The sequence below is a fragment of the Phalacrocorax carbo genome, chromosome 3 (assembly GCF_963921805.1).
Source record: "Phalacrocorax carbo chromosome 3, bPhaCar2.1, whole genome shotgun sequence".
Lineage (NCBI taxonomy): Eukaryota > Metazoa > Chordata > Aves > Suliformes > Phalacrocoracidae > Phalacrocorax > Phalacrocorax carbo.
Genome location: NC_087515.1, coordinates 32791308 through 32935486, shown reverse-complemented (window position 1 = coordinate 32935486; position 144179 = coordinate 32791308). Strand labels below are relative to the sequence as shown.

Below are 144179 nucleotides of genomic sequence, written 5' to 3'. Positions count from 1 at the left end.
TCATTTCATGTTCCTTTCAAGCTCCTCTTCTGTGCAGAAAATTTTAGAAGGAAATGCCACTGGATTACACAGCTGCTGTCTGCCTGGGCTTTAAATGTGCCAATTTGCATCAGTCTGTAGGCAGTGCTGAGAACAGGCTGGAAGCGACTGCAGCCTTCCTATGTTACTAGTGGCATCTTACTTGCAAATCTGAAACAATCGAAGGGAAAAGGTGCAGAGAACTAGAGACAGCCAGCTCTGAGCTACTGAAAAAAATATAAACCCTTCTTTTCTTCTGAGAAAAGCACAGTACTCTTGAGGGATGCCCTACAAGATGTCAGCATGAAGCAACTACATGATGGAATTAAAATGAGGTTCAGAAAGTAAAATTGCCTCTGTTTGTGTAACTTGATCAGGCTGGGAATGAAAATTGTTGAGAACGAGCCTGACACCAAACACACCAAAAACGTTTTAAAGGTAAATGGAAACAGTATCAGTGTACTATGAGAAAGCTGATTCCTATCCTTGTTCTGCAGACACAAATAATTTGGATAAGAACCCAACTGCAGAAATGCTGGTCAAAAGTGAAGCTCTAAAGCTTTGTAGTTACCTTTCCTGTTAACAGATAAGCGGGCATATTGTTATGGGAAGCATCACCATGTAGCATCACTGCAAAATCTGCTAATGTTACCTTTACAGTGTGCAAGTAGGTTTTCATCTCTTAGAAACCTGCTGTCTTGCTGTTCAGTCTTCGGGTTATGCAAGGACTTTGTACCTTGGCAGACTCAGAAGAAGAGGAGGCAATGTGAACAGCCTGAAAATTGGCTGTCTGCCTTGACTCTTGTTAAATCAATTCTGGTGTTAAGAGTTGTCTCTTGGGAACCAGACAGAGATGTTGGGCTAGGATTCTTACATGAAGGAACTGCCTTGCATGTTGGCTGCACATGCTCATTTCAGGACTGGCATATATGTGAGAATAAAGAGATTCAAATTTAGAATACCCTCCGACTTCTTTTATGCCCAAAAGGAAGGCATAAGCATCTGCTAGTGATGGATAGAGCACACAGATGTTAGAAGTCAAGGCAACAAAACTTCAATTTACTATCATCATTTGCCTTTCTTTGTGTGAGAGACTTTTAAAGGGTAGCATCCAGAAAAACATTGTATATACTCAGTATGTCCTTAGAGGATGGTAATAAAACCTTAAGACACATACAACATACTCTGTTGAACCAAGTAAATCATAAGAAATTTAGTTACCACCATTCTAGAGGTGCCGACTTTTCTGAATGGCAACTAACACCACTGCAAAACATTTCTAAAAAGCTGTATCAACAATTTCATGATTGCTATAGTGGATACTCAGGAGTTCCTCACTCCTCAAAAATACATGCTTCATTTTAGTTGGCCCCTTTGAGGAGCTCAGTGTTCAGTATCACAATATGAGCCTAAGGTGAAGTACTTAAAGGGCCTGAACTAGTAAATTATCATCCCTGTTTTCAAACGGGTGTGTGAGAGGAAGAAAATGGCAGACTCTCAAGTTAGCACTTAAAAACTTAAGTAAAGATCATATAGAATTATTTATAGAAACTAACTTGGACAGCTGCTGCTATGATTATCTTGTGGGATTCATTAAGGCCCTGTTTGACATTCAAATAAGTTCTTGTTTCTGGTGGCAACAAAGAGTGTGTGTACTTTAAAGAAATCACAGGATTTAGAAATGAAGATGAAAGATTCAGAACTATCTTGCAGTTACTTTCTGCTCCCTCTGCCCTCTTATAAACTGGAAATATTACGACAAGAGGTACAGTAGCCTCTGAGGTACTGCACAGAAAGAAATGAGAGAGTCAATAGGCGAAGCACCAAATTAGACACCTGAAAGAAGAGGATTAAAAGACAAATAAGAATATGATATCATTTGTCAGTATGGCATTAAAGAGCCTAACCTCATCTTTTTTCAGGTTTAGTTAAGCAAATGACTGGACAGGGCTGCTTCTTTCACAGACCCATGGAGCCTATTAAAAAGGCAGGATAAATTCACTCCAGTATTTGCATGTCAATAGCACGCAAGGTCTAAAAATTATTCCATGAACAATGGAAGTTCCTATGGATTTGTATTTTACATCTCTCCCCCTTGTCCTAACTGGACATAACTTTTCCAGGTAGCCCATTCTGTGAGTGGGACTGAGCAGAATCCCACCCCTGCTGCTGAGCATCCTCATAGCTGCTTCACAGGCATTTCTGCAGCCAGGGCACAGATGCTCCTTATGCTTACATTATTAAACACATCAGTGAATGGGGTTCATACCACATAATCTGCGGTTCTTCCTCCCTGACATTCCCCCCAGTCATCCCATGATACCATGTAAGATCAGCTAGGGTTTTCCACTATAGCTTTAGGGAAAATGAAAACGTGTGTGCATTTTGCTCCTAATTTATCATTCAGCAGCACTCAGACTTAGGCGTGGACCTTACTGATGCAAGATCAGAACTTGATGCACCTTGAGCAAATGCTTGCAAGTGTTAAAGTTGTCATTAGTCATTCAGGCTATTCCTCTTGGACTCCCATTTGTTCCTGAGTATCTACCAGCCATATCCAAGAGTATTTCTTTCCATATGTGGGCTGTAGGAGGTAATGCTTAAATACTACGATGATTAAGATAATCTAAAAATACATAAAATCTAAGTAGATTAGACTAAAAAAAACATGAACGAGGATGTGTTGGGGGACAAACCTTTACTTGAAGTTTTCACCTTAGTGTGGCAAGGATTGAGATTTTTTGCTCACTTGGTACATTATAAATCTTGTATTTTTCCCTAGGCAAAAAGATGTATTGAGAACAGCATAAGTGGGAGAAAAATATAAGATCTGGCAGATTGAAGGGTCATGGAAGATGTTATGCTTTTTTATCAGCTTATTTTGTGAGTTTTGTATTTGGTTTTGTGCTGGTTGTATGCCTGGGAAAGATATATTTCAGAAATATAAAAAATCAGGAGAAAAACTAGTATGTTGCAATGTATCTTCACCTGTTATATGTAGGCAAACTTTTCTTAGGAACGGGCTTTCACATTCTGAGTGGTTTTTAAGAAGTTGATTTTGACCTTTAAAACCAATTTTAGTTGTAGAGAAATTTTGAAGCTACATACATTAAAGACTGAGATGTTCAGGTATTGTAGTAACTGGACTGACTGGTACAATATATAGCTGTCAGAAGGCAGTAGGGTTTTCCTCTGTATTTTCAGGTTTGTATTACCTGGCATCTTGCTTTAAAATTTAGCTGGAAATAAAACTCAGTCAAAAATCACTCTTATCAGAGTGAATTCCAAATGGTTTGGAAGATGGTTTTGTACCCAAGTGCCTCCATTCCCTCAAGCACTTCTTTCTAGAAATGAGATTGAGCTTTAAGTTAATTAAAAACATTAGACAAGATTCCAATTGGTCTGATTTTCTTTCACAAGACGATCTGCACTTCACAATTTCTGGCACATCCCCCTAAATAAGCAATATGTCACATCCCTGTTGCTGCGCTGCGTCTGTGGAACTGTATAAGTAAACTCTTTCAGTTATACAGGCATGCTCAGCCTGTGCCACTCATTTCTAGTTCTACCTGTACGTCCCTACTTCATTTACCAAAGGCTGCTGCCTTAGGTATCTGCTCAACCTCTGTCTGAATTGGCTCACTGGAAACAGTTCTTGGCACACATACTAGAAAAAAAGTGAAAGGAAGAGGCAGGAGAGTGGAAGGAAAATGAGCAGAGAAAAGGCAAGATAACTGTTCTTTACTAGTTAATCTCTGAGAGCTTCTTCTTATCTTGCATTTTGTCACTGTATACCTCACAAATGCCTAACTACTCCAAAATTATTTTTTCCTTGGTTATTTTTACAGGGGCTGTGCAGATTGATCTGGAGGATCTCTATTTTTGATGCTATTTAGTAAGTATTATCTGCTCATTCTGACAGCTGATCTATGACAAGAAATCAGCTGGTATCATTCCTCAGTCTTTCTCTAGGGTTCAGAAGGAAACATTTTACCTGAAACATTCTCATTGCAAATTTCAGAGTTTTTCTTTACATCTGACATTATCTCCCAAATTCTGGCCCTCTGAAAAAAAATCCGAGGGTTGTTTTGAACGTCTTTCATCCAGCCTTCTCTTCAATAAAGATGAAATGTTTATGTCTTCAACTTTTATGTCTGGAACACATCTAGACGACAGGAGAGTGCAGTTACAGAGGTGCTACATCAAGGGGGTTGAATGCCCACAGATGTGTCATGTCATGAAGATTGATTTAGTTTAGTTAAGGCATCAGACACTTCCTTTTTATGTGGGGATGTTCCTAAAGGAGTATCTTGTACTTTGGGAACACCATTATATGCTGTGTGATCTGAATTAATCCTCTCTTATCCCACATCCTCTAATTTGCCTTTCCATACTTTCTATTTCTTCTGCTGAAACAGTTTCCTTGAGAATCACGGTAAGACTTGTTTCTTTACTGCTTATCAAGGCTACTGTCTCTCTTGGAATCAAAATACCACAGTGAAAATCTCCAACTCATTCTCTTGTAGATCCATGTGGGAATCAATTTCCAAAGATAAAAACCCCTTCCCCCATTGAAGCATGTTTCCTTATCCCCTGCAATGATGCTGGGAAATCGTACACTGCCCAGCACAGCCTCCTGGCTTCTCTCCAGCTTTCAGCTACATTTTGCAATTATAGGGGCTCCAGAGCAACCACACTTCCATGTAGAGTCACACTCTCTAGCCCTGTGCAACAAGCCCACCCCATTGGGTCCTTGTTCACTTCAGGGCCACATCCCTCCCAGGATATTTTGATACCTCAAACTTCACCTTTGTCTATCAGGCAAGACTTCAAAGCAGTGGTGGGGTCAAGGTTCAGATCCTTCTCTGGAAAAGAAGATTCTAACTGGCTTATGAGGGTTGATGCAAAACAACTGATTGCATTTTGTAAAGATGAACAAACTATGCACAGGCTATCTAATAAACAAATAATTTAAAACATTTTGTAAGCCATATTGACCCACATTCCTTTAGGAGGTACCTTGAAGGATTTTAGAGAGACATTTATAGAGGAGTTCTATCTACCAGGAAACAAAGCACTGACTGATACACTAAAAAACTACCAAAGAAATCTAAGCAGTCCCATACTGGAGGGAATTTTCTTCCCTTTCTTGAAATGCAGAAATTTCAAAGTGCAAAGTTATTTCTAAAGCATAAAGACAACAATAGTAGGATAGCCTAAATTACTAATTCTGGATTTCCAGATGCAAACTATCATGGAAGCAGTGCTCTCATACAAACAGCAGGAAAGAAAAATGTTACAGAAAAGGAAGAGGAATGCATAAAAATAAATGCTAGCCATATACATTAGTCTGTTGATGAGTTACGATAATTAACCCACATTAACACCACAGAGGATTATTAATCTGAAACCAACCTTGAGAATGAGGAGGGCGTACCAAGTTCCTATATAAGGACCAGACCACGCGATTATCCCTTGTGCCTCGATGAGATAGAGCAAGAGGAATATAAAATACCCTGAAGGATGCTAAGATGTCCAAAAGATGTTCACCACTTAGTGGAATGGAATGCAGCATAATCAAAAGGGGTGGTGATACAGGCTAGACCTGAGACAGCTGGGAAGAAAGGCTGGTAGGGGTAAGTTTCTCAGTGATCCTTCTGATACCATGTGCTTACAAAAAGAAGTAAAAGCAACCTGAATGCCTTGGACAAAATCCCTTGATTTCATGCCAATTTGCTCTAATGACAATAAATCTTGTTTTGAAACCGATGAGATTATATAGGGTAAGGGCTGAAACTGGATCCTTATTCAGAGAGATGCTTATGGTTCTCCAGAGGATGACAGGTAACAACACAAATGGAGCTTTTGCTCTTTAAACTTGACACTAATAATGCCAAGCTATTCCCCTTCCCACACTCTATTACAACTAGTTGGTTTTGTTATTAATAGTAACAATTACTGGTAGTGCAGTAGTGCCTAGAGATGTTAACCAAGATCAGTCCTGTTGTGCTATGTACTTTGCAAACACATGCAGCCTTGCCCTGCCCAGGAGCTCAACTCTAAAAAGATAAAGCAATCAAAATATAGGAGGAGACCAGAGTGCAGAGAGACAGGAAGGGAATCAGCCAAAGGCCACATCTCAATGTCACAAGGAAAAGCAAAATGAGGCGCTGGGCTGGATGGTTGCCAGGGCCAGCCTGTGCTAGCAGCAGCCTCTTGAATCCTCGTTGATTTGCACTGGTACCTTGGTCATAATTTTGCAGAGACCTGACTGATGAGGCTGGATCTTTGAAAACAAAACTTGCGCAAAATCCCCAGATTTCTTGCCCATGCTTTCTTTGTGTGATGTAGGTATTTATTGGCCTCTAATAGGTAGCACAGGTTAGCTAAGCAACCTGATTGATGAAATTTTTACGCTGGTACCTGGTAAAATATTACTGAGGAATTTAAGCCCATGCTACAGTGAACCAGAATAGCTCTGTCTCTTTTTGACCCAGGCATCCTTGCTTGTCTCTTGTTATAGCTAGTTAGTTGACACAGGCAAACAACTGTTGGTCTCCTCAGCTGCAGCTGAAGGCAACGAATGTCCAGCAGTCTGAACATCAGCCCTTCATGTGAAGGAATGGCAAAGCACTTTCCGAGACTAAAAGCTCCACTCAGCTGCAGGAGGCAGCCAGGCTGACAACTGGCACATCCTGGCTATGGAAGGATGGGGAGGTGGAAATTTCAATCAAGGATACGAACGCAGATCCCTGTTGCTACCAAGGGTCATAAAATCTGTAATAGTGAATTGGGGAGGACGAACAGGCTTTGTGCTTTTTACTCCCGTGAGAGAATTTCAGCTGTTTCTTGCATATAAAATAGATGGAAATAAACTTGAACACCCTGAAGCAAGTTCACATAGATATATTTCAGATAATCTAAATGCCACAATATCATTAACCCTCAAAAAATGGAAAAATCATGAAATTTTAAGAGGGGTCAAGTATTTTTCTTTGGGTTCTTTTTTGGCACACTGCACTCATGTTTTCCAACTTCTCAACTACAGATAACAGAACTTACTTTTTTTTTCTAGAAAGCAGTATTTTAACATTTTTAAATTATTGTTGAAGCGGGAAGCTTAGTAAAAACACCAACACAACATTTAATAAAAACACCAACACTGAGACAAATGCCAATGCTGGTGATGCAAAAAACCACTAAGCTATTTCCATCTGAATAAAAGCGTAAGCAACAAAGGCCTCTGAACTGCTAACAAGTTAAATAACAAATTGTAGGTTTCACTATTAAATATAATCTACCACAAGAAACTATATCACAAATGATTAGAGCTTGCATTAATTTCTGCTTGGCTTCCAGTGCATAAAGCCCAAGTGCACCCCTGAGAGGGGAAGTCCTTGTGCCTGTGGAAAATAACTGTGAACTTTGACCTATGGTGAGTTTGCAGGAGGCTGACGCAGGAAAAAAGAAGTGAGTGGAAGGGATCTGACGGGAAACACAATAGCAAACATAAAAGGCTCTGATAAATGAAAAGTCATTCCAAGATTAGGGAATCATTCAAAAAAATAACAAAGACATTTTCTGGTATGTGGCTAAAAATAGATTCCATATGAAAATGCTTAGTAGAGCTTATCAATATTTTTCTTTCCCAGCCCTCTTTGAATAAATGCAGCATTTTTAAAAACTAAAATGGCATTTTTAAAACTTCCTGAAATTTAGAAGCAGAAGCTACACAAATAATGTTTTCATTTTTCAAACCAATGCAGTTTTAAAGATTTTGATGTTGCAATTCCTTCACACTTTTCTTCCCTTCCATCTGCCTGATCTTGTCCTTACTTCTTGTAAAAATACTACAGTGAGGAAAAAGAAAACAACTTTCACAGAATCGCAGAGTCACAGAATGGTAGGGGTTGGAAGGGATCTCTGGAGATCATCTCGTCCAACCACCCTGCTTAAGCAGGCACACCTAGGGCAAGGGGACACAGGTGGGTTCTGAGTATCTCCAGAGAACGAGACTCCACAACCTCTCTGGGCAGCCTGTTCCACTGCTCTGTCACCCTCACAGTAAAGAATTTTTTCCTCATATTCAGGTGGAACTTCCTGTGTTGCCCTTGCCCTGTCATTGGGCACCACTGAAAAGAGTCTGGTCCCATCATCTTGACACCTGCCCTTCAGATATTTATAAGCATTGATAAGATCCCTCCTCAGTCTTCTCTTGTCCAGGCCAAACCAACCCAGGTGCCTCAGCCTTTCCTCATAAGGGAGATGCTCCAGTCCCCTGATCAGCTTTGTAGCTCTCTGCTGACTCTCCAGTAGTTCCCTTTCTTTCTTAAACTGGGGGGCCCAGAACTGGACTCCAGATGTGGCCTCACTAGGGTGGAGTAGAGGGGAGGATAACCTCCCTCAACATGCTAGCCACAATCCTTTTAATGCAGCCCAGGATACCCTTGGACTCCTTGTCCACAAGGGCATAGTGCTGGCTCAGGGTCAGCCTGCTGCCTACCAGCACTCCCAGGTCCTTCTCAGGAGAGCCTCTTTCCAGCAGGTTGACCCCCAACCTGTACTGGTGCATGGGGTTTTTCCTCCCCAGGTGCAGGACCCTATGTTTGCTCCTGTTGAATTTCATCAGGTACCCCTCGGCCCAGCTCTCCAGCCTGTCCAGGTCTCACTAAATGGCAGCACAGCCTTCTGGTGTATCAGCCACTCCTCCCATCAGTCTCATCAGCAGACTTGCTGAGGGTACACTCCGTCCCTTTGTCCAGGTCATTGATGAATATGTTGAACAGGACTGGACCCAGCACAGACCCCGGGGAACACTGCTAGTTATGGGCCTCCAACCAGACTCTGCCCTGTTGATCACAACCCTCTCAGCTCTACCATTCAGCCAGTTCTCAATCTGTCCCCTCATCTAACCCACACTTCCTAAGCTTGTCCATGAGGATGTTATGGGAGACAGTGTCAAAAGCCTTGCTTAAATTGAGGTAAACAACATCCATTGCTCTCCCTTTATCTACCCAGCCAGTCATGCCATCATAGAAGGCCATCAGGTTGGTCAAGCGTGATGTCCCCTTGCTGAATCCATGTTGACTACTGATAACCACCTTTTCCTCTAAATGCCTGGATATGACCTCCAGAATGAGCTGTTCCATCACCTTTCTGGGGATGGAGGTGAGGCTGACCAGCCTATAGTTTCCCAGGTCATCCTTCTTGCCCTTTTTGAAGATCGGAGTGAAATTTGCTTTCCTCCAGTCCTCGGGCACCTCTCCTGCTGTCCATGACCTTTCAAAGATGACGGAGAGCAGCTTAGTGACAGCATCTGCCAGCTCCCTCAGCACTTGTGGGTGCATCCCATCGGGGCCCATGGATTTGTGAGGACCCAGTTTGCCTAAACGATCTCTAACCCAATCCTCCTCAACCAAAGGGAAGTCTTCCTTTCTCCAGATTTTCTCTCTCACCTCTGGGGTGAGAGGGCTGGGATGCCTGAGGGCCAGCTTCAGCAGTAAAACTGAAGCAAAGAAGGCATGCAGTAACTCTGCCTTCTCTGCATCCTGTGTCACAAGGGCACCCACCTTGTTCAGCAGCAGGCCCACGGTTGCTCCAGTCTTTATTTTACTAGTGATGTATTTGAAGAAGCCCTTCTTGCTATCCTTGACGTCCCTTGCTAGATTCAGTTCCAGGTGGGCCTTGGCCTTCCTCGTTTCTCTGCATGCCCTGACAACATTCCTATATTCCTCCCAAGTGGCCAGTCCCTTTTTCCACATACTGTAAACCTCCTTCTTTCGAGTTTTTCTAGAAGCTCTTTGTTCATCCGTGTGGGTCTCCCGACCCCTCTGCCTGACTTCCTCCTCATAGGGATGCACTGATCTCAAGCTCGGAGGAAGTGGTACTTGAATATTGACCAGCTCCCCTGGACCCCTCTACCTTCTAGAGCCCTAGCTCATGGGATTCCTCCAAGCAGGTCTTTGAAGAGGCCAAAGTTCTCTCTCCTGAAGTCCAAGGTTGTAATCCTACTTGTTGCCCTGCTTCTACCATGCAGGATCGTGAGCTCCACTATCTCATGGTCACTGCAGCCAAGGCTACCCCCAACCCTCACATCCTCAAGTAGACCTTCTTTGTTTATTAGTGTAAGGTCCAGCAGCACATCTCGCCTCGTTGGTTCCTCCACCACCTGTGTCAAAAAGTTATCCTCGATGCTCCACAGGAACCTCCTGGGTTGTGCACACCTCACCATGTTGCTTTTCCAGCAAATATCAGGGTGGTTGAAGTCCCCCATGAGAACAAGGGCTTGTGTTTGTAGAAGGCCTTGTCAACGTCTTCTTCCTGATCAGGTATCCTGTAGCAAAAGCCTGCAACAGTGTCACCCACATTTGCCTGCCCCTTAATTTTTACCCATAAGCTTTTGACCCGTTCTTCCTCCACCCCTAGGCAAAGCTCGATATATTCCAGTTGCTTCCTCACATGAGGAGCAACTCCCCCACCTTGCCTTGCTGGCCTGTCTTTCTTAAGTAGTATGTAGTTTCCATGCCTGAAAACTGAACCAGCTTTTAAGAGTCAGTAAATTCAAATGTTCCAGAAACTTTGCGGAAAATCTAGAGAAAGCACAGAAATATTTACCATTTTCAGACCATCTCCAGTATTCAATGAATCTTTAAATCTCTCTTATCAGGATATATGAAGAACCGTCACAGGCAGAATTTGTTTTCCTTTTCTATAAAAAAACCCAGTCAACTGATGGATTGAATCTGAAATACAATTTTAAAAAGACAAAGCAAATGAAAGAAAACTGTAATTTTTCTCAGGTTGCCTAACATCTGTTCATGGTACAGCATATACAAATAAATATAATAAATTCAGTTGTTTAACAGTAAAAGCACACCTGGGGAAAAAAGCTATTATTATGTTGATACATTAGATATTAAAGCCTTGCAGCACAGAGTTAAACTGCTTTTAAGTACCGGCTTAGCGCTTCCACGTTTCTTACAGACAACATCAACCTGGGAGCAGAAATGGTCATAAATGGCACACAGGCAATCTCTCATTTCAGGAATCTCAGCCAAAAAAATAATACCCAGGCTCCCTAGAGCAACTTTACTCTAATAATTCTCTCCAGTCCAAATGGGCAAGAGATGTTATTGTCTAGCTTTATAACTCCCATACTTTCCTTCCAAAATAAACTCCAGCTGAAAACTTACAGCCTAGGCCACTGACACCCTGGAAACAGGAATGCAGAAGACCATGTAGGAGAGCACCACCTAGTGACTAATACCACAATAATATCACTGGTGAAAACCACAAGAAGAAAAACAAACACAAAACTTTCAATAGCAGTGCACCATATTCAGTTTATTTTTTTATTTTTTGTCTCTTTGTTCTTGGAGCGGTCACATTTTAACCAAATATTGTTGTAAGTCAAAAGGCAACTTAGTTCAAAACATTGGGTTTTGATAAAACATATCCTCTCTGTTTTTAAACAGGCAGGTCTTCCATTAGAATTTGCACCATAAATATGCAGTGTAGGAATCTGGGAATCCAAAACACCAAAAACTCAAATCTGCAACCATGACTCAAGTGAATAATCATGAGACATCTGTGGGACTACTTCCAGGAGTAGGAAAAGCAGCATATGTCTCCAAAAGTGCTTAGAGCAGTACAATTCTGCCAATTTTGTCATGAATCTATCTGCCGGTTGAAGCTGCAGCTTCTGGAGTCAAGTGCTTCCACGTGAATCTGAATTTTAACCTAAAAAGAAAAACAAATTTATAACTCTGAAGTTCAGTGAAAAAGCTTGGGGAAGTGAGAGACACATAAACCCCCAAAACTAGAAATCACCATGAGTAATGAAGTAGCATATTTTAAAATCTGTTTGAATGCCACTTAGAGAGTGTGGGCATGGCTGCCTGGAGATGACAATACTGAGCAAACTCTCTGAACCTCACTCTTGGGTGCGGCGGCTCAGGAAATCAGCCTTTCAGGCAAGACCACCGCACCCAAATTCTACAGGCTTGCTCTTCTGCTGCTGCGTTCCGCTACTTCTGAACAACTATGTGCAAGAAGTTGGAAAACAGTTCTGTATTGCTTTGGTGAGGAAGGGGAAGGAAATCCTATTTCTTTTCACAGATCAAATGTGGCAACTGCAGGTAATGAGAGTTGTATTAACTCCTAAAATTTGTAACTACAATACATCTTCCACAGAGGAGTAGCCCAAATTCACTACTGTAAATATAAACTAACAAACAAATCTAATTACATGGCTTGTTTCTTCCCATTTCCACAACGATCTCAGGTTTTCTGGGATAATATAATGAAGTAACCTCAAGTACAAAACGTTTCCTCTCTATTGTCCAACATCCAGCAGGTCGTATTATGCTATAGGAAACTTATTTTACTGTGTTTCTGTTGGTGTTTTCACCGTTATGTACATTTTTTTGTTGCTGTTCACACCAGTTTGTATCCTTCAGCTGGAAGTCAGTGTAGCATCTAGACTACATCTTCAAGCAAAGGACTTTTGCAAGCTGATCCCATTGTGGCTCTGTTTAGAGGTTTGCTCTTGTGGGGGAGCAGGGAGGTCTTCCTTCTGGTTGCTTCTGAAAGCATCTTTCTTCACTGCACTTTCCACCTGCACTCTCTTTTGTTTACCATTAAGGTCAAGTCTGTGCATTTTTCCCAGCCTGCCTGTTGCATTAATGGCACTCTGAAAGTGAGACTTTCTCTGGATGGGAAATGTTTGGTGAGTTTTTAAATACCATTATTGATTTCACGTTAATTTTATTTATGAACTAGGAAAAGCTCTTATGCGAGGCTGTAACAGCCAAGAAATATTTGACAAGTTGTTTAAAATCCACTGACTGGAAGCAATTTGATAGATTGACTAATTTATTTTCCTTATTTTTAAGTATATTCTTTAAACATCCCTTACCTTCACTTACATACCTTATCTTCATTAGTATTATCCATCCTGAAATATACAGCACAAAAGTGATCGCATGTTACCTGCAGCAGAGGTGACCACCTCTTGGACTTCTGCTACAAAAGGTATGGATATTTTGCCCAAAGCCGTTTTTTTTCCTTTCCTTCAATAGCACATGATTAGAACATGATTTTGCCTCTGCACCAGCCAACATGGCTTCCGTGGCTTGTTTTAGGGCATCAAACCTATAGAAGGGCAGATTCTTTCACATAAGCAAACTTCTTGCCTGTTACGTCAGTTTATTTCACATCCCTTTGTGAATCTTTGGATATAATCTTTGTGTATCCTTTTGGATACAGATTATTGACTGCTCTTTAGTGAGTAACTTTTTAGTCATTCTTTGGCCTCAGAAAATTACCTTTGAAATGTTTTATGCAAGAGTATTCATTAGGAACAATTAATGTACTGAAAACGTCAGCACCTCACGAAGACATTATATAAAAGATGAATAAATTTACATTCACGCATCACTCAAACTTCCTGCACTTTTCATTCTTCTAAAATGTATGTCTTACATTGTAGTACAATAGCTTATATGAATTTGATGACCTGAATGGAATAATGTCAAAACTGCCTTACTATATATTTTAGAAAAGGAAAGCAATCAATTAAGAGTTTGCTTTTCTCTACCACTATTTTTTGGGTAAGACATCTGACAGCTTGATAGTAATACAAAGTACTTACTCTGGAACATCTCTTTGCATGTTTTTTAGTCAGAAGCAAAAAAAATTGGTTCAGTGGGAGCTACAGTCTACATAAGAGACATTCATGTAAAGTGAGAAAAGTCTTTTATATCAATTGGAATGTGAAAGACTTACTTGTACCCAAGCATGCTGATTATGTATTAAGTTTTAAGATGTAGAACAATTTTAATTTAAACCTCAAACTCTTCCCCTTGACATGTGGAAGGATCTCATTGTTTCACTTCATTTAGTAAGGTTTAAGCCTTAAATATGATGCATGTTTCACATCACAGTCCAAACACTCTAGAAAGTATTTCAGATACTGCCAGCTAATTAAACAAATCCAGGAGCAGCAGATTCTAATCTAATTTAAAGTAACGTGAAGTAACAGCATCAGTCACTTGAGTTGGTTTGCACGGCCGGAAGGGAGATTAGAGCATAGGTCACTCTATATGACTAGCTGCAGTCTAGGGTAGAATACCTCTCTCGTCAGCTCACAGCACCACACCTAGGAGAAGACAAGCAGAGAAGTTCAATGGCTGGTTCCTCCTTGGCAAGAACAAAGTCCCCCAAGAACCAGAAGAACCTTCAGCTCTGAGCTCTTGAAGTCATCGATCAACTTCCTTTTCCGGTTTATAACAGTTGCTCTTCAAGGCCACAATACGAGTGCCATCTTTTTACCTTTTTAAGGCGAGACGCATAAGGCGGGTTGTGTTCATGAAAGAAAGGTTTATTGACTGGACTCCATTAATGTTTTGGCTGACAGAGATAATTGCTAAGTTTAATAGTGAATTAAGAGTGGCATGAGTTTTAGAAAAAAGTCATTAGATTGCAGATTAGGAATAAATATAATGCCAGTTGTATATCTCATACACTACAATAAGGAAAATATTGTTGGAATAAGGTCTGTATTTCAGTTCAATTATATTTGACAGGTCAATTAGAATTGCTCACTAACTATAATACAAATATTTCCTCTTTGAGTGTGCTATAGTAATGGATATTTTTCCCCTTTTATCTCACATTATGAGTGCTGAACAGGATGATTCTAATTAAAACCAACACCAAACATTCCATTCTCCAGTCTTCATCTTTTTATGTTCCTTCACTGACTACTCTTCCACATCTCCAAAAAATTTGACTCATAAATCAGACTGCTACCTTCTTTCTCCCACACCTCACAGGCTGAGTATGGAAATATTACATACACATAGTCCAACAGTGTCTTGCAACAGAAGGTAGTTAGCTGTCAAGACACTCATGCAGGCTGTGGAAACTCTGTGATTGTGATAGCTGGACATCCCCTATACACCCAAACATGTTCAGAGCTATGCAACATCCCATCAGTGCCCAACATTGACTACTGCAACTAATGTCATGTTGGAACAGAGGTTATACAAGGAAAATTTGATAGGATGTTTTTTCCTTCTCCTCAGTTTTCTACATCACATATCACTGAAAAAAATAAACTAAAATGCCTGATTCCATTTTTTGTTGTGAACAAATAGTATGCTAGTCCATACTGAAAGTGGTTCACAGAAGTAATGCTATTTACACAGATGTAAATCAAAAATAAACCAACCTGCATCAAAACGTGCCTGGTTTTGCCAAGCAACCTTACAAGACAAAGTAATCCATTTAATCACACACAGTAATAAGATCACCAGTTCAATAAAAAAGGAAGACAACGATCAGCTGTTAAGAAATTAAGATTACAAAACAAACAATAAAGGTTGAACATTTATAAACCTCTAGAGCAACAGCTGGTTTATCTTGAACATGCACTTGCATTGACTGTCAATAACCTGTATACACGAAACAGCATAAACACATCACTTCCCTTTACCCCATTCCTAATAGGAAAATTCTCTGAAATATTAGACTAGTCCTGTCTTACTCAAGTTTTCCTCCTCTTCTTAGTTAACTGAGACTTGAAAATACATCATAATCTTGAGCTTCCATTTTTCTCTTCTGCTTTTCTGTGAAGAAAACCATAAAAACTTAAGCCAAGGAACGAGAAGATGTAAGACTTTCAGTGACTCAGTAAATCAGAGTTTCTAGTACTGGACACGGACAAGTGGAAGAAAACCAGACTTTAACATATTTAAACCAGTTGTTTTATAAGCTGTCCTTACAGTAAATATGCATTTACCTATACTATATCAATTTCTTCAAGGCCTAGATCACACTGATGCTCATCACGAATAGTCAGTGGAGAGGATTTTACAGTCCTATTGATCTAATTTCCACATACATTCTTCTGAATGGATGACCTCTTCTCCATCTCTCCCCGTCAGCATAAAACGGGTGAGATCCTGAGACATTAGTTATAGACAACCGAGAGAAAGGACAGCTTTTTACATGTACAGCAGTTATTCTTTATCTGTTAATTTAAGTGAATTTCTGTTTTTATGTCCTTTGCATAATGAAAAGGTCATGTCTCTTTTGGTGTTTATGTTCATATGATGGGTGACATATAGTCAAGACTAGAGAATACACACCTATAGGGCATATACCACACACACTGCTAAGGAAGCAACGCAAGCACTCAGTTCTCTTCAACTGCAAAATCCTTGAGTCTTCCAGGGATGCAGGCTACCACTCCACCACTCACCCTGGCAAGCATAAACACCCATCATCTCCAGATTAGCTAGTTAGTGGCAAATAAACATTCGAGACTGATTACAAAGATTGTCACCCTGAGAGCCCTGAGAGTGAAACAAATCAATATTCCACACAAAACAGCCTTTACACAAAGTCCTGGATTCTCCAGTTGGACAGAGGTTAAAGGACTATGCTTCAACCAGCAACACCATAACAAAAAGCATCAACAGTATCTTCAGAGAAGGTGAGATCTGACCCAATGAGGACAAGAGGACAAGTGTTCAGGTCTCACCAGAGAAACAGGATCATTGGGAAGACAAAAAGATCACAACCAAGAATTTGATTGATGTGGTAAAGACAGGATGGGAGAGCCGTCTAGATCTAGAATAACTTAGGATGACAGCTGAGCAAGGACTCAAATGGAGATACCTGCAGCATGCTGCCCTGAAAACCTATCCTATTTTGTCACAGTTATCCTTAGCTAAATACTTTCTGCTGTTGGCTAGCTGACCCTGCTGAGGGTATATAAACATATAGAAATGTTTACATGTAAAATGGAATACAAATAGAGCACAAATGTCCCCATCATATGGATAACTGGAAAAACCATGCAGCACTGGAAAAAATCATCATACATATTGACCTCTAAGACACCATCCACCTAAGGGTGTTGAGAGAGCTTGCTGACATCACCACGAGGCCGCTCTCCATAATCTTTGAGAAGTCATGGAGAACAGGGGATGTCCCAGAGGACTGGAGAAAGGCAAATGTTACCCCTATCTACAAGAAGGGCTCAAAGGAGGATCCGGGTAACTATAGGCCCATCAGCCTTACTTCAATCCCTGGGAAAGTTATGGAACGAATCCTCCTGGGGGCCATCACAAGTCAATTGAAGCACGTGATTGGGAAAAGCCATGTTGGCTTTACAAAAGGCAGATCGTGCTTGACAAACCTGATGGCCTTCTATGACAAAGTGACTTGCCTGGTTGACATGGGGCAGGCAGTGGACATTGTTTACCTGGACTTCTCCAAGGCCTTTGATACAGTCCCCCACAGTCTCCTCCTGGAGAAATTGCTGCGTTATGGCCTAGACAAGTGGTCTGTGCAGTGGGTGGGGAACTGGCTGACAGGCTGCACCCCAAGGGTGGTGGTAAATAGCTCTTTCTCAAACTGGCAACCTGTCACTAGTGGAGTCCCCCAGGGACTGATATGGGGCCCAATGTTATTCAACATCTTTATAGGTGATCTGGATAACAGCATCAAGTGTAGCCTGATGAAGTTTGTGGATGACACCAAATTGAGTGGGGAATTAGACACTCCAGAAGGGAGAGCTGCTCTGCAGGGAGACCTGGATAGGCTGGAGGAATGGGCCAGCAAGAACCTTATGAAGTTCAACAAGGAAAAGTGTAAGATCATGCACCTGGGAAAACATAATCCAGGAGTGCAGCACAGACTGGGATCCACCTGTCTGGAGAGCAGCTCTGTGGAAAGGGACCTGGGGGTCCTGGTGGACAGGAAGTTCAACATGAGTGAACAGTGTGCTGCTGCGGCCAAGAAGGCCAACGGGATGCTGGGTTGCATCAAAAAGGGCATCACCAGCAGAGATAAAGAGGTCATTACCCCACTCTGCTCAGCGCTTGTCAGGCCACACCTGGAGTACCGTGTACAGTTCTGGTCCCCGCTATACAAAAAGGATGTGGACAGGCTGGAAGAAGTCCAGAAAAGGGCCACCAAGATGATCAGAGGACTGGGAAGCCTGCCCTATGAGGACAGGCTGGGAGAACTGTGTTTGTTCAGCCTTGAGAAAAGGAGGCTCAGAGGGGATCTCATCACCATATACCAGTACTTAAGGGGCAGCTACAAAGAAGATGGAGATTCCCTTTTTACACGGGGTCACATGGAGACGACAAGGGGGAATGGACACAAGTTGCTCTTGGGGAGATTCCGATTGGACATGAGAGGGAAATTTGTCACATTGAGGCCAGCCAACCATTGGAATAATCTCCCCAGGGAAGTGGTTGACTCGGCCACGTTGGACACCTTTAAGAGTCAGCTGGAAAGGGTGCTGGGACATCTTGTTTAGACTCTGCTCTTCCTAGAAAGGTTGGACTAGATGATCCCTGAGGTCCCTTCCAACCTGTGATTCTGTGAACTTATCTGCCATTTAACCCTCAGCAGTGGAAGTCCAAAGCTCCTTGAAGGCAACAACCAACATCACCACCACGTGGCAATGAAGAGAAATGAACTGTTTAAAGTCATTACATAGCTTAATGTCTATACTCACTGTGTGATCCCAAGTTGGTCATATTTTAAATACATGCCACCACCTGCTTAAATGGATAGCTCAATCAAGAAACACAATGTGGTGCTTCAGCAGCAGCCCAGAGAGATCCTACAGCAGAGCAGCTATGTCTAAGAGCATTCCAGTAAAACACATCTAATTAAAGGTGACTTTCTCCAAAGGCCCAGGAAGCATGCTAAAGGCATGCTTCCAGGATCACACTAAGCCAAACTGTATGCATGCTTCCTTCACCACACATGGGCCACCTCTTCACAACACTTCTCTGCACCAATGCTTGCACATGCGCCTGAAAAATAGCCACGCTTTCAGCTGGATTAGTTTTCAGTTGGATTACCTCCTTGATCTGCCTAACTGTGCCACTGCATAAATGCTAGTTGACAGAACAGGGGACATGTTAGGGGCAGCAAAAAGATGTCTGTGAAGAGGAGGATTGCTTCTTAATGGCAATGACAGTTCAGATCCTAAATGCAAAATGCTCTACAGGACATTCAAAAGCCCCTTCTGGGGAAATATTTTTAAGTTATGAGGATAACTAATCCTTTCCCCCCCACTCATGAGGTGAGTCATGACTGAGAGATCCAACTGAGACTGCAAGATGGAGGAAAAGGACCTAGACTCCTCTTCTAGCTGCCCAACCTACAGGAGCAAACTGGCAAGATTCACACATATGACATGCCACACTTTTTCCTGGTTGTGTTCATGGGAATTAATTTCACAACCTTTCTATATTTAAAAAACTCCTCTGTAGAAAAGGATTGTTTTGGAGCAAGACATTTAAAATGACACTAGTCTGCCAGGCAGCAAAGTGAAAAACACTAATATTCCTCATATTCTCCCTTTTTAGTGTGAAGAACTTGTTCCCACCAGTAAACAAAATCAGTTGTTGGGAGGGTAAAATTGTCAGGTAATACCAACAGCACCCACACCCACCTGCTCTCAAGATCTGAAGTGAAGGCAGTTGTAGTACATGTCATTTCTCCAGGACTGAATGAAGCATCACTTCTCACTGCTGACTCTCCTCTGTCTAGAGATACTAAACTCCAATTAAGAGGCACCCTTTGGATGCTCTACAATGCCACCAACAGTTTGACACATTGAAAATGAAGACTGGGATTTCTGGTGCTCATTTCAGATTTAGTTTCTTATAATGAAGACAAAGCAAAGTTTACTTAACTGCTCCTGCCACTCTAGGCCTGTCTTGGATAAGCATCAGAGAGCATGCATGCTAGGTAAAAATAGGGAGCTCGGAATCCCACTGAGATATTTTTGGGGGAGAACTATTCCCCAAACCAGCAAAACCTTCCCTAAAGAGCCAGTTTTTGCTTTGGTAGGTCTAAATCTGGAGGTAGGCCCTTATACAACTCCAGCGTCTTGTATTAAATGAGTTTTCCAGGTGGTGGTATTAGAGGTACTTCTTGTAAATATTTCCCATTTGGGGCCTGACTCAATTCATTATGTTGAAAGACTTTTCAGGCTGTATCTTGTCCAAGGCAATATAAACAACTGACATACCAGCCACATTTGGGGTCAGCAAACCCCCAGCTCTAAAGACAGAACTTGTCATTTGGAGACTTTGCTGATGCAATGAGCAAAACAAAAGTAGACTCCAAGAAATAAAAATTGAGTCCAAGACAAATTTGAAACGAGAAACTAACAGTAAGATCTAGGGAAATATCTTAAATCTGAGCCACAGACTTGAGAGGAGCTACAAGTAAGTAATATGAAGTATAGCCCATGCTTTTTCCTCTGTACATGTATGTTTGAAAAGGAGGTGAACAAATGACAACCACCAAGTCAAAATATTATCTCAGTATTATATTAAGTGTCTAGACAGATCATATGGGACAATCATGCTATTTTGACAGGCTACCCATAAATTATGTGATTTATACCCAATGTATTTTAATTACATTTAGCAATGAACCTTCATATCAGTTTAGACTACCTGAAACATCTAAATTCACCACAATCTGGAGGACGAAGCTTGGGGACTTCAATGGAGGGCAGCAGGTGTCACTGGGAAAACAAGGCTGAAAATGGAGATTGGATGCTTAAGAGAGTTCCACCTTCACATGCAACAGATGTTACCCACTCTCCCTCCTCAACATAAATTCCAGTCATTGACTGTAGACTGGTCAGCACAGCAGCATCTCTGCCCCAATGCTACCTTAAAACTGTCATTCAGGCTTCATCTTTAATATAAACTGTTGCTCTTTTCACTGAGCTCCGGAGCTCTTACACTCCATATTTATAGCTGGGCTTTAACATGTAATTTCCTCAAAAATTCATTAACACAAAGGAAGTTATGAGCCCATTTCTCACATGCTCCCATATACAGCATATTGAGCTGCACAAGCGAGCATGGTACCCAACCCCACTGTGAGCCTGCTTCTGACTCGCAAGGGCCAAGGGTTAACCCCTGTGTGACAGCCCTGCCAGAGGCCAGCAGGCAGAGCTCTGCGGTAGCAGCCCAGAGGATCAGCTCCCCCCACCCCCCAACTCTATGCCTCCCTCCTTGCTAGTGACCCAACAATGTAAAACTGCATGCTTTTCCCATCAGTTGACATCCCTCAGATGGGAAGAGCTTCACACACCCTCTCCCTCTCCTGAAAATACTCCCAAAAAATCCCAAGGCAGATGATTTGTATATATTTACCTGGTTACCAAATTTCTACCATGACAGCTGATAATGCTTTTTAAAACTCAGACACCATCCCTCCAGGACTTCTTTCAGCAGTTAGTTTTATTAAAAAAATTAATGAGAACTGAAGTACCATTCAGATATCCAGAGAGCTTTTGTTAGGGCAGAATCAAAATTAACATGTTAGATAAACATGTTGCAACAGTCATGTCAGCTTATAGGAAACACATTTCCCCACCCTAAGGTCTTTATTCTTCCTGCAGAAACCAGGTCAGTACAGCAACAGAAAACATACCAGCCACAGACATTCACCCAGAAGGCAGCCCACTAAGGTCAGCTAACATCAAGCTACATCTCAGGAGACATGGATTCCAGGTAAATGGAGGGTAGGTTTAAGAGTCTTTTTCTGTACGAGTGGGAGGATTTAGCTGCATCAGATATGATGTAAAACACAACTAAAAGGAACTGAGGGTCAGAGAAATTGCAATAAAATAACATTAATATTTTTGAGCTGCAGAGCAAGCAGGTTTAACTAGTTCTAGGTATCACTATCTATTTCTGAAAGGCTCACTTCTTCCAAGCTTATAAGAAACAGCCCTCTAAGTTTAAAGAATTTAAAGGCAGTAGTCCACACTGGGTCAGTCCCAAGCCCTCAATGCAGTTATTTTTAGTCCAGGGATATATTAACAGTTTGAGATGTTAGAAATAATAGGCAAAAGTCTTATGCTTCTGAAAGCAGTAATGTGACACTGTGGACAAAGCCTTAGATAAGGACTCCTGTACCCTGGGTTCTATTCCTGGCCCTGTTAATAGCCTGTAAATGCTCTTGGGCAAGTCATTTCAGCCCTTTTTGCTTCACTTTCATCTGTAAGGAGAGGGATAGACATGTGGCTCCTTTGCAAAGCCATTTGAACCGATTAAAAAGCACGATGGAAACTGACTTCTTGTATTTCTTGTTCAAATCCACAAGCTGTAGCTAAAGGCTCTGTGGTGGGCTTTGTGTAACAAACTGCAACAGTGCTCTCAAAATATTTCTTGTTCTCACATATGTTAGAAAGCAAAAGCTAATGAGAACACTGCATTTTCCACTTAACTGCAAGGCAGTGATTGGGTGGGGTTTTTTTTTCCCAATTTGCAGTTTTGGAACAATTTTTAATAGAGCTTTAGGCCATCATATACAAGTTGAAGCCTGTTCTTACTTATCTTTCGTGAACCCCTTAGAATTAATCCACAGATCACCATTCATTGAAATCTATTACCCTAGACTTGATCAACTGTTAAAGCAATACTCACATCCTCAGGGCAATTAAAGATCATAAAAACTTACACAAATCTGTCCCACATTCAAAGCATTTCTAACAGTCTCCAAAGCAATGCTCTTCAGGTTGCTAGCAGACATGTACATTAAAGGGAATAAAATAGTGGTTACTCCTGCAAGATCACCCTGGCCTGAATCAGCCTTGCTGACTTCAGTTTGCACTGTCCCACACTCACTTCCCAATCCTGCTTCTTCTGTAGCCCCACCATCTCTAGTCTCTCACCCATCTCTACTGAGACTCTAGCAAAGGAATACTTAACTGTTCCATTATCCTGAACAGATCTTCCCATTGTTTTAGCTGTCTTTCCTTTAGAGAAAGTCAGCTGAATCAAAGTTGCTCTTCCACCTCTGCACTCACCCTCACAAACAGAAAGCCCTGTATCGGTACTGCCTTCACTACAACTTGCACTACTTCTATGAAGCTGCCTCATTAGCTACAAAGCTCTAACTATATTCTATGTTAACACATAATTAACAAGTTACTGTTATTATCACTAACCACTCTGTGGCATCCCTTCCTCCATGAAGGAGGAAGGTGATCTCTTCAAAGCAGCAGCCAGCTCTTCATGTACATACAGAGAATCAAATATCATTAACGTTTAAATACATATACATTTGAAATTCAGTGCAGCTTAGAAGATAGTCTCATATGATGAGCTAGCACTTGACAACTCTGCCCAAATTGCTTATGCTGTAAATGGTCCAAGTAAACTCTTCACCCAGGTCTTATGCCTTTCTGTTCATAATGTGAAGTTGTTCGTGGGTCACCAAAAGGTGATTTGCGGTCAACATAACCAGTCAGGCAAGCATTTATATTGTAGACAATTATGCAAAAAAAAGTCACAGTATAGTTTAGTTACACTTTCCATTCCCTCTCCTCCCAATTTAAATAAAGCTGTCTTGACAAAGGCAAAATTATCTCACCTCTAAGTTGCACCCACATTCAGGAATGGTTTATTAGCACATCATACGGGGTGGCTTAAAGCATTTCCACAGTGGTCAATACAATGAAGCCTTTACATCAGTTTGGACTTTCAGTGTCATTTTCATAACGGAATAGCGTTTTTCCTCTCAGAGGCTACACAGCAGCCATAGAGGCACAGGATGGCTAACTATAACATTTTAAAGATTGACCTACAAAACTGAAATTACCATGATCAAGTCCCAGTATTAACAAATCAGATAGGATGGATTTAATTTTGTTATGAGAAGACATATGGAGTTCTAGTCAAAACTGTTTTGATTAGTTTTGATGCTTTCTAATGTCCAGCCTTCTAAACTGCAGCCAAGAATACTAGACAAAAGCACAGTAACTATTTCTCTACTCCATGCCCTGTAAGCTACCAATGAATGCTCACTTTTACACCAGTAATTTATTAACTTCATCAAGTTTGTCTTACTCACATATTAAGTTCTCATTGTATCAACACAGGGCATTTTTCACAAACCCCTGCATAACCTTCTATAGATTGCCCTCAATGCATTCTGGCTAAGTCTGTGAGACTACATATTGGAACTGCTGATACATAGACTCACGTTCTTCCCACTTAGAGTAAGTTTTGCCAGACTCCCATCATCATGTCCTTAACATGAGTTACCACCTTAAGAAGCCAGTTACAAAAAGTGGTTTTCAGTCCAAAAGATCATTGGGTTTCAAACTAGTTCAAGTCCAAGACTCTTTAAGAAAGTCTAAATCCTGCTCCAATTCAAGTTTTCAATGGTTTTATTCTAATATCAGAAGATTTAGATTCCTGTATGCACAGGGTAACCTTGTGACACTAATTCATTTGCTAGATTTTGGTGAAGAGAGCACAACTCAAATAGCTGAACAGAAATGCAGTTGAGCTATTAAAATACTCTATTGTAAAGATTATAGATTTTTAATGATGTGAAAACCCTTAACCATGTCACAGTAAGTTCAGCACAGTTCTCGAGTATGTTCATTCTGCCCATTCAGGAGTTAAAGCAATTTCACAATGCCACTATCAGAAGATAAAATATTTTTATGATACAAACATGTAATTGTGTAGCTCCACTGAATGTTTAGTACACTAGCCTGGTAATGTTGTGACAGAAACTTGCCCCAGAGTGACATTTATTCTGTTTCCCTATGAAGTTCTTTTCACAAGAGCTTAACTTTATTATTTCTTCCCCTCCTATTAGGGAAGGTGGCAAGAATTACTCTTCTCACGCATAAAAAACAATCCTCTACTGTTTCTCCAGCCATTCCTCAAGGAAACAAAATGCTAAGCCTAAGAAATGCTCCTTAACAGCTACTCCAAAATGTCTGGTCTGATATGAACTTGAAAGTACAATTTCATTGTCATTTACTTTTAGAAGCACAAGTATGCATGTTTTTAAAGCTTTTTTTTTTTAAAGCTGTCATTTCCTAAAGTTATATTTTACCTTCATTTGTCAGCTTTGAACAAGCTCCCACCTAATGTGTTTTTAATTATAGCCATTTATTTACACTTTATACCAGATAACACACTTTTGCTTTCCAGGTGCAGACAGAGGCCTTGGTTCTGCAGACTCCAAGCGCTCCATTTCAGTAGGACTACACTCAAACCCACCTTACAGCGTTAGAAGCAGACTCCTGAGCAACCCTGCAAAGAGGGGCTATGTTCCTTACTGCTTGGATTTTGCCATCCGTATTATTAAGTGATTTCTGAAAAGCAAAAAAGAGCACAGCTAACTTTGGTTATTTTCCAGCTCTCAGACTACCAGCTGTGTACCAACATGACAAATATAATAAAGCAGGAGAAACCTCATACACTGTCTAAACTGCCAGCCCAAGATAAACAGTATATTATTGTATTAGCATAAGGCAATGCAAACACGAGCGTGCCCACTGACCAAGGAACACACATTGCCCGAGTGAAAAAATTGTTAACAACTAGTCAGGAAACAAGCAGCCAGTACATGGAAACCGACCTGGGACGGCAGCCCCGGCTCGAGCCGCCCCAGGGCCAAGCCCACGCCCAGGGCAGGGTTACCCAGGCACACCGTACCCACGGCGGGCATTTCGCCGGCAGCCGCTGTCAGCCTCTTTCCCTCCCATGTCACGCAGGGACATGTCTCCCCTGCCACTCAGTAGCGGGCTGCGGCCACCCGGGACCCTCCGGACTCCCTCTCCTGCCGCGCTCCCACCTGGGCAGGGTCCGCAGATGTCCCGCTGGTGACAGGCACCCGGCTGTGTCACCCTCGGGCTGCGGGAGCGCAACCCCGCCCGGCCCCCCGCCTTCAAGCGGATCCGCTGGGGCGGCCCTACCAGGCCCGGGCCCCATATCCTCTCCTCACGCCGCCACTGCCGGGCCTGGGCCCACGCCATCGCCGCTCGCACCGCCCCACGCGGCCCGGCCCACCCCGGTCCGCCCCCCGCGCAGCCGCTGCCACCTCCCGCTCTCACCGCCCCGACCCTTATATCCTGCTCCACCACCCCACCCCGCGCCGCGCCGCTCCCCATAGAAGCGGCGCGGGGATTGGCTCCGCTGCCGCCAGCCGGCTGTGTGGGAGGCGGTGATTGGCGGAGCCCGGCCGCCAGCGGGCTGCCTCCCCGCGAGTGTGTGTCTCTGGCAGTGTCAATGGCTCCTCCTGCCACGGAGCAGCGACGGGCTTGAGACGGGCAGGACCGCGGGGCTCCTTTAAGAGAGGGATTTTCGGGGGGGCTGGGGCGGGGGGCCGCGGCGCGAACGTCCCCCACAGCCAGCGCTCGAGAGAGCCAGCGGCCGGCGGCTCCTCTGCCTCTCGAGCGAGCCGGCGAGGAGGCGGCAGTGGCGGCGGGACCTGCGCCTGAAGACCCCCCCCACTCCTTCCCTGCTGCCCGCTGCTGCGAGGCGGCCGCCCCGGGGCTCCCTCCTTCCCCCCCTCCCCGACGAGGCACCGGTTGCCGGAGGATTCCCCCCCTCCCCTCCCGCCACCCACACGAGTCGGCAAATGAACTCGGTCCGAGCCGCCAACAGGAGACCCAGGCGAGTGTCCAGGCCGCGCCCGGTGCAGCAGCAGCAGGAGAGGAACAACGCCGCCGCCGCCGCCGGGGATCGGGGTAAGTCAGGCGCCGCCGCGCCGAGCGGGGGCCTGTGCGGGGTTCGCCGGTGGCGCTGGGCCCCGCCGCACCCGGCCGGGCACCGGCAGGAAAAGCCCAGGCTGCTTCACCCTTGGCTCCCGCTCAGGCCGCGCTTTGTTTGGCTTGGGCTCTGCCCCGACTCGGGGCCGCTGGGCCCTGTCGCCGAGCGGGAGGGAGGCGGGGGCTCGGCCCCTTCCCCGGCCGCGCTCCCACGCCCGCCGGGGAGGGGGGGGGGAGCCGATGGCCGCCGGCGGCCCCTCAGGACGGAAGAGGGCGAACGCCCCCCCACCCCACCCCCGGCTCCGAACCCCCCGCCCCGTCCCCGGGGGCTGCGGGGAGGCGAGCCGCCTTAGCCCGAGAGAGCCGGTGCCTCCCTGCGGGGAGCGGCGGGCTGGGCCCCCGGGCCGGCGGAGGGGAGAGGCTACGCGGGAAGCCGTGGGGCGCGGGGGGAGCGGCGAGGGGGGAACGCCGGGGCCGGGCAACTTACGCCGACACCTTCCCCGCCGCCCTCGGCGAAATGGTGTCCGGGGGCGGCGGCCCGGGTCTGGCCGAGCCTCCGCGGCCCGCCGCGCCGCGCAATGTTTGCTGCGCAGTTCGGCGCACGGGCTTCGGGTTCCAGCACCCGGCGGGGGGGCGCGGGCCGCGGCTGATCGGCCATTTATTTACCTCAGCCACACCGCTTCCCCCCCCCCTTCTCCCCCTGCCGCGGCACCCGGAGCCGGCCGGATCGGAACGGGGGGCTCCGTTCCCCCGCGACCCACCCCTACCCGGCGGGTCCACCCGCGGCGGTGGGGCCGGGGCCTAGCGTAAAAATGTTGACAATTTGGAGCTAATGGGGGAAAGAAGCACCATTGTCTGAGGGGATCGGGAAGCGGCGAGGGGGGATTTGTCCCCGAACGGAGCCCGGAGCGGGGTCGGTGGTGCCGGGGGTGGGGGCGAGGGGGTGGTGGTGTCTCAGCCCTGGCACTGTCGCCCCAGTGATGGCTCCTGGGGGTGCGAGTGTGCGTGTGCTCCCTCTGTGCAGGGCTGGGTTTTTTCTTTTTTTTTCTTTTTTTTTTTTTTTTGAAGGCGAGATGGGGGTGGGATTGGAGGAGACATTTTGCATGTCTTATCTGGTGGATTGGATTTTAATTTTTTATGCATTTGCTGTCACAACTCTGGCATGATAAAGGAGACTGATCTGTGGTGCAGTTTTAGATGTACAAATGTCTTTTTAAAATAAAAAAAGAGCCTTCATTGTCATCTGAATGTCTTTTGTTTGAGTATCTAGGATATCACATCGAGAACGAGGTGTTTTAACTACGGAGATGCATCGTGATAAATATTTCAGTGCGTTTTATGCAATCAAAACATTTTAAGCAAATGAAGTAAGGAAAATTTAATCTGAGGAAGTATTTTTAATTCTCCATTCCTTCCCCCCTGCCCTCCCTCCCCTTCCTTCCCCCGCCCCCCCCCCCCCCCCCCCCGCACACATTGGTCAGAGCAAAGAATGTTACCCAGACCAGATTGCTGTGTATATAACCAGAGGATGTGATGTCTTATGCCCAATTATGGGTCTTGTGTAAACCTTCCAAAATCTTCAGTAATTATATAATTAAAATGACTTCTCTGGTACACTGACATTTAAAAAAAAAAACCAAACAAAAACCCAATGAAAAGAACTTCCTCCTCTCAATGACATGCACTGAGGATTTTCATCATCGATGTTTCATATGCAGAATATAGATTATTATTTTTTTTTCAACCCCACAGTTTACTCTTTTTTTTTTTTTTTAACCGATGAAAATATAACTTCTAAAAGGCACCCGGAAAGGTGTGCTTTTGGATTAAATGCTGTGATTATTCAGTTTTACATTGGACTACCTGTCTCGAACTGTTTGTGTGTTATTAATTTGCTAAAGATACAGGCAGAAACTTTTGCTGTTAAAATATGAGGCTGCAATTTATTTGCAGTAGTCTGACATTCTGTGAAACTCTACACTGGCTTTTTTTTTTTTTTTACGTTGTTCATTGCTGTTTACCACTCAGTGGTGATAAAATTGTAACAAAATCAAGTTCCACAGTTCGCTGAAATTACTGTTCCATACAGATCACCACTAGCTAGCTTTTTCCTTCCATTTTTGAAGGTCAGTTGCGCTAGGTCTGCCTTGCCCAAAAATGTATCTACAGCATTAGGGTCTTTTGCTAGTAATTTTATATCTACATTTGGGGTGTCTCTAGTGCAGTTCCTGTTCCTATCTCAGAACTTGCAAGGTCTGGTCCGCTATCTCTGGAAGCTAATGCTGATTTTACCCGTGACTTTGATCACTTTGTGCTGGGCTGTTACTGAGAAGGATGATGAATAATGCTGCTAAATTGTAAGCCAATATACAAGGGTTAGACTATACCACACAAGTCTGTGGTGACTTTTTTCACCTTTATTCCCAAGGAATGTAGGTCATCCTTAAAAAGGCTGTACAAAAGAAGCAGTGTAAGTTATTAGGAAGGGGTTTCTATTAAACTCAGGCTTGAATTTGTTTAAAAAACCTGTTATTAGATAATGTGAGTGCAGCAGTGATTAAATGAAAATTATTCTTTGTTATTAATTTCTTTCCTCCATATTACAGCAGAGTACTTACAAGTACAAATATCGTGGAAGAGAGTCCATAACATAGCACATAGTTAATCCTTGGAATTTCTTGTTGTTTTATATCATTAAAGTATATAGCTTAGTAAAATGCATACTAGGTCTTGAGCTTTATTTATTATTTAATGCTGCCTTAAGTAGACAGTGTATTGCAACTGTGTAACAGCTGTTACAGTCCCTGGTAAGCACGTGAACATTTTCACCACTGGGTAAAAATTGAGTTGTGACTCCTGTTACTACTAAACAGATCACTAGGAAAACATGGTTTTATAAAAATCCTCCATCAAAGGTTCCTTGTAAGGGTTCAAAAAATCATACAAATCTGTGTTTTATACTGTGAAGTGATTTTTATTTTCATGTATTTTTTATATGTATGAATAGATCTAATGAATGCATAATCATGCTATCTATATTATGCGTGATACACAAGGATTGTGTACCTGTCTTCTGCTTAGTGGGGAAGGGAGATCATAAATGATTGCAGGTAAAAAATTTTTCTCCCCCAAATTCATGGTGTTGTATGGCCAAGATAAGATGTCATCAGGTTATACTTTCCAAGATGTTTTGCCTTATGTTCTGCTGTTCACACCTCCCTCCATCTAAATTAGCCACTCTGGCTACACTGTGCTGCTTCTGTTTTACCTTCTCCCTCCTGATCTTCCCCCCAGTCACCAGTGGGGTTGCCAGTGGTTTATTCTGTGTTTTTTGGAATTCTGTGAAGGATACAGATAGATGGGTCTTTTCATTTTCTTTGGGACAATGATCTGCCCAAAAGGAAATCTGGGCTGGGTGATGTCTGGGTTTAAATATTCCTGTGTTTTCTAGTAGTGCTGTTTTTTTTTTCCTTGAGGGTATAGGTTTGGCTACAGCTTTAGGAAGAAGACAAGGTTAGGCAATTAAAATAAAAAAATCTTTTTCAGAATGCAGCTAAAACTGTCAACCTTAGAGCTATCACATAAAAATTTTTTTTCTTGTTTCTGTTCTTCTCAGAATAATAACATTAGTGCATATGTGCTTCTTGATAATGCCAGCACATAACTGGATATGGTACTGGTGAGGTTCTGAGCTTTATGTCCACTATTAAGTGCTTTTAGGACTGGATCCTGCACACTGTTAAGTACCAAACATGTAGCACCATGGCAGCTGTGTCTGCCACAATCCTGCGCGTTCCTTTTACGTGGTAGTGGTGTTCATGTGACAAGGCAGTGAGCTGGCTCTGGAGCTGCCTGCGCCAAATGCTCACTGCTTTTTTTCTTTTCCCCCAGGTTGATTTTTGGCACAAGTACCAGTACAAGGGAAGGTATAACACTGAATGCCTGTAGGTGTGGTGGGACTGTGGCAGCTCCAATTTAGATTGGGTTAAGCTGGGTCAATACTTCTGGAGTTGAGGCATACTTAATACATACAGCCTGTAAACCTACCTTGCAAGTTTGCTTCTTCCCCTCCCCCAATCTATTTTCCAAAGAAAACAAGACTTATACACCCATGCAGTCTGTCTGTCACTCTGCAGCTTCTGAACTTGTTAGCTCATTTCAACCAGATTTGACAAGGGGGTGTGAAGTTCTTAAGTTTTGTGGAAATTATTGACTGGGCAGAGGAAGAAGACAATGAGAGAAAGACATTTTATAACTTAGCCTCTCTACCCATGCCAAGAAGCAGCAACCAGCTGGCCTGTTAGCACACAAGGTAATTGAATTAGTCATTTGTCTGTATAGGGGACATGAGGGTTTGAAGTACTGGGCGAAAGAGTAGGTTTAGGCTGTGTAAGATTCAAACATGTAGAAACTAAGCCCCAGTAGATTTCTTGCTCACAAAGCTTGAATTTTGTAGTGCTGAGATAAATATCTCAGGGAAGTTAAGGAGTCTTTATCTGGCCCTGTTTCAAGTGCATGTGTGTAAGCATGTGCATACTATTTTTTTCATATTTATATGCACCAAAAGGCACCATTGGTGTGTGCTGGGCTGTAAGAGTAACTGAATTAAATGACTCTTATTCTGAAGCAAATGTCCAGACTTGCATCAAAACAACTAAATTGGTTTCAGTTTTTGTAGGATCATCCCTTATGGCAAGAAAACAAGAAGTCAGGCATCAGTTGCTCCAGGTGGAAAGAAATCTAATACAGGACTTTCTGTAATCCTTCAAAGAGAGTCCTAGGCTGTGAAAACTCGTATTTACCTATGGATGTGTAATCCTTGTTTCTGCAATGAAAAGTCTCTAAGGTCTACCTTACAGATAAAAGGTTAGAATCTATAAACTTGGTACTTCCAAGTACAGCTTCTGTTTCCCAAAGCCTGATTCTGCATCATGGAGCACGAAGGAGTGTCTGGGTACCTCTGCTGTCCTTCATGTAGGACAAGTGCCTAAATTTATGCTAAAGTTTCTATATGTTTTGGAGAGATCAAAACCAAGTGTATTTGTTCTTGATATGCAGAGTAGTGTTCATTGCCCATAGTTTTGGTGTATTTTGGTAATTTGTAAGGCCATTAACAACATGTTTCCCAGAAATACCAAATCTTTTTTTATTTAGCTTCTATGTTACAAAAACCTTGAGCCCAGTGATTTAAGTAAAGAAGTAATGAAGTCTCCTGCATCAATCTATTTGACACCTTTCTGCTTTGGGGGAAGGTTATGCTCTGTGTCGCCTTCCTGCTTTGTTGCTTCCTGCGAGAATCACAGTTACTGAGTAGGCCAAAGCTGTCCAGTGTGTGTCAGGCTTTTACTGCAGGTGTGCAGGGTATTAGGCATAGTAAGAATTATGTGCGCTGGATATGGAGGATTGAACGTATATGCATAGAATTGGAGCACTGTGAGTGCTTTGTCAGCCCAGCAGCTGCCCGGGAACATCAGGCTTGCAGCTAACTTTACATCGGTGGTTTCCTCACCAGCATGGTAAATCTGGTGTGCCCAGGAAGTGCTGAATTTGCAGTGCCTGTACAGAGGGACTGCTGTGTGCGTGTGTTTATTCGGCACATTAAGCACACTTAGGCTGCACATACACAGTAGTATCATCAGGGAGGCCAGGTGGCAGCCAGAGGGGGCTGTCACTGCAGCAAGGACAACTTGTCTGGCCCACCCTCAGGTCTGGGTCGCTTTTGTAAAGGGAGTGAGTATGCACCAGGTGTGTTGTAATGTGGGTCACCTGTGGTAGAGCTTAAACTTCCCCTTTCAGATTGTGGCTGTTAACTGTTTGGTCTGCTTGGAAGAGGAGGTAGCGTGCTTCTAAGATTTATATATTGCGCTTATTAAATATATTTAGTGTTATATAACAGATGGTGTAGGGAAGGTAAATCAGAACTGTTCAATGTGTGGACAATAAAAGCAAAGAAGAGAAGAAAGTATGACTGAACTAACTGGAATTGAGAAAATGAAAGGTTTGTTCAGTTGACTTTGTCATTACCTAATCCTCTTACGTTTTCTGGTTGGTAAGTACTTCTGTTTGTTTCTTGCTTCTGTGGTGTTTCTCTGTTCAGCACTTGAATAGACAGGGAAGAATACTTGGTGATTTTTATTATTGTTCATGGTACTAAACTGCAGCATCTGAATATAACCTGGGATTTTACTGAGTCCTTCAGTTCTTGATTAAATGAGCGGGGCAGGGGGCAAAGAAAGCAAGGTAAAAAATACAGTAAAATTATAGAACATCTATCAAAATTCTGCTTTTATAATGTATTGCTACTTTTTAAAAAGACTTTTAAATTGTTGTAAAAGAGGAGAGCAAGATCTAGGCGTAGATTCTGAAGTAAAGATGACATTCTAGGAGAACCTCCTATCATTTAAATTGTAATTCCTATCAGAAAGCTCAACAAACTCTTTTTTGAGGTGTTTAAAAATCTCTGAATCTGGAATAATTCTTAAAAAGTAACTTGCTTAGCAGTTATTGTGATTCTTCTCAGTAACTAAGTTTTGCTGGTTATACTGCTGCCTGTTCTTAAAATCTTCGCCCATATGTAGAGGCTGGGAGGACATAGACGGGCAACAAATGAACACTTGTAAAACATACAGTTCTTTCAGCAGGCTTTTAGGGACTATTTTTTATGCACTCCCCTGAGATACTTCCTTTAGTTGCATTTTGATAAGTTCACTAATTTAGAGCCTGGCTGCTAGAGGGAGGGGTCTCTCTGTTATTCCTGCTCTGGCCCCATGTGCTTCTTGGTGCTTGTAGCTCCCTGAACCAGATCGCCACAGAAATGAAGCCTCCAAAACACCCTGAATAGCTGTCAGCTGGTTTAGCTCTTGGAACTAACTAACTGCAGAGTTTGAGTGTTTAAGTGGCCATCACTTATGTGGTTGGGAGGAGGAGGAGGAAGGAGGTGGGACTGCCCCTCGTTGTTAGGTCAGTTTAGCTGTCATGTGAGGCTGGAGCCTTGCAGAGTGACTGGCAGTGGTCCTGTCCGGTTGAGAGGAGCTCTCAAAATGCTGCTATGGCGCTCTCTTCTACAATGTGTGCTACTATACATACAATGAAACCTACTGTTCGTTGTAACAGAAACCTGCAGTTTCCATTCCATTGCCAGGTTTGTCAGGGCCCTCCTGATGTCTTAAATGTGAGAGTTCAGGCACTGCTTTGTTCTAGGAGCTCAAACTGCTGCATAGTTGTTTTCTGCCTAGAAACGTTGTCAGTGAGGCTAGGTTTGTTTCTGGTAACAGCTATATTTTCTTGGTTCTACTTAGTTTATTCAGCAAAAATGCCTAGAAATATCTTTCCAATACATACCAGATATTACTGGTATTCTGATATCAAAATAGTAGTGTTCATCTTCTTGTGCAACTGGTTCTGCGTTCCAAAAAACTGATTCAGCTGTCTAGCTCTACCCTGTGAGTGCCAATCTAGTGTTGACAGAGTATATAAAGTTTTTCCTCAGATTTTCTGTCCTGCTGGACTTCACTGAGCTTGGTAGGTGTTTGGATTAGGGTTGTTTGTTTGATGATGGTTTTTGCAATTATTTTTGAAAACTGATTTTAAAAATGAACTGAACCTCTTATCAGACACTGCTCTTGGGCTGGGCAAATACTGGGGCTGAACAGTAAGAGCGCATGTGAGTTATTCTAGCTGTAGGCCACTGGAAGGACTACTCCTCCTTACATTTGAGAGGACTCTTTAGTTCCTAGCTGCCGAACACAGTGTGGAGAAACAAGCACTCTTGGGAATGAGGTTGGGAAGCAAAAGCTTGGTTTTTGTCCTACTGTGAATTGCCATTACAAGGCAAAATGAACAACTGTACTTGGAATTATTACACTTGTTTTAAACAACCACTGTCCAGAAAAGCTTAATTTGCAGTCTCATGGTCATCATGCTGTGTGCATGTTTTATACCAAGAGACTGGTTAGCATGACTAGGTCATGTTGCAGTAACTGTTTCCTTTTGGTAATCCCAGTTTGTAGTGTTTGGAAACAGCCTATTTGCCTTAAGGGCTCTGATATGTGGGTTCTCTTATGTTGCTTCTTTTCAGTTTACACATCTAGAAGTAAAGGTTTGAGGGTTTAATCTCTTGCTTTCTGAATACGGGTGAATTGTAGCTCTACAGCCAGTCTAAATTTCAAGCCATCTTTGTATTTGGACGAGTTATTGTAGGATGACAGGTTACCATATGTCAGCTGATCTGTGGTATCTGATTCACAGTAATTGTTCATGTGTATGCTCTTAGCCTGTGGCAAATGAAAGGTAATTTGAGTTAGCTTGACCCCCTTTCATTATGCTCTTTCAAGGCACTCCCTTCTCCACGTGGATTGTTAGACCTGCTGGAGTGCCTTGGCTAAAACAATAACGCAGTTTCTGTCCCCGAGCTAGTTTGGGTGTATCTGCACGACAGTAAGATGAGGGCTTCGCCACAGTTTCCTGTATTGTTGCTGTTTTGAGATCATACCTTGCTGAAGGAGTGAATACTACGAAGATGCTACCCTGAAAATCAGTCAGATGTTATAATTACAAGGTACGTTTTTCTTCAGCAAAACCTCCGAAAGCTTTATTGGTATGCGTCAAAACACCACAAGTTAGTTGTTTATTTCACAGTGTCTTGGTATACTTCTGTCTTGTTTTTAAAGAAGTAGGTTTTATCTTCAGTTCTTTCAGAAGATACTTGGTAATTGAAATAATTCTAACACTGCAGTAACTCCTTCGGATGTTCTGAAAATCCTGGCTAGCTGAAAGATTTCCACTGACCACAATGGCACTTGAATTCGATCTGAAATGACATGAAAGGTAAAACAATTGATTTTCTCTTTAGTGTGTAGTTCTTATTTGAAATTTGATTTTGCAACAGTAAATACATAGCTATCCAGTCTGGTTCATCGATAATTATTAAAAATCTAAAATACTACTTAAATGGATATGGAAAAATAGATATTGCTGCCCTGTCTTGCTGCCCTACTGAATTCTAAGGCTCCCAAAGAGAAACTCAGAACTGCCTCTTGAATCTACGTCATTTCCCCTTCTCCCACAGATGAATCTGGTTAATTACTGCACTACTGATCCTATGTGTATATGACAAATAAAAAAATTCCCTATTTTTCATTCTTATTTGGCCAATGAGAGTTTTTTAGGAGGTATTGCATAATATTTATAGTTCCCAAGCTTCTCATACTTGGGGAAATTGAGTGGAAAGGTGTGACTTCTTTTCTTTACTTGGAATTTGGTCTTAAGACGTAGGCCTTGGTGCAGACTTGCTGTAGTCCTCTGAGAAATAAATAGTTGTGAAAGTTTGTCAATATATCTTTAGAGAACTTTATGCTGCAGAAGCATAACCAAACTTCCAATTCTAATAATTTTTCTAAGAGTTGAGGACAAAAGAGATGCTTTTTGGCTAAATAAGCCTTTCTTGACTATTGGGAAAGCAAGAGACCAGAAAGATGACCCAAATGCTGTTGGGTAATCAAATTAAATTGTGTGTAGTAGCTGTTCAAATTAATGTTCGCTATTTCCTCAAGTTGTTGCTGTCTTGAAGGAGGAAGGACAGCAACTTTGTTTAGATGGATGTTTTGTTGGTCTGTGGCAAGATGTGACACTTCACCTTTCTCTGAACATGGTGAGATGTGTGACCATCTTTTTTTGGCAGGAAGGTTCTGCCCTTTCATCGTCTTCAACAGTTGTTGAAGATTAGTTATTCCAAGTAAACCAGAGTTTAATCTGGAATATCACTGGCTCTGTTTTGACCTGCATTGACTGCAGCTGCCCAAGTCGAGATCATGGACAGGGACAGGAGACAGCTGGGATCCATCCTTTGTGACCTTGGAAGCTGCAAGACTGAAGGCCTAGGGTGGTTGCAGTATAGGAAAATAAGTAGCGGATTTTCCATCACAAAAGAACCATTTTATTCAGATCCACTTGGAGCTTCCTCTCTGGCTCCATTTTTAACACTCTGCGAAGCTATATAGTAATTGAGCCTCTAAGGCATATGCTTCAGATTGTTGTTGAGAGAACCTCCTTCAACACAAGTTGTGCAGTCATTTGGCTAGCTAAGCATCAGTGGGAAGGCAGGAGATAAATGCTCTGGGCTACTGTTGCTGTCTGGATGATTAGAAGAAGAATGGGTGTGATTGTGATAACGGGTAATACCTGGATGACTTCAGGTGGCCTTTGATGAAAGGGTCTAAACCCATTATATCTTGCCAAATTTCTTAGCAGCAGCTGCTCATTGATCAGCAGCTTGTGATTAATAATCTGCTGATACACTTGACGGTATCAGTATGGATGCTTGCTGTTGTCAAATTTTACCTTAATTTAAAAGGCGTAAGTAACTGAAAAAGGCATACGTGAGTAGCTTCAGTGGGTGTCTAATGAAGCTCTGTTCCGAAGATGAAGTTGTCATGGTACCTGTTGATGTGATGTTGGATTTCCCATTTTTCTAAGTAATGTTTGAACACCTGAGCTTGTTAATGTTAAAAGTGTTAATAGGAAATAACGTTTTCTGACAGCTCAGTCTCATCTAAACTGATTTTTTAAATGCCAGAGAAGAAGAGGTGAAATTATTCTGATTTTCAGGTATAGACAAAATAACCTTAATATGTAATTTTAAAGGAAAAAATATTGTTCATGGTAATGTTGAAATAAGCACTTGATCTGTTAGAGGCTTCTTGCTTTATTATAGCTATTAGCTATAGTTTCCATAATTGGGCTGAAAAGAAAAAGTAAGTATAAAAGAAATGTTAACTTTTTTGTAAAAAAAAAAAAAGTGGATAATGTGGGAATAAGAAGAATGGAAGACTAACTTTAAACAATTTTATCTGAAATTTTCAGTATTAATATTATGTGGTAGTCCAGTTTAAGATAATTTCTTTTTTTTTGGCCTATGTTTTTCTGGATAACTTTTTCAAGAAACTGAAGATTTAAGCATGTGCTCTGCTGTGGGTTGCTCTTAAGCTGATTAATAAATATGGTGGAAGTTAAAAATAGGTAGTGTTGGAAAAATCATGATTTTAAACTTCTCTGTTTGAAAGGCCTACCAAGCAATACCTGCCATCCACTGATGCTGTAGGAGTGGATTCATTACCATGTTCTTGGGTAAATCCCAGCAGACTGACTGCATAGTTTATGATCTTGGTCATTAAGACAACTGAAATAAATGAAACGAAGAGCGCTGTGAGCTGCTAATTTTTTTGTGTGTGTGTAAGATTCAGAACTGTTATACAATCCTGTGAAATGAAGAACAGTAGCTGAAGCACTGAGCATGCTGAAATCCCAGTGAGTTGAGCACAGTGATTTTCAGACTAAATATACTTTGGGTGCCACCCCAATTTTTTCTTCCTTAGCAGCAAGGTTGGACCTCCAGCATTCCTCTGGACTACCACTATTAGCAAACAGATGGAGTCTGTTGAAGGCAGAAATGATCAACTGTTTCTGTCACTTGAGTGGTGGAAATAATTACCACTTTCATAATGAGCAAGTTTTAAATAGTAAGAAAAACTGAAAAAGTGGTCTGGTTTAGTATCTTTGTGATGTTTTGATGCAGATGTAGACACTAATGTTATGTGTATATACTGTGTTAAATACTCGCTATGATTTTTCTTAATATTTGTGTGTAGGGTCCTGTTGGCAGAAAGGTTATATTTTTCGGTAACATAAATACTGTGTCTGCATTATGGTGGCTGGGGGAACTGCTTGACCCTCGTTAAGGTTTCTTTTGTAAGATTTCTGGGATATATTTTTTTTCTTTCACCCAAATTCTTTAGTACTGCAGAAGTGGCAGAATATATTCCAGAAAGTGAATTTTGATTTCACAAACTAGAGGAATTAAAATGTGGTTTGAGAAAGAGGCTAAGATCAGAATAGCAAGATCTGAGAACTTGGTATCTACAAATCCTGCTTGTGTTGGTTTTGTAGGTCAGTTTAAAAAAATCAACTTGCTTCTCTTTTATTAATAAAGATAAGTGATAATTTCTTCCCAAGGCATGCCTCTTCTTCCTGCCTATCAGATATTTTTCACATATGTGGAGGCAAAATTCTGAAGTATTCCTTTCTCCAAACCTAGCTGGCTAAGTTTCCCCACCTAGATAAAACGTTGTTAGAGTCTTTGTAAAAGACTTAATGATCTTAGGAATTTAAATTAAATAAGAAATTACTTTTTTAGTGACTTTATTCTTTTAAGAATAGGCTCGTATGTATGTGTACGTATTTAACTTTTTCTCTTTGAAGTAAGAGGACTAATTCAGTGGTTCTTTCGTTTCCTCTTTCAGTGTTTCTAGTAATAGTAATGCAGTGGGTGGAGTGAGGGTAAGGAGCAATTTCTAGTCCAGAAGGTTCCTGACTTACTGATATCTTCACAGAAATCCTTATTTTTGTATATACTAAGGGTTTACTTGGGAAAGAGCTGTTCAAGCATTCCATGATGTAAAAAAAAGATACTAATCAGTGCACTCAACTTTGAACCTTCCCTTCTGCCTGAATGCCTTGCATTTGGGTTCCAGTAAATGTGGGAAAATGTCTCTTACCCCACCATTTCTTACAGTGATTCCAGTGATGGCCTAGAGTAATTTCAGGTACTGGTAAGGGATCCCCGTTGTTTTACTAATTTGGATATTTGCCTTGCAGTACTCTTGTGCCCTGTAGACTTTCATTTGTGCCTGTGACTGTCCTCATTGCACACCTGGGATGTAGTGAAGTGTCATTGTTCTGACTTCAGCAGCAGGAAATGAAAGTGTAAAGAAATGGTGTAACTTGCTCAAAATCACCAGGGAAGCCTTTAGGCACAGTTTCAATGCTGGTTTAGGCAGTGTAATTGCAGATTGCCACCAAAAGGGATTTTCTCAGTGGTGCTTTGCTTCTTCCTTCCTTTGTTTTTAGTGACAATGCATCTGCACAATCACTGGCCGTGTGTGAGTGAGCTGGTGGGAAAAAGTCTGTACTCTTCTTTCTGGCAGTCTTATACTCTTAAAGTGGTTTAACTTAATCATGGAACCACATCTGTGGCAAAGCACAGAATTGAACATGGTGCTCTTGAGTTCCCATGGTTGGTCCAGTCTAGTTTTGAGCTATACAGTCTTTCTTGGTACAATACCTGTCGTCTTTCTGGACCTATTTTAGTGCTCAGCTTGTCCCACAATAAGAAGTAGACGGCTGGACTGAGAGTTGTTGCTCTCAGTTGTCATTTGTCTTCGCAGCTGATCACTGTTCAAGGCAAGTATCTCTGGCTCAAATATGGTTGTGGTGGTGCTTTAATCTTTCAGGGCAGCATATTAAGGTAAGCGGGAATTGCAGTTGGCTGGCTCAATTATGCTAGGCTGAAAACTGGAGCTGCTCTTGAATTGCCACGTGAGCTGTATGGCCATCTGTCATTGGGGCAACAACTTGTATTCTAAGGGGCAGCTGGCAGGGTTGAGGTTTGCTTCAGCTGGCAGACTTTTTTTTTTATAATTTGCCACTGCATGTCAGTCAGAGCCCTTATTTGTGGGTAAGGAAGAGAGTAGGGGTTGCCTTAATTGTTTGTGCAATTAACTTAAAAAACCCCAAGAGGAACAGTGGGCATTTCTGTGAGAATAAATTATGTTCTATTAACTTGTATTCTGTGTCCTTACAGATTATTTCTTGCAGTTTTGAGATATAACAATAATGGGACAGTTGTGAAGCCATAGGTGTGCCTGTGCATGCACTGAACCATACATATGGCACATGCAAATTATACATTATTACTAAAATGCAGTGTTATATTGTGAAAGCAAAAATACTGAAGGAAATACGTTGAGAGACAACCTATAGAAAGGATCATGCTGAAGACTCAAGCGTTTAGATTTTGCACTTGTTCTTTAGAAACTATCTTACAGGTAAGGATGTGGGAACTCTTAATGGTATTGATCATATGGACATGATGCTGTGAGCAGAGAGAGGAAAAAACCACCAACAACATCATTTTATCTGAGGAAGACTATGGATTTATGAAAGGTAATTGTTGGGAAAGCAAGTAGTTGGAGAAAACACTAGCTGGCAGTCAATATGTGGCTTTTAATTTGAAATGCTTCAAATACTTTTATCGGAAGAGGGGGTACTGATCCCTCTGTTTTTGGTTGGTTGACTTTTTTGGGTTTGGTTTTCAAGACTAGGAATGAGTTGATAGTTTACTGGTTTTGGGAAGTCTCACGGAGCCTAGGATACCATTTTACATTGGCTCTTGCATAAGTCTAACTGCTATTATTTGTTCATCCCATACAGCTGGATGATAGGCTGGGGGTAGAGGGTAGGAAACAGTGTAACTTCATTAATGGATTCTTAATCCTCAATCATAATCTGGACTGGTGCAGGTGATATTCTGCTCTAATTTACCCAGCTGCTGGCTGCTCTAAAAGGACCTTTATAAAGATGATGGTAGCTGGCATACATGTGCTCTGTCCATTTCTCCTCACTCTTCTAGCATGTCCAGTAGACCAAAGACCATTAAAGGGAATATGTGCAACATGAATTTATTGACTTTGTGCTTCTGAGAGAGACACTAGTTTGGTATTGGATTCTGCCTCAGTGTTGATTGTGCCTTTCCAATGTCTAGAAATAATTGGTAGGGCCCCCAGGCTGTTCAGGTTGGAGTCTTATTAACATGCAGTAGGACATGTCCGAAGCATCTCCTCATTGCTATGTGTAGCTCAGGGAACAGCCTGGAATGAAAATTTTCTGTAGAGCTGCCTACTAAGTTATATCATTTGGTAGGTGAAAGCAAATTTTTGATGGGAAACTTTTTTTGCTTTCAGATGTAGTGGAAGCATTTGTCTTTAATTGCTTCAAATTTCCAGGAAATAGTATTTAGTTCTCTTGTACTTTTCAATCTGAAAAGTACAGTTGATTTTAAAAAAATATAATGACTTAGAATAAAAAGTTATAATCATAAATACCAGAAAGGGCACTGACAAACTATTGTTCTCATTTATACTGGCAAAAAGAAGTTCAGTGGGACTTCAAAAATTACTTCCAGTGTAATTGTATCTGTTAAAGGATTTGCCTGATATTGTCAGTATTTTGAGATGTTCAAGTCCATGACTTAGTTGCCTTGATTTTGGTCTTTACTGTGGCACCATGCTTCTTAATAGACACATTAGAGACAGCTCTATGTTGTCAACCCTGCAGTCTTGTCTGAGGCTGTCCCACTGGGGAGGGTGGAGAGGCTGTGGAGCCCTGGTATTACTTTTTAAAATGGTTTTTAACTTGTGTTTTAATACACATTAGTCTCCTGCCTCCAGTGGCATTTGTAGTGATGAGTGGGGAGAATGTGTGGTGGTGGTACAGCTTTTTCCTTCCCTTCTTTTTATCCCAAGTATCCTCTTCGTTGGGGATCCAGAAGTCCTCTGTATTTACAGTGAGCAACTAGTTCACAGTAAGGTTTGACTTCATAGAAATGAAAATTCATTTTGAACTGATCTTTACTCAAGATGTCTGCAGCTAAGGGCACCAAACCAGATTTCTTTTGGCACTTGTGTCATTGGCAATTTTGTTGCTGTGTTGGTTCTAGAAGTTCTCCCTTTGTATAATTTTCTTCCATTCCTAACACTGTCATAGCTGAAGGTTTGCAGATCTCCAGCCACAATGCATTTCTTTTCATTAGAGGAAAGCTCCTCTCCTTTCCCATTTGTTTTCTAATGAGCACGAAAGATATTTTTAAAAGGCTTTTTTTTTTGCCTAAAAATCTAAGCTGAAGTAGCCAAACTGGATTTTTGTTTTTGAAATGGATGTGACTTTTTATTTTACTTTTTAAGTTTGAGGGCACTAGCTCTCAAGTGTGAAACGTGGTTAACAAATCTTTCAAAACCTGTTACATTATCTCACAGCTCTTCACTTTGCAGGAATGCTGACATTTTCTGACTAATAGATGGCACCACGTGTAGTGTGAGTGGTTCTCACCCTTGGAATAAAGAGGAGCTTGCTGCAATGAAAGATGGTTTTAGTCCTTTACCAACCTGCTGCTCTTAAAGTCTTGTTAGCATAATACTGTTTTGTGTGTGCTTAATTATATGTGTTCAACAGTTTACTGTGTGGCAGTAAATCTAGTCTGAGCTCTAAATGGGACTTTTACTCTCCCAGTCTAGGTTGTTATAAATGTTTAATGTCTTAATTTTTTTTCATTCTGGTAACTGCATTTGACTAGTGCACTTGATCCAGAAAGTATCTGTTACTACTGTATGCTTTACTTAGTACCAGATGGGAGCCCCAATATATGTGAATTGCTTTTCTCTATGTTTAATTAAAGTCATAGGTGTATATTGCTTAAAGGAGCTGTCAGCCTCTTGCCTGTATACAAGACCTATAGAGTTGCTTTTGACTGTTTCTCATACATTGTGCCGATGTATGTACTTTTTTTTTCTGGTTGAGTAGCATGGACTGCTATATTGCCCACATAGCCATTAAGATATTAGTATGACACATAGCTGTTACCTAGCACCAGCAGAGCTCTTTCATTGGGGGTGGGTGTTGGGAAGAAGGTATGAATAGCAGTTTCTTTGGCTGAAGCTACAGGAGAAGTTACTAGAAAATAGGAACTTATAAGTATGTATTAATTCCTCTCCTTCCATCCCCATTCAGGAGAATTGGAGGGTGTACTGAAAAAAGAAAAATGATATTTTTTCTTCCTTACAGAACTTTATTTTTAATTGAAATAGATATAGAGGTCAATATAATTTTTTAGTGTCATTATTATTACCTAAACTCTGAATGGTTACTGTTTGGTTGGGTGGTTTTGTTTTTCAGTGCTTCCCCCCACCCCTCCCCCATTTCCAACTTATTATGTCTGGTATATTCTTGCACAAGAATTTAGGTCTCACTTGCTCCTCAGTAGGAGAGGAAATGTCACAGTAATCATGTTGATGATGGAGTCCCTTGACTGTTGGGTTGCTTGCTTGGTTGGTGTCCCTCTTTCATATTCCCTTTCTCCCCAAGCTATTGTTTTGGGTTTTTTTGTCTTTATTATTATAGCTGTCTTACTTTTCATGTACCCTATGTGCACACTCAGATAATAAAAAGTAGGTGGATGGGGATATTTGGAAACTCAAAACTTTGAATGCTCCTTGCAAGTGAGGCAGATGATTTTTCTGCTGAAAAAAAGATTTATGGTATCTATTCCCAGCTGCATCTACAGGGAGTAGTTGGCAACTGCAAGGAGAGAGAAGTTTATAATTTTGCAATTAAGGATGGCAGGAGTAGAGGAGAGTCAAATGCCAGTAAGTGTCCTGACTCAGGGCAGGTGTCTTGTCCTGCAGTCTCTTTTAGTCCTTAAAACTGAATGACCAAATGTGGGAATCTCAACCTCACTTGGAGAAGTCTGCTTTGTAGTCAAAAAGTGGAGGTAACTCAGTGGTTGGATGCATCCTAGTGGGGGACAGAGATGCAGATGCAATTTGATGAAGAGGAAGAGATGATCTTAGCAATGTTTTATATTGTTGTTACTGAAGGGTGGGTGCTAGATGTATTGAGCTTCCATGAGAATGAACTGAAGGGGAGAATCTTAGAAATGGGTGGATGTGTTCTGGAGTGATTTTATTTCTTTGCCTAAATGATAATAAAAGCAAGTAATGTTTAAAGAGGTAGCATGTACTGGGGAATTTTGCTGTGAAGGCTTCATCCTCTTGTTTGTGCTTTGTGCCTTAAACTTTTTGAAGTATTTGGGAACAGTGGCTGTGGCTGGTCACTTTGTGTACAGATTTGTAGGTTTGGAATCCTCCTTTGCTGCCTTCCATGGCTTTTACTGTAAGTAAAATTTGTAGTCCAAAACACTGAAACCTCAAATTTTACAGAAGCTTTGCATTATCTAATCTTGTCTCTACTGGTATGTTACTTAAAGATCAGATAGAAGAAATACTTCAGATTTTAAAACAAAGGAAGCTGTGCTTCTCACAGCTTTCTGTTAGGTTATATGAGGAGACAGTAAGCAGAAGATGAAAATGTGGAAGAGGCAAGATGGTGGTGGAATTCTGTTTTTGTGTTTCAAAAAATGAAGAGCCTTCTGGAAAGGGATTTATGGTTCTTGATAAATACTAGCCATCCTTCCTTAACAGAGGAAGAATGTTCTGAGAAGGAATACTTGTTCCAAATAATATACTAGTTTATGAAGTTGGGAACAAAAACCCCAGTAATCAGCTAAGCCCCAGAAAGCTGACCCAATTGGCCTACTTAGAGCATCTGGATATAGGATGGATATCGATGCATGTGGAGGAAAAAGAGTAAACATTGCTATAGAAAACTTCTGGATTAATGTCAGAATGGTGAGGCATGATGCATGCTGAAAGCTAATACTTTAAAGAATTATTCTCAAAATCTGTATTCTGTGTAAAATGGTATTGAAGTAATTTGTTCACATGTAATTTTTATTAAATATAGTGGCATTTTTAATATAAAATGCTTATTTGTTCAGTCTGTAAAATATGAACGGTTTGTTTTTAAATTAGCCATAGTTTGAGACTAAACATTTCAAGAGTTCAATCTGACAGTGGTTTAGAATACATCTTAAGACAATCTTTTGTGGCTATGTTGAGCGTGAATATAACAAAGATGGCTAATAGTCCATGTGCTGAACCAAAGTCACTTGGAAAATATCCTTGATACATATTAGGACACTTAGAATATCTTAGTTTTGCTAGTGGAAAAACAAACAACGACCAGAGATTTAAGGATGATGTTTTGGATGGAGTATAATTAATAGCTGACAAGTATATTTTAGTTCAGTGGAGGAAAACATCCACTTATCTGGTAGGCTGGATTTAACTACGTTTGTGACCTATGTGGCATACCTTGAGTGCACAAGATCTATTTTAATTGCTAAAAATGTTTTGAATGCTCGTGATTTAAGAACAACTCATGAAGGATTCTGTGCTTTTGAGTGTTCAGCGATACTGAATCCGCTTGCAGCTATGCATGCACTTCAAATATAACAGACTGGATGAATGTAGTTGTGTAATGGGGGCTTTTTATGCTTCCATATGAACAGTGTCCTATACGTTCTGCATGCATAGGATTTGAAACTTAACTATGAGTCATTGTACTGAGGTTGTGCTCTATACTCTCTATCCTATTGATAGGCATTGGTCTGCTGAGAAGGTAGACGTGGCAAGTGGAGTGGCTGTGTAAAAGATAGTATCATCAGTCTGTAGATGCTTTGCATGCAAGGCTTTCCTCTAGGAAGTCTTAGATACTCCAGAGAGGCTGTCCTCAAGGTAAAGTTGCTAGATGGTCAATAAAACCCTCTTGTTATCTAGAAGTGATGGTTAGTACTGGATTGGGGCTGAATTGTTGGCATTGGCTAGTGTTCCCTGAAGCATGGCAGCCTTCCAGGATCAAATTATCCAAGAAAGGTGAAAGGACAGGAGCAGAATGAAGCGGGCTGTGACTCTTCTCAATGTTTAAGGTTTTTTGTGTTGCGTTGGTTTGGTTTTTTTAATTACCTTTTATCTGCATGCACAGCTCTTATTTTGTGACGCAGGTCTTGAACTTTGCACCACCAAAGACAGAACCTCCTGTAAGTCCTTGGAGAGTCTGAGATATAAAGTGGAATTTTTTTTCTGGAAATATTTCTGGAAATATTTTTTTATACTTTGAAAACATCTGAGAGGTGTCTGTTAACGGAACTAAATCTCTATGGTGATGTCTCGGTTTTGTTTACTTGTTCATTTCTGGTTATAACTGGACACTTCCAACTACTGTAATATTTTCCCCGAATATCACTGTAGATAGTGCGGTGCATCTGTGTGCTACTAGTGCCCATTGTTTCTGTCAACTGGATATAAAGATCCCTTCTATCATAGTTCAGGCTCTGGCCTGTTTCTCATCTTCTGCCAGTATCAGAAATCCATGCAGCACTGACATGAAATAATTCACTGACTGTTAAGTATTACACTTCAAAGATAGCAGCCTGATTTGATGTCAGGCTTCCTAGTTTTTCAATCATGGTTTGACTGATGCACCAAAATTTCTTTGTGTTCCTTTACTTGTTAGTCATCAATAGTGGCATGTGCTCTGACATCTAGAGGGGGAAAAGATATTGTCAGCCAGCTACTGTACAATGACAGGGTTCTTCAAGATGTAATCTGTATTTCAAAGTAGCCTTCCTTCTAGCCTTGCTGGCTGGAAACCTTAGGTTTCACAGTGTTTGAATAATGTCCACTTGTCCAGCCCTTCCTTTGGAGCATAGAGAAACCATGGGCTGTGTGTTTTCTTCACAAGTTTAACTGCTTCCCAAAGACCTTCCGGGCGTGGTGTGTTTCTGAAACATGTGCATGCTTGTATGGCATCAAGATGCTGTTGTTGTCTTTGGGATGGAGGGAAAAGGTGGCCATTCTAGCAAAATTTCAATTGCACGGTAATGTTCATGACTGTATAGTTTGCGAGTTCAGTGAAGAAAAACGTGGGATGAATGTGGTTAATGAAATTAAGGACTTTTAGTACTGAATTGATCTCCTAAAGCATTAGCACAAGGTAAAGTAATTCAGATCAAACACTGGAAACTGTAGTTCACTGGATACTCCTTTATTGTCACCAGCAATTTTCAGCAGTATTTAAATTCAAAGGAGTTCATAGAAAATAGTTATTCTACTCCCGCTGTATAGCAGTGATGTCTGAAAGAAGCAGCAGTTGAAAGAATACAAGCAGCAATGTCTCTTAAACCCTCCCCATCTACTTTTGGAAGACATTAATCATTTATGTGCTTATGGAACAAGTGGAGTATCTTGAGATGGCAGCAGCCAGCACTGAATTGGCTCCATCGGTTTCAAGCAAGTCTTTGATGGCAGAGTTCTTAAACTGTGTGGCTGTCATGCCAGATGATCAACTCGAAGAGATGGCTGTAAACAAGCTAGCAGGGACAGAGATGTGTTGTTCACATAACCCCAAAACGCTGCACAGTCAATATGCCTGTGTGAAAACAAACTCAACATGATCACTTTTTGTGTCCTGCATTCTCTTCTAGTCTTGCTTGCAGCCATGTCCATGAGCTCTTCAGGGTAAGTTTGGGTTTTCTCCCCTCTACTTTAAGTGTTTGAAGTGACTAACTTGGCTGTGGCTCCAGGTGCCACTGCAAGTTAGTACCAGTGGAACAACTGAGTAGTTTACAGGTGTGTCAGTGGTAAGTTCTGGACAGGTGAAACTGTGACAGGATGATTTGATGAAGGAAACTGAAACTAAAATGATCATTACAAAGACTGTCAGAAAATAGGGCCAGGAAAATAAATTTGATTTGCTGATGTTATGTAACCATCTTAGTGTAGTCTGTAGATTCATTAATTTGAGAACATACTTTGTAAGGGAGAGTGATCGTGTGTGGCTTCACTTTTAGCAAATTGACTGTAATTTAGAGTGAAGGTGTAGGAGGTTGAATATGTTATTACTCTGGTTTTCTAGCTGGTGTGATCTTGTCTAGCAGGTGAGTTTTTTAGTATTTTCAGCCAGCATGTGTTCTAGCATGCTTCAGTTGACACTTGCAAAGATCCTTGAAACCATGAATTGGCACAGTAGCACTACTTGATTTTTTTTAAACTTCTATTATTTTAAATAATAATATGGAAAAAGAATGAATAATCTCTTTGCATACCAGGAGCATATTTACAGTTTTGTACAAAGGTGGTGTACAGCAGTAGTATCAAGTATTTAATTCCAGATGAAAGAGATAGGGGGGAAAAGCTAAATTTTGAAGATCGCCCTTAAGTAGGTGGTACTTGTAAGTCAACTACGTCATCTATCCTGGCATAAACAGGAATGACTGGCAGAGCAGGAGATAGGGATAGGAGGAGAGCAGAGCTTGCTGCAGTTAACTCAGCTGGACACCCATCCTTTCCAGCCGTGGGAGAGCGCAGCGTGAACAGCCCAGGGGTATGTACCTGGTAGGACTGCAAGCCCCTGCTCAGGTCGCTGTGCCTGAGAGGTCTTTACTTCTGCACAGAGGTGGGAGGTTATCAATGCTCTGTCCCCATCCTAGCACTTCATTTTGACATCTTAATACTCTTGAGGAAGATCTGTTGGATGTCTTGGACTTCAGCTTGCTTTCTTTCTCAACTCTAGCGGCAAGGGATAGATCTTTTCCTATACTTCTATAATGAAATCTTTTTTTTTTTTTTTCCTGGTTGTTGTAACCATCATTTGAGCAGTGTAAATTAAATCACACTGTCGGGCAGCAGTTTTATTATTTCTGTGTGGCTGTCTTCATGCCCACCTTCCAGGGTAAACACAAATACCTCTTTACCTTTTGGAAAAGTCTTTAATGTGGAAAGGTGAGGAGGAAAGCAGCTTGAGTCTTCCTGTTAAAACTTCTGCAGATCACCTTTGAGACATCTTCTCTACTTTTTTCTGTAGATATAATTAAAGAAATTGGAAGTGATGTTTTGATCAGTTACTCATCAGCATTCAATTTTGTAAAAAGGTTGCCACTACTCTAAAATAGCTTTTTTTGGTTACAATTACCTCATCAGTTGCTAACCCTTTAGCTGTTTGTTATTATATAGACATAATATGTTTGTTAAGGCTTGGTGATGTTTCACTTGGCTGGTCAAGGTTGTGGAAGTACCCTATGATGTTTTACAACCTAACTCCTGGTCAAAATGCTTGGTATTGGTGGTTTTTACTGTCAAACCTCTGCACCAGGAAGATGATGAAATGAAACTGAGTGTAACAGTTGGGAAGGAATGAGGTAATGTGTATGTTATGGAAATCTAAAAGAAGGGAGTTTCTATAACTGCAGAACACTTTAACAAGTTATATTTCAGTGCTTTTAATCAAATCTTTAAATTACTGTGCTGACGTTTTGATGTAACCTAAAATATTCTTGTTATTCCTTCATAATAGGTTTCTTGCTGACAAAATAGATTTTGATACAGATTCTTTGATTGCTTAACAGAGTAATGCTTGCCGGTGTAGAAAATATCCATGTTTATGTAGCAGTGTAGGCTATGTAAAGCTGTGTAGTTTTACATGGGTATGGTTGAAAATATTATGGTCTGTCTTCCTATGCAGGGTTTTTGGATGTTTGGAATACTCACCAGAGTGAAAAAGGGCTGATGTTTTCGAGAGGGCACTTAACTTAGGTCATCCTTCAGAAATGGATGGAACAGACTTTTGAGCTAATCTTTTGCTTATTATCTTATTTTACCTCAAATAAGCCATACTGGCAAAGCCATAGCTACCTTGAAAAGGGCTCACGGTTTGGAGACTCCACAGACTCTCCAGGCAACCTGTGCCAGTGCTCAGTCACCCTTCACAGAGTGTGTGTGTGTGTGTGGAAATTCTCCTTATGTTCAGATGGAAATTTTTTTTATAATGTCCTTCCAGTGCTTAAATGCTTTCTCACCTTTATTTGTGTAGAGCTGTAAGCTAAGTGAACTTTTGCAGTGGTTTGGGCCAAAGAAGTCTTTGTTTTTATTTTAAATAATATTTGAGCAGGTTGTTTTCCAGAAAAGATAATTATCTATAAGATTTTGTCATACAGAACCTATCTGAAGGTTTGTTAGCCATCTGTCTTGCTCGTAATACAGTGTTCCTTCTTAATGTTAGTAGTCTTTATTCCTGCAGCCTTTTAAGGATATAGTCAGATGACCTAAAAACCACAATAAATTAATACTATGAAGTGGCAGCCCTCTTCAACGGAGGTATTGCAACTGACCTAGTCTGACGTACTAAGTAAAATTAGTTCGGCTAAATGAGGGGTATTTATCTTTTCTAGTGGATCAGTGTGTTTGGAACTGTTCCAGGGCTGTACACCTGTGATGCTTCTCTTACATATATTTTTGTATATATATCTAAATTGTCTGTAGAAGAATGCCTTGACAGCTATGCATATGCAAACAGCTGCATTTCTATTCTGTATGCATTTGTTTAACTTTTCATCAACACAAAGAAGTACTAAAAGGGACAGGATCAAACTGCATAGGCATGTTGGGAATACGGGGTAGAGGAGAGTGAGCACTAGTCATGGGATGGAGGGGAATCTCCCCATGGGGCAGCTGCCATGGGAAATCTTGACATCTTTTAATATTCTTTACTCTTTCCACTTTTTTCCCCTGTGTTCTTTCTTGGGGGCAGGGGGACAGGACCCACCCCACCCAAAAAAAAAAAATCCAAAACAATACCACCCCCAGGATATGTAGGTAAAATAATCAGAAAATTCATGTTTTTTCTGCATGTGTTTTTGTCCACTGACTGTCAAGTGTCTTGGTTTCTAAATACCCTGTTTTGTGTATACGCCTTAGAGAAAATACGAGAGGCAGATGGATAGTGATGGAACTATCCAGACATGAAAGGAGAAGTTGCATATTAAATATTATCTATAAATCGGACCTTCTTACTTTTTTGGCATGGTGATAAAGAAGACTTCTTCCTCTTAAAGCCTCTTTAGGTCCTTGTGGTCTTCTAGCATAAAACTTTCAATCTGTTTTAATGGCTCACAACATGGGATTGCTGTGTATAGTGAAGGGCTTTGAGAGTCTGGAAGGAGCTGTGTTACTGGACTCTTTCTCCAACCATATCATTTCCCCATTGCTTTTTGTTACATATGTTCAAACAGCTTTTAGAGTTAATGCACATTGTTTCAAAATAGTTTTTCAAAATAGAAATTTACCATACTGAGACATGACAAATTACAGGGAATTTGTAGGAAGTATGGTAGGTCAGGACTTAAAAATGGATATGGAAGAAATGGCAGAGTGCCATTCGATCTGGTCTTAAAATGGGTGAAAACTATAGAAACCGAACAAAATGGGAGTTTAGATGTATGAGAGGGAGGACCTCCTTAAGAAAAGGAAAACTTCAGTCTTTCCGTATAGCTACAGCAGAATCCTGTACATAAAAGGCAGTGGAGGGAGGGAAAACAAACCTGCTGAAAACTTCCAGCACTTATGGATCTTTTAGACAATATGTAAAATTAGTAGTTCCTCTCTGTTTTGTGACTTACGCCTGCTTTCAGGTAACAAAGCTTACACTGCCTGTTTGAACTTTATTGTCTCTTCATGTTGTTAAGAATAAACTTGAAATGCTAATAGCAAGCACTTTCTTTATTTCTTTATTTGGGGGGGGTGGGACATCTAAAGGCTTTTTTTTTTTTTTTTCAGATGGTGTTTCCATGTTGTTTAGTATAACAGAGCCTTAGCCAAATTGCAACTATGAGAAAAAGAGTTGAGAGATTCTGGGGAAAAAAATCTAGCTGCTTTTCTTTAAACGAAATCGTCAGTAGTTGAAAATAGTTCATCAAGATACAGGGTGTCATCTGCAGAGTTTTAAACTTGAGAGCATTTGCTGCAAACACATCTCAATTTGGAAACTCTTAAATTAAGCTGCCATTACATTTTACTTCAGAATTTCTCAGGAAAAAAAAATATCTGCAATTAGTGTAATTAGTTGCCAAAAGACATAATTAACAGCCAAATACAGTGATTTTTGCCCTTTCCCCCCTCCTCCCCTTAGCAGTTGCAGCTGCTGGTGTTTTAGTCTCTGAAGTTTTACCAAAAACTGAGTTCCTGTGTCAAAATCAGTGGTATTATCTATTAAAAATGAACTTTGGAAAAATACACGAATACACTTGTATGTATAAGCCCATGTGTAATAGCTACTCACAATGAGATGACAGTGTTAATAGAAAATACTAATGGAAATTTAATAGCTACTTAGAAAAAGCTTTTAGAAGTTCACTGATGAAGCATTTCATGCATGATACTGCTTTTAATGGTAAAAATACATGATCAGTCTGCATCTGACAGCATGTTTCCGTTGCAGTTGAAAACAGGAGAAAGTTAAAACTAGGTGAGCGTTGTAGAGTGGTTCGTTATGAAATGCTGTGGAATGGGCATAGAATTTACACAGAGTGTTTCGGTTAAAAAAAGTATATATTTTTAAAGCCATGTTTATTTTTAGAATGTCTGTTTAAAAGGAGAGAAGACAAAGGAGGGTAGAAACTTGGATTAATATATCAAAACTGTGCCATTTGGTTTTCTAATAAAAAAATCAGGACATAATACTTTTTTTTCCTCTCTCCAGCTGTCCAACAGCAGTAACTGCTGGATTGGGGTGCTTAGGAGATCTTTACAGGGCAAGGAAGAACAGTGTGTCCTCCCTGTGCTGCAATTTCCTTGAACATATAATAAAAAACCTTGTTTCCAGCTTTCTTGATGTTTGTTTTGCAACACATGTTGGCAATGGAAAACAGGCAGCCATGTTTTTCCAGTTTATATAATGTATCAATATTGTAAAACTTGGTAGAAAACCTATTTAGTCTTATCTCCCAGAGTAGAGGGTTTGAATATGGATAGTCATTCTCTATATGGGCTTTCCTTTCTTAGAGCAGCTTGGCTTTAGGTAGGCTGTTGGCCCTTACTACTACAATATTTGGTGTTAATAGCAGGTTTTTTATTTTCATTGTAGCTCTTAAAAAATTTAAGTTTGAATCAGAAGTTGCCTACTACACTGGTGTTTTATAGTTTGATGATAGTTTTCTTAACCCGTCTTAAAAACATATATGCTGGCAAATAAGTAACAAGTAACAAAGCATTTTCTTCTTGCACCTTGACGATGCTTGGTTTTACTATAGTTCCACATGCTGTTTTCCCACAGTCATTTTACTGAAGCTAAACAGAGCCATGCTTTTCTGCTCTTGTCAAGCACTTCAGAGTTTGTAATCAAGTAACAGAATAATAGGAACAGTCCATTTAGGAAAGTTTTCGGAGTAAGTAATAGTCAGATAAGTCTGACTTGGTACATGTGCCTTGCTACAGTTAGTCATGTAAAATTGAGCCTTATTACAAAGTACATGAGATACAAAAAGCTCTTGACTAATGCAAGGATAATAAACCCTTGCTTTCTTTCATGTGTGCATGTTTCTGGCATAACTATCATTGAATAGCCTTGCTGAAAGTCAGATTAAAAATAACTATATACTGTAACAGGGGGTCTGTCTTCTTGGTGAGTAGAACAACAATAATTTGGGGATATCTAATGATCTATTTTTTCTTCCCCAGTCTGTAGTGTATTTATGTTTTCAGTATACTGTTGCTAGTCATGTTGTTCCTATGGTGGCATTTCATGGTTGGGTGTTTTGGGGGGTTTTTGTTTGCGGTTTTCTTTTTTCCATTTCATCTGTAACATTTAAAATGCTTGTGTAAATGATTGTAGTACTTGGGCAGGAGGAGAAAGTAGTGTGTGTGTTTAATATAATTGTAAGAGTAAGAGGAAACAGCCAAAAGAGGTGGTGGAATTAATATTTTACCTTCAGCAGTTCACACAGTTATTTCTCTCTAGTGGCATGCTCTTGGATATCCAAAATTGTGAGTATTATTACCTCAAGGTGGTGGTTTCCTTTTTTTTTTTTTTTTTTCCCTCCTAGCTATCTGTCAAAGTTACATGGTCCCCCTTTTTGCCTCTGGACCATTCAGTGTTCCTCTGCTGCTTCCTTGACTAATGGTTGGTGTAAATGGCCACCACAGCTGAACATGACTTGGAAACTTTGCTTGGTACAGTATGTGTTTGCCCATCTATACCAGTAGGGGTTTCTTCGGAGAACTATGAAGCATAGTCTGTTGGCTTGGAAGGCTATGTCAAAGTGTTACCTGGGATCTGTAAGTCAAGAAGCAAACTACGAGTTTCTTGGTGACCCTCTGTTTTCCTAGGTACATTAAATCACACAAAGTGTTTAGGTTGATGGCTCCTGGTTCTTGGTTATTATTGATTATTACTGACTGTATCTCCCTTGCTCCCCAGCACACAGAAAGAACTTTCTGGCCTTTCATATTGGTTGCCTTTTTCCTTAGGTTTTTTGCCACTGCAAGACAGATCCATGACTACCTTTGCTTGTTGATAGGCACTTTAGAAACTCTTAATTCTGAAGAACTGTAGCAAATTCCTAGTTTAGTATATCCAAACTGCTCCTTGACATAACTAGGTTCCAGCTGGGCCAATGTATTGATAGGTGTCAGTCACTTCTGATGTAAAGTCCATATAAGGCAGATGGCTTTGCATGGCAAGTATCTCCAAATCTGCTACTGCTCTTAGTAGCAGGAGATAGATTATTTTTTTTTTTAATCTGCCTATGTTACAGCAGTCCTCTGCAGATGTGGCTTACGGCAGAGGAATCTGGGGGAGGCTTTCACTTCCTGAAAACTTGGTGAAACGATTGTGGCCTGAGATTGTTTTACGGGAGTTATGCTTGAATAGTTGCAATGGTGTTTAGTCATAATGAGACTTGTAGCCCTGTGGATTGTTTTATTACACATAAACTTTCCCATCCTTTCAAGGGGAGCCATGTTTCTCTGAGCAAAGCTTCTCTTAGCTTCCCATGTATCACAGAAAATCTCTGCAGATGTATCAGTTATGGATCATGGAAAATTTGAAGTGTAAATTGTAGATGCATTAAGTGAAATCTCTGCATTCTCACTGAATTTACTCATTCCAATACTGTGAGTTTCCCCCATGGTTGAGTGTGGTGTCTCCCCCACACCCCCAAGATACCAGAAACTCAAACGGAGGAAAAAATTGTCATGCTCATTCTTTAATTCTAGCATTGCTAAAGGCAGTTACTCAATGCAGGATGAGATCAGGTGGGAAATAATTGCCACCGGAAGTTAATAAGATCAATAATTTGCAAACTTCTGATTCATTCTTTTGGAGTTTGAGTATCAAGAATATCCAGATCTACTTTAATTAAAGAATGTAAGCTTTCTGCTTCATAGTTCAGCCACTGTCTGCTTATTAGAAATAATCTATCCTCACAAATATCTCTTATTTTACATATGCTAGCTATGATATTTTTCTCAGGAAAAAAATGTTATCTAGCCTGAGCCAGGCTGTCAGATAAGATGGAAATACTGGTTTGAGTTAATGGTCATTCCATAAAACTAATTTACTTAATTATCCCAGCTGACCCCAGCCCTTTTCCACATACCAAGATCTGGAGGCTGGTTTCCATCCTATCCACTGTCTAGCTGTTATACTAAAAGCATAGTTCAGGGAAGCAAGTTCTCTGTTTGGGGTTTTGGTTTTAGTTTGATGGGTTTTGGGGTTATTTTGAAAAAAGTTTTTGTTTAAGTGTCGCTGTCTGCTTGGTTCAACAATTCCTCTGTGTCACCGAAGTGCATATGTTCTGGTCACTTTGGTGTCAGTGTTGGAGAATCTATCATGTCTTCCTGTCTGAGATACCATCTGGTAAAGTGGGATTTTTGTAAGGAGGAAGAGGAAGAAGGGGGTTGTGTTTTGGTTTTTTGTTTGGTGTTAATTTCCATCGGGATAGCTCCAAGGGTGTGGTCATGGGGTTGCATTCTTGCTCTACTCAGGCAGCTTGAAGTACTGCCTGAAGTTAAAGTATGGTGTTTAATCAGAAACATTTTTATGGTCAATTTGATGTAGAATAATATGGGAACACTCGAACCTCTTTCAGTGTGTTTTTATTGTTGTCAATGGCTATGCTTTTCTAATGAGATGAAAGTTGCTGTATTTCAGCCAAAGAGGAGGATGACCTTTGAGACTGGTAACTTGACCGCTCTAACAAATGAAGTGATATGACCAGGTAGAAATTTTGGTTAAATTGGTCCTAGTTGGAAACTCAAGCCACTAGTCAGAATAGACAGTGGGGGAAGAAAAAATCAGCTTGTAGTAATAAAGTCTATTTTCTTTAGTATCACTCAAAAATGTAATGAGGGGCTCCTAAGCACTACATAGGAAAGGCTCTTAGACACTGTATATTCCTGAACCTCATCTTTTTCACTGTAGCATCAAGGGACCATGCAGCAAGGCCACAGCTTTGAAAGTATTGCTTTATTAGAGAGGAATGCACCCAAAAAGGGATCCTTGTCCCTTCTCAATGAAAGCTTGTCAGAGCAGGAGTCAAACTGCCTATTAAGGAGGAAGAGAAGTTCTCTTAATAAAATACTTGCCAAACAGCCACCTGGACACTTGTTTATTAGTTAGCTAAATGTTATAGATGATGCTGTAATACAGTTATCAGGTTAGGAAAACAGTAAAAAATACCAAAGGAAATAATCTCCTTATTGTAGTTGTCGGTAATATTGTTTGAAACATGCTAGTGCCGATTACTAGAGCTGCTTGTTCAAGGAAAAATTTTTTCCTTCCCTCTCTAAAATGAGTTATTAAATAAGTGACTCAAGTGTGCAGGTATTTGCACAATTATACTGTATGTCTAATAAAAATGTCCATGTGAATGTTTTGGGGTTTGTTTTTGGTTTGTGTGGTGGTGGTGGTGTTGTTTTTAGTGATTCAGTTTTAACCTGGTGTTAAATATATTTTTTGGAGGGATGGTTGTGGCAAGAAACTAGAATTTTTTATCAAATCCTAGTTATCACTTTCTGGTCCTGGCTTCTGAATAGGAAAATATTCTTCATAGTACCTGGAAGGCTGCGTAACTAGTGTTCACACATGGTTTTTGAGCTAGATGGTTTTAGGCTGTGAACTCCCTAGTGAACCAAGGTTCAGAGACGTGAGTAGCTGTTTGATGGTTAATAATTTTTAAAGAAATATAGTTGGGGACATGTTTTGGGCTTGCAGCCAGTTCATCTTTCCCAGTTGTCTCCTTTCACTTTCTGTCTGCTCTGTGCCAGTTCTAGGAACTTAAGTTTTTGCCTTGTCTATATAAGCTGTATTTTAGTATGCAGCATTCTGAGGGTGCTACATGAGCTAACAGACTTTTGAGGGAGTGTTTCCACTCCTGTCTGATTTGAGTGACCTGTGTAAGGATTGCAGTTGTGGGCTTCACAATGTGCTGAGGAGGATAAAAGATCAGATTCTTAGATGGTAGTTTCCATTAGATCCTAAAAATAACACAAAAAATACTTCAAGCCTTAAGAAACTCTATGTAGACAGAAGTAGTAGTTGCTTTTCTCCTTGTAGAAAATACATTTAAATGTGATGTAAAACTAACATGAGCTTTTGAGCAAAAACAGATAGTTGAGCGTCTGATCTGTTCTTACTCTTCTTAGGCCATCCTGCATGACCTATTTCGAAAGAGTAATAAGCTGTCTCATTTGGGTATCGATGTTTAAAGGCACCAGAAAGGTGCTGTTTGATTCTTGGGGTGGGGGGTGGTGTGGGGTGTGTGCGTGGGTTTTTTTGCCCTACACAAGTACCTAGACTTTTAGATTAAAGCATAATTTTCTTTTCCTCTCTCAATTTAAAAAATAATTTCCATACAGGACAAATGCTAGGTGTTCCACACAATTCTTGTAATTTGTAATGATTTAGTTTATAAACAATAAGCTTGCTTATTGTTGTATATCCTGGGTTTATTATCAGTAAGAAACTGTATGTATATTTAAAATATTCTAGTAGTCAGTAATGGTTATTGTGTCTAGTTCTTGCTTCCCAGAAGGCAAAAATCTCTTTATTCCATATGGTGTTCAGTTAGTCTGATCTTTCTGTAGTCTTTAAGAAAGCGTACATTTTTAATGTTAGGTCTGTCCCTTTTCCAAACTGAAAGCCTGCTACTCCGAGTGGAGCTCTGTCTCTGAATCTTTTTCATGTTGGGTCTTTTCCAGTTCCAAACAGCCTTGGCTCCTGTCAGAGATTAATCCTTCTCATTGACCTGTGCCATCAGAGCCTTACAAAAATACCACCTCTTAGATTTTATCTTTGTGTGAGTCAAGCTTCTTTGGATATTGCTTGGAAAATACTGCTGGGTTTCTTTCTATAATAATAATTAAAATATATTAAGGTATTAATTAAAGTCTTTTGTGTTAGTAGTAGATGAGTTTGCAGCTCCTTATTTTAATACCAATTTTTTCAACATGAAATGTAAAATGAAGGGCATTGCTGTATGCTTCTGTTTCTTTGGGGTTTTTTGGTTTGTTTTGAAGTCCACTTTGGAGAAGTAGAACTTGACAGTGAAAGACCACCAAAATGCTCTTGCCTTTAGGACACGTTGGATCTGGGCTAAATGAACTGTATGTGTCGTCTTTCTCAGTTTTTGAGTAGTTTGGTTGGTTTTGTTTGTTTGGGGTTTTTTGTTTGGGCTTTTTTTTTAGTTTGTGTTTTGGTTGGTTGTTGGGTGGGGTTGTGGGGGTTTTTGTTTGGTTTGTTTTTTTTCTTTTGGGGGGTTTTCTTGGATGTTGTTTTTTGTTTCGTTCGTTTGTTTTGTTTGTATGTGGTGATATTCCTAGCATGTGGCTTTCTCTTCAGAGAGATATTCAGATAGCTCTCAAAAGAAAATGGACTCCACTTCAAAAGCAGCCTGCCATCCATAATTTAAACTAACCCTTAAATGCTGCCCTGAATAGGAAAGTTTCTGCTGGTGTGAGAAACTTTTGCTCTGAGATACAGAGTAGAATGTACCATTTCTTTACTCAGTATCTTTCAGGTTTTGGTACTATATCTGCTCTTAAGTGTCAGTCATTTGTTGGGAGTGTTTGCAAGGACAGAGGATATCAATCACACTACTGATACATACGTTTATTTAATAGCTCACTCCCAGAGATTTTGCTGCTTAAAGGAAAGTGGTGGTGGTGTGTTCTCTTTGGTTTTTTGGGTTGACAATTTGTAACAGAGATGTTCATGTTTTTGCAGTTATTGTATATGCAAATACAGAACTCCTGCCTTGTATTTGTTTTGTAAAGTACTTTTGCCTTTATTGTTATCTCTTGTGTGTACCTTCCATTTCTACTCTTAAACTTGTGTTGTCTTTTCTCCTCCATTGCAATTTTAAGCTAATCCATCAGTGAGGTAGTTGGAACTGTCATCTCACAGGTTGGCAGTATGCCTTATCTGTGTTTTGCCAAGTACATGGCAAGATTTGCTCTACCCAAAGCAACTGAGCTGTATCGGTTCACATTTTAGTTCCATTTCTCAGATTTTCTTCTAACTACGAAAATGGACGATGTTGGGATTTTTTGTCTTAATAGTTTATTTCATTCTGAAATCACACCAGTTCTACTTAGGACACTATATGATGAACTGCTGCTACTGTTGAAACTTGTTTGATAGGGAAGATGAATCATCACTTCATTCGAATAGGTTCAGTATCAGCTAACTTCATTTTTCAGAGGTGTTCTTTTAGGACCTACTCCCAGTTTGATATGGATGTCTTTATTTTAAAACTAGTTCGTAATGTTTCTCACCATTTTCTTTTCCCGGTCTGCAGGAACAATTTCAATGCTGTGTCTGTTTGGGAATGCCTGCCATCCCCAGCACTTGACTAACCCCACTCCCTTGACTACAAATAATTTCATTTTGTTTTGTTCCCCCGCCCCGTTTTAGGAAGATGTGGAAATACAGCACAAAAAAGTGACATTGTGGTGTTAAAACTAAGTGATTAAACCCTACAGATTGGTGTATGAGCCTCCCCCCTTGAACACATGATGTCCCATGTCCCCCATTTCCCACCCCCACCCCCCCCCAGTTTTCTTTTTTCTCATAAGTTGTTTTTTTAAAGCTTTTATCAGTCTTACTGTCTTCACAACAGTTGTTAATATTCAAGGTGACTCTTGGAAATATTATCCAAACATGTGTAAGGTAGAAGTGAAACCACATGCACATCTTTCTGTAAAGAAGATGGGGTGGATAAACTTTCTCTAGGAATGACCTGTGGTTTTTTTGTGGTTTTTATCTTTTTAGATAAGCTATTTTGGCAATCTTTCATCACTTTTCTGTAACTTACGATGCCTTCATGAAACAAAAGTTAATTGTGTACTCTTTAACATACCTACTTAAAAGTACATACTTCCATAGCATTTGTGGAAATGCAAGACAGTCTTGATTATAGCAGTTGATGGAGTGGCAGATCAATTTTATTTTTATTTTCCTCCTGGAAGTATTTGTGCATACTGGTCTTTTGTGGGTGTTAAAGCTTGTAGTGTTATGGTTCAGGTTTCATGAGCCATTTTGAACTATCAGGTAACATACTACTTAATTTAAATTTAGAATTTGACTTGTCAGTGTCGCTAAGTTTTTTATTTTCAATAAACATGATTTTGTTTGAAATTATTTTTACTATCAAATATAATTGGTGTAAAATATTCAGGTAAATGCATGTTTGAGAGCAGACAGCTTAATTTAATCTCTTAAAAACTGCAAATGTATTGACTTGGTTAAAACTGACAGCATCTGGCAGTCATTTGAGCAGGTGTTTGTATGAGGATATTAATATTATGCACACACTCCCCTAAATTTGTTTATTGACTTTTATACTTCTACCATCAACAAATATGATTATAATGCCTTTTACTTAAGTTCTTAGATGCAGTAGTTGATACTGTTATGCTTTAAAAAAGGGTTTTTCAAAATATATTTTTGAGGCACTGAGGTTCTATATTAAAACTGATTTTTTTTTTTCTTTAAAGCAGGCACATGTTTTATTTGATTGTAGTTTTTAGGGGAGGATTTTCAAAATACAGCTCTTGGGGTTCTTAGTCTGTGTTGAGTATTGTCACATTGCTTGCTCAGGGAAGGGTAATATGCAGTCTTCAGAAATACTACTTTCTGAGAAGTATTTATCTGAAAGCTAGCACTGTAGCTGGTTTAGTCTGTTCAGAGCTTACGAGGGAGCCTTTGCAAGGCTAAAAACAAGCACCGAGGCTACTTCTATTATAGATCACTTGAGACTTTCAGTTTTCCTGATAGTATTTCACTTGATAGTACCTACAAAGGCTGCATTTGGGAAAAATATTATCAGTTGTTACTCCTGAAATGTTAAAAATCTATGCAGAAGCTGGTCAACCCCTCAGAAGTGTGACACAAACTGCTGGTGAGGAAGTAGGTTAACTTACCTGACTCTTGTTATCCTTCTATAGCCAGCAAATCAAATCACCTGTGTGCAATTAGCAGGTTCATGGCAGGGCCAGGCTGGAGGCTCTGGGTCCTTGAAGCCCTCTTCCCCCCGCTGCCCCGTGAGCCACTGTCACGATGTGCTCCGTGTGCACTGCCGCGTGGCCTGGTGCCTCCAGGCTGGCATTGCTCAGTAGTGATGGGCACCTTGGCACGCGTGTGCCCTGGGCACTCTTCTGCTTCCCGTGTGCTGCGTGGATTCATGCTTTCCCCTTGTGCCCTTATCTTCCTTGCTGCTTGGATGGAATAAAGGAAGACTCTAATTCTTCTGATACCTGCTGTGAATCTGAGTGAATGTGTGCGTATCCCTTAATGTCATCTGTGCTAGAAGAGTGATCTTTGAGCGAGACTCCTGCCATCCTCCTAAATCCACTGCAAGAAAATGACTATGTTTCTTTTCTGCTTAGCCAGTCAAACTGACCTTTACTTCCATTTTCCCCCACAGGCTTCTGCCTTCTCTTTCCAGCAGTAATATGTCTTGTCCTTAGTGGCCTCCATGGTTTCCTTCTAAGGATCTGATTGGGGTTTGTCTCTGCCATTTTCATTGCCTAGCGAGAGATCAAAAGTCTATGCTTTGATTTTTTTTCTTTATTTTACTTTTTTCCTGTTTTCTTTGCTTATTATGCTTTTGCTGTGTTTCATGTGATGATCTTGAGCTATTGCACTGGCTGTCCAGAACAGGGAGAAAAACCCAGCTGTTCTGACAGTCATTTTGCTTCTTAAATGCAAAACAGGGGAATGGGCGTAAGACATTCAGAATCCCTGAGGAGTGTACTTCTGGGGGATATTGGCAAAAGAAATCGTAATTACTGTATCAGATCTTAAATAAAAATAGGGTTGTAAAGTGGATACATGCTGCAGTGTTTGAGTATGCTTGGGTGTTTGCTGCGAAAGCCTTGCTGCTGGTGGTGGCTGCCAAAATTTCTCCTAGCGGGGCCCGCTTCAGACTCACAGCTTCTTTTCTGCTCTAGTGTGCAAGGGATGGCTGGGAATTCTTCTGTAGCAGCTTCTCTTCTGCCTGCTGACATCTTAAGTTGGTGAGGGTATTTTTGATCAGAGATGAAAAGAAACAGGAACAGGTAAAATCAGGAAACTGAATTGAGTATGGAATGGGTCTCCTCTGGGGTCAGTAACCTCCTGCAGGTACGCGATGCCAGCACTGGGACAGATGCTCCTTCACAGGAAAATGCACTGCAGTTTATCTATCAATGTCCTGTAGGTTTTTTGCATAATGCATAAATACTTAGCCTTCATAGGCAGAGAAGTGCTCACGTGCTAGTGAGGTATGTCATCTAAGTAGAAGACAGGGGAGAGGGAGCTAGCTTCTAGCTGATCTTAGGGAGGTTGCTCAGTTGTTTTAAAGTAGTGGGTTTTTTTTTTGGCAGAAGTGTCACAGTTCACTTCTGTTCCTTAAAAACCTGTGCCGTTGCTGCAAAAAGGGTGGTAGTTCTTTCCAGTTACGTGGTCTTGTTCTCTCCTTGTGGCTGTGCTGAGCTGGACCAGCTGCTGGGCTGGCTGAAGGCTAATCATGGAGGTACGTCTTGCAGGGTTAGCTTTCAGGTGGATTAATGAGCTGATGACACTCTCCTAAGATTGCCCTGAGCTGACTGTGTGAAGTTGCACACATGCCACCGGCTAACTTCATCTTTTTACCAGCTTTTTTCCTTTATTTAGATATCCTGGCAGTGTTGTGATCTGTTTATGATACGTGGCAAGGTTTGCAATTTATAAATATCTGCTAAGGTAGAGGAAAAATTGGGACCAGAAAAGAGCAGGAAGACACTAAAATAGTTCAGTTTTTTGTTTGGTGGGTTTGTTTGGTTTTGTGGTGTTGGTTGGTTTTTTTTTTTGGTGTTTTTGTTTTCTCCTTCAGAATTGTGTTGGTTAGCTGTCACTGATGTAGCTGCTTGGGCTATGACAGCATGCATAATCCTATATAAATGCAGTGTATTGTAATACTTGTCAAAAAAAACCCCAACCCTTAGGAAAATAATGAGATTAAGATCTTGAAATGTAAGGGAATCTTTAACTTTTAAAAATGCTTTTCTTTGTGTTTTCAACAGACTGGTATAGTATTTGAAGGGTAGGGGGTTATGGTGCGGGGCTTTTTTGACATCAGTCACTCTTCACCCTAATATGTTCAGGAAAACTGCTTACAGTATTGCTTTTCTGGCTATCACTTTTACGTCATGTTTTACCTACTTTAAAAACAAAAAAGCAGTTAAACAAAAAGGATGTCCAAAATTCTTTTCTCACAGTTAAGTATCTGCAAAAAGTATACCTTTCACTTAAGTGGAGCTGGGCTCTAATTTATTTTCTAAATGGTTTTTGTTCTGGCCTCTTGTAAATTCTTGTAACTTCATGTGATGCTAGTTGTAGGGCATGCAGTGATAAGTAATTATTTGTTGCCCATTTTGAGTATGTTCCATAAACGTATGAACATGGAAATTTGAAACTAATGAATCAAACTTTTAAAATTATATACTTTCTGCACTTTTCTTTTAAGGGCAGGGAGGGAATATAGTCTTACTTTTCTAAGTACAATTTAGGCAAGCAGAATGTATACATTTAAAGCTGGCTCCATTTTACAGAAGGATTTGTATGGTGGCCTGGGCTATTCCTGAAATGTTTTGGGGAAATTGTACGAAGTGCTATGTTTAAGAAAGGATTTCTTGATAACATCTGGTTAATAATTGAAACTCCAGTGTTCCTCGTTGTGCTGATAGGGTTGGGTGAAAAATTTGAGGTAATGAGGTGATGGAATTAGCAGACTGAGTTACATGCTTGCAGAGAAACCGACAGCCTAGGTCTTTGGTTTTTGTTGTGGGGTCTTGTGGTTGTTTTTTTTTTTTTTTCCTAAAGCAGCTTCTATTATAGCTGCTGTGTATGTATGGAGAATGTAAGTTAATTCTGTAAGTACTTTCTAATGTAATTTTATGTATGCTGTGTACATCCTGATTTTTCACTTAAAGGTCTTTGTGTTCCAGCACTTCCTCCCCACACTCTTGACTGGATGAATTTATCTGAAAATTTCTGTAGCATTTTTCTGCTATAAATCAAAACTACAATTCTAATAAGTAAATTTCCTTTTTTGTTGACAGATGATGATGTACCTGCAGATATGGTTGCAGAAGAATCAGGTCCTGGTGCACAAAATAGTCCATACCAACTTCGCAGAAAAACTCTTCTACCTAAAAGAACAGCTTGCCCTACAAAGAGCAGTATGGAGGTAACTTTTGTTTGTTTGTTTTTAACTGTAAAGTAAATCTTACTGTTTCAAGAATAGGAAGCTAATTAGTACTTCTCATAAGTTACCTAATGACTGAATTAATTCTTATTTCATTAAAGGGTGCATCCACTTCAGCTACTGAAAACTTTGGTCACCGAGCTAAACGTGCTAGAGTATCTGGAAAATCCCAGGATTTATCAGGTAATTACTTTTTGTACAAAAAAAAAAAAGGGATGGGGGAGAAGAGGTGGAGACATCTTGACTTCACACACCCACACGCCACCCCTGAACTTAGTTTTCCTGTGTGTTCTCCAACTGAGGAACAGTAGTGAAAAAACTACAAACTTGCTCAAACTTCAGATTTGGAAGCATTATTTTGATCTGATTTTTAGAATCCGATCCTTTAGTCTGCCTGCTTCACTGCACGCATGTTGGTTTGGGTTTTTTTGGTTTTGTTTGGTTTTTATTCTCCTCAAAGTGGTGTGTAGCTGTATCCAAGCTACTGTTAGAAGCAGTAATGCTGCAATGGTGCAGCACTCTGACTAGGCTTATTTACCATTGCTTATATTGATGTATTTTTCCAGTGTATTATTTAGAGGTAGTTTTAGTATGGCATTATAGCACTTCATTGTGGTGACAGGGAGAGAGTTTGTGTATCTTTACTTATAGAAAATACACATATATGTATGTGTGTGAAATATTACAGTATATGCACATTGTATAAGAAAAACACACATGCATTATGTGTGCATATAATTGTGTGTATGTGTATCTTCTGTGTGTGCACACATATATACACACACAAAGTCACAGGCACACATATTCTACTCGTTCTTTTTTCTACATCATTTTTCAGTCTCTCTGCTTTTACCCCTTTTTGTCTCCTCACACACTCTTTAGTTCTAGGAGATCTGTCGCTTTTCCCTGGAAAATCAACACCAACACTTGCCAACTCCTACTGACGTGGTTTCTGTGAATTAAAATTGAGTAGCTGGCACAAGGCTTTGGTCCGTTTTCATTGCTCCTGTTGAAGTCTGCTCTTTCTGGCTTCTCACCTTCTCCATAGTGTAGGTTTTATCTTTCAAGCCCTCTGTCTCTCTTCCCCCTCTGTTTTACTCGCTCCTTACCCCACCTGCCTTGATTAATTCCTTTAGTTTGAGCAACTTTTTAAGAGTCATTTAACCTCAGATCTAAATCCTCGAAATAGCCAGAAACAACTGAACATCAACCTGTGTTATTCTACTTTGTTTCATTTCCTGATTTGATATTTGAAGCCTTGTGCATAGTTGTCTTGTCATAGACGCAGTTTCTCTTACCAGTTCTAGGTTTTTAATAAACACATCAGAAGTGAATGACCTTGAATACACTTTTACATACCTTCACTAAAGCAAGGAGGCAAGTAACTTTGAGTCCTGTGGTACAAATTACAGCATGAATGACACTAATTTCCAAAGGATTTCTACACACTTTCGCTGCGCATTCCTTTTATTACATTCTTGAGCTCGTGGGGAAAGTATAGGGATTGTGGAGGCTTCTCCAGCATGGAATTACCAGAGGAATTGTAAACAATGATTTTGTAATTGTACTTTTAAGGTTGTACTCAAAGCAGTCGCAATCTAACCAAGGGAGTGTCCTTCTCAACCCATATTCTATTAATCTCTTTCCCAGTATGGATGATTATTTTTAATTTTTCCCCATTGAGTTTTTGAGATATTCCTTTAAATTCATACAAGTACTGATTACGTTGAGTTTTTAGATTTCAGTCCCCTTTTTCCCTCTTCCTCCGCCCTGGTTTTTGTTAGCACACATGGTACCTGTTGCAACTGAGTTGTAAGTATGAGACTTCCTGGATTGTCATCAGTGGAGGTTGTATATTGTCATTTGGAACATATAGCTGTTTATTTTAGAACTATAGTTGAAATGAAGGCATGGGGCTGGAAACACAGGAGAACATCTTGGTGGCGAACCATACATTCTTTTATGGACTCTGAGTTGAGGAAAATTTGGCAGAGATGAAAGGAGAGATGCCAGTCAGTTAGTTTCCAACTGGAGTGGAGCCAGTAGTTGGAAAAACAGAAGACTATTCCCTATTTTAATACTGATTTCAGAATTAGTGCTGCTGAGAGTGAGTTGCTATTTCAAATTGTAAGGAAAAAAATCAGTCTCAACTACTGTCGAAGAACACATTAGAATTTTGAAACATTGACATGTTTTTTCTGTTATTTGCAACCCTGTTCTCCGGTGGTCTCTGTAGTGGACAATGAGTTCATCAATCCTGAGATGGAAAGATTAATGAATATATAAGAATCTTCATGACAAAGCAACACATTATGGAAAATATGTAAATAATTTTTCACTTAAACTCGTAAGTAAAATGCAAAAAATTAGGAACCCAAAAGTTTAGATTAAAAAAGGTATGATGGAGTTGTGCTGCTTACATCACAAGTGACTGGTGAACCTACAAATTCAGCATTTGTTTGACATCTGTGGAAAACATTTACAGCTTTTACATCTTACTGAGCCAAATATTTGAATTATATGTTAATTATTGGTTTACAGAAAGATTTAAATTCAGCATATTCTGACTCTTTCCTCACGTTACTTCAACTGTACATGCGTAATTCTGCTTACCAGCATATTAGTCTTCAGTACTATTTGTCTAGTCATGTCATTTTAATCCAGGGTTTTAATCATTTGACTTACTCTTCAGTTGTGTTTATTACTTCATAGTTTTTTTTTTTTGATCTTGCTTTAAGATCATTACGTTTGCATATCCATTTTATACTGGGCAGTTCTTGCTGACTTCTAACCATCTTTGGAAGGCTTCAGTTCAGATATGAGTAGTTTATTTCTTTTCACTGAACTACAGAGTTGCAGTAGATGCTGAAACTCCAGGTTACTGGATCACTCGTTGATTGTTCTGTATATTACATACATGCACAGATTGTACTTCAGAAATTACTGCCCTTTTAAATTTATTTTTGATTTTTCCTATTGATTTATAAGATATTTTTCCAAGAACACTGCAAGCTATGTTTTCTGACGTATTTCTACTTCTTAACGAGAAAATGCCTCCTTACGGAACAAAAGCTATTCATCTCCATCTTCTCCATTAAAATGAACAAAAAAGGTATCCATACAAGACACAACTTACGTTTCAGGGTTCATGGGATGGCATTCTTGGTCTTTGTACAGAGAAGGTAATTCACTTTCAGGCAGCTTTCCCTGTCCTTTGTTTTAGTATTACTATAGTAGTTTCTATTTACTAAATGATCGAAATTGAAACTGAATTAGCTTCATGCATATCCTGTGCAAACAGAATGACATAACCAGCTGTGTTTCTAATTTGCAGTTGTCTAGTAGATTAACACTTCACTAAAATCATAAATAGTTCAACTGTCAACTTATCTTAGGGCAAAGATAAAGACTGGTGATGACCTCTTCTTGCATTTTGTTTTTATTTTTTTTCTTGTCTATTTTTAACACTTATTTGGAACACTGTCCATTTTTTTTACTGACAGTATGCATTTTGTACTTAACCTTCACATTGTCAATGGGCATAAAACTGTCAGGAGGAGCTGCACACAAATGTTTCTGATTTGGTGGCCAGACAAACCTTTAAAATTGTTTCGGCTTATTCTTGTAAACTGTGAGGAAGAACATACTGAATGCATCCTTGCTTTGACAGATTACTAGAAGATACCCAAAATGTGAAGTGGGAATTTATAAAACAAAAGCATGGAGCTCTCTCTTGGACCCAGAAGATATTTAAGTCTTCACGTTAAGAAGTGAATTAATTTTTTCAAATTATCCTGAAGAATTCAACCTAGTAATTGCCATATCAGTCATTTGAATGGAGAAATCTTAAGCCAACCCCTTCTTAATTGAGCAGAAAGGCAATTTAAATGAAATCTCTCACTTCCACAGGGTTTTGGATAAAGGTGCATGAGGATAGCAAACACCCATAAAATCATCTTAATTTTGCAGGCAGTGCCTAAGTTCCCAAGTAAATATAACTCAAAAAATTGCAGGGGATAGGGAATTTTATTGTGGCTTTTTTCATTTTATTTAATTTTTTATTGCAAGAAGTTTTTTGACCCTTTCAAAGTAAGGAAACACATCTGGATTTCAATTTTCCTTTTGAGGCAGGGCCTAGGGAGCAAAATGAGAGTATGAACTCTTGAGCAATGGGAGGCACTACGCTAATGAACTTCCCTGTTCAATAAAAAACTAATCAAGGTCCTAACATATATAAACTTAAAGGAAGAAAAAATTCTGCAGGTGGTTTAGGGAAGTAACTGATTGTCTCAGGAAGAAGATGAACTTGTATGCCTCAGGGATTTGTGTGTTAAAAGGAGAAGACAGGTTGGGGAAGGCTTGTGAAGGTTGTCTTCTACTGACTTACAAGCTGAAATACAATGTTGTGAATGCAAGGCAGTATCTCCACATCTAACTGGAAAGCTACCAGCAAAAGATTAATTCAGAAGCAGTGTCCAATTATTCTGTGACGCATTTCAAGGGTAATTAGGACTGTAGAATGAATTGCTGCTTCCCAGTTGACACAGGAAAGAACCTTTATATCTCCAGTGGAAAAGGACCTTTTTAAAAACCAGCATTGATTGTGCACATAACAGGTTTTTTTTTGGTGATGCCCAACCGTGCTCATCTTAGGGACTGCTGATATATGATCCCCAGACTGGGTTCCCCAGGTGGCTTTTGAGCATAAGGCCTTTCCAGACTACTTGGGTTTTATTAGTTTTGCTAACTTACTGGCTTCAGTCTGGCTTGTAAGGGGTTTTGTTTGTTTTTGTTTTTTGAATAAAAATTTTTTTATTCAGGCATTAATAATACTGCTGCCGAAGGGAACTATCTTGGCCAGCTTCTGGACATTCTGTCCTGTCTCCTTCCTTGTGCCCAAGCACTTGTGTATCTTGCAATGAACTACAACAAGGAGCTGATCCATAAAAATTAATTTGGAGGAGGATGGGTAAGGATGAGGGGGGGGAAAAATTCTGGTTTGTTCTGTCCATGAGCAGTGGTACCAACCTGATGGATACTTTGGGAGCAAGTAGCTACGGGAATGGCGAGACTCATCCCTCTTGTACAGCATACATTTTTGTTGAATTCAAGTGGCATGTACCTATAGCTTATGACTGTAAGCTGTGTTACTGTTAAGAGCAGCCATCAGTCAAATGCCCTCCTAGCATCTTAAAGGAAAGCGGTGTTTGTGAATCACCAAGGTGACATTCATAAAATGGTGCAACAAGAAACGGGGTCAGGGAAAGTCACTGCAGAGTAATATTTTAGAATTTCTACGAACTGGTCTGACCACAGATGTAAGCATGACACCCTGGAAAAAAGCTTTAATCGGGTCTCTGATAGCACACAGGTTCTGGTGATAAGGTCTGTAGCCCACATTAGCGTCTTCGTAAAAGCCAAAGTTCTGGTCCTTGCAATTCACGTCTTCTCTCCCTTCTAGCTGGAAATAATGTAGTTATTTCTGCTGCTTTGCTCAGGGAAGACTTGGGGCTTACTTGTTTTTGTGTGGAATCTCACGTGGAGACTATTTTTCAGGATGTTATTCTCTCAGATTTAGTAGGTTGTATTTCTGAGTGTCACTTTAGTAGTCTTCCTGTAGTAGCCAAAATCACAATCCTATTGCACACTAGGTTCAGATATTATAGGAAAAAATGAATAATGCAAGGGTATTACATGGATGTAATTGCGTTTTGAATGTAGCAGGAGCTTTTAATGCCTTGCATACAAATCCTCTAAACTTCGGGAGCTGGTGTGTATGGTTCTGCCTGAGAATGGTTACTGTCTTTAGGATCCTAACAAGTGACCTGTGCAAAGAGAACTCCCCTGCTGGGAGGATACCTGCCGCAGGAGGGTCTTGTGGGAAAACAAACTGCAGATGGGGGTTTCCTATATGAACTGTCTGTGTGTGCGCGCCCAAGGGGAGGGGTTTAACGAAGTGCACTTACATCCCCACACAATGATACGGGAATGCCACTTTCTCAAACCTCTCTCAAGAAATACAATATCTGGCAAGGATAACACTACTTCTGGCTTAGATTTTTTTTTACGTTTTAAAAGAAAGAGCATAAATGGGAATAAGTAGGAGGAAAAGTCTTTGGAATTATTGCTGGCTACTGGTGTCCTGCATCCCAGACGTCTGTTTTCCTAATGTGTTCATTGTGGGAGAACAAGGAAGTTTTACTGGTAGTTTTTTCCAGGCAGCGATTATTTCTGAGTAAATTATTTTGTGTTTGAAAACATCGGCAGAAATTTTGACTTTGGGCCTGGATGATTATTATTATTATATGGATAATGTGGGTTAATTGAACCACAATGAAGCTAATAGCAGTGAGGAGCTAGTATATCTGGAACATGCACAGTAGCCTACTTAATGTCTGCAATTGTATGCAGACTGATTCCTCCAACAGAAAGGTGAACTAAAAAGTTTTGAAATAGGACTTGAAGTCTACAACTTCTACCTGACTCTAGATTCAACTTTTTTTTTTGTTAGATTTAGATGAAATGTACTTTAAAAAAAAGCTGCTTTGCAATCATTTGCATTTTAAATGGGAATCTTTCAAATGGCAAGTTGATGATCTGTTTTGGTCAGAATTTGGGCTGGTTAAATATGTCAATAATCTTATATAGATTACTGTTTAATAGCAGCACCTGCAGAACAATACCTTCAGGAGAAGTTGCCAGATGAAGTGGTCCTAAAGATCTTCTCCTACCTTCTGGAACAGGATCTCTGTAGAGCAGCTTGTGTGTGTAAACGCTTCAGTGAGCTGGCTAATGATCCAATTTTGTGGTAAGTGAAAAGCTATTCCTCACTATTTTGAGAAACACTAGATGTGCTGCACAAGATGCCAGTACAACAGAAAAATTGAAATGTTGGTTGCAGTTAGTTGAATTAAAACCAATTGTATTTTAATATATCTGGTTTACTGAAGCATTATTTGTTACCTACTAATATCTGATTATGTGTGCTAAACAGGAAAACTTAACCAGTATTTACAGTGCTAGAGAATTAACAGTAATGGCTGTTCTAAAAAAATCAGTGAGGTATTCCTTCAGTAGCCACTCCCTTCCTTCTTCCCGTCTTTAACCTTTTTCATGCTTTTTTGGGGAATGTGTTACTTGACACAAAAGAAACAACACATTTCTTAATGTTAGATGCAAGTTTTGTGTAGTGTTACTTAGATTTTTTTTTCTGTTTCATTTTTGTTTGTTTAATGGTTGGGTACTTGAGCTCTTTTTCTCCCCTATGAATCCACCCTACCCCTGGGTTATTGAGAGCTGGGATAAATGGGATGTAAATTTGTAATTTTTTCATAAGGGAAAACTAGCATATGTTTCTTAGGCTATCTTTTTAAATAAAAACTAAGACTAAAAGAAAAATAATAAAATTTGAGTATAATATCACAAAAATACCTTTTTTCTGTCCTGAAGACAGTTTTGGGGATGTCTTGTCAGACGAATTACAACTTCTGAGGTTCAGTGGCATCCTGTAAGTCTGGGCTTAATATCAGCAGGCTCAGACACTGCAATTATTTGTATTCTGGCACTAATCAAAAGAATCCAATTGTTGTGTCCTTCGTGTGCAATTTTCTTTTTAAGCCACTGTAATCTGTCCACTGATGAATTCTTTTTGAAATACAGTGCATCATTTGTTCTCTCTGAATGCATTTTTTCAGCCTTTTTTTGCCAAGCTGAAGAAGAGGTGGTGGCATCCTTTGCCTTAAGTTTTGTTATTCTTATGCTATGAGCTTTCGTAAGTGTTAAAGCAATGCTGTAGTTAATATACAATTAGATTCTGATTCCACAAACAGTGTAACTAAGTACTTAAATTTCCTCATGGAAATTACATGTTGAACTCCTTTGCTTGGATCGTGAAATGCATGTCAAAATTTTTCTTGAAAGGAACCACAGAAGTCAGTCCAACAGAAAAATTGTTTTGGAAGTGTTTTAAAGTGGTTGGTACTGATCTTGGTCTGATTCACTGTCACAGACTGGCAAATACTGTTGGAAAAAAACCCAGCTTTTAACATTTGGTGCATTATATTAGAATGGAAGAGTAATCAGAAATACATTAATTTTTTTCTGCTTGACACTTCTGCTCAGGAAAAGATTGTATATGGAAGTATTTGAGTACACTCGTCCAATGATGCATCCTGAACCTGGTAAATTTTATCAGATTAATCCAGAAGAATATGAACATCCAAATCCCTGGAAAGAAAGCTTTCAGCAACTGGTAACAGTAGTATTCATTTATATTTCAATTTAAAGATGGTTTATAAAAGTAAAAAACCCCAGCTTCTGAAATGTGGCTGACAATAGTAATTGTTTTGGTTTTAGACTTCAAATAAGATGATGGGACTGAGGAGGTGGGGAGAGATCTTTGTATTGTGTTATGCAGTAGGGGGATATCTGAAATTATTTCCTGTTTTGAGGCGCACTTCAGGGAGACACATCATGGTGAAGTGGACTCTTGAGCATCCAGCTCTTCTGTCTTGGGTTTCCCTCATGTTTTGCATCACTGAAATTCTGTGGAAGAGATTGTCATGGTCTGTGGCTCACAAATGAACTTCAAATATATTGTTGTCGTATATTATTAAACCAGTGTGCATGCTGGTTATCAGATTCGTATGCGTCTTCCTCTAGTAAACCAAACAGTGTATTGGTGATATCACTTGGCCTTAAATAGCGATTTACAGCTGATGTGGCAGGAGCTAAACTAGTTACCTTTAAGATACGTGATTGAACCTCTAATCCAAAGTGTCAAATGTGCTGTAGGAATGGCTGAGCAGGATATTTGAAAAATGTAAGTAAGGGAAATAAATATCCAGGTGAGTGTATTATACAATGCTGTGTGTAATTGGTTAACAAAATTGTGAAGCTTGTTGGGGACAGATACTTGACTTGGCCTCTTTGTTCCATACTCAATCAAAAGTGAAGGTATAGGATTCTTTTTCCTCACCATATAAACGCTGTTTGTTTTCTGGCAAGCTGCTAGAAAATCAAAAGATGTGAACAAGAACATCTATTGTGGAGTGGATAAGGTACACAAAGCTTTTCAGTCACTTCAGAGGCTTCTGGCTTTTTAAGTAGGTTAGCCTCTTAGTTTTGTTGATCACTTTCCTAGGCTCAGACTTTTTTGGTGTTGCCATTTTAAATTGGGTGCCTAATATAGGAGGTAAGAATATGATCCTTAGTTCCTGGAAAAACTGTTATCATCAATTGGCTTGTTAATCAGGGGATTAGTAGATCTCTCCTCTGTGCATTCAGATCCACCTATCTGCAAGCTTATCATAAACTATTTTCCTTGTTTCAGTACAAAGGAGCACATGTAAAGCCAGGTTTTGCTGAACACTTCTACAGTAATCCTGCAAGATACAAAGGAAGAGAAAATATGTTGGTACGTTTTTAAAGGAGTTCTTAAGAATATTGATGTATCTTTGCATGGATATTTCTCTTTAAACTTGTCCTTTTTCTTCTAGTATTATGATACCATTGAGGATGCTCTTGGTGGAGTTCAAGAAGCTCATTTTGATGGACTTATCTTTGTTCACTCTGGTATATATACTGATGAATGGATATATATAGAATCTCCAATCACCATGATCGGTGCAGGTATTTAAACTGAGAGCATCTTTTTGTCTCAAAGTATGACTTGTATTAACTACCACCTTAATTACAAAGATATTCTGGTATATTAAATACCCAATATGAATGCCCTTCTGTCTTCGTCAGCCTAGTAAATAAGTATTTTCTGTACAAGTGTCACTAACTAAAAAGTAGCTGATGCTTTAGACTGAAGTACCATTGTCTGTTTTAGTTCTGGGAATAACTTATTTATCTTTTTATTTCATTAGGAGAAAAAAAAAATGAATTTGCAGAAAGTATACTCAGTTACATGACTGCAGTTGAAATTTTCAGGTGGTTCTTACAAAATTTGTTTATATATAACCTATCTCCAGAGTAGAATCCAGCAGTGGGAGCAAGCCCAAATTAGTATCTGTCCCATTTTCTTCAGCATCGTAATTCCATCTCAAGGAAGGAAATGAGAGCATCCAGCAGAGCCATTCTGAGACTGGGGGTTCTTTCTCTGTCTCCCAACTGTTCCTTTATTAAAGGAGAGCCTTTATGGAGAAGGAAATAAGACTTTCAGAATAGGAAATGTTTAGGAAGTTAATATAAGATAATACACTTTGTTGCAGAATGTGGTGCTTGTGGAGTTGTTTGCTTTTCCTGTCCCTACTGTTAGTATGCTAATCCCCAGTATTATGATAGCGTGGTAAGAACTTAAGAAAGTCTAATGTCTGGTAGAGATCTTGGTTAAGAGGTCTTGGACTTGCTGCTGTGGTGACCCAGAATTGAATTGTCTGCTGCCTGCTTTTTCTGAGATGCTAAAACTGTCTGGGTTGTTATTTTTGGTTGGGTGGGTTTTTTGGGGGGTTGGGGTGGGGAAGGGTGGTTGTGTTCCTTTGTGGTTGATTTGGTGTTGTTTTTGTTTTGTTTTGGGGTTTTTTTTGTTTGTGTGGTTTTTTGTTTTTAGAAGTCCCTCTTTTCAGGTATCTATCTGTTCTGCATACCAACGGTTTTGTTTTTGAGTGAGCCTATTCTGGCACTTCTTAGCTGCATTTTGCAGCCTTGGCAGTGAAAAAGGTTTTGAGCAATGCAGTCAGGTTGCTCCAGTGTTAGTCCTAAAACTCGTCCCTGCAGATCTGCAAGATGCAGCTGCATTAGTATGTTAGTCTGTCAGTTTATGACTACATTTCTGAAGCTAACATCCTGAACATCCCCACTTCCAGTCCTTTGGTTTGTGTTGTGGAGAGGTTTTGGAGCACAAACTGGATTCCTTTTGAATGAGACTAAGAGACATGTTCCTGGAATACTCTTACTTGCACTCTAGTAGTCCTAGAAGGGTCCCTCTGACTGAATGCACACTGACTAGTCCCGAGTCACAATCTCTTCTATCCTCCCTGTCCTTCAATGCATGTGGTGTGGATGTCTGATCCTCAACACTATTTCACTCTGTAGTCCACTCCTGTTATGCTGCAGTGTTCGCTAATGTAAACGTGGCCTTAGACTAATAACAAAATACACCCAGCTTCCATTACAGATTGGGGATGACAGCAACAGATGCCAGTACAAATAGGGCAAATCATATTCATGAAGTGTATAAAATCCAGAAGAAACTGGATCAACACTGTCCTAAGACATAAAATTTCTCCATTACTTCATGAAACTTGAAACATCTTTGATATCTGGTTTAACTTCTGCATGTTCTCTAGCTCCCTTTTAAGTTTTGAAAGGCCCTCTGCTTTGCCTACCACTGCAATTAACTGTTTTTCTGAATGACTTAGGTTATCTTAGCTATAGTTCTTTAAAAGCAAAGGATCTGTATTGAGTATTTTTGTAACAGAATAGCTGTCTTGGGGAACAAAACCTCCAAGAGGAATCCAGAAATGCTAGATGTATTTATATTTCAGTTTCTGGCACTGCTGACTCCTCACTTCCTCAGACTTTCTGCACTGAATGGTCAGTGACATTGTAGAGGGAGTCAATTTTCATTTGTCTGGAAAAGAAAACAAATTAAAGTGAACCACTAAGCCTTGGAGAACTACCTCTTCTCTGTTCAGTCTGGCATGCTTTTCCGAATGGTAGGATTAAGGCAGCACCAAATCTCACCGCAGTTCTACTCAAATTTCTTTAATAGTTTCTTCTGCTGACTTCTGAAGAAGCACAACATTATTAGAAAGGCAGCTTTACGTACCTCAAGCTTTCAAGAAGCTTCTGCTTTCTCATAAAATCAAAATGCTCTTAAAAAATAATGCCTGATATTCTAGGTTGTTCGTTCTGTTTAATTTTGGTGTTGGTTATTTCTTTCCTTAAATCTAGGGGAAGGAGTCAAGTTCATAAGGAAGCCTTTGGAGGTATTAACTAGTACTGTGGCTTATCTGAACTGTCAAGTGAAAGAAGCAAGAGTAGAGGTCCTGTAGGGAAACTGACGTATCTGCTTCAGCAGAGAGAAATACCTATGAATTCTGTTTTCCAGGGTTGGGGAGGGGGTTTCAGATTAATGCAGGAATACAAGCTTTCCATGGAGTGCTCATCTCACTCAAGACACAAAGTATCTCATCTTAATACTTGAGTTTCAGCAGTTGTACAGACATGCGTCCTGATCTGAGAATGTTCACTGCATGTGTTTTCTGTATTTTAGGAGATACAACTTTAATTTTTCCCCTTTATTTTCCATTTGACTTAAATAATGTGCAAGTAAGTGAAAAAGGGATTATCAAAGGATTTGACAATCAAGAAAGAAATTAGTAAAAACAATGAGAAGAATTATTGTAATTTTAAGGGTAGAAAAATCTAAAATTATAGACTCTCGTAATTAGGTATTTTTTTAGTTTTGAGTGCAAGAGAACTTTCACATGCCTGAACTCTTCTTTGAATACCCATTCTGCATCTTTGAATTGAAAATTATATTTTAGACTAGTTTAGAGCTGTGTTCTTTGCTATAGATTTTACAGACTGCAAGATCTAAAAGGGCCTCAGTGTTTTTTCTGTGATACGATTGAACGGGGCCACAATTAATTCCTGCAGAATCCAGTTATTTTTCTACTAATGCACTGCAAAGTGAAATTGTTTTATTGCTTTTGAAGAATAAAATAATTCTGAGGCAACATACAGTTAATTTTTAATTCTTTAGGCAGTCCCTTATCATAGGTTCTCTGTTAAATTATTTCTAAATGGTCTCATCTTGGTCCTTAAACAGAGCATGAATTCTGATCCCAGGAAACATGACTCCGTTAGGCTTCAGCAAATAGGTTTCTTGGGAGCTATGTTTTGCTTATGAAATTAGTGGTCCTTTTTTCTTTTCCCTTTCTTTATAATGGTTTCTCTTTTCTTAAAGTGGTCTAAGCCAAAAGCTGGAATATAAATGTTTCTCTTAATTCTTTTGCAAAGATTCAATAGGATGTTGCAGAGAATTTATTTTGATGCATTTAGAATGAAACCTGTGCTTGAGCAAGTCCCCTTCCCAGTTCAGATGTTTCCTTGGGGGGATCTAAATGAAGTGGTCTTACTAATTGGCATGTTCCATAATGGGCATTCTGGGACCCCCCTGAACTCAGACACCTGTAAAGTAACTCATGCTGAGAGGAAGGAAATGTCTGTAGAGAACATCATCCAAGTGCATGGCAGACACCTCTGAGCACAATCCCACAAATCTGTCTGCTTTGTTTACTAGTGTTTCAGAGCATCCAATGTAAAGTACAGTTTTCCCATGTGCCCCTAAGCAGGAACACAATCCTGATATTAACTTATGGCTCTCTTACTTCCTATTAAGGGCTCAATTTATTTTCTGGGTTTGGTTCACCTGTGGTACTGAGGTGCCATTCTTTCCCAGATGCTGAAGTATACTGATGTCTGTATGCCAACTGCATTTGCACCATGGTGAATATATAGAAATGGTACCAAGCTACAGAAGACTATTTTGTGATGACACAAGTCCTCATCAAAGCCTCTTTTAGTTGTTATCTAGTAGTAAATGAATAGTGTTATGAAGAAGGTCTAGACTACCTTAAAATATTTGTGGCTCTGCAGTAATGAAAGCAGAGATCTGGCTTTTAGATAGTCAGAACAAGCTGGATAATGATGTAAATGTTGCTTCATTCTGACTGGCACCTTTCTGCCTGAGTGATAAAGAACAGGACATACTGCTTCTCTGTGCTAGTGTTAACAGACAACAGAAAAAGATCTGCTTGTGAGAAATCCTGTGCATAGGCTCTTCAATAAAACACAGAATTTAGGGCAATTACCTGGTCACGCTTGTGTCCCAAGTTGGGAATGGTTTGAAATTGCTATCAGATAACTTCACATATTATAGCAATAACTTTCCATATTTACATTTCGTGTCTTCAGGAAGGCTTCTGGCTTTGCATATTGAATGTGCAGTTTTGAATCTGTCTTGCTTGTGAATGAGTACCATTGAATTTATACGAATATAAGACTGTTGTTAACTTGTGCTCCCTCTGCTGGCTGTTGCCATTCCAATGTAAACATTTCCTTCCCTTGAATTAAGGATAAAGAATAGAGCAGAGCCTTGCTACTAACGCAGAAAATCAAATTGCAGATTATGGGAACTTGCAAATGAACCATTTTGAAACCTTCTGTACAGAAGTATAGTTCAATCTAATTTTGTAGGATTTTTCTTCTAAAGAATGAGGATATCGATGCAAACCTCTATCTTACATTTGAGAAGTGTGCAGAGGTCACTCGTAGGTCATGAGCAGATTACTAAGTAGTTGTTTAAATTGGTGTGAATTAGTGATGGAATGTATGTATTTAGCTTTATTAAAGGGTTTAGAATACCAAAATAAATTGTACTTTAACAGAATTACAGTGCCTCTAGGCTGGTATCATGTTTAAACTGTTAATTCAGTTCATCATAAGTAGTAGCCAAAAACTAGTTCTGTATGAGAGAAGTGTTTTTTTCTCATGGTACTAGATATTAAATTGGTACAAGATTGTCCTAGTTGAAGACTAGTTTTTGTTGTCTTCAAAACTTCCTGTTTTAAGATTCTTCTGACATTAAGACTATCTATATGCCAAGAATAGTATTAATTTTTTTGTTGCATTGTACAGAACTCTGTAAGCCTTTTGAGGATTTTTTTCAGTGGCATAAGCTAAGACTTAATGTCTTCTTTACAGCACCTGGAAAAGTAGCAGATAAAGTTATAATAGAAAACACTAGAGATTCCACCTTCGTTTTTATGGAGGGTTCTGAAGATGCCTATGTTGGATATATGACAATCAGGGTAAGAATCTCAAACTTCAGCAGAACTTTTAATAATTTCATTTTAATGCCTGAGCAATTAAATAAATACTACCTCTCTGTGTTGTCTTCCTTTTTCAGTTCAACCCTGATGACAAATCTGCTCAGCACCACAATGCACACCACTGCTTAGAGATTACCGTGAACTGCAGTCCAATTATAGATCACTGTATTATTCGAAGTACTTGTACGGGTTAGTGGGCTTTTTATTGTTTGAAATTAACACTGTTTAAAGTTACTAACCAAACAAGGGCACAGGGAAGCAGCACACAAATTGACTATAATCACTGTTGGCATATTTCTTTTTTTTTATGCAGGTGTTTAATACGGGGCTGCAAGTTTTACTCACCTTGAAAGGGCATCATTACAGTGACTTCTTTGTGTCCAAGACCTTTGTGATAATGTAGACTTGGTCTTCTGTTTGAGTCAGTTTGGAGACTCTGGGCAGTTAGTTTAAAACCTGAAAAGTAACAGTTTACATAAAGTTACCTGATTTTAGTGTATATATAGCTGTAGCTGGCAGGAGAGGGCATTTGAGGGGGGCACACATGGGATTTTTACATGAGGTTCATGGCAATATGCAGTATTGGGGTTGATGGCATTAAAACAGTCATGGGCTGTAACTGCTAAGCTAAGCTCACTTTCCTGTCAAGAGTGGAATGATTTGACATACTCCAAGTATGAGTGTCTAGCTCTATAGGTGGAAGAAATGCATAGCGTGCAAAGTTAGACTCATTTCGCCATCACAGAAAATGAGGAATTTATACTGCCTGATTTGGGAAACGTTGGTAGTCTAGGTTCAGGAAAGAAAGGGTCAGAGGCAGTGGAAGTGAAAGGCAGGATGGCAGTTCAGTTGTTGGCAGGAAGACATGGCAATCTGTGATCACTAGACACAAGATGTGGCAAGTTTAATGTGTTTGACCACAACCAGATGAAGTGGAGTTGGAGTGTCAGAAAAAAGAGGTACAGGAGAATTAAGGTATTGAGTCTTTGCATGGAAATGGCAATATGAACTCTATATACGTAAGTTCAGCTAGTGAAATGGAATGGGTCCTGCAGAGCAGACTGTGAGTAAAGGTTGTTCAGCTCAACATAAAGGAAACAAGATGATCTTCAACTAGATATAAAGCTGTACTTTACTGGTACAGACTATGGAGGAAATTCTGCAGGGAACTATAGTAAGAACGGTGGAAGGATTTCTTGTCTGTGCCTTGTAGAGGACAGTATGCTCTTTCTTGGAGGTTTCAGGCAATAAAGCACTACTTCACTTTTGGTCAAGGCAGCTCTACACTTTGCATCACCATCTGTTTTACTGGAGACATATCAGCTAATATGTGGAAGTGCTAAAAATGAAAAAAAGAGAAACAAAGGACAGCTAGCTGCTCTCAGTATCTTGATTTTTTGTTTAGTGATAAATACTGGGGAAATTGAAGGTATATGAAGAAAATTTGTTTTGGAAGTTCCTACATACCAATAGTGGGGACCCTGATAACAAATGAGAGGAATTAGATTTGTCTTTTGGACCACATTCAGCTTGGTTATGAAAGTAGTTTGAAGAGCTGCATGGCTTCATATTGAAACGTTCTTATAGATAAGCTAATAGGTCATGATGTTTTTGTGAAAATTGTGTATTAAAATTAAGCTTTGATAATACTTTTCATGATCGCTTTTCACTGTGGAAGACTACTTCTGAGAATTTGGGACTTTTGCCCTCTTCAATACTCTGGATTCCTGATTGTTTGCTTCTCTTGTCAAAGTTAAAATTTCTGGTCAATTTTGGAGGCTGTGTGTAGGCTGTACTATCATAACTTATGGATTATTGATTTTTATTGACTTTTTTTAATCCTACCAAGCCTTGCTGTAACCTACTTGGGAAGTACTGAGCATGTGTAAAAAGGGAGGAAGAATGGCAGTCTGCCAGAGAAGGCATTTACTGTTTCCAAGTCAATGACATCTCTGAAATATGGATCCATAAGCATTCAAAATGTCTTTCTGACACATGCTTGATACGCTTTCTGTAGATTTCCTAATGGCATTAAAGCATATTTCTACATTACGTCGTATGTAAAGTTCTTAATGTATGTAATATGTAAAGATGGGAGCTATGTAAGTGCAAGTGATTTAAGCTGGAGGTCTCTTGCTGCCAGTCCAAAGCATCTTTGAAATACTTTTAAATAAAGTTTAAATGGCAAGATCCTGAGTCTAGAGGTTCTATTGCATCCATTGTAGAGGAAATCAGTATTAGTCCTCACCCTGATAGATAATAGTAGTGGATGGCAATGTGCCTTTTCTAAGTATTGCTTAAGTGTGTGCAATCGTTATATTCTGAGTAAACAAAATAAAGCCTAAACCAGTAATACATGTGCTTGGTACTCTTAAAAGGACTGATTTCACACAATCAATAATGAAGTCCAGTGAAGTGAGTCAGAAGAAAGATTGCATTCATTTAAATAAGCAAAGTGTGATAGAGGTATGCTTTTAGAACATCATACTGGCTTCCCAAAAATCCACAGTTCCTTGGTGTCACCAAAAGAGGTGGAGAAAAGGGTAGTGAAAGCAATTATGAAATACAAGAAATGAAGCAGTTATTAGCAATTAAATAGGAAACTAGGAATTGTAGGAAACTGTGGGAATACCCCCCAAAATACAAACACTCCAACAAAATACCCCCCTATCCCTCCAAATGTACTTGATAAACAAGATATAACACCTGCCTAGAAGAGAGTGCTTTTGTCTTGACTTAAGGAACAAAGGGAGTTTTAGCAGTGATGCTGATCCATCATAGAATGGAAGAATTTGAATGGCAAAGTGTTGTGTAATTTTTGTTCCATATTTAATGAGAATAGGCAGGAATGATAAATGTGCTCATACCCTAGAGGGATAATGAAATATGTTCCACTCTTGACAGTAACCGTGGATGAGGTTAAACAGCTGTAAAAATAGACATTCTAAAATCATGCAGGAGTTTAAAAAGAGCTGGCCAAGAAATCTGGGCTCCTATTATGTATCAACAGTAACTTGAAACCTGGGTGAGATGCTGTATATCCCAGGGGGTGGGAGCAGCATGGTGGAGACTAAATAGGATGAAATATGGCAAGTAGTACTGCCTATTGATCCTGGGTAGAATAATGAGACAGTAAATGCAGGGGTTTGGTCACGCAAGAATTTAAAATTCATGATTGAAGTAAATTCTGTAAATACACATTAAAGTTATAATGGTTGCATCACACTACTAGCATTTTTGATTACTTTGACTGAAAGAAGGTAGCAATCCTCATATAATTACATAGATCCTTGAAATATATTTGACTTCAACATCTAGTGCCTTAAAACATTAGAATATTAGTATTGTCAGAGCACACATTAAAAAGATGAGAAATAACTTCCCAGGTAGTTACAGATGGCTTTTTTGTGGCTATTTCAAAGATGACTTCTTGACTTTAAGCCACTTCATCAATGACTTGCAGAGAAGAAATAAAATGCATATTGATGAGACTTGTAGACAATGAAGACTTAAGGTATTATAAATAACCAGGAAGATGGGTTGCTAGGCCCTTTTTGGAAGGCGGGCTCTCAAACCATATTCACATCAGTGTGGACAGTTGTGAAGTTACACACACCACTCGCTTTTGTTCCTAGTTTTAAGTGATAAATCTCTCTCCTAAGAAGCTGGATTCCCGCGAAAAGCTTAAAGACTCCGTGTGGGTAAACAGCTAAATATGAGCCCTCGTGTAGCTGAGTGGCCAAAAGAACTGATGTGAACCTTAGTTATACCTGTGGGAATATTGAGCAGAAGTAGAGACTGTATTACGCCTCTGCTTAGTCCTGCTTCAGAAGAAAGTACTCTTTTCCTGGTGACCATAGCAACATGTTGAAAAATTAGAAACAGTTCAATGAAAAGTCCTAAAAGATAAATCAGTTGTAATGAAAAGTACACTGACTGCAATTTGTTACTTTATCAAGGAGAAGGCTGAAGGAGTAAATTGCTTTCACTAAATACATGTATGCGTTGGGTATGGCGTACACTGTTATAGAGACACAGTAACTGGGTGCTAAAGCTGGAGGAATCCAGATGAGTAATTGAAGTGTAAATTAACAGGGTAACAGCTCTGTAACCAGCTAACAAGCTTTATGGTGGTTTCTCAGTTCTTGGAAATACTCAAATCAAAATTAAATATGTTTCTAAAAGATACAGGCTGAAGTTCCTGCTACTAGAATTGCAGGAATTACTTCAGAGAATTATTATAGCCTGTATTATTCATAAGATCAGACTAGACAATCAAAATAATTTCTTTAGTATTTAAAAAAAGGCTCTGTAAATGAGTTTATGAATTATTAAAGTATAGTCTTTGTGGTAGTATGCTAGAAAGTAATAGGAAAACTTAATAATAGAGCATCTACTGCCTTGCTTATTTAGTGACGTTTAATTGCGGGGAAGGTGTGCATTACGTAGGCCAGATACCCTGAGATGAGGTCTTACCTTCCTGAAATCACTGTGACATGCTGTTGATTTTTAGTGGCTGCAGAATACCATGTTTTCGTACTTCGTGGAATTCAGGGAATTGAGCTGAGCTGATGAAGTCCTGAGCAGTTTTGAATCCTAGTTGCCTGGAAAGAGTTTGTTTTCTGGGTAATCGTACCATGGCTGAAACTATCCAAGATGCTGCAGCAAGGAGCTGGTTTCTGATGTGTAGTTCTGTACTTGAGATTGTGCTGTTTGTCTCCTGCTCATCTTTAGTTAGACAGTGTGTCTTTGTACGCTACGGAATTATTACTTGTTTGGGCTCTTTGAAGTACTGAGGTATGAAAGTTTAAAGGGAAGTAAAACAAGGCAGTAATTAGCCTAGAATTTTATTATATTTCTGTTGTCCTTTGTCTGTTGTGAACAGTCAATATACAGGGGCCTAACGTGGGGAAATAAATGAGTGAGAACTTTCATAAGCATGAGTTATTATATAAACTGTTGTCTATTCTGGCAATCATACGCGGCTGCATAACCTTGGCAGAGTGATTTTAAAGCAACTCCTACCTTGGTTTTTTGCATCTGCAAAATGACATGAGTGTTTTTCTGCCTGTGGCTTGCAATGCTTTGGCACTGTGCACGCCGAATCTTTTTTAAATACCAGTTCACACTAACTTTTCTTGCAAAAGCACTGCCAGACTATTTATAAATACACTATGCTTTGAAGCTATGGTAACTGTACTGTTTTCTTCCAGTTGGCTCTGCAGTATGTGTTAGTGGCCAGGGAGCTTGTCCTACTATTAAACACTGTAACATCAGCGACTGTGAAAATGTTGGACTTTATATTACAGACCATGCACAGGTATTTTTTTGATATCAATTTCTTTAATAAAATTGTTTACTCTTCTGGATTCCTATCTTAATTTACATTTTTATTTCCCAGGGAATATATGAGGACAATGAGATCTCCAATAATGCGTTAGCAGGGATTTGGGTCAAAAACCATGGAAATCCCATTATCAGACGGAATCACATTCACCATGGACGTGATGTTGGCGTTTTCACTTTCGACCATGGCATGGTAACGTATATGTTTTCTTCTAAAGAAAGAAATAGAGGTGTTGGATAGCTAAAGTCTTCAAATTTTGCCAGTCATTGAAGAAATACTAAAAAAACACTCATGCTTTTTACATGTGAACAGATACTTTAAAATATGCCTACTGTTTTTCTGTTGTCTTCGGTGGGCAACTTCACTTTAAAGACAATTTTAGCTGAAAGAGGTTTAAGCAAGCTTTTTGCAGTTGATTGGCAGCCTGTTACATTGAATTATGTTGCAGTGACAAAATAGCTCTTGAAATAGGATGTAAATGGTAAGCTTACATTTACACTATACTTCATTCTTTTTCCTTTGAAATGGAACAAAAAATAAGGTGCTGGGAGATTTAAAAATGAAATGAAATGCTCTGTGGAGATTTCATCAGTCTTATTTTAACATTAAGTCTCTGAAGCAGGGTATGTACAACCTCTCTGGGGAGAGGACTTTTCTAGCATGGAGTTGGTTGTGGAATTTTAACACAAATTTGTTTCAGAATTCAGGTCTTACTTTATAAAAACATCTGTTTCTGTGGGATGAAGGTGATAACTTCCACGTACGTGTAAAGTAGTGAGTAATGAGTTTGCATAGCCCTTGAAATAATCAGAATGGATTTTGCCACTGAAATAAAACATGATTATTTGCTGACTTGTTTTAGTAAAATATTCTACATGTCTTCCAAACAGTGGCAAATCATTGTTTTCCCTGTTTGAATGACAAAGTCCCGATTCCCCTGACCCAGCTGGCAAAATGAGCAGTTTTCTTGTAGTCACTCTTAAAACAGCAGATCTTTAAGGATGCTTTCCATAGAGTGCAAGAGCTCTCCATCCCCAGGTGCAAGACATCAGGAAAGGAAGGCAAGAGACTGGCATGGCTGAGTTGAGACATGCTGGTCAAACTGAAGGGCGAGAAGGAAGTGCACAGGTAGTGGAAGTGGGGACAGGTATCCTGGGAAGAGTATAGGGATGCTGTACAGTTGTGTAGGGATGGGGTCAGGAAGGCCAAGGCATGGGTGGACCTGAACCTGGCAAGGGATGCAAAGAATAAGAAGTGCTTCTACAGGTATGTCAACCAGAAAAGGAAGGTCAAAGAAAGAGTACCCCCTGTGATAAGCAAGACTGGCAAACTGGTAACAGCAGTAGAAGAGGAGGCTGAGGTACTCAACAACCTCTTTGCCTCGATCTTTGCTGGCAGCCTCCCTTCTCACACCTCTCAAGTGGATGGACCGGAAGACGGGGACTGGGGGAGTGAAGTCCCTTCCACTCTAAGAGAAGATAGGGTTCATAACCATGTGAGGAACCTGAACCTACATTAGGTCTATGGGACTTGATGGGATGCATCCCAGAGTCCTGAGGGAATTGGCTGCTGTAGTTGCCAAGTCACTCTCCATGATACTTGAAAAGTCATAGCAGTCAGGTGAAGTGGAAACAGGAAAATGGCAAGTGTTGCACCCATTTTTAAAAAGGGTAGAAAGGAGGACCCTGGGAACTACTGACCTGTCAGCCTCACCTCTGTGCCTGGGGAGATCGTGGAACAGATCCTCCCAGAAGCTATGCAAAGGAACATGGAGGACAGGGAGGTGATTTGAGAGAGCCAGCATGATTCCACCAAGGGCAAGTCCTGCTTGACCAACCTGGTGGCCTTCTGTGATGGACTGACTACATCAGTGGACAAGGGAAGAGCAACAGATGTCAGCTATCTGGACTTTTGTAAGGCTTTTGATGTGGTCACCCACAACATCCTTCCCTCTAAATTGGCAAGATATGGATTTGATGGCTAGACTCTTCAATGGATGAGGAATTGGTTGGATGGTCGCATCCTGAGGATAGTGGTCAATGGCTCAGTGTCCAGATGGAGGTCGGTGACAAGTGGTGTCCCACAGGGGTCTGTATTGGGACTGGTACTATTTAATATCTTCATCAATGACATAGTGGGATTGAGTGTACCCTCAGCAAGTTTGCAGACAACACCAAGCTGAGCAGCAAGTCAGCTGGCAGCTCAAGAAGTGGCCCTGTGTGAATGTCATGAAATTCAACAGGCCAAGTGCAAGGTCCTGCAGCTGGGTCAGGGCAAGCCCTGGTATCAATACAGGCTGGGGGATGAAGAGATTGAGAGCAGGCCTGTGGAGAAGGACTCGGGGGTAGAAAAGCTGGATGTGAGCTGGCAACGTGTGCTTGCAGCCCAGAAGGCCAGTTGTATCTTGGACTGCATCAAAAGAAGTGTGGCCAGAAGGTCGAGGGGGGTGATTCTCCCACCCTACTGTATGCTGGTGAGACCCCACCTGGAGTGCTGTGTGCAGCTCTGGAGCCCTCAGTACAGGAAAGACATGGAACTATTGGAGTGGGTCCAGAGGAGGGCCACCAAAATGATCCAAGGGCTGGAGCACCTCTTCTATGAAGAAAGGCTGAAAGAGTTTGAGTTGTTCAGCCTGGACAAGAGAAGGCTGTGGGGGAGACCTTACTGCGGCCTTTCAGTACTTAAAGGGGACCTATGGAAAGATGGGGGCAGACTTTTTAGCAGGGCCTGTTGCAATAGGACAAGGGGTGTAATGGCTTTAAACTAAAAGAGGGTATTAGGTTAGGTATAAGGAAAAACTTTTTACAATGATGGTGGTAAAACACTGGAAGAGGTTGTCCAGAGAGGTGGTAGATGCCTCATCACTGGAAACATTCAAGGTCAGGTTGGATGGGGCTATGAGCAACCTGATCTAGTCAGAGATGTCCCTGCTCACTGCAGGGGGGTTGGACTAGATGACCTTTAAAGGTCCCTTCCAACCCAAACCATTCTGATTCTATGAAAATTACTCATGTAAAAAGTACAAAATGTGATCAGAGTATGGTAAACTAAATGAGGCATACTGAGGTTAATACTGCTCACTCTTAGATCGAGTGTAATGTTCAAAATCAACATGTTTTCAGATTCCCTCTTGCCTTCACAAGGATACTACAGAACTTGATTATCTTGCTGTAGGCATTGGATACTGCAGGACATGGATTGCCTATAACTTCGGTGATAGGGAATGATAAACTAAACAGTTGCTTTGGGAGTGGCAGTTTTAAAGGTGCTGTAGATAAATGGGAACCTCTTCTCTGGTGCTGTGCTGCTGCTGTAATGAAAACCTCGCTGTAACAGACTTGATTTCAGAATGCTGCTGAAGAGCAAGGTTAGTCAAACCAGCACACGTTTCACCTAATCTGGGGTAGTAGGGTATATTCCCCTCCATACATTTTGTTCCTAGCCTTACTACCTGACACACATCTTGCCTAGCTATGACTAAATATGTTAGGCCTGTTCTTTGTCAAGACCACCATAATTAGACCTGATATGACATATCCACGGATGTTCTTCATAAGTAAATGTCTTTTATCATAAAAATAGTAGTTTTGCTGGTAGATCTTATTTAGTCCCTGAGAAAGATAAAAAATACTTGGGAAAAATGCAAATATTAGACACTAATGGCTTTGACTAGCTGGGAAAGATGAGTCCCAAATCACACTTTTGCAGACATAGCTGGTGTGTAGGCTTGGACCTCTGTTTTCTCATTTGTTTTCTATCTTCTGACCTTTGGACCCACTGTTCCTTCTGTATCCCTCATGTATTTCATCTTGCTGTCACACACCCCCACCCCCCATTTTAGTATGTTCAGAGATGTAACTACAGTAGACATTCATTTTTAACTTTGACTCATTCCATGCTCGCTCCAAGGAAACTATAGTCTAGCATTTTAAAGTAATCTTATTCCTAAATAAAATGTTTATTAACTCAAGTACTAAATTGCTTCAGCTTTCCTACTGAACTTTTACATGAGGATTTTCTGCGCTGTGTGCTGTGTGTTGCAGGGCTGTTGGCTAGGTCTCAGATACCTGTTGAATAAAATAATCTCTTGTAATAAGGCATGTCTTTGGGGAAATAAATTTCCATAATTTTGATGAATGATTAATGCAATTATAGCTAATACGTAATACAGAAGGCTTTCAGGAAGAAAAAGACATGTAGTTTTATCATGGATTAGAGGAAGAAGAGAAGCAGTTGGGTTTTGAAAGGTCAATATTTTGATCCCCGACTGGGTGTTTTTAGGCTCGCTAAATGGTGGATCTTTATTTCCCCTTTGTTAAGATATCTTCCTTCCCTTGTAAGCACTGTTCTATTGCTTTAGTTCTAACCCAAATCTGGTAGGGTTCTTGATGAGTGTTGGCAGTCTGAAAACAGCATTAACAAAAAATCCACTGTGGATAGAACCGAGTGAGGCCTTTCTCCTTTCCGCCCTAGCTGCTGGGGAGGTAGGGGTAAAGGAGCAATGCAGTACTAATTGTAGCTGTTTGATCTGCAGTTTCTTGGTTTTACTAGAAGGTAAACAGGTCACAGAGTGCTGTTATTTTTGTTGCTGGCATAAAATAATCTTGCTAGTGGAAGGTCAAACGTGGTGGGATTTTTCTGTTAGGTGCCTCTTCTCCACTCTCTTGGTTACATCCTAAGGAGCATATTTGCTCTTTGTTGGGCAAGTTCATAACAGCTCAGAAGAATGCCCTTCCAGCAGTCTTCTGACAGATTTCTTTACGTCATTTTATATTCTTTGGAGATGTAGTTGTTTGGCCATTTTGCAAAGAGTGGTGGCAAACTTAAGATGTTATGTCTTTGGTTTATATTATCTCATTGTTTGAACACTGCCACTGCCTCATTTAAGCTGCGTTAACATATTGTATAAGCACTCCTAATCCGCTTCAGTAGATGCATATATCCATGCATCCCTCTAAGACTTAAGCGGGCTCGGAAACATGTAATGAAGTGATTTTGGCTATAGAAAAGCTGGTAAAGCAGAGTGCTTCAGTAAATCCTGGAGGGGAGATGTCTATATGTAGACCTGAGGGTTAATTGTAAAGTCTTGGCTAGGAGCTGCTTCTTGTTTAATTACGGAAGTATAAATATTAAATATGAGTACTGAAATATTAAAAAAATGTAAAAGCCAGACTGGACTCAGTTAATTTTAAATAAAAGTGTATTTGATCTGTTTTCCTATCAGGGGAATACCTGTTCCAATGCTGTGATCAGTGTGATATCACAAGCAAAATGGAATAGAAATAAATTTTTACATTTTGTTTAAAGGAAACATTAGCATGTTAAAGAGAACATGTGAGTAGTATTTATTTCAACTGCAAAAATTATTGAAATCTTCCTTAGTCAAACTCTTTTGAAAGATCTCCTCCCTGCCCCCACTTCCATCTCAGTCTGCTTTTGGCAGTGTCCTCTGTTTTATATCATGCTAGTGATAGAGTTGATGAAATACCATCACTGGCAATGTTTACATACTCTTGAAGTGACATGGTATCTTTCAGATACAAATTGTACATACCTAAACAAATTAATGGTTTTTCTATGTTCACTTCTCATTTCATATCTGTTATTTTTGGGTTGGGTTTTTTTTTCATTGCTTGTGATAGTGAAGTGGGATAAGTACATTCCAGCGCTGAATTCCTACCCTACACATTGTTTTCCTGTGGGTTTCTGTGCTGGAGTGCAGGCTCTGAAAGGTTCAAGAGTGCTTTGTTTTTCAGTTTCATGCTCTCAAGACTGTTCTTTGTGTTTTGATACTTGTAGAAATTTAACCTCTTCTAAACTGGCAGTATTCTGACGTTTGCCTTAGTGCTTGTGCCAAATGTTTAACAAGCAGGCATTAAAAATGCAGCATGGCATTGGCAGCCCTCCGTGTCTTACGTTGACCTCTCTTGCCAGTTGCCTCAGACGAGTTACCAGACATTTGTCATAAATTGTATTTAATAGTTGTATGCAAACAGAGAAGTTCTGATTTGCTGTAAGAATGAGCATAATTTTATAGTTTAAAGTTGAGATCTAGGTCTAACAGTCTTCATTTTTCACTTCTTCCAAGTGAGAAATGTAGCACTATTGCTTGGGTTTTTTTTCTTTTTGATGGAAGAAAAGTATAATAGCGTGTGTCTAAGTTGGGTGATGGTGGCCAGTTGGCAGCTCAGTCTTTTAAATACTACAAATCAGATAATTTTAAAGAAGACCGTGTATAAAGTCCAAAAAATATAAATGAAGCTTATGCTAGTTTCTATACAGGTCACGTAAAAACTCAGTTAGGCTTTTGCTGCAATAGCAAATTTTTCCTATGCACTAAAAATAGTTTGTTTTGAGTCTTGAATGTGGTTTTCTTTATTGCTGCATTTGGATTTTTGTAAAATCCACCAAGTCTCAACTAAAGACCATTCCAGGCTTTGGGAGGCAAATTTTTATAAACATATTTTTTATGCTATTTAATTAAGTTGATACAGATACACTTTAGACGTTTATTTCTTTCTGTCTTGGCCTCCTGGGGTTTTTTTCTTACCCTGTTGGGAATACAAGTGTCACTAAATATATAGGAAGTGTTACAGTTTGCACAATTATCTCTTTTATTTTTCTTTTTTTTTTCCCTTTTTTTAAATACCTGTATTATTCAAACAACAACATGAAATACCTCTGTGTTTCTGTAATGTTGTAATCTTTGAGACAGAGAAAGAAAAATAGCCCTTGTAAAGATACATGGGAAAAAAATTCCTCTAAGAAAAGCACTGAACAAAACCCCATCAGTTACAAGTTTTAACCCTCATGCATTTCAAAGCAGTTAGACTAGATGAAATGCAGAAAGAAGAAAAAAATCCAAGTTCAGCTAGTGAGTTAGTCTTGATGTAAAGTCTTCTGAGCTTGTCCAGCTGCGCAGGAACCCTGCTTTGTCATCACATCAACCTTTCATACACATAGTGTGTGGAAACATAAACATTACCATTACTGCGGTGTTTGTCTGTTCGTGATTACTTTCTCTGTTCAGATCTTAACAGGGTGCAGCGGCGTGTTCTTGCCCACACTTTCTGTCACTCTAGCTGTCATCTTATTGCCCACAGCTAATGCTTTGACTGGTATGTTAAAGACATTTGATGTACAGAGCTACTTCTAATATTTAGGATTTTTCAAGCAGAAAGCTACTGCTAAGGTATTTTGAGTTTCCTTACACATGGTATTTTTGTGTAAGATTGTATTTGTTTTTCCATGTGCATCCCTTACTCCTTCTTCCTTATTAATCACGGGCCTGTATTTCTTACTAAGCAATCCCAGCACTGCCAGGTGCTGTGTCCTCCAGGTTCTTCTGCTGCTAGTGATCTTTTCTGGTTATAATTCATCAACAAAACACAAGTAAAATACCCAGCACACTTGAAAATCATTCTTAGGAGGTGGAGGCAATATAATGCTTGCAATCCCTCCATGTGGAGGAGGAGTATTGACCTTCCTGACCTTACTAGCCACCTGGCAGGGTCTCTGTAAAGGATGTGAGCTTGAGCTGCCTGACAGCTGGATGGAGCTTAAGAGCTGCAGGTTGGGCAGCCCGTGTGTGCTGTTTAAGTGGTATGAAAGGAACAGGCTGTTTCTAATGGTGTTACTGGTTATACCTGGACTGGGCAGTAAGTTTTGGGTTTGCAAACAGTATTAGTGGGCCCTATGGATAATAGATCATTCAACTACATACTTAAAAACAAAATTTCCTTGGTATATCTTTGTTAACAAAATATTTGTTAACTTTCCAAGAAGAAAATGTCTGAACCCATATGTGATTTCTTGGGATCCAGAAGTTCATCGCTTTAAAATAAAAGGGAAGACATCTTTGAGAGGATATAGTTCAAAGGCACAACACCTTTTGAAGGGGAGTGGCTGTGGTGGCTGGAAAAGATACCAGGGGTTGCCTGGGGGCATCTTAAAGACTGAGTTAAGTTTAACCCTTCTCCCTAGGAGGTGAATTTTGGGCCAAAAGTGTTGTTGTTTTCAACAGAACGGCATTGGAAATGGGCAGTCTGGGAATAAGGTGGTCGCTCAGGACTGTGGAAGAGCACATTTCTGAAGAACAGCAATTCTATTGGCTTAACTGAATTCAGTTTAATAATTATGCACAAAGGCTCAAGCACAGAAATACACTGGCTTTAAACTGCATCAGCTCCAAGTCACCAGTTCAGCTTAAGCTGACTCTGCTTGAGGTGGACTGGACTTTTTAATGCAGTTTCTCTTTATGAATATTGAATGATATAGGATCTTACCTAGCAGAAAGCCTTGACTTTCTGACCCAGCAGTCAGTCTTACAAAGGAATCTGAGATACAGTTGTGGGGTGTTTTTTTTCTTCTCTCCCTTTTGAGGAGCACTTATTTGAGGCTTACAGCAAATTCTCAGTTTCTTCTGAATCAGCAGCCCTACTTCTTTTGAGAAAGTAGAACTTTAGATTCCCGTTAGTGTGTAGCTTCCTTGAGAACTCTGAAAAAACCTTGACTCACTCTGAAGAAATCTAATCATAAGTCCTTGAAAAACAGTATTCAGAATATTTACATAGAGTAGGCTTTTCCCATTTGACGACTTTGTCACCCAGAGGGGCCTGGGGGGCCAAGCTGTGCACACTGATAGTACTTTTTTGGAGAATGGTTAATCAATGCAGTGCCTTTCCTGGCTGCAATCCTCAAAGCAGGGAGAAGTGCATGCTGTTTTGATTTTCTTGTTGAACTGTATGAATTTCTGATTTTTGTAATCAAAATATGTTTGAAGTCCCTTAGCAATTCACAGCACATAAGTAATACGACAGTGAAACAGAGTGTTCTCTACTTAGGTTGCCAGTAACCTGAGTAATTTCCGTGTGGTAGGTAGTAGAAACTCCAAGACTGAGGTGTTCCTGGCAGTAGGTCACGTGAGTACAAACACGGGATCCAGTTACACTCAGCGGTAGGAGGAATTGTGATTTTTGTAGCTCACAAGTAGAACAAGTCTCACAATTAGCGAGACTGAGTAACTAACTTAAGTGGCTACAGGAAAAACAGTATTTGGACGAGGTGCCTATGAGGGTGACAAAGGTCAGTGAAAGTCAGGCCCCTTTCCTTTTGGGTCAGAGGTTTTATCTATATACGTGTTATTAGTTCATTAAACAGGTAATCTTTTGCGTGATGATGACTGATACTGCTAAAACTATAGCTGGAATATAGATTGTTTATACTATAGGTGGCTTTGCAGAGCACAGACACAGACATCTAGGAGAAAAGAACTAAGATTGGTTCACATTGTCTTTCAACCATGCATTCTTGGATGTAAGGGACATTGCCGTTTTGGTTGGTCGTCAGCAGCTGGGTACTGCTCTGAATGTTATGTACTCTGGTTTTAGTCTTGTCCTCTGCAGCTGCCCGCTGGAGATAGTCTGGGTAAGAGAAATCATTGGGCAGAAAACAACCATTTGCCAGATGAATTTTCAGACAGATTAGTTCATCGTGCTGCTACACAAGTGCTTGTTGGCATAGCAGAAGGAGCATGCCTGGGATGGCTTTGTGGAATGTCTTCCCCTTCCCCCCCTCTCTCCCCAGCTATGCTGTTTATAAAGCATGTGTTTAAATACAGTTTTGTTGTAGGCCTACTTCTACTATTACAGTGTTGAAATGGAAGTGTACACCATTTAAAAAAGGGGAGGGGGAAATATGTTTACTGGTTGGCTGCTGAGACCAATCCAGCCCTGGAAAAATTACTCATTTCCCACATCCATATGTATGTATTCTGACCAGTTATTTCAAAGAAATTTAGGATACTTCTTCATAAATAAACTGTATTCTTACCAAATATGTATGGTTCTGGATCTGAAAACAAGTGGTCTTCTCCATAGCACTGTCCTTTTTATATTGGACCTGTGGGCTTTATGGCCTTTGAAAGGAGTCTGATCCTTGGGAGCTGCTAAGGAAACCCGATACTCAGTCTTCTTTGAGGTGCTATATCCAGAGTTGCCGTTTTTTCTTGGTATTCCGTGGCAAGTAATAAATAGCAATGCAAACACAGTGTCTTTGAAACAGTATTTTACTTTGGGGGAAAAAAAATATATAGTGGCAGTAGCTGTTTTAATTAGCTGCATATGTACTTATATATTGTCAATTTTGGTACTGTTCCCTTTTAAATGAGGATTGTATTTGGGAGGGAGGGGAGGGGATAGCCTTCATTTTAAAATGGACTTTTACAGGAAACTGCATGTTTTGTGTCTTAAGGGTTATTTTGAAAGCTGCAACATACATAGAAACAGGATAGCAGGTTTTGAAGTGAAAGCGTATGCCAATCCTACAGTAGTTCGATGTGAAATCCATCATGGCCAGACTGGAGGAATCTATGTTCATGAAAAAGGAAGAGGACAATTCATAGAGAACAAAATCTATGCAAACAATTTTGCAGGTGTTTGGATTACCTCAAACAGCGACCCAACAATAAGGTATTGTTTTCCTCATTGATACTTCACTACTTGGAAAAGGAGATTTGATGGGGATGGGAAGGTGCAATTTTATTTCATTTATTTATAATGATCTATAAATGCTCCTGTATGTGTAAAAACGAAATTGCTGGCTGTGTTTGGTTGAACTGCATTTTTAATTTGCCTGTATACTTGGAAGTATGTATTTCTCAAAGCAACAGAGAACATAAATTCTCTGTTTTAAATGTGAATGTTGTACAGTCCTAGACACTACATACATGTATAGTATTTCACAGTGTATTATTATGATTTCATAATGTGAATATTTTTCTTTCTTAGGGGCAATGCAATTTTTAATGGGAATCAAGGTGGTGTTTACATCTTTGGCGATGGAAGAGGCCTTATTGAAGGAAATGACATTTATGGTAAGCTAATTTGCTTATTGCATCTTGAATTCTGAGAAGAATGAGTATGTTAAGTTGTATTAAATAACATTTTTGTTAACAGGTAATGCATTAGCAGGAATACAGATTCGAACAAACAGCTGTCCCATAGTTCGACACAACAAGATTCATGATGGTCAACACGGTGGAATTTATGTGGTAAGTATTACCTACAAACAGACATACAAACTTGTTTGCTGATCATATAAACCTTGGAAAAGGGTACTCTATGTAAAATGTTTGATTGTACTTAAAATGACTGAATATAAGTTATAAACTAGGTTAGTTGTGATAGACTGAAGCTGGTGCAGATATTTACAAGATGAAGGCTCTTATGAATGTCACTAAATTATTTTTATTACAGAGTAAAAAAACTTAAAATGGGATAGATGACAGAATTTCACCATTTCTTGGTTAAAAGCTTTTTAAAGGCTTCATTTTCACAGCAGTTTGTCATTATTTTAAAAAATTAGAAATCTGTTCAGCTTTTTTGGAGTTTAATGTGTTTACTGCTAACCTCAGAAAATAATTTTTTTCTGCCTTCAGGATGATATACATTGCAATTGCTGTACGGTCGTGTATTGTAAAAATGAGGAATAAAGTGCAATTTCCAGCGTGTGCCAGGGCTCTGCTAATTGAACTGAAAGAGCTGTCAGGTTCCCTTAAGCAATATCAGATTTTGAGAAATATTTCTGTATCTTTCTGCCAAAAGTTACCTAAGGTTCAGCTAATGCTGCAAGCATGCAGCTTCATCTGTTCATTCTGTAAATCTAACGAGAACAGCTTACCCTGACCAAGGATACTATTGATTTACTTTGAAGAACAAACACATGGTAAAGATAGTTACCTTAAGAGCCATGCCATTTTTTTGGTCTGTTGGGTGGACATTGCTGGGTGTAGGTTTAAGTGCCAGGTGCCACAGCTTTCATCTGATTGCATGGCACCAGGGAGGTACCTCGTCCTTCAACAGCTATTGGACATCTGCAAATACTACTGCAGAGCCTTGAAATATTATGATTTACATGCAGAGTGTTCTTCGTTTCATGGTAAACATTCAAAATAATGAGGTACTGTTCTTCAAAAAAATTTTTTTAAGTAAAAATATGTATTCAAATAGAAAATAATTACTTTGTTACAGTAAAGAAACCATGCCGGGGAGGGATGGGTACAGCCAGAAAAACAGTACTGGCAGTTTGCAGGTTTTCTCAACTCTTAAATTGTCTTGTATTTAGCATGAAAAAGGACAAGGTGTGATTGAGGAAAACGAAGTTTACAGCAATACTTTGGCTGGAGTCTGGGTGACAACAGGGAGCACTCCAGTCTTGAGGAGAAACAGAATACACAGTGGGAAACAGGTGAGTTTTGCTCTGTGGTTACAAGGCAGCCATAGAGAAGAAAATTCTTCTGTGGTTTTATACTTCATTATTTTGGAACTAATCTTTTTATTCTCAATGTGTTAGGTTGGAGTTTATTTTTATGACAATGGACATGGTGTGTTAGAAGACAATGACATCTATAATCACATGTACTCAGGGGTTCAGATAAGGTAACATGTATTCTGATTTTATGTCAAAACAGATGTAGCTTGTTTTGTGCTCTCTTGTGTCTTTTTGACTATTCTTGTCACTTTGTTTCTAAAAATAACTTCTTTTGAAATCTAATATGTCTGAATATCCTCGGCTTTAACTTAAAAGAAAGTAATTACTAATACTGCCTGGATATTGACTAGAATGTGTGGCCCTTGAAGACTGTAAAGCTAAAATATGTTTGCATGTTTGGAAATAACCGTATTTTAGTAAGATTTTTAAGCAGTGAGATCTACAGGGCATTTCTGTAGAGGCATTTGCAACATTTAGCCTTGGGAGACAGTAAACGGTTTTAAATGACTTTTTTGCTTATGGTTCTCTCTAGAACTGGAAGCAACCCCAAAATTAGACGCAACAAGATCTGGGGTGGTCAGAATGGTGGTATTCTTGTCTATAATTCTGGTAGGTTTGTTTCTCGTGTTTATCCAGAATTGTTTGTTCTGCAATATAATCTCTTTGCATTTATTATCCTTTCTGATTTTATTTTTTTTCCACCCTTCTTTCAATTATAGGGCTTGGATTTATAGAAGACAATGAAATTTTTGATAATGCGATGGCTGGTGTATGGATTAAAACAGACAGTAATCCTACACTAAGAAGAAACAAAATCCATGATGGAAGAGATGGGGGCATCTGTATATTTAATGGAGGAAGAGGTAGGGTTTTTTTCCCTTAACCAGAATATTCAGTATATGCCAGTAAGAGTTTCATTTTGGATTAAGCAGTGTCCTTTTTAAACTGCTATTTAGAAATGTAGCTCTTGTCTTCTGAAGTAATAAAATAGTTGTATCAAACATACACTGAATGCTTTTTTAGCCTTAATTACCTCAGTAATACTGAAATCTGTGGGAGGCAGAGAGGTAATTAGTCTCAACCAAGACTACTGTTAGATTGCTGCTTAGGACAGTCCTTTTATCCCATCTGCCTTTGTGAGCTTTCCCATTTGACTGAAAGATAGTATTGAATTCTAGTAATGTAGCCAAAATCATGCGCTGAACAGTTCAGGCTCTGCCAGTGTCAAAGGTTTAGGGGAAAAGACGACAGATCTTTTGTATACTTGTAAACTTAGAAGTGGTCCTCCTCTGAAATCCCCTGACTGTTGCATGCCTGATATCAGCTTCTAATATTTTGTAGATCATCACTTGTTGTAAGTGAGTTTAAGTTAAGCATTTTAAAGTAATCCTGTCCTGCAATAACAAAAATGCAAGTTAAGCTTTGCTTTGGCAGGCTGCTCGTTTTAGAAGACAAAACCAGAAAAATGTTAGAAAAATTGAAGAAAAATGTGGAAAGTGAAAAGACTTAGTGTTTCCTCAAAAGTAAAACTGAGTTTTCTGTAACGGTGCATGTGATCCCAAATTCTATTCTGAATACTGAAAAAATACACATACACGATTATACAGTGAGAATTACTTTAAACTTGTATCACTAACTTCAGTGCTGTTGGTGGGTATTCTGCAAATGAAAGGAATTAATTAGCAGGATGATGATACATGAAATCTTCTGAAAATGTTTCAGAGTGGTTACAGGTAGGGAAATGCTAACAAGCTCAAATGTCGTGTTTGTTGGTTTGTCATAGGTCTTCTGGAAGAGAATGATATCTTCAGGAATGCTCAAGCTGGCGTTCTGATCAGCACCAATAGCCACCCTGTGCTAAGGAAAAATCGAATATTTGATGGATTTGCTGCAGGTTTGTGTTGTTGAAATCGGATTTTGCAGTGTTAGAGCTTAGAGTAAGCTCTTCACAAAGCTAACTCTGAGTTTCTTTACCCCACAGCATTTAGACGTTTTAACAGAGATAGGGATATCCTTCAGTGTATTCTAGATACCATTTGAGAATTCAGAATTGTAGCCAGAATGTCTTTACAGCAGTCTCTGCAATTACTAGCGTGTTGAGAAACAACGCATATTCTGCCTTCTCATTTTTCTGTAAAATACTTTTTAATTATTTGCTTTTAGAAGTAATTGATAAAGTTGTCTAGGACGTATTTATAGTTGATCTGCTGGATGCTGGTTGGAATCTCTTATCACTGCTTTAATACCTAGTAAACAAAGCAAACACACATCTTAGAGACTTGAATTGCATCTCAAGTTCAACTTTCTCACTCCCCAAACTTGAAAAATTAAGATGAGCATTTCTTACTCCAAAAGGGATGAAAACGTTTAATAGTGATTTTTGTGCAGTTTGCTGTTTAATGATCACAGTTCCATACATCTTGCATTCCATTCCATTGCAACTAAAATTGCATTCTTGAGTTTTCTCCCATCTTTCTTTCAGAAGAACCAAGTTTTCTGAGAAGAGCCTCTAAAGGTGTTGTTTCAGTGTGGTGGGGGGGAAGGATAGGTTGCTGTCAAGAGCAGTCCTGGACAAATGACTTGGAAGACATGGGTTACTGATAAAAGCTAAGATTTAAAGAAATGAATTTTAGGTGCCTCTGTTGAGAACTCTTTTTAAAAGATATTTTAAAAAGGGTAAGGTATGTGCACAAGAACTTTCAAATATACGTGAAGATGACAGCTTTAAGCACGCAAAAATATATGGAAATTTATGATCATAGTACCGTTTTTACTCTCTGATAAACTAGTAGTGTATTGTTACTACTAGAAACCATGCATGCCAGCTGTAGCTCTCTGAAACGATTCAACAGAAGTATTTGAAGCCCAGTTTTATAGCAAGTTACAGTGCCATTTCTAGCTATGTCATTTTCCTTTTACCCCAGAGTTTATGATGGTTTAAAAAAAACGGACGAACTATAGATCATGAGAGAGGTACAAATGTACAGTCACTAAGGATTTAACTTCCCCACTTTCTTTTCTCTTCTTTGTTCCCCTGACGCAATAAAGGTATTGAAATAACAAATCATGCAACTGCGACATTAGAAGGCAATCAGATTTTCAACAACCGCTTTGGAGGTTTATTTCTAGCATCTGGTGTCAATGTCACAATGAAAGGTGAGCCTGAGCCCTCGTTGGTTGTTCACTTTGCATTTTTTTTATTTGGTGCTGGGTTTGGGGTTTGTTTTGCCATATTTTCCATTTTTGGCTCAGATTTGGTACCACCTTAAGCTGAGTTGTAACTAAGAGTTTCAGCTGAAGGTAATGAGCCAAGCTGATCTATCTTAGATTTTTAGACAGCCAGACACTTTCAAAGGTAACTTAAGGTTTTCCTGCCATATTAAAACTCTGTTGTTAGCTCTTCTGTCCCACAGTTGTTTCTGAACTGGTTACTGGTCTTTGGCCCATCTTAAATTCTAATTCTAAGTTAGTATAATGGAAAGTCTTTTGTCACATGTCTGGAAAAAAGTGCCCAGTTAAGAATCATGCCTCACTTGGCTTTTAGGATCTAAAAGCGTGACTGTTCACAGTCCCATGTCACTTTTTCCAGAAAACAGGAACAGATTACATACATAAAATTCCCATGTATAGTGGGGAAGCACGCATGAGACAAGATCCTCTTGGCGCAGGTTGGAGTGATTGATTAAATGCCGGACAGCTCCAGGAGATTATTCTAGAAGAGGTTCAGTTTGCAGAATTTGTACCTGCTTGGCTGTACTTGTTACGCCTTTTCCTGTATATTCTTTACACCGCTTAAAACTGAAGCTCTGCTTCCCTGCTTCGCAGCTCCTGGGCTTACTGACTGAGTCAGTCAGTGCTGTAATGGTATTGGGGGAGCAGACAAAACTAGTTTCAGATGTGCTTTGGGACTTGACAGAAGATCTAGTAGCTGAATAACGGAGAGGATTATCAAATTCACTATGCCTTGGACACACCTTTTAAATGCTGGAGGTGGTCAGGCCTAATTCCCACTTCCGTTGGGTTGGAAAGTGCCTTAAACTCCCCTGGGGGAAGAGCCATGCTCTTCTGCTTTCTAAGGGATGTGTAGAAGTCGTCATGGTAGGCAGAAGGCTTTCACACATTTTGGTTTCAGACTTCTCAACAGAAAACTTAAGCCTGATAGGAAGGTTTGTTTCTCTAACCGTTTATTCACAAACCAGTTCACAAGGAGTATTTAAATGAAGGCTGCTCAGGTATTTTATACAACATGTGCCAAGAGGAACAGTCTTCCTGGTCTGAGAAGTGCACTGCACTGTCTGGGCATCAGCCTTGTAATCTGGCATTGAGGATTTGTTATGCTTAAATGCCAAAACTAAAATGCAGGTGTAGAACTAACTGTTCCTAATGGGGAGGGGGGGAGGAAGCTTTGCTTTAGCATCTCAAGAAAAAAAAAAAATCATTGATCCAGATGTGTGTAGCTCTTGGTTGTTATTTTTTTTTTTCCCCCGCAATAGATAACAAAATCATGAACAATCAAGATGCCATAGAAAAAGCTGTCAGTAGAGGCCAGTGTTTATATAAGATATCAAGTTACACCAGCTATCCGATGCATGACTTCTACAGGTAACAGGTTCTTTTCTGTCACCTACAGTAAGGTTTTCAAATGGGCATGATTTCCGTTCTAGCAAGATTCCTGAAACAGTTTTCCCATGTCTGTTAACGCACAAATGTGTGCCCTTCCTTAACTGCAAGAGGATTAAACAAGTTCCCATTGTCTTGTATTTACTGTGAGCTTGAGGAAAATGCATTGTTGTGAATGTGAGCCTAAGGGATTACATGGCAGAACTGCTTTTTCAAAACAAATGACCAAAAGTATGGCATGAAACCCAAGTTTGTGTAAAATTCTCAAGTTTTACAGTCCTGTGCACATCCTCTCTTTAGTGTTGTTCTATCCCTATGCCCCCCCGAGCACTTTACTCAGATCATCGGGTTTTGATTCATGCCTAAACTGCTGTGTTTTGCTTCAGATGTCACACCTGTAACACCACAGACCGTAATGCCATATGTGTGAACTGCATTAAGAAGTGCCATCAAGGACATGACGTAGAATTCATTAGACATGATAGGTATGTTTCAAGAAAGTAAGTTGAGCAATTTTGACAACACAAGTAGAAACTAAAGAGCTGTCTTTCTTCCTAGGTTTTTCTGTGACTGTGGTGCTGGAACACTGTCTAACCCCTGTACGCTTGCTGGAGAGCCTACACACGATACAGATACACTATATGACTCTGCTCCACCTATAGAATCTAATACATTGCAGCACAACTGAATTCCTTTCAGAAAGAAAGTCCTGCCATTTGAATATCATAACTGTTAAAACTTTTTTTTTGGAGGAAGTTATACTTGCCCATTTCTGCAGAAAGAGACTGTATTAAAGCGGATGTGTGAGGTGTTGACACTATGGAGCTCAACCTACCAAAAAAGAAAGTGGCAATATGTTGACTCAGGATAACAGAACTGGGCGTTTAAGCATTACTGTGTAAACAAAGACTTTGAAGGGACAGAAGTGAAGAAAAATAAGCTGCAATTTTGTACAGATACCAACTTCTGAAAGCTGGTGTTTTTACAAGTAGCATTGAAACGCAGTCCAATTTGCAGTAGTACTATTCTGTAGACAAGCAGCATTCTTTGTTGCTGCCTTTATGGACATGGGTACCAATTGCTTTTGTAACATGGTAAAAAATGTGAGCTAGCACTTCTGCATTTCTTTTGATTTTTTAACATTTATTCAGATTGAGAAATATGATTTTAATGCTTTAATCTCATGTAGTTTGTTTCTAATTTCAAGCAAAAAAATCTTATTGTACTTGAATGTGTCCTGTTTTGTTAGCACACCTAGACTTGCTGTAACTGTACTCATGTCCCAGTATGTACGTTCTTTCTATGAAAGAGAAAACACTAATCTTAAATTATATCCAGCAATTTTTCTGGTGTCCTCTGAAGTTAGAATAATCTCCTTCCCTGCCCCAGCAATAGTCTGTACTCAAACCACCCTAACAAAAACAGCGAGTGTTTTAATGAGACTTCCTAGACTATAATGCACTATAAAACAAAGTACCCGTGTAACTAAGTTTTGTGAATGAAATTTTACTATGTTTTAAAGTACACAGTAGAAAGTCTCCTCAAAACAGTCTTGTACTTTACTCTGTTCATAGTTTTTTTTGAACAGTCTGGACATTACTTACATAACCTGCTGGAAATCACAGCAATTTCCTGCTCTAATGAAGCTGAGACAAGTATATATACAGCCCTATACAGTTTCATAGCTTTTTTCCATTTATGTGTATTGGTGACAGTGGGTAATCAACAGCCTGAAAGTGTATGCATGTACCATAACATCTAGACTTAATATATTGTGGAGTACTCAATAACCATTATGTAGAGGGTAGGTAAGAATTAAAGGGTTTAATTTCCTAGGAAAGACAATGGAAAAATGGTCATTTTTAAAAAATAAAGTTTATTAGATCATAATGTTGTCTGATACCACCTTCTTGAGACCCCTCCAATACAAAAACACTTGTGTTCTTAAAGATGATTGATCATAGCAGTAAGTTTTGAAACAGCATTCGCATCACGTGTTGCACCATCCACCACCATGCACAGGTACCTAAGGGAAATCATGACATCAGCTTTACTGAACACGGACACAGAGGGGCAGAGCCTCGGCTCCCTGCTACCTGTACAGCTTTTGAAGACACAGATGCCATCACTGCTTGATGCAGAGGCAGCTGTAGGGGGCTCCAGTACTGCTGTAGCAGCCCCTGGTGTCCCCCCAGGACCCCTCAGCACTGGGCTTATTCATGGATCCCACAGTCCACCCAGCACCTCTGCCGATTAAGCTCTTAGCCCTAGGCACTAGCACAGTGACCCAAGGCTTAAAATACCGCATTACTCATCCTATTTGCCATCTCATCATCAGGCTTTAGTACTTCCCTCCCTCACTGCCTGTGAAGTACATTTGATAAAACTATTTTTGTTGCTAACTTCCCCCTCAACTGTGAGACACTGAGCAAAAGCCACTGCCCAAACTTCAAAATGGAGGCCTACTGAGCAATGTGTAACTTAAAAAGGGAGAACCAAGGCCTTACCTAAATATTCTCAGTGCAGTGGTTGTTTTTTCAAACTCTCTTGCTTTTCTGTGCCCCTTCTGAATAACTTCCTCTGGAATATTAGCAAGTCTTGCTGCATTGAAGCCATAGCTCTTTGGACATGCTCCTTCAATGAACTTATACAGGAAAGTAATTCTTTCCTGGCTTGGATCTTCACTCTCGTTTTCCACCATGCATGCCTAGAAAGAGCAAGTTACAAGGCAGTGTATGTAGTACTTACAGACTAATAAATGCATGAAACATCACATCTTTTTCTCAGGATGCCTCTGTGACCCTGGGTGGAAGAGCACAGAACAGCACACACAGCAGGAGAGCTGCCAGCCACTAGGCAAAAATCCTGTACTGCAGTGCGCACCACCTGTGCCTTACACTGACACGTACCATGTGGCCAAGCCGCACAGCCGCGTTGTCAGAGTAATCCTCTACCAGCGAATGGTAGTGTGTGGAGAACAGAGTCCGACACCTGATTTTCTCTGCAAGTTCTTTCACAACTGCACTCGCTATAGCTGTTCCATCAAAAGTAGCTGTGCCTCTGCCTGGAAAAGAAATGGAAAAACAAAGACAAATGCAATGCATTGTTTGCCACGCATCAACATGTTTGTTTTTCGCCCTTCTTACTGTGTGGCGTATTGACAAACAGCAGCAAGTAGCGAGAGCCACCAGCATCAGTGAAGTGACCTGAGCATCTGTCCTGTAATAATCACACATTCTTCTGCACCACAGATAGACACATTTGTGCCCTCTTGAGGCTTGCTCAAGGTTTGCTGCAAATAATTATGCAAAGGAAAGCAGGGAAAACTCAACTAGAAATAGGCTAGTAACGACTAGGGTGGGAGGTGGCGTATTAGTTCCCCAGGCGCTTAAGAAATACATGTTTTAGAGAAAAATCACATAGATACTTACCAGTTTAAGCATTAGGAACATTACGATAAAACTGCCCCTGGTTGCCATTATGCAGCTCAACAGCCTTAGAGCTAGTCTTTAATCTTAGATTTAATTTCCATCTATTACAAAATAGAGTGATTACCCAGTTCATCCACAAGAACAAGGGAATGCTGTGTTGCATGCTGGAGAATGCTAGAAGTCTCACTCAGTTCAACGAAGAATGTACTTTCACCTTTAAAAGAAATGCACCATGAAGTAGTCAAAGATCTGAAAACCACAACTAAACCCCCCATTTAATCCTCCCTAGAGCCTTGGTCAAGCTAGAATGAAACTTGACAGTAAACTGACAATGAACAAAAGCAAAAAGCTTTTTTTCCCCCCCCAGCATGAAAACAGTGGGCCTCCATTTGCCAGAAAAAGCAGGTTTTTGGTTCCTTCAGAGTACAGACACAAGTAAAACTGAGTAAAAAGATTTAGGCCACCTTATCTGTCTACTTTTAATAGCGCTGGTCAGATATACCAGCTGGACAAAAAAGAGGGGCAAAAAGGATACAAGATGGGGAGAATCTCTTGCCCCTTCTTGCTTTTAAATGCACGAGGCAGGCCTAAGGTGTGTGGCTTTTCAGTGTGAAAAAGCAAGCAGAAAATCTTCAGAAACAGTGAGACTAGAGGAGTTAGTTTGGTTGCTGATGTCATAAGGTTATGAATTACTCAGATAATTAAGGCTATACTCTACTTGAGTGAAGTACAACAGAAGAAATAGGACTGAACATCTTAGAGGAGTTCCGGCAACCCAGATAATATGAGGCCTTAAATTTAGGCCTGAAATTGGTTTTTAGCAGATCACAGGCAGAAGCACACGCGTAACTATTCAGACCCCTGCACATGATAAATCCACATGTATAAAGTCCAGATTTACTAGTCAGGTTCATTCCAAAGAATTACATGCAGCAGCAATTAATGTAATCCCAGAGCAGACAAGCATTTACATCCTGTACTCATGCTGCACAAGCACTGCTGTGCTCTAACCTAAGTTTTTCAACATTAAGCAGTGTCCAACAACCCTGCTTTTCTGCATTTATTTAAAGAAATCGCCAAGATTGAATGTGTTTTTAACAATCTTTAGTAATAACCATTTATTCACTTTAGAAAATAAACCCCTAAAATTACATAGGCAATTTAAAAGCTACATTGCTAAACAGTTACTTCATAAAAGTCCTGTTGACATCCATTATAAAATGACTGCCGTGGAAAAACTTCCGCTGTGCTTTCACTTCTATACAGTGTGGAAACTAATGCTTCAAGAACAGATTTTTTAAAGCTAGTTCTGCTGTGCAGCATCCAGGCTCATGATGTCAAATGTTAAAATATTTGTGCACATGTTTGGAAGAGAAAAGAATAGCTCCCAGTTGATAGGAAAAAAAGCTGAAAATGCTGCATTTTTTCTGCAATAGAGAGGGGTGGTCTAGAAAAGGCAGTTTTTGTTTCTATTATAAGCACTTAAGTACTGTTCCAATCTTAAGATTTCTTTTTGTACTGAAATTAAACACAATGGAAAATAGCTGGGCAAAGAAAGCCTTAACGAAATTCTCTAGCTGCCTTGATTTGGGCAAGTGTAAATATTTTTTTTAATTAAGAACTCAGAATGATTCATTTCCAAATTCCTTATGTGCAACAAGTTCAGTATGCTTAACTCCTTTCATATTCACTGACCCACATTTTTCAGCACAAAGATCACAGAAAATCTGCGCCCTCCTTAAATGAGTTTTGATACTACCCTTATTACCACAAAAAATACTTTGTTCTTCTAGGCCAGTGACACCCTGCCTACCACCACAGGCAGACTGTGCCATTCCAGTTGTTGTATTGTCCTCCAATTCTGCCTTCCCCTCCATGGAAGAAACAAAAAACTCTGAGAATTGTCAACTACTGCTTCCCAGAAGGAAGCCTGCCTCCCTCTTCATCATCTGAAGAAATCTGATTTCAGACATAAGGCAGGCATTCTGATTGAAACTAGGGACCTCTGGTCCTTGTGAGAAGGTACAAAAGCAACTCCTCTACAACAACTACCTCAACACCGCCGTCCCATTCCAGAACACTTAAAAGATACCTATGTAAGCAGAACACAATCAACTGCACAATACCCAAAAGGATTGTCCTCAGACTTGCATCCAGCTGGAAGGCAGGCTTTTAATATTAAAATTCATTAAAAAGTGGTCCTATGTGTTGTCAAAAATAATGGAGGACAAGTATATCAAACAAATCAAACATAACTACAATCCTGTTTCTCCTCTAAACAATGAGACACACAAAATTAGTTGCCCAGCTCTCCCTGCAATATCAACAGACTCTCTCTTTCCAACTTGCCACTCAAAGCAAGAAAAGAAACTCGCTCCGTGACAACAGCACTTTGGACAGCTGGATTTCAGAAACTCACCTGACATGATTCTGTCCGAGGCACCAAGTCTTGTAAATACTCTGTCAATTGGCGTAAGCCTGCAGGCTTCAGCAGGTACATAGCATCCCAGTTGAGCCATTATAACCAGGAGGCCAGCCTGCAGAACAAACATTAAAACATTTCAGTTTTTACTGTGTGCTTGGAGCTTCAGTTCCACACAGAGAACAAGGGAATGACACTGTATTTCCTCAAAAAAACCCCAAACAAACTAGAGCACATAAAGTATCCTACTGTTTTAACAGCTCCAGGCTGCAGCATCATAATCTCAAGTAGGACTAAACTAGTCTGAAAGCCTTCAAAACACAAGTTATCACAGCAAGCAGCATTTAGAAAGCAAACTCCCTGTTGCTTTCCCAGTTGCTGCTGATCTCTATTTTCATCTTGTTCAACCTGCAGAAGCATCTTTTGCCAGATGATGCCAAGTCCTGGATGAGGCCACTTGAAAAAGATAAAAGATACTCTTTTTTACCTCACTTTTTCCCCAACCATCTCTCCTAAGATAAATAACACTTCATTCCTCACTAAAGGTAAGTGGAAGTAGAAAATCTACTAACTAAACTTGGGTATCTTCTATCAGATTATATTTTGCCTTTCTAGTCAAACTGTTGTACTGTGCTGCACACCCTGATGACCACTGCTGGGGCCTACTTTGACATTTATGAACAGTCACATAAAGTCACATAAATTTCTGTCCGCAAAACACAGAGGTACTCTGGAACGTTCGATCCTATGCAGAGAGTCAATCACCTGTCTCATGAGCGTAGATTTGCCACCCATATTTGGGCCAGTTACTAACACACAGGAAGCTTCACTACTGCTGTCTTCATCTTTGCTGCCTATCACGATGTCATTTGGAATAAAATCATCCCCAAAGAAAGTTTTTGTAATGCATGGATGGCGTGAATTTTTAAGTTCCAGGAAGGGAGGAGCACTATCCACAGGCAGTAGAATTACAGGTCGGCACAGTGGTCCATCACCATCTTGACTGTAGTTAGCAAGGGACATCAAGACATCTATAAGATTGAGAGAAATTCCAGTAAGTCGCATTTTCACCTTTCTTTATTCATTCACTGGAATGCATTTACTCATTGAATAATATCTTTGTAAACACAATTTTCTATTTCCATTCCATTTTCCTATTAAGGAAAGCACCCCAAGAATTACTCCAGAAGAATAAGTAAAAGGTGGGGATATTCATGTCGTCTTTCCTCACTCCTTCCAGATTTCTATGAGTACCAGATTAAAAATCCTCCCCTCCAGTTTTTAGTTTAAAAGTCTTTAAAATCCGCATCATTTCACTCCAAAAGCTATTTTTTTAATGTACATGTATAAAATACTGTTTTCTTGCATTGGTTTTTAATTTGGAACAAGATAAGCAAAGAGAAAATCTGCTCCTGTGGCAGTGAATTACTTAATGTTAAGAATCACAGTACTGCTTCAAAGTTGCCAGAATGAATTCATATAAATATTAAAATTCTGTTGGCCTAGCAGAAAGGAACAGCACAAACCCCCTCAATTAGCCTAGCTCTAAGGTTCTACAATCTGATTACCTACAAAATGAGGCCATGTTATGGGATTTTATAGACTTTATGTATACATATTACAGCTGAGCCTGAAAGCTGTCTCCCTCTCTAGTGAAAACGAAGTCAGGACTTGCCCTGGTACTGTGCTGTAGCTAACGGGACTGCTTCCCAGCTCTCCCAGCCCACTCAGAGAATCTGTTCCTAGACCACACTCGCTGCCCGCCTGTCCTCTCTTTTCTGCCCCAGTGACATTCAGAGAGTGCTTTCATTTTTCCCTGGAACAAAGACATCCCAGAGTGCCTCATGCTAGCGGAAAATTCACAGTACAAGAGTATGTCAGTCCCGAGAAGGGAATACAGGAGACTTCTACCCCAGAAATTTAAGGAAGACTTGGGGAATTCTTCCTACTAGACTACCTTCTTCACAGCAATGACAATGACTGCTGTTTTGTTTTTAAAGGCTGCTGAGAAAGCAGCCTGCTGAAATGGAAAGACTAGCAGGTTAGATTTTTACATCTCCATCTGCATCGCTGCCTTCATTTCATAAGCAGCTACTAATCCATACACAAGAATCCTAGACGCAGTGAGACACCTGCCAGGCTTCGCTGAAAGAGCTTGCAAACATCAAGACCCAGCCAGCTGTTCTGCCACTTACTGACAGGAAGGAAACAGGTGATCACTGTTAATTATCAATGCTATTATCACAATCAGAGTTTTTAAACTACAAATTAAGAGCTGGCAACAAGCCTTTTTTGCTTATCCAGATCCAACTTCATCATTTACTATACAAGGGTATTTTTACTATAGGTCAGAACAAAAAAAAAAAAACTCTTACCTAACACAGCAATGCATTCCACAGCTGTCTGCCAGTCTTTGCTATTTTTATCGAAGTTGTAAAACAAGCGCCTCATACAGTCTTTTAGTGCTGCATCTCTGCGCTCTTCAGCATTAAGCATTGCAGCCAGCATCTTCTCAATCTCCTTAGTCCAGTAACGCTTATATCCCTTCCTGGTTGACTTCAACTCGTATTCCTCAGGCAAATTCCGTGATATTGCACTTTCTGGTATTTCCATTTGGTATCGGTTTTTGCCTGCCCCCCAGTACAGCACGGATTTGAATCCAAGCAGTTTCCGCTGCTTATCTAGGTACTTGTGAAGATCTTCCTCAACAGCTTTAATATCCTGTAGTGCTTTATCATAATCGGGGTCAAAGCCCACCTTCGGAGTAATCACTCCTGTCTTTCGAGCCTGGTTATGATCAAAAGCGGTATCCCATCTTTTAAGCTCCGCACTCAAGTCTGGGAAGCGACCATCTGGATTTTTGGCTTTGCGGGTAACTAGCTGCTTAAGGACTTTAGATTTGAAGTCACTGGCAATTTCTTCCATGACATTGACAATTTCAGTCATTACTTTAAACCCCTCCAGTGCAGACAGAAAGTCAGCAATTTTTTTTTTGCTGTATTTGATTTCTTCATAAAAGATGGCCCTGCTGTCAGGATGGTTCTGACTTTTGAGTGGTGATCCAATGCTGTGAATTTTGCTGAGCAGCCTTTCAAGGTCCGGAAGTTTCTTCAGGTGCTCACTAACTTCAGACATTTTATCCGGCACTGCCAGAAGGTCCTCAACAGCATCTAAACGATCATTGATGGATTTAGGATTACAAAGCGGAGCGCAGAGCCACTGTTTCAGGAGTCGCTTCCCAAACGGCGTACAACAAGAATCAATCCTTTCCAACAGAGTACCTTCTGTGGTTCCATTGGTTCTGTTTTGCAGGACTTCCAAGTTCATCAGGGTGACTCCATCCAGCACCATCCGCTGGTCGGTTTTCGCAAAGAAATTACTTGGACTTGTAGTTCTTGCAGTATCAATATCCACAGGGACATACTCCTCGAACTTTGCCAGCGATAACAGCTCCTGATCAATCAGACATTTTTTGAGATAGAAGACACATCCCCCAAGAGCTGACAAAGCTAATTCACTGTTCTCACCAGGAGTTAATCCCAGCGAGTCACTCTCTGAAGTCAGAGATTTGATTACAGAGGGCAGAGAACATCCATTTTCAGAGTTCTGTTTCTCCTTGAAATATTCTCCTTCAAGAAGGACTTTTAGTGTTTTAGATGCATTCCAGAACTGGGAACCAGAGATCAGTCCTTCTTGAATGCAAGAAACAAGTGAGCCCTTCAGTATCTTCTGTGTGTCCACAGACAGGTTCCCCTTCTCATACAGGACCTGCACCGGGGTGTAATGCGCTACTAAAGTCCTAAACCTCGAACAGTGTCGGTCATCTGAGAACTGGCCTACATAGAACTTGCCCACCGACGTGTCAACAAAGCAGACCCCATAAACACGTTGTCCGGAGGAATCTTCTTTTTCCTTAACACACAGAAGGTATTTGTTATGGTTCTCAGAGGGATCACAGTCCAGAACGCTGTAAGTCTGAGTTCCTTTGGTGATGATTCTGCATATTTCTCGGCGTACAACCTTATCAAATTTTGTTGGGCGGGCCATTGACTTGTAGCGCGTTTCCATCATTTCGGGAGTTTCTGTTTGCTCAACACGGGCCACCTTGTAGCCTTTCTGCACTAGAACATCAGAGAATCTGCCAAATGCAGTTTCTGGAAAACCTGAATGGGCCCAAGTACCCTTCATGAAGATCAGGCCCAGCTCATTTACACCAGTGACTGCATCCATATGATACAACTCATAGAATTTTCCGACTTTGTAGAAAATCACAGCATCAAAGTTTTGGCTTTTCAGCTGCCACCACCTCCGCATTCCTGGCGTACACTTGTTCAGATAGTCCTCAGGTACATACAGAGTACATGGGTCATAATCAGGGTCGCTCTGCCGCTTCCTATGCGCGTCTTTCTTTTTCCCTTCCTGCAGCCAATCAAGCTTTTCATGCTCCCATGTTGTGAAGCCACCAATGCCTCCACTGCAAGCATTTGCTTGAGATTCAAAACTTTCAGGTGCTGCAAACGATGTCAGCTTAGACTTGGCCTCTAAAGAAACTGTTACTGCTCTTTTGGGCGTTTCAGAACGTCCATTTCCTAAGCTACTCCTTTTAGCAGGCTTGTTCATCGCTCTTCTCTTACGTTTAGAAGGGACTTTTATGGGACTTTCTGCAACACTCTCTGTGTCTGTCTCTGTGTCAGTGGATTCATTTTCATCCACCCCACTACTAGCTTCCTCGCTGCTTGCCACTTCTTTCACATCAGGCTTGAACTCTACGTCAGAGCCATCATGATCGCTGTCAGAATCCAACACTCTTCTTCTTTTGGCTTTTATGGCACTCTCCCTGCTCATTACTCGCTTATTACTCTTCACATCCTCCTCACTATTGCAGTCATCACTGTTGCCTGATGCACTTTCACTCATCTGCTGGAAAAATACATTACTTTACCTATAAAAAATTCTGGCTACCAAGTAAAGAAGTGCTAGTGCTGCAAAAAGAGGTGCAAAAACATGCAATAATGCAGTAGCTATGATATTTCAAGCAAGCAGAGCCACAACCAATTCTGTTTACCTTCACAGAATTGAGTTTTTTCCTCAATAAGAAACTGCTACCAGCCAGTGGCATAATTACTCCTCGTTACAGCTTCGTTCATTACTTTGCATAAGTGATGCTGATGAACAAAAACATTTAAACTGGACAAAAGGTGTATGGCATATCAAATACAGCACAAAGGACAAACCCCTCCGTAAGCTAACTCTGTAATTTTTCCCACTGACCTATGTTAGAAGCGTGATTGGGTTTTGCACACTTTCAGTGCTAGCCTATGTGAGTTTTGCCCATTATTGGGTTGGTTTGTTCTTTTTTTTAAACTACCTATTTCCACCTACAAACATACTACATTATAGTAACCTTCAAGATGATGGTGCATTTCTAGGAGAAAGAAAAGAAACTCCATTATTTGGCTTAGCAACCTGAAACTTTAAGGACTCCAGTGCCAGTGCTGGAGAAAAACAGCAGTGGAGGGACTGTAATGAGTACCTAGTGACAAAGTGCTAGTGCCCACTGCACTGTTGCCATGCACATGTGGCACCTGTCCCTCGGGGCAATGTCACACTGGAGAAAGAATAGATGGACCACGCTGCTGACAGAGGAGGTAAGGAAAACTGCTATCCCATTGACAGTTTCCTCATACCATTCCTTTCCAAAGAAATCTATTCCAATGCATATGGTGGTACTGAAATAATATTTGAATCATTCACAATCCAATGTGAATATAATACCATAAAAGATCTCTTTTTAGTTACCCCACCAACAAACTGGTGTTAACTGTACAAGATGAGGGCAGGCTCCAAAAATCCTATTTAATATGCCTGAAGATGAATACTCAAAAAGTTAAGAAATGTCTATATTATGACAAATTAAAGCTTCAGATCAAGCTTTAGGGAACTTGGAATATGAATAGCAGACAGAGAAGATATAAAGAGGCACCATAAAAAAAGTAATTTCTAAGTAAGAAAGTAGGTCACCCGGGTTACCTAAGGAGTGACTGATGAAGAGAGTTAGAGAAGTTAAGTAACTTTTGAGGTCAGTCCTTACCATACAGAACACCAAAGAGATATTAGACTTGTCTTTCCAACTAGAAAAGGTGAGAGACCAGCATATGACCGGACAACACAGAAGTAGTACAAAAAAAGACATATGGATACACACGCATGCACGACTGAAGAGCGGATAAGCTGCTATTACTGTACCAGAGAATTGCAGGTTATTCCATGCTTAGTTCCGAGAGACAGCTTCTAAGTTCTAGCACTATTTCTGAAAATGACAGCAAGTAAGAAAAATTTTACCTCCATTCCCTCCTCCTCCTCCTCCTCCTCCTCCTCCTCCGTGTCTGAAGGTTCACTGCATACTGCCAGTTCAAGCCGCTTAGTTTTATCTTTACTCATTGCATCGTCCGCTAGCACCATTGCTCTTTTTATTTCAGGCTTTGTACTATAGAACATACCTCCCTTCAGCGTCTCCCCATCTGATGAACCTGTAAAACCACAAATAGTTTGTCAGAAACTGAAGTTAGTCTAGCATTTAGCCAGTGCTTTAGTTAGTGTTCATACTTCACTTTTAAATGTATTCAGACAACTAGTATAATTATCTAACATTCTGTGGTGTTACCAGTCATTCCCACCACATCTTAAAATAGCAACCCATCATTCATTCAGCCTGATAAACTACCCCTAGAGAAAGTCTAAACAGTCACAAATGAAATGCCTACCTAGTGCATGAACACTTGCAGAATTGCTACTATTTCTGTAACTCATCCCCAAATCTGAATACTTCTAAAGCTAAGCTCTAAACACCCTCATCCTAACTATAGTTACTACTGCAAAGCAGCACTTCATACCAGCATTGCAGCACACCTGACTGAGACCACACGGCTATTTTAGCCATGACAGGCAAGTTCAACCATAAAGTTATCTTCAGGTTACAGGCATCAGTCACCTATGACATAAGCCTTTTGGCTAAAGATCTGCTGGCTGTTCAAACTGCTCCTGTGAGTGCAGCATGGCATCCAGGCCCAACACCAACCCACTAACCAGATTAGCTGATCATCAATCATGCTGGCAATTCACCCTGACACTGCAGGGTATCAAGCAAAGCCTACTATTAATAACTGCACCATTCCCTCATCCTCTTTCATACCCTTTGAGCACCACAGTTCCTCCTTCCACTAGCTGTATGTAAACACAAAACCAAAGCCAACCAATCTACAAACTGATTTCTAGAAAGGGTCCCCAAAGACTCTGAGATTCATCTTAATGCCATGCTCAGGAAATAAAAGGTGTATATAAAACATTACATATTCCACCTGGAGAAAGGAGGGGACATAAAAGTACGCTATAGACGGGGAAGGGCGATTCCTTTTGTCCTCTTCTATGTTTAGCTGGCTGCATATGACAGTAGGATCTGTCTGAACAGCTCCTTACACCCGCTCTTGTGAATCCCTTCATAGGCTGAAATTAACTGAGACTGCAGCCCTACGTCAATGGTAGACAAAAGGCAGCTGACTTGTAGGAGGCCAACTATCTCAGAAAAAAGCCAAACAGAATTTTTTCTGGCATTCATTTCTTTGAGCTTGCAGTAGCAAAGCATGCAGTTACAAGTAGCTGCTTCTACAGCACAAATGCAACACATTAACAACCCAGATCTCCATTTTAGGTTTGCAAATGCAGTGAGACAACCCAAAAATATTCTGCATTTAACATTGACAATTTAACAATGGCAGGAGAAAAATCTCATCATATAATTTAACTGCGTACTCAAGTGTGCAACACCTGCATATGCACTTAACCACCTTGTACGTAACTTCACTTCTTGCATGCCCAGCTGCTAGAAGTCCAGCCCTGCGCTGGCTGTATTTATTCAGTTACAAACAATAATACAACATAAGAAACATCTCCATTTTCCTACCCAAAGGCTCCAACACTCTTACTTTGTACACAAAGATGCTTTTTGTTTGAATTTTAAAGCAAAGCATTTTAAGTATTTTTACTCTGTTCTGCATTAACCACATTTCTTGTAGACAGACGAGTGTTTCTGCGCTTAAGCCTTTTGAACACTTCTTATTTTTCTGCAATTTTATTTCGGTAAACAAATTCTCCTTACCTGTATTTGCTTCCAAGCGCAACTGCAAGCTGTTAAAATATTTTTGATTCTTTTAAAATACCCTCATGAAAGCTACATATAAACCATGGACCAATTCACTTGCCTTAAATTACGCTAACCCTTATGGTAATAACACTACCACTTTAATTCAAAACTAACTATGGCTTAAGTGCACTAACTTTAAGTATAAACAAGCCAAAAAACAATGACTACAAGATCACATGAGATGGAACTCTGACTTGTAAAAAGGAAGAAACTGTTTAAATTTCACTGGCACCATAAGCAAATCCTACGGTCTATCAAAAATACTGTATTACACCCAAAGTATTTGTTTGACTAACAACAAGACAGTTCTCAGCAATGTGATTTACAGATGACAGCTTACAGCCAACGATTTACAGTTTTCAGCAACAGTAAAATGATAAAACAAGGGGAGAACAGATCATAATTAAGATCAGATCAAGGTGAGATTCATTACGCCAAATATTGTTTTAATTCTTGATTACATTTGATTTTCATTAGTTAGCCAAGTCTTTTCTTCAAGCTACGAACACCATCTGTGCCCTGTAACTACAAGCACCACTACCCTAACAAATGCTCTGAATTCTCAGGTTATGTATTTTATTAACAAAGCTGTATTGCACCGCTTAAAAGAAATAACACCACAGTAGAATTAATTTGAGTCACCTGACATCCTATGCCTAGTCTTTTGATTCTGGACAAACTGCAGTTCCCAAATAGACGTTAAAAAACTGGGCTTGACATTCCTAATATTTTAAGGATTTCAAGGCTAAAAACTGAAACAGTAGATTTATCTTTTTTATATCGATGGGAGAAATAAAGGAAAAAACTTAAAATATAAGCAAGCCTTAAGTTTGTGTTTTAATCTTATAAACGAGAGGGCTTAGCGTTATATGTTTAAAGAGCTGTATAACCACAAGCAACCCATAACCCTCAAAAACTTGCTCTCTAACTTACAAAGTACAAAACATGCTTTCCCACTCAATACTAGTCTTGGTTTTGCGGCTCTTTCTCTATGGAGAATACCGTACCCTATACTCCATGCCTATTTTTCCAAGACAAGCGGCATATTTCCATTTCAGAAAGTTTTATTTATTGTTCTTACCTTTGTATGGCCTCAGATATTTAATACTGACCCAGCCCCTCGTAGGGCTGTCATCAAAAAACTGTACGTGGACACGAGTGGATTTCCCTTTTCCTCTGACTATGGTTCTTTCAGTTGGATGGTTGTATATGAGACACGGCCACCAAGGATAACCTTCCATCTTGGCCCAGACCAAGTCACCAGGCGAATACTCACAGGAAACACTGCAAAGGCAACAGATGTGTAATTAAGGAACACAAACATTTAAACCAGCTCTCTTCATAAATGTAACTGCAGAGTGCTTCTGAGCAGCTTGCCCTCTGAAGGTCTTGGAAGGCTCGTGGGTGGTACAACCTGGATTATACAGTCCTTCTATACCACCACCAATACTTCTCTTAAATGATTTCTTGGATTTGCTCCTCCGAGTTCTACTGGGTCCCCACAGAGACAGAGCTTTACAGCTGCAGAAGACTGGCTAAGGTCGGACAATATGACCTCCGGAGGTCCCTTCCAACTCCCCTGCTCAAGCAGGGCCACCCAAAGCCACGTGTAACCAGACTCTTATTAAGGGAGGGAGGGAGGGAGAGTAACTGGGTGCAACCACACATTAACTAAAAGATTGCAGACTAGGTATTATGAATTGTCAACCTACATATGCAAGACAAGTTTTCCTGCAGAGACCAATTCTCAACAGGGTTCCTAAAGGACACGAGTAAGATTTCAAAAAGCCCTCAAGCTACAGCAAAACAAATAAATAACAAAATAAAAGCTCTGCCTCCACTGCAAAGCACCTGATGCAGCTTTTATCTACTCCCTCCTCCTCCCCCGAGATTTCAACCCAGCCACTGCCACACTCCACCCCCGAGGGCTGCGGCTGCACAGCCTGTAGGGTGTAGCCCAACAATCAGCGACATTCCGTTAGCTGACGCCTGGAACACCAGCCGTCGCGATACAGAACAGAAATGAAGCTGAGACACGAGTGAAAAAAATGCGTTCCAAAACAGGAAAAAGCAGAAACAGGATCCCCCTCTCTGCAGAGGCCGGCGTTACCCCGCCCCGCGGCTCGGGGGGTGAGGAGGAGGCCGCCGGCCTCCATCACCGCACGCCGCTGTTGGCGACACCTCCTCCGTGCCAGGGGCCGCCAGCCCGGGCCTGCACGCACGCGCTTGCACGCGCACCCACGCAGGCCGGGAAGGCCCCGGCGGGCCCAGGGGACATCGACAACGGCGGATGCGGGGGGGGGGGAACGTCGCCCCCGCGCCCCGGGGAGTCCCGCTCCACCCGCCACCGGCGGCAGGGGCCGCCCCGCCCCCCTCCTGCAACGATCCGCGCGCGCTGCCGCTCCCGCCCCCCCTCCGCAGGCCGCGCTCCCGCCGCCTCCTGTCCCCCCGCTGCCCACCACCGGTTACCTGGGGGCCTTGGCGGCCGCACCGCCCCCTCCGCCCTTCTCCCCTGCCTCCCTGCGCCGGGCCGCAGCTCTGCCCGGTGCCGCGCCACCGCTCGCCGCGCCGGCGGGGCTGGTGGAGGCCTGGCGGCCATTCTGCTCCCCCGAAGAGCGGCGGCGGGTCCCCGCGCCGGCCTGCGGAGGGGTGGGGGCGGGTGCCGGTGCGGGCGCAGCCGCCCGGCTCGGCGGCACGGGGGAAGCCTTAGGGAAGAAGCTGAGGAGGGTGCTCTGGCGGGACATGGCCACGGCGGGAAACCGCCAGCTCGCGCCAAACCCGCGCCAAACACCCCGCCACCGGGCGTGGCCAACCCCGGCTCCGCCTCCCCGGCGCGCGCGCTACCGTCGGCCGCGGGCGGGAAGCGCTGTGAGGGTATGGGGGTGGTCCCGGCCCGCCCCGGCAGCCGGAACCTCGGCCCGCCCTCTGAGCCCTGGCCCCCGGGGCGCTCCTCAGGCGCTACCTGCCGCGGTCCGCCCCGCCTTCCCTCCCCCCGCCGCTGGCAGGGGCGCCTCAGGGCACGCCCCGGCCTGCCGCGCCCGAGGGCTGCGGGCAGGCGTTCCCCGAGGGCAGCAGCTGACAGCGAGGTCTGCCCCTGTTAACTACAGCCCTTCGCACGCTGCGCCTCGTCTGCGGCGGGGCCGCAGTGGCTGTCGTGATTAACGTCGCGACGAAATGAGCCGCGGCCTTCCCACACAAACACCCCCGGGGAAGGGGGAGCAGCGGCACCTCCGCTGGAGAACTTCCTTCCCGCCTCTGGAGCCGAGGGCGAGAGCAGCGGTGTGGTGGGACGAGGGGAAGCTGGGGCAGCTGCCGGCCCGGCTGCAGGACGGTGCTCCTCAGCCGGCTGCGCTGGCAGAGGCGCAGTAGAGCTAAGGAAATGGCAGCTAAAATAATGGGACCTCTTCCTCTGCTTTTCCTACATGTCTTTTTCATATTCATAGGTGAGGCTATGTCCTTTAAAAGCAATTTTTTTAATGCATTATAAGACAATCCGTCGTTCTTAACTGTTGGGCTTAAGGTATAACAGTAAAAATAAGACCTTATTTTTATCGGCATAAATTCAGAGAAAAATCATTCGCTGTCACTAGATGTCCGTTAGCATTGCTGCTTCTTGCACTAAAATCGCCGTTTAATATTGCCAGCCAAAACCTCTCCAACCGTTCAGCACAATTTGTAGCCAAAAATGCCACAGGTGCGCTCCCGCCAGGAGCGGAAAAGTGGAACTGCAAGGAAGGGATTTGACCACGAGAGGTCAGGCAAACCCAAACGATACCGAAGGATTTGGGGCATGCTTTCCTCCTAAAAGAATTATTTCCGTTTAATTTCAAAGCATAATTTCCGTTTAACATACCATCTACTGCTTTCATGAACAATCTGATGTGTCGTCGGCTACCCACACCTCAAACTGAAGCAGAAAGCCAACTGCATTTAGTGCTGAGAATAGTCCAGTGGATTCCAGAGCACATGGACTGAGAAGTGCTTGGAAGTAGAACACGCTGCAGGATAACCCTCTCGGCAGGTATTGCTGTTCTTGTCAAAAGCACTCGCCGGGACTGGTATCTGCGGAAATGTTTGGGCAGCACATTTTTGTCATTTGTTTGCAGGAAATAGGCAACCGTATTTGAATTTGTAACCGACTGGAAAATGGCACTCTGATCGTCCATCTGGCAGGCAGAAGCAGGGAGATAGGCTGAGGCAAAGAGGGGGAAAACTCTGGAGAATGCTGACAGCAGGCCCAGTCATTAAAGATGAAGCCTGTTAGATTCTGGGAGCATCTCCCTGGAGATGACCATTGCCAGCTCATACGAGGAATGGAGATGACAGGAAAACATGAAGGGTCATCTGAATTTGATGGCCTGCTGAGCCAACATAGAATGAGCGCCACGGAAGTCGCTTTGGTGTTGGGGTCAGTTTTGGTAGCCCTGGAATTTCTCCAGGCTGGCAGGAGCACGTCAGTCTGTCCTGGTGACTGCTGGAAGAGGGGCATGTTGCTGATTTGGCACAACTGTGGAGGTCTCAAGAGGAGACCATGGTCCTTGGAATTTACGGACCACGTGGTCCACAAGCTTCAGCGAGGGGCCTGGAGTATGCACCTGTGAGAAGATTAATACTTTCTTTTGCAGCTTTTTAATTTGTCCCATGCAATGATACCGGTTCTCTGGGTCTGTTGTGTCCCCGTGTCTGGGTCTGGGCATTCCTCCATTTATGGTGACAGCCATTTAAATTCTGCTTTGGAAACATACCTAAGTCTGTATTGTAGAAAGTCTGGATCCAATGTCAGGTGCCCTCCCCAAGGTGGGGTAGCTCCGCACTTTGATATCCACAAAAATGTGTGAGTTAAACTTTGCAATACTGGATTACTGTATATCCCCCTTTCTCCACAGGGATCAGGCTGGGGGAAACACAGACCACACCAGTATTTATTAGGTGGCCCTTTATTATGCTGTTATTAATAGCAAGGGACTCATCATACAATGAATCCATTTATTCCCTCATGCAGTTCACAGACATGCACACTAACAGGTACCTGGGTGGAGCAAGAGTTGGGAGATCAACCCCAGCTGTTTACTTAAAAGCAGATGCAGGTACGGATGCGCCAAGGGCTTTGAGATGGTTGTCCAGGACATCCCTCCAGATTATTTGTTGCATCATATATGTGTGTGTGTATGTATTTTATATATTTATATACATAGATAGATAATCATGTAGTTTTGCATATAGCAGGCTTCTTGGATGTAGCCTGGATTGTACAACCCATGGTTGAAGCTAGTGGATTTGGACAGATTCAGCAGAGTCTCAGTGTCCAGAGTTTATCAGTTTTTGTGGATTCAGCAGGACTGGTAGTCTCTGGAACTTGTCAGTTCTTGCCAGACTTTCACGTGCTACTGCTTGGTACGTGCTTTCCCTCTCTTCAGCCTGCCATTTGCTGGTACCTGTTTCTCCATACACACACATGCCTGTAGAGCCATTCACACAAACTCACACAGAGGGGGCTTTTTTGGCATGGTCTTCAGTTTCTGTCTAGTAAAATACACAATTCTACTTGTTTTTCTACTAGTCTCAGCAGGGTAGATTATAGAATAATTAAAAGATGGAAGCCTTTGAAGTTGTTTGATAGGAAAGGTGACATTAATGAAAAGATTATAAACAACTATGTCCTTCCCCCTTTTTTTTGTAATACCCTCTTTTGAAGAGAAAACCATAGGCAATTGTTTAGTTGCTGTAGTGCAGGCTTTACACCAAGCTCAGCTGAAGACTGAAAAGTGCTGTATTTATCTTAATTCTTTTCCTCCCTCTTCCCCTGCTAGTGCATACGCAAATACTCCCACACAGCTTTCAACTGTGCTTTTTAGCTCCCTAAGTGGTTCTGAACAATTTCCATTCTAGGAACATTGGAAATGGCAAGGATTTGGCTTTTTTCAAGATAATATCTCAAATTTTTTGCAACTGAAACAACTTTGGATGTACTTTGCTTTACTAGATTATACGGTACCTCTCTACAGCTGATACAGAAAAGGATAATGGACTGTTGTTACTCGTGGAGCAGGATCCAAGAGCTAGCTTGCAATTCAGTGACTGTCTGCTATACCTAGGCTTTCCTCTAGAGTTTCTGGAAAGAATAAATAACGTAAATCAAGAAAGATACCTATAACAATAACCACATGTCCTGGTTTCAGCTGGGATAGAGTTAATTTTCTTCATAGTAGCTAGTATGGGGCTATACTTTGGATTTGTGCTAAAAACAGTGCTGGTAGTGTGGAGATGGTTTAGTTGTTGCTCAGTAGTGCTTACAGTAGTCAAGGAGTTTTTCAGCTTCCCATGCTCTGCTGGTGCACAAGAAGCGGGGAGGGGACATGGCTGGGACAGCTGACCTCAGCTGACCAAAGGGATATTCCACACCATATGACGTCATGCTCAGCATATAAATCTGGGGGAAGAAGAAGGAAGGGGGGGGACATTCAGCATGATGGCATTTGTCTTCTCAAGTAACCGTTACACGTGATAGAGCCCTGCTTTCCTGGAGATGGCCAAACACCTGCCTGCCCATGGGAAGGAGTGAATAAATTCCTTGTTTTGCTTTGCTTGTGCGCGCAGCTTTTGCTTTACCTATTAAACTGTCTTTGTCTCAACATGTGAGTTTTCTCACCTTTACCCTTCTGATTCTCTCCCCCATCCCACCAGGGGGGGAGTGAGCAAGCAGCTCTGTGGTGTTTAGTTGCTGGCTGGGGCTAAACCACGACACCACAACAGAAAAGCAAAGTATACCTGAGGCCAGGTGCTTCGTTGTTTATCTTCTCTAGTGTTTGCTATTTCTGATGTTCTTTGGAAGAAACATTTGACAGGAAGGAGGAGTCATTCCTCAGGTAGAGGGGTCTTGTTCTTGAGGTTGCCAGGTACAGCCAAGAGCAAACTGGTGAGGCTTAGAGAACAGCAGGAGCAAGGGTGCTCCTGGCACAGGCAGTGCCCTCTCTGACCATGATGCAGACCCCCAGCATCTGAATCATAGAATCCTAGAATCACAGAATGGTTTGGGTTGGAAGGGACCTTTAAAGATCATCTACTCTAACCCACCTGCCTTGGGCAGGGACATCTTCCACTAGATCAGGTTGTTCAGCACCCCATCTAACTTTGCACACTCCCAGTGATGGAGCATCTACAACTTCTCAGGGCAATCTGTTCCAGTGTCTCACCACCATCATAGTAAAAAATTTCTTTCTCATGTCCAATCTAAATCTACTCTCTTTTAGTTTAAAACTGTTGCCCCTTGTACCGTCACTACAGGCCCTACTAGAAAGTCTCTCTCCATCTTATAAGCCTCCCCTATATATTGAAAGGCTGCAATAAGGTGTCCCTGCAGCCTTTTCTTCTCGGGGCTGAACAACTCTCAGCCCTTCCTCATAGGAGGGGTGCTCCAGCCCTTGGACCATTTTTGTGGCCCTCCTCTGGATCTACTCCAGCAGGTCCATGTCTTTCCTGTGCTGAGGGCTCCAGAGCTGGATGCAGCACTCCAGGTGGGGTCTTACCAGAGCAGAGTAGGGTGGGAGAATCACCTCTCTCAACCTGCTGGACATGCTTCTTTTGATACAACTGGCCTTCTAGGATACAAGCGCACATTGCCGGCTCTCATCCAGCTTTTCATCCACCAGTACCCCCAAGTCCTTCTCCGCAGGCCTGCTCTCAATCTCTTCATCCCCCAGCCTGTATTGATACCGGGGGTTGCCCTGACCCAAGTGCAGGACCTTGCACTTGGCCTTGTTGAACCTCATGAGGTTTGCATGGACCCACTCTTCAAGCCTGTACAGGTCCCTCTGGATGGCATCCTGTCCTTCAGGGGTGTCTCAACCACACCACTCAGCTTGGTGTTGTCTGCAAATTTGCTGAGGGTGCACTTGATCCCACTATGTCATTGATGAAGATATTAAATACTATTGGTCCCAGCCCGGACCCTTGAGGGACACCACTCACTACTGGTTTCCACTTGAACATTGGATTGTGTGGATAGAGCAGGGTACTGATAACCACAGTAGCCCCAGACAAGGCAAAGGGATGGATCAGACCTGGCATCCATGCAGGAGGCAGAGCTGCAGGCAGGCACAACTGCAGGAAGCATCACTCAGGCAGGGGCTGGGTTCCCAGGGCAAACAAATTGTTGATAACAAACTTTTGAAAGCTCTTCAGGCAAAAACTGCTAAACTATTAGCAAAAGAGCTATCTCTATGATAGTTACTGTCAAGAGCAGTCTAGGAAATTTCACTTTGGTGGGTGTTTGAAGTACAAGATATGTACACTACCCCTCTTTATGTGTCGGCTGAGCAAAGTAACAAATTTGTCTGCCAGAGCTAACAGAAAGTACTTAAAGTGAGGAAAAAAAAAAAACCCTGGCTATTGTAGGTAGGATTTTTTCATTTTGAACAAAACTGTAAGATTTTCTCACTTCAATATTCTGCAGTGGTCTTACTGGGACAAATGTAACAATTGTCACTTTTCCCCTTTAGCATAAGCACATTTTCTGAATATTTTCATTTTTTGGCACAAGACATGACTATGGAGGAAGATTGTGAGTCTTAACCTTTTTATGGAGCTGCTGCAAATACTCACTAGCTCCATCAAAACCAAATGCAATAATTCTGGCATGCAAATAGCATAATGGGGAGTGGGAAGAAGAGTCCCCTGTTTCATTCAATTAATGTGCGTCCTTTCTCTGAGGTTGACTTGAGCTGCTTTTATACCCATAGAGGTGAGATGATCAGAAGTAACCCTAAAGCAGCACTAAATGCTTTATGGCCTTACTTTGGTGACAAAGAGTGCCAGACCAATCTTAGATTGTGAGATGTAACCATTTACAGAAATAGTTTCATCATGTTAATAAAGACAGGACTGAAGACAATGTTGACCTTTCTCTGAAATTCCCCCAAAGGAGAATTTAAGCATGAGATGTATGCTGTAAATAAGGTAACCAGTGAAAGGTTAAGCTTTAAGAAAAACATGACTGTGACAAAATGTTAATGAATACTGAGGTCATTCTGACCTAAATATAATTGAGCTGGTAGGCTGGTAAGAATCAGATATCCTAATATACTCATTTTGTGCAGGCTTGGAAAAATGAATATGTAAGAGGGTTGTAAAAGTGTGTTTAAAGGGCATTTTTTCCTCAGTGCTGAGTTTACTACTTCACAGTTTCCTCAGCATCCAGTGTACTTAAAGGGCTGAGCCTTTTATATATATATATTTATACTATTATAGTGTATATTATTTCTATATTATAATATATTTATTATTTATTATAACATATAATGACTATATATTATAAATTACATATTTTTAATATGAAAATAAGTCAGAGGCTGTTTATTCAGTAGCTCATTGCTCTGTAATTGGGTTGAGAAACCACCTTTATTTTAGTAACAGAAGATAATTAATTTCCTCTTTGCTTGTTTTTTGCATGTCTGCAGACATGCAGCTTCCTTGTACCAGTTTTAGAGGAGCTTGTACGGCAGCAAGAATTGAAGCAAGAAATGCGGCTTTATTTAGGGTCCCTTTAATTACACAGTCCATGACTAAAACCTTTTTACTGTTTTTCTTACATGACAAAGCAGCAAAATGAGGAGATGAAACTGCAAGATTTCTGAATAAATGACATGTTAGGATGTTTTGTTTACATTGTACCTGCTTTTAGATGCAGGTCTGAAGTGATATGAGAGCTGCTGGAATGGCATGTAGCAGAACTACCAGAAACAAGAGTCCAAAAATCAAAAAGAGTCTAAACATAACCCGTGAAACTGATTTGCAACCAAAACCGCAGACAGACTCTGTCTCAATTCAGATGTTCCTCATGTGATACAGTATAGATCCCTGCATAATAATAGAATGTCCTAAAAAAATAGAAAAAAAAGCAGGAAACAAAAATGGGTCAGGGCTGAAGACGACCAATCTCTTCTTCATGGTTCCATCCTGCTCCCACAGAGCAGGAACATTCATCTGCTGATTTTGTTGGGTTCAAGATGCTCCTGCTTTTTGAAAGTGTAGTAGCCACCCACAGTTACCCTGCTTCCTGCCTTCTGTTTTATTGTGCTTCTATTAATAGTATGAATGCTTGTGGGGTTTTCAATGACACAGTTTAATAACTTCAAGTTGCAAATAAAAAATAACCCATAAATCCAGAAAAAAACCAACTGTAATCAAACAGCCTGACCTGCATAGCACAGGGCATTGGGTTTCCTTGAATCAATCCCTGTTTAAATCAGATAATCTCTTGTGGAAAACAGTGTTGATTTAAAGGTTTGCAAAGACAGATCATGACAATGGTCGCTTAATTAAGTACCATGAGATATTTGCAGCTGTCGAGGCAGGGAACATAAATTTGAGCTGGATGGATAGGTTTAAACAAGTTCCAGTTTTTTATCCAGCACTGAATTAGCAAATCTGTGTTGCAAGAAGAAAGCATTTGTATTTTGCATGACTGATGTTCTCTTACTTCAGAGATATCACCTGTCAGCATTGATGACGGGTGAGAGAGGCAAAGAGAAAGCAGCCTGGTGATGAAGAACAAGTACAGCCACTGCTTGGAGAATTAAATATTTTGGTTCTGCATCCCTGCCAGGTACTGCTCAGAGAGCCAAAGGAAGATTGGTTCCTACTAATTAAAATGTGAGGGGGGAAAAGAAGAGGCTTCTTGATTTCCTTCTTAAATCAGTAACTTTGTTCCTTATGGGGAGCTAATCTCCTGCCAAGTGACATTGGCACTAAATCTGGGAAATGTCTTCCAAAAGTTGTTTCTCTGATGAAGGTGCAGATCGGGACAAGGATGAAGTGATGTGGGGCGAGGTGCGCTGTTCTGCTGTGACATGGTGCTGTGTGTTTCACACTGGAGGAGTGTTGTGCCCTTTGAGCCTTGTCCACGCTGGATCCATCCCCTGACTCAGAACTCAGCTGACAGCTGCTTTTTGTAGCGAGAGACATCTCGTTTAACTATGAACCTTTGCTGAATTAGTATGCTTTTACTAGGAAATAATAACCAGTCAGCTTACTGGGAATTAATAGCTAATTAGAACTACTACTCTGAGCCCTTTTTTGCAGACTTCTTAATGCAGATGCTCTGAGAGGTCTCTTTCCTGTAGCTTGTGTTTTGTTAGCAGCTTTATCTTTATGTGGATTTATTTTTAGGGTATGCATACACTGAGTTTGTGACAATCAACAGCTTATTGACTGAAGTGAGTCTAGAAATTAATTTTCCCTGTAATGGCCAGGTTAGTGCTTGTAAAGTAGCACAAAGGGCAAAAGGTCTGAGGGGCACAAAATGTGAATTCAAATGTTTAACAAGATTTTGTTTTGATGAAAATCGCTGCCTGTATGCTTGTGGCTACACTAAAGAGCTGGTTCAATACACATTTCTCTAACCTAGTAGTTCACACTGTAAAACGCTTCAGTTTTAGCAACTGCTTTTTTAATGTAGCTTGGTTTTCACTATCACTTTATATTTCAACAGCCAGACTTGGGAGCCGCATAACATGAAGCTTCCAGGGAGACAGGGCATGAGATCTCTGAGACAGCATTAATGACCTCTTAAACTCAGAGGAACAACTCATGCTTGGCCCCAGGTAGAGCAGGGATCACCCCCTGGTATCTGCAGTGGAATTTAAACCTGGGGAAACACAGAGGCTGAGAGTTCTCGATGGAGTTACCAGGGCTCTCATCCCACTAAGCCCCGTGACAGCAAAGACTCTTTGTGCCATGTTGTTCCCTTTCCCATACATGGCAGTGGCTCTGTGTGTCACCTCACTTACTCCTTTCCACCGTTTTTGCCACCCCTCACAAGTTCAGGACCCTCTCTGTGGTTGCCTCCTTTTTTTTTTGCTGTGTGTACAGTATCTCTCTTCACATGCTGGGGACACAAGTTTTCCCATTCTTTTATTTATTCTGTAAGCCTTCCTTTTCTCTACAGGCATCTCCAATCCCTGCCAAGAGCTCTGCTTGGTGCTGTTTTTCTTTCCTTTCTCTTTGAGAAGGAAGCAATGCACGGTGCTAATATTACATGCTCCACCAAGCTACTGTTCAAAACTGTTATACATAAGGGCAATGTTAAGCTGTAAGGTGTTGATCTGTAGGCGTTTATCAATCTGTCTTCATTCCCCTCCTAGTTTTTACAAAGTTTTGACCACCATAACTGAACAGAAACAGCAGCAAACCCTGCAGACAAATACCACAACATTTGGATATAAAGTCCAGTTCATTATTTTTTGATACTGCTTTAAAGTTAGGGCAAAATATTGTCAAAGCATCAAATAACACAACTGGTACTGGTCTTCTAGTGGGTACCTGATGGTTATCATTGAACTCAGTTGCTAGTATAATTGTTTTGGTACAAGTCTATTTGATGCTAAATTATATTATAATCTGCCATCAGTTTAGTAATCTCCTATTGTAGTTGTTAAAAGAAAATAAATATACATCAAATGTATCTGGATAGAAAATGGCAACTAAGCAGGCTGGGGAACCGGTGAGGCAAGGAGTGGTATAGGGGCAATTTGCCTGCGCTACAGAATTGTTAAATATATTTGTGCAGCTGGCATCCACACCTTGGAGGGGCAGGGGATTTAAAACTAAACACATTTCAGGTAAGGGCAAAGATATCTTCACAAATTAGAGATAGTGCCAAATACACTAATTCTTTCCATAGGTCAGGCTCCAAAAATTATTTCCCTTTTCAAGCAAGTTTCTATTTTAATTAAAAAAAAAAAACCAAACTAAGATGTATTGATATCTGAAACAGGCTACTATATAAAGATGTCCTTCTCCACTCCTTCCTTTAACTGCCCTCTAAAGCCAACAATTTGGTCATGATCTGGTGACAATTGCATTGCCATGGAACCACTCAGTCCTGCACTGCCAATCACCATGGGACTTGATGCGACCCTGGTGGTCGCACTGAGCAAAAACATTATTTGAAGCTTCATCTTTAGGATCACTGCAGTATTTTCTTCTCTGTTTTGCTGTGGATAATTTGGAAGAGAAGCGCATAAGGCTTTTTGCCAGGACAGAGCAGGTAGCCTGCAACATGGAGTCATGGAAAGGATGTGCAGCCAGCCTTCGCGTGCTCATCATGAGACTGACATTCGTCACCCCATTTGTGTGATCCAGAGCATAAGCAGGCTGGCCATAGCTGGTCCCCCTCCTCAAATACTGGATGACCCTGGTGGTGGTACTCCTTATCCAAGGGCTTCCTACATTGCCTACGGGCTTCCCACAGTGCTCTGCAAAACCAAGTCCAACTAACCCTTATGTTAGAACATTGATGGGTGTTAAAAAATTATGGGCACCACCTATATTTATTTACATGTAACACAGATGTCAAAAACTTATAAAGTAAGAAGTTCTGATCTCAAAGGGACACTGAAAAAGTGTAAGGTTTTACAGGTTTTTGCCAAATTGTAGTGGGGTAATTATCCATCTCTGAACAGAACTGCTGTAGCCATGAATGATACGTATCTTGCCTATGTGACTCTATAACCTGTGAACTGTGATCTTCATCAGAAATGTGAGTTCATGTGCCTGTGCCAGGCAGAAGATACCTATATTGCTCATTCTGTAGGCACTGGCATTTTCCCAAATTTGACACTGAGCAGTTGAGAGTTTAGACTAGTTGCACAGCAAGTCTGTTATCAGTGGTGCCTGACCTTCAGAAGTCAAAGCTTCTAGCTGTGACATTCATTCATGCGTAATTTAAGGTATAATCTCTATCACTAAATTTGACTTTTCCACAGGGTTATCAGGAGACAGGGTCTCATTTTACACACTACATTTTCATTACTGTCTTTTTGTTTCAAACTTAATGGTCTTCTGTTTGACATGTTCTCTTTTCTTCATAGTTTCAGGAAGGTAACTTCAGCAGGAAGACTCCCACATCATTGCTTGACTTGTCTATTACCATGTGTCATGAATATCCTGCATTCATAGTAATAATACAGTGCAGCTTTTGTACTAATAGAAGTACACCTAAATAATTTTCACTTGTCTTGGAGCATCTGCTATCTTCTCCCACATTCTTCCTTAATCTTAACACAGGGTCTCTTAAAGAAAACCCTGTTTCATAGTTAAACTAGCTCATCAAATTGGTGCACTTTTTAAACACATTTATTTTCTGTGAATGGAAAATACATTTCATTAGTTTGAAACACTTCTGTATTGGAAAAATTACTAAATAGCTGAAGTATAATTTGTTAATTTTCTGGGTAAAGTTTCTCTTGACTGTCTTTTTGTCTCCCTTCAGGCAGTGGCTTACTTACCTTCAGCCAATTACAGCCAGGCAGCACTCGCAACGGGGATTCATAATTTTAGAAGAAACTCTTGGAAACAGATGGCCCCATATTTTTTTTGGTGAGGACTGCTGAACTCCTTTAGTATCTAATTTAAGTAAAATCTGTGAGCTGACAGCAGGATAGGACTTATGCTATATTGCCAGCCTCAGGCATTAAAAAATAACAAGTTTTTAAAATGTAAGAACTTTTAAATTTGCCTTGTGATTTTTCAAGCTCCAAGTGGTCAATTTTTCAAATATTTCCCTGGAAGGATGACAGCTCATAACCTGCCTTCCTTTCAAGTAAGAACTTCAATTCTCATGTAATCCTGATGATTTGGAAACTGGGGTTTCACAAAAGGTATCATGTGTTGTGAATTTCACAGAAAAAAACCTGGGACTTGCAACTGTGCAGCTGACGGTACAGAACAGGGCAGGTCTGCACCCTCACGAGAGGGTGCATCTAGTGTGTGAACCCATGGGTATGCACATGTGCATAAACACATGGTGCTCAGTTCAGAAAGCTGTCTTTCCCAAAGTGATCATCTTTCCAGTAATTTAAGTAATGTATGAAGGGTAGTCTGTTTTCATGAACTGTCCACTGAGAAGGAGAAAGTGCTTGTTAGTAGGCAGGGAGAATCTAAGAAGGTAGCTGTACATCTTTTAGTGGACCTACCTGGAGTGGTTGAAAATGGCACAAGAGCTACGTATTCACAGCCATCTACCAGCTGGACGTTACCTTCCACATCTGCTTCAGATGGAGGCAACCGTGTGAAGACTTCAGTGCCTGTTAATTCCACTGCAAAGTTGGACATGACCTCAAATCACAGATGTTCACTGGTATTGCAAAGATACAAAGGAATAACACTTACACAGCATTACTCTGCTGCTGAGGCACCAGGTAGCGACCACCTGCCCAAGCACCACAGTCATGCCAGGTGTTCGCAAAGTAGATCTAAGTTTACATATTGATTTCAAAGAAATATGCTTGGAATAAGTGTAAAATGCCATTCGACCATTTTTGGCATCGATTCTGAATGTAGTCCCCAGTCCTCAGTGGTTTGTTTCTACCTGACTAACTGAAAGCGGACCAGCTTTGTGTAGCACAGGGATGACAGATCACACTGTTGTCGTACCACACTGAGACGGGGCACATGTCAAAACACAGATCTGCCCCAAGGACCCCGGCATACTTCCTCTCATGGTTGTGTGGGTGGCAGAAGGTGCTTAACGCTTTTCACGGGGTTGGTGCACTGTAATATCTGCAGCATCAGGACACCGAACTAGTTTCTATTTGGGCTGCCAATGCATTTTTCCTCCACTTTAAGGATTTTGTGTCTATGGTCTGTGCTGTTGTCAGAAAAAAAAACAACAAAAAACCAACCTCCTTTCCCAGCAGTTTACCTTATAAAGAAGTGGTGAGGCAAAAAAAATATCAAAAAGGGAAAGTAAGCCTAAAACCGTAAGTGGAGAAAAATGCAGAAGGAGAGAAAAAGAATCAGGACACAGGGTGGGAAAAGCAAAGCAGTTGAAAAAGGAGAAAAGTGGAAGCAGGAGGAAAAGGAACCTTAAGCAATGTGAGACTGTATCCGGGGCCCTTCTGGAGGAACACACCTCCTCCTTAAGGCACCTCCCTACCTTAAAAAGAGCCACAAGGCTCCAACTGCACCTGAAACTCTTTGGTGAAGTGTTTTAGCTAGCTCTACTACCTGAGATGTCATCATGCCTTACTCTAGAGAATCGCAAAGCCTTTTCTTAGTGAGCCAAATTTATTAGTGTAATCTTTTGAGTTGGTTTGTTCTTGGGACTATTTCTTTTTTCTCATAGCCCAGCCAGAGAACCGACAGGGACCAGCAACACCATCTAGGATGCTGCAGTAGAGGGAGCCACATCATCACCATCCATAATCGTTACTGTAGGTAGGTTGCACTTAACCTTGCTCCTCTGTGAACATCTGTCAGCCAAGTGAACTCTGGCTTTTTTGGGTAGAAAAGGATCTATATAAAGAAACATGTGTCCTGAACACTCAGGCCTCCTCCATCACTACAAAGGACCAATTTATTTAAACAATATAAAATCAGAGCTCTCCCAGCAAGAAACATAATCAAAGAAGAAAGTTGGTACACGGAAACCCACCCAAAAGGGTTTATTCAGTTCGATGGTTATGGATCATTTTGTCTTAGCTAATGGGGTAGATGCATTTTTCAACTACTTTCTAGCAATGTTGTGTTTACCTAAATATGCATTCTGCATGTCTGCTGCAGTGACCAAAGCTCTGAAGAAAAAGGAAAAATTGCAAGAATGCATAGCATGCTTTGTATCGATTTCATCATAGTGATTTTTCTGTTATCTCTTACCTTCCAGTCATATGATGTTCTGTGTGTTAGGACACTGGATACCTCCACATGCCTCATGCAGCAAGATCAATTAAAAGAAATAATCTAATTAGAAAAACAGTTCCTAATTCCAGGTGCTAAAGGTTTAGCATCACCACCGGGCATGATTGTCTTTGAATGCAACAGTGACAGGTTAATACAATATTAATCATGGCTTTGTTACAACAGACAGAGCAAATAAAGTTTAACATAGTTATCTGCTGAACCTGGCCTGATAGGACTTTCAGGAAAAAAGTTTGTTTTAAATGTTCAAGAACCAGGCTTGTAAAGGCATTTAAAGGTCAAAGAATACAAACAGGAGGGTCAAATGGTGCTTTCTCGTATCTGTATGTACCTGTTGCTTAAAAGGCTTCCATTAAGGCTGCCCACTGGCATCTGGAAACAGCGTTAGGCTTACACGTTACTCGCCTGTTTTTAAATTGTACTTGAGTGGTTTTACTACAGTTTGTTTTTATTGCCTGGAAATAAGCATCTTTTAAAAACAGACTGCAGAATGTTATTACTTAAAGACTTTCTAATTTTTATGTTGCTTTCATAATATTTTATGTCATTGCTCTTCAAATTTTTACTTTTGCTTAATGCACAGGATGGACTAATTTGTTTCAATACCAAAAGGATGGAGGAAGTATGTTTCCCTACCATTAAAGTATAATCTAATCCAGATGATCTTCAGTTTTCTGGGTTTTATGCCTGAAAGTTTTATAAACTGGACCCAGTTATTTTACTGTCAAAGGGAAAAGTGTATAATTTTGTTTTAAAAACGAAATGAAACCAACAGATTATAACTGTATCCTAGGTGGTATCTCATATATGCCAACAAAAAACTTATGTCACTGGGTGTCACAATGCAGATTCCAGATATAGTGTGGTTTTTTATATTCTGATGACATTGTGATCATTTAAAAATAGTTACTAGCTATATGTTGAACCTAAGTTTTACAATAAATTTCTGCTAGAAGGATGTTACAATAGCGAGATCCTTTAAGTGATTTTATAAATCGTACTTTCTCATACCCCTACATAATACATTGAGACTGTGGAATCTAGTTAGCCTGATTGCTCGTTATTTTACCTCTCCCAGAGCTTTTGTTAAGTTAAAAAAAAAATCCAATAATATTCCAGATTTTGTAACCTTTGGGGTCATTTGTAAAATTGAACAAAGGTATAATGAGAGATCACTTTTTAGGAAAATTCCAAGTTCCCATAGTACTGTAAAGAAATAAGCAGGGGGGTCGTCTTCCCCTGTTATAGTTGGTAGTATTTTCAATCCTGCCTATAAATACAGTCAGTACCAGGTTCTTAATAAAGGTTTTTCATTTTGCCATGCTGAAATTCACTTTCTCCCTGCTTATGTGTTTTGACACCCCTAATTTTTTTGTCCCCCCTTTCCCTAGCCTTATTGCTCTTGGTGAAAGGCAGGCCTGTTCATATTTGTACTGTTCAATATATCTCTAAAGTTCTGTGTGGTAAATGAGAGCTTCCCCACCAACACTAAAGATCTTTTTAAAATATATTTTTATTAAGTAGAAGTTAGATGATTGTCCTTTTTAAACTGTAGAGCAAGGTAACAGGAAAAAAATGAAGCTAGAAGAAATTCTGTCTGGCTGATAAATGATATTCCCTACTTTTGCTAAGTAGCACGTTAACGATGCATATGCATTATTCAATTCTGAAGAGTACATCACTGGCATGTAAATTTCCTGGAGGCATGTAGTTAGATCAGTAAGTACCTGCATTTATCTTTTGAAAGAATAATTCATACATAGGTGATCATGATTTCATACCAAATTTACACTCTGTGCAATTCCCCTCTCTGACTGACTTCTTGGTCTGTATGTTGGCAATAACCTTTTGTGACTTGGACACCTAAGAGGTTATAAGCAGAAGTTAGCAAAAGATGGACATAATAAGAAGTGTGTTCAGAGGTGACACCATAGCCCTTTTTCAGGTGTAAGGACAGGAAAAAAGGTATGGCACCAACAAATTCTGCTTTTAAGAGGATAGATATCTAGAAGAGAATTACCACAATTCCCAAGTTAGATTCTAGTTTAGTTCAGTTTAATAGGATGGAAAAAACATGAGTGATACATCAGTATGTGAGACGAGCAGTTTGAAAGTCTGACTTTATACAGTTTAGAGAGGAAGAAGTATTAATTACTCTCAAACTGGACTTCTCTGTGCATTAATTACAACATTCTACTTTGATATTCAGTCAAGTAATAGAACACATGATACAGTAGTACACATCATTTTGTTTATGATTGCAAATGGCGAGATTTGTGTATAAAGTTAGCTGAAATTTTTCATGCAAATAATTCATTTGCTGAAAATGCTATTTGGATACAACTGGAACTACTTGCAAATTCATGCTGGAATTTAGCCAGTAAGCTTCAGCCAACAAATACAGAAAACCCCCTAAAATGTGAAACAGTTTGTTTCAATATAATATTTTATAATGAGGTGTGCCACTTTTTAATTTTAAAATAATGTTTTATTTCAAAATTGAGTTAACTGTTTAAGATGTCGTGGAAGTATATTAATATCTAATGAAATAGTAATAGTGAATTTCAAAACTATTTAGTTTGATCTAGCAATCATTGTTACTTTCTGTTTTGATCAGGGTGAAACCCCAGCCTTTTCTTTTGAGTAGACCTTAATCAATTAGCTTTTAAAAATCATGTATTTGTTCAGCTTCTTTATTTAGATTAAGAATATATTTCTTCTTCAGATTTCATTTTAGAAGATGCTCCGAGCTACCACTGTACAAAATGCAGCTTGAATTAGGCTCTATCACTTACCTTCTGCTAGCAGATACATCACATGGAGGGGGGGAACCTGGGCTATTCCTTGCGCAATGCAACAGAGGAATAAAAGCATATGACTTAAAGGTGCTTCTAATTGTGAAGCCAAATGATCAGCATGCTTAGTTCTCGTGTGGTAACTCCATATGTTGATGATTTACAAGGACAAGGAGGATTTCGTGAATTATAGGAAAGACTTTCAAAAAGCTTTTGACAAGACTCCTTGTGAAAAACTATTACAGAAATTACATTTCCATGGGATTGGAGGAAAGGTCCTTTCATGGGCTGAGATCTGATTACAGGACAAGAACCAACAGGAAAAGCAAAACTGTCACTTTTCAGGGTGGAGAGGGGTCAACTGAGCAGTGTCTCTCAGGAGCTGGATGCGAGGTCAGTTTCATTCCACATCTTCATCAGTGACCTGGAGAGGGCAGCAGACAGCAAAATCTCCAAATTTACGGAGATTAGTAGTCAAACGATGCACTGACGATGGGGAACTCAGTGAGGGTCAAAAAGGTGGCAGATATGCTTCAGTGCAGATAAAAGTATAGTTAAATATCTTTAAAAAAAAATCTAAATTGTGCTTACACGATATTCAGCTAGGAACAGGCAGTTAGAGCACTCAGGAAAGGGCACTGAAATCATCGGCTCAGTGCACAGCAGCAGCTGGCAAAGCCACAAAACACTGTCAGGGCACCATCAGAAAGGGTCCTGGCAACAAAACAGATGGCATCTCTGGGCCACCACGAAGGACCATGGAAAACCCACAGCTTGTGTCCTACGTGCAGGCAGATCTGGTCCCATGCACCTCAAGCAGGGCAGAGGGGCATTAGACATGGCTATGAAATTTTGAAAGGAGGAGCCATTGCCTCGCACCAAAAGACCAAAAAACTGGGACTGTTTGGTGTGGAGAGGAGAAGGCAGAGCGGGATATGACTGAGGTTTACAAAGCCATGATAAGCTGAATGGGAAACTGTTGTTCACCAAGTCTTGCAATGCGAGAGCTGAGGGTCACTCAATGAAACCAGTGGGAGATGGGTTTAAAAGAGATGAAAGACATACTGCTCTATATAGCAAGGCCTGAACTTCTGGAACTTGGTGCCCTAGGGCATTGTGGTTCTGATGCTCTCAGCAAGCTCAGAAAAGGCACAGGCAAACTGTCTTCAGCTCCATCAGCAGACACTAAAGGGACATGCCCTCTAACATTCCCGGTCCAACAGTTGTGGCTACTGAGGGAGTTAGTAGGGAATGTGCTGAAGAAAGTAACCAGGCTCAGGTGCTCTCCTTATGTGGCCTCTGCCATTACCAGTGCTGGAGGCAAAGCACTTGGTCTGGATGGTCCAAGCAGTTGGACCCAGCAGGGATGTTTTTCTGTTGTTATATGCCTAATTTTCAGTACAGTATGGTCTGGTCAATTCCTATAGTACTAAAAGGATTTTTAGTAGAGCCATCACCCCAGCGCAGGGTGGGTTTGGAACCAGGCTAAGGTGTTTTACAAGCAGGGAGGAGAAGACAGCAATTGCTTAGTTTCACAGGGTTCCCACACAGGAGCTGGGCACAGTGTGAAGTTTTCTCATGTTGCCTTTATTTTATAGGGGTGAGAACAAGCTTTTCACTGAGATCGTGTGTGAAAGTCATGGAATGACAGTGAGTAGTCTGATCATGTTCATTTTCACTATAAAGGGTGAATCTTTCTGTCCCTTTTCAGAAGTCCCTTGTCAGAGGCAGTGGCGCAGTCCCTTCTGTGGTGCTTTTTTACATACAGAATAAACTGAGAATTAGAAAAGACACACTGCTGTCTGAGTCACCAGCCCTGTCCATATGATAGCGCAAAGCTGTATTTTACTAGAAAGGCTCATAACTGTGGAAGCCAAATTGAAAAGTACTGATTCCATAATAAATAATGATGAGTAACTCCAGTGGAAGGGGATTGGGCTGGTACAAGGCACCTCCCTTCTTGGTGTAAAAGCCGTCCCACAGTGTCAGATGCTCTGACTGCCTATGGGGTGCCAATAGTGCCTGTAGGAGATAAAAGCACATATGCATTGAGGGCACAATAATATGGAAAACTAAGCCACAGAGTGTTTATGTAAGACATCCAAAACTAATCCACAAGCCTGTAGAAAAGGACAAAACAATACTAGCATTTTTCATGAGAAATACATGTCAAAGGCTTAGGTATCTAGTATGTCTCACTTTTCCACTCTAAAGCTTTTTGTGAGATTTCTGGAACGTGAAGCCAGACAATGCTACCAAATCTGCAGCCACAGGGGGCTCCCAAGTCATAAAAAAAGACTCTTTATTCCATTAACTTTTTTGGATTTATAGGATTACTGTGCTGAGGACTGACTTGATGCTAAGCACCCTCCTACAATTCAACTGACTGTTGAGAGAACAGTCACTGGTTGTTTTCCCCACTGAAACAGATATCTCTGAGAACATCACAACTGTAAGACTTCCTACTCAAGTGATCTCTCAGTGTCTCACCCCAGCACCTCCATTCACACTCCTCTGTGCTGAGTCAAATGAGGGATTTCACGGTTTATCAACTAAGATGTGAGATCCACCCTCAGGCAGACAAAAGCCAGAGTTGCTTTGTAGAATCCAGCTACATCTCAGGGTGGAAATACTGATCTGGCAAAAAGAGTAAGGAGTTTCTTATAGCTTTAAAAGTTTTTAAAAAAAACCCACACCTGAGTTGCACCTGGAGACTCACTAGCAGCCTGTGCAGCACAGATCACTGCCAAAGGCTCCTCTGGAACTGGTCCTCGGTTATAAGCAAACCACTGCATTTTGCAGTCTCTTCCTCTTCCACGTGGCCTCAAAGCTTGTATTGCTGTAGATCTTTGTTGCTCCACTGATACACAGTACAGATGGTTTCTACATCTGAGCCAGATTCTACCTCATTTTGTTTTTTTCCCCTTAACTGTTTCTTCTTCATTTCCTATTCCTCCAAACTGATGCGCTTTCACTCCCATTCTGTTAGCAGTTTTTATGCACCACATTCTGCTCTTAGTTACAGTACTAAAAATCTGGTGGTGTTGGATTGACACAGATTTAGCTGGTCAGAGGTGCTCTCCTAGCAGCTGAGCTGGGTTATCAGGGTTGCTATCGCCAGGTAACCACTTGGGTGGATGCTACTGCCCCTGCAGTAGTACTGACTTAGGAGCTGTTGGCAGGGTTGCATATACAATGGATTCCTAAGGTCAGATAACACAACTCAAATCTGCATGTTCAGTTACGCCTGCAGATCTTAGAGAGGCAGTAACATCGACGGGGACGTGGCGACGAGCAGCTTCAACAGTAACCTCTTACCCAACTAGAGCCACAACAGCAAATCTGGCTATGGCCTGCCCTGCTGTTTTCCTTCTTTCTGCTTTTATTGTTTGTCAATTTATTTCTCTCATTACTTTTAAAAAAAAAATCCTAACACCTTTCTCTTTCTTTCAGCTTCTTTTCTTCAGAAATGCAGCCACCGAAATGTGGCTAATGAGAGAGAAGTAAAAATAAGTAGAAATGCATACACATACAGGTACATTTCTCTTCCTATTTGTATTCCAGATGCTTTACCATGGCTTTTTTCTTCAGTTCTGTTTTCTTTTAACTCCCTGTTAAGGTTTTCTTTGTTCTGCAAGCCAATGGTATACGAAAGGTTATATTAAGTTTGCTGTGGGATAGAGACCTCAGTCAGTTAGATGTCATGGTTACTTCTAGTAAATCAGAAATGTGCATATTTTTAGTCCCTTGAGAATACCCTGTCAGATCACAAGTATTCAAACCAACTTCTGTTAGCTGATTAGCAGCTGAGCAATTAAAACATCTTTGCCCAAAGAGGTAAAAAAAACCCACTTAAAAAAAAACACTTAAAAGCCTTTATTAATTACAAAAATCTTAAATTATTTTACAGATGAAAACAGTAACAAATACCAAAAGGCCAGATGATGCCTCCAGTTATACCACATAAGTGAGTCTGAAAAATGGAGATGAGCCAATTCTATAAACTGAGAGTAAAGCAGGCTGATAATGTTATGGCTCAAAGGGAAGAATGGGCTTCATTAGTTCTAGTTTTCTGCAGAGCCCTGGCTTTTTTCTGCTTCTAGCCATAAGTGCATAATTGTTCAACACAGTTTCCTGACAGATTCAGCTCTTTCCCTTATCCCCATGTGTACTTCCAGAGCTCTTTACACAGAAAAACAATAGCTTACCAAGCTATGCAACATTTATGAACTTTCAACACTACTTTTCATTACATTCACATACTACATCCTCTTACTAAATGACATTCCCAATAAACAGTGGCTAGAATAAGCTAATTTGAAGCCCATATGTATTGCCAAAAAGCCTTCCATAGCTCCGTACTCGGTAGCCTTCTGCCATGGTCCTACTTAACCAGTGAAAGATTCAGTGGAAAATAGGAACCTTTTCTTTTTGTAAGAGAAGAAGCAAGAGCAGCAGGATAACCTGTAATATCTATGTTAATTTGCAGGGCACAGTGACATAGTGAGTAGGCAGGTTTTACCACAATTATTTGTTCCTCCCTTTTCACTGCTCTTTGCAAGGGTGGTTGTTCCTAGCTTCGCTGGGACTGTGGATTTAGGGATAAACACAAAATAAAGATGCATACTGGAGGTCACACTCTTTAGAGCACATCTCAGGCTCTCAAGCGTATCACATTGCATCAATCTCTAGAGCTCTTGTTTCAGGCCCTCAGGCAGATGACATTGCATCAATTTTCTATTTTAAAGCTTTTATTCTTCCTTTAAAGCTTTCTGTGAAGGCAAGAAACTTGCTGTTTCTTTTATATGAAAATGCAGATTCTGATGTAATATTATGGCACTGTGAGCTGAAGCCCAAAATAACTGTATTATACTGCCTTGGCCACAAAATTACTGAAGGATTTACAGTATTCCCTAAATGTTCCTACAGACAAACAGCTCTACTAGGGCAAGAGCTAACGTTATTGTAAGTCATTTAAACAGTACAGGGATTGCAAAACTGGGTAAAGTCTCCTCTGTGCATCACACTCTGTCAGCTCAGATGCTTCTGAAGCATTTCTGTTCAAGGAACCCTGGGCTGGCAGCCATGGCATGGTACCCTCCTCACAAGGAACGTTTCTTAGGGAACCTGGTAGGCCATTGGCCTTTCATGCTCTGCGACAACATTGAGAAGAAAAAAAGAGTCATGCCATTATAGAAAACTCAAACCTTTCTTTGCAGTTATACCTATCGAGACTTTGATTGCCCGGATGGTATTCTGCACACGCCTACTGGTGTCAGGAGTTCAAGCTGCCTGGTGTGTTCAGTGAAGCAAGAGATCAAAGGTTTCTAGGAACACACTATTCATTCTCCTTTGTTTTTGCATGATGCCGACAAATACTATCCCACATCAAGGAAACACCCACCAGAAGTATATATATATATATATATATATTTTTTTTTTTAAGTGGAAGGGCTTTCTAGTTCTTTCAGATTCAAACCTGGTATAAATGGTGCTGACAGTTTGACTTCACCAAAACTGGTGTTCAGATTCTTAAACTATTATCTTTATTTTATGTTGCATTGCAGAGAGTAATTTCAGTGTAACTATTTCTGGGAAGTAGGTTAAAGAACTTGTAAGGGGTATCAACCACAATGCAGATCATACAACACCTGAAAAAAGAAATATCAACTGAATGGGTGGGAAAAGTGATTTGGTTTAATATTTTACAGAACAGGTCTAATTCTCTTAATACTTTACATTTATAGAATTCACTTTGAAATAATCATTTTCCTCTATAGTAAATCTGTGATACTTGTCTCTTGTTATCTGCTAAGAAGGAATTACTGGCTAGGTCTTTTAACAGTTTAATTCATAACATGGTTCAAGCTATGCTTTTTGTAAGGGTGCGGTGCTGTTGCAAAAATAATTTAGAGACAGAGTTGGTAGCCAATCTAGGTGTCAGGCAAAGCAAATAAATGTAGTTAACACATAAAAATGGTTCACCCAATAAGTCCAAACATGTTCTTTAAGGCTTGCATTTTATACTCACAGGGAATTTTTGGAGCTAGTATTTTTAGGTATTTTAATATTTTCAGGTAGCTTCACTGGCCAGAGAGAATCCCTCACTGTTTGGATTTGCTAGGCCTGGTTCATATTCCCTGAACGGAATTTGAATAGCATCCTAATAAAGCAGAATTTGCTAGTTGGATACAATGAGCTGTATAATGGGAATAAATCAGAAAAAAAAAAAAGTGAGCACCAGCAAATAACAAATTTGAAAATGCTCTCTGAGAGTTATTAATATGAATTGCTAGATCAAGAGAATATGACTGCGTGCATCTGATACCTCTTAATCCTTAATTGCTTTTAATTAAATCAATTGTTTAGGAGCTTACTATACCTTCTCAGATTCTCAGATAGCTGCTGCATGAATTCTAATAAGTCTGAGTTCATAAGTAACTTATTAGGGTTAATCTCAGTCTTCCCAAAAGTTCCAAAACTTACAGAAATATTCTGGTAGATAATTTCTATCAGTGGGAAGCTCTTCGCTCTCTGGAATCTGTGCAATGGTCATGAATATCTGTTGTAATTTTGTGACTATCAGTGCTAAATTTGCTGTCTTGCCCAGCTGAGTCTTTTTCCAATCTGTAAACAGACTGAGATTCAGGGGCAAAAAAATGTCTGGAAGCACTAGAAAAAAAGCCCCCACTTTCTGAAGTATCAAGATCTATGTCAGGAAAACTGAGCAGGGAGCTATAACCATGATTCCCCTCCCTCAGCCTTTATTTATAACATTTCCAGTGTTAGAGTTGGAACTTGTGCAAGCAGAGCAGGAGAAAAATAGATTTTGAAATATAGTATGAGATGGTACAAAGCCCTTTGGACACAGCACTTAAAAGGATTTCATTCTTTCAGGAGACATCAAAACTACTTAGATCTGCAAATCCTGCACATTCAGCCAGCTTTCTGCTCTCAGGAGGATGGTGGATACCCATGTTGTGCTCTAGTGTGGAGCTGGGACATGGCTAGAACCAAGAGCTCTGCAGCTCTCTGGGATCTTGTAGTCGCAGATTGTGCACCTGTAAGGGTTACCAGTCTTCCGAGCAGTTTTTATCTTGCTGCAATAAATCTTGTAATATTCAGGGAAATCTAGTTTAACTTCACCCAATGAATTTCTTTCCCTGTAAACTGTCACAGAGTAAAGCTATATTTTTTTTCCCCTGATTTTCAATGTTTTTGTATTTCTCACTCTGATTATTTCCATTTTTTTCAGCACCAAGCGTTTTAAAACACCAGTAGTAGCACTGTTGGTCTAAGAGAAGCACCGAGGGTGAAAAAATATGTTGTATCAGATAGACATGGAAAAACAGATAATCTTTCAGGCAATTAAAAACTAGCTAAGTGTTTTAATGACATTATACTTTAGGTCTCCCTTGAGAACATAGGATGGCTTGAAACCAGCTGTAGTTTTGGTCACTCATGAATTTAGATAGCATGAAGAGGCTTTAAGCAACCCTAACACATTAGCCCTTGTCATCCCAAATGTTCGTTTTCCATTGCAGGATGATTATTATCTTTTTTACACCTCAACGTTCACGCACTTATTACCTGGCACCCTTTCCCCATGATTCTATCCTCTTTGCCTGATTTTCTTCTTTCTGTAGACTAAAAATAAGCTCAGTCCTTATATATGACTAGCCTCTGTTTCTTAAAGTTAGTCTGCTAAAAGCGTACTTAATGTGTGCAATAAATTATTTTTACGAAATATTATTTCAGCTTTGCATTGTTTAAATTATATTCATAAATGTGCCCATTTTGCTGCTTTATTTCTCTTGCCTTTGTTCTCTCCTTACCTCTGAGGTCACTATGTTTTCTTAGAACGGCTTGGTTTCTCTGCCTACACATAATGTACCACTGCATTTCAACAGCTTCAAACCTTTACATTTGAAAATTATGATCTCTCAGAGATACAGAATGGCTTTCAGCAGGAGAAATATCATGGGAAAGTGAAGATTTTTGTCTACAAAAGAGATGCAACACCAGTTTAAATGTCTCATGCACTCTTGTATCCATTGTGCCTCAGCCCTGACCTTACAGATTGGGATTTGCAGCTAATGGACCACATGATAACTTTTGATTTTCCCAAGGTATCTAGAGGTGACTATCTCATGGCCCGTGCCAGGAACCGTCAGTTTTTCAACATTTACAAGGGCTAATGGCTCACAGACACCTGACGTTCAACTGTAGGAATATGATATTTTAAACTACTGCCTTTCTTGTCCATTCAAATTCTTACCCCTATTAATTGAATGTATGTCCATTAATCAAAAAAACACACAGGATGAAAGATTATTATTTTCCCTTCTGCTTCTTTTGCAAAATCAAGTCCATTTGTCTTATCCTTGCAGGCTCTGGACAGTTTAATGAAGTGCTGACATGTACTAATCATAGGCAGAGAACTGCAGCACTTCTGTTTGCAGGGTTACTGTCTCATCATTTCAGATTGAGGAGATCAGTGTACTATTGTAAGAGAACAACCCCCCCCTTGGAAAGAACAGGTGTTGTATATGTTTGATTAGCATGAATCTAGACTCCTTTAATACTTAACCTAAGCTTAGGGATGGGATATCTTGACCATCAGCGATTATCCATTTAATCAAGGACAAGCATTCCTTTTAGAAAAAAATTATGGAAAGTTGACAAGAGAAAACAGTCTTAAATTGTCCTTGCGTAACACACGACCATATATATGGGTGAAAAGGGTTAGGGTACTTCATCTGTAAAGACCACCAAGACCCCCGAAGAGAGGAAGGCATGCGCAGAAGAATCTGAAGTGGAGCCAAGAGGAGTGACTTAATGCCATTATGCAACCTATGTAGGTTAGAATGAATATGTATTTGATAGGTAGAA

At 40.5% G+C, this 144179-nt stretch overlaps 2 protein-coding genes across 3 annotated transcripts; one reads left to right on the top strand and one right to left on the bottom strand.

Annotated features, from left to right (window-relative positions):
• The first annotated feature begins 26102 nt into the window (after positions 1-26102).
• FBXO11 (F-box protein 11) lies at positions 26103-103634 on the top strand. Of its 2 annotated transcripts, none has more exons than XM_064446441.1 (23): positions 26103-26578; positions 64516-64643; positions 64763-64844; positions 71328-71469; positions 72783-72912; positions 73993-74076; positions 74159-74291; positions 79380-79486; positions 79585-79696; positions 84721-84827; positions 84909-85046; positions 95106-95323; positions 95642-95727; positions 95810-95904; positions 96978-97100; positions 97206-97291; positions 97657-97733; positions 97844-97987; positions 98908-99018; positions 100173-100280; positions 101618-101726; positions 102131-102229; positions 102303-103634. In XM_064446441.1, exons 1-23 carry the CDS (start codon positions 26470-26472, stop codon positions 102430-102432), a joined length of 2658 nt encoding a protein of 885 aa, XP_064302511.1. In that variant the 5' UTR covers positions 26103-26469; the 3' UTR covers positions 102433-103634. The 2 variants fall into 2 exon arrangements, with proteins under 2 accessions (XP_064302511.1, XP_064302510.1); XM_064446440.1 differs by having other exon boundaries at positions 71325-71469.
• MSH6 (mutS homolog 6) lies at positions 103601-118623 on the bottom strand. Its single transcript, XM_064446438.1, has 10 exons — positions 118267-118623; positions 116879-117081; positions 113940-114127; positions 109973-112514; positions 108363-108628; positions 107595-107712; positions 105300-105389; positions 104654-104808; positions 104252-104451; positions 103601-103770 (listed from the first exon to the last, which is right to left on the bottom strand). The coding sequence occupies exons 1-10, from the start codon at positions 118539-118541 to the stop codon at positions 103689-103691; spliced, it is 4119 nt and encodes a 1372-aa protein (XP_064302508.1). The 5' UTR covers positions 118542-118623; the 3' UTR covers positions 103601-103688.
• Between the last annotated feature and the right edge of the window lie 25556 nt (positions 118624-144179).

Coding starts and splice junctions, on each gene's coding strand:
- FBXO11 (XM_064446440.1), top strand. CDS start 26,470: ATGAACTCGGTCCGAGCCGCCAACAGGAGACCCAGGCGAGTGTCCAGG. Junction 79,487..79,584: donor TTGGATATATGACAATCAGG/GTAAGAATCTCA, acceptor TTCCTTTTTCAG/TTCAACCCTGATGACAAATC. Junction 97,292..97,656: donor TACTCAGGGGTTCAGATAAG/GTAACATGTATT, acceptor GGTTCTCTCTAG/AACTGGAAGCAACCCCAAAA.
- MSH6 (XM_064446438.1), bottom strand. CDS start 118,541: ATGTCCCGCCAGAGCACCCTCCTCAGCTTCTTCCCTAAGGCTTCCCCC. Junction 108,629..109,972: donor GGAATGCATTGCTGTGTTAG/GTAAGAGTTTTT, acceptor TCAATCTTATAG/ATGTCTTGATGTCCCTTGCT. Junction 104,809..105,299: donor TGTTCTTGTGGATGAACTGG/GTAATCACTCTA, acceptor TTTCTTTTCCAG/GCAGAGGCACAGCTACTTTT.